The sequence below is a fragment of the Podarcis vaucheri genome, assembly GCF_965113315.1.
Source record: "Podarcis vaucheri genome assembly, chromosome: 1".
NCBI classification, from domain to species: Eukaryota; Metazoa; Chordata; class Lepidosauria; order Squamata; family Lacertidae; genus Podarcis; species Podarcis vaucheri.
Genome location: NC_138759.1, coordinates 116,262,623 through 116,406,801, shown reverse-complemented (window position 1 = coordinate 116,406,801; position 144,179 = coordinate 116,262,623). Strand labels below are relative to the sequence as shown.

The 144,179-nt window shown below is 45.0% G+C and overlaps 1 protein-coding gene and 1 long non-coding RNA gene across 6 annotated transcripts; one reads left to right on the top strand and one right to left on the bottom strand.

Moving 5' to 3' along the window:
- Nucleotides 1-42,932: 42,932 nt before the first annotated feature.
- LOC309519956 lies at nucleotides 42,933-44,333 on the bottom strand. Its single transcript, XR_014214086.1, has 2 exons — nucleotides 44,105-44,333; nucleotides 42,933-43,302 (listed from the first exon to the last, which is right to left on the bottom strand). It is a non-coding gene; the product is annotated as an uncharacterized lncRNA (long non-coding RNA).
- A 282-nt stretch (nucleotides 44,334-44,615) lies between these two features.
- Nucleotides 44,616-143,815, top strand: UBE2E3 (ubiquitin conjugating enzyme E2 E3). 5 transcript variants are annotated; one of them, XM_082201148.1, is made up of 6 exons: nucleotides 44,616-44,744; nucleotides 46,823-47,025; nucleotides 49,552-49,602; nucleotides 134,362-134,494; nucleotides 140,651-140,798; nucleotides 141,689-143,815. In XM_082201148.1, exons 2-6 carry the CDS (start codon nucleotides 46,832-46,834, stop codon nucleotides 141,784-141,786), a joined length of 624 nt encoding a protein of 207 aa, XP_082057274.1. In that variant the 5' UTR covers nucleotides 44,616-44,744; nucleotides 46,823-46,831; the 3' UTR covers nucleotides 141,787-143,815. The 5 variants fall into 5 exon arrangements, with proteins under 5 accessions (XP_082057274.1, XP_082057276.1, XP_082057273.1 ...); XM_082201150.1 differs by having other exon boundaries at nucleotides 44,618-44,751; XM_082201147.1 differs by lacking the exon at nucleotides 44,616-44,744 and adding an exon at nucleotides 44,981-45,107.
- The last annotated feature ends 364 nt before the right edge of the window (nucleotides 143,816-144,179 follow it).

The following is a 144,179-nucleotide window of genomic DNA, read 5'->3' as shown; positions in this document are numbered from 1 at the left end:
GGTCTTTTCTGTAGTGGCTCCCTATTTGTGGAACACTCTTCCCAGAGAGGTTTGCATGGCTCCTTCCTATGGTGAAAAGAGGTATATGAAACAAACAAACAAGTTGATGGGGAAACCTTCTGCCTGAGATGCAGGAGAGCTGCTGCCTGCCAGAACAGTCAATACTGAACTAGATAAGACAAGTAGTCAGGCTTGATATAATGTAGCTTTCTGTGAGGTCATCACTAGAATTACAATAATCCCTCACAGGGATGACAATTTTGGCTTCTCTAAGATTCTCATTTTTGCACTCTTCAGATCTGTTGTCCACATTTCTGCACGTGTTTCTTTTTAAAATAAAAGTCCTAATAAAATTTCATTAACAAAATGGTGTGCATTTCTCCTGATAGGCACATAGGTGTCTCCACCCCCATCGTTCTTCCCGGACACTGAGGTCCAGCGCCGAGGGCCTTCTGGCAGTTCCCTCACTGCAAGAAGCCTAGTTACAGAGAAGCAGGCAGAGGGCCTTCTTGGTAGTGGTGCCCGCCCTGTGGAACGCCCTCCCATCAGATGTCAAAGACATAAACAACTATCTGATGTTTAGAAGACATCTGAAGGCAGCCCTGTTTAGGGAGGTTTTTAATGACTGGTGTTTTAATATATTTTTAATCTTTGTTAGAAGCCGTCCAGAGTGGCTGGGGAAACCCAGCCAGATAGGTGGGGTATAAATAATAACATTATTATTATTATTATTATTATTATTATTATTATTATTATTACTATTATTATTACTACTACTACTACTTGTAGGAAATTTTGCATAATATATACATTTTGCAAGCAATTTTCTCTAATGCAATGCATTTTTGTATGTTGCTTAAAATAGCAAGTGCATTTCAATGCACACTTTCCCCAATGTGCACATTTTTCTACAGATTATCTGGAGAACAGCGTCACAGCATTTAAAGAAGCACGGATTTCAAATGAAATCTCCATTTTGCTTCACATACTGTTTCAGGATGTGCAAATTAAGTAGGTTTGCATGAAAATGCAATCTGAAACGAATTTGTCCCTTATTCCTTAATCTTCATACTTGGTTAATTAAGAGTGACATCTCCACAGATTTTATGCTATTTCGCAGTTTAACGATTACAGCACTGGGGGAAGTACATACAATTCTGAGATCTTTGACGTTATTGGTAGAACTTCCATTGACTTCATGGGCCTGGTCTGCACCCTGCCTTTTTGAAGCTCAGGAAATCTTGGCTAGTCAATGCTGATACCTGGCTAGTCAATATTAACATAGGGGTACCTATGGAGAATGCCTATTGCCATAAACTATCTCTTAGTGTCAGAAATCATGAAAAATCTGACATCAGTTGTATGCATCAATGGTGCTACCAAATGCTAGTGACTCTTATGCTTGCAAACTGTAAGAATCAAGCAGAAACAATAAAACAGCACCAATGTCCTTTTCCATTATGCCACTGTGGGGCAGCCTAGTCTTCAAAACAGTTAAGACCAATTGAATCATTAGCATAGGTTAAGGAAGTGCATAGGCAAGAAACCGTCATCCGAGAATTAACGTCTCTAAAGGCTGAAATCCATTTCCACACTGCTGAAATAAAAGCCAATCACCAAGCCAATCCTTACCTTGAAAATTGTGGTGCACCAGCATAAACACACCTGATTGGGTGATGTGAATAGCTTCACATGTCCACATTGGGTCCACCCACACCCAATGGTTTTTCTTGTTGGGATAAGCTTCTATCTGAACACCCCATTTCTCCTTTTGCAACAGCAAGACCAAGACATGCAGCTCTACTTAGAAATATTCTATCAGTATCTTCTTCCAATTGTAAGATGTTCTCATATGTTTAGAACACGATTGAGGGGCTGTTACTGGGGTGGAATGAAATTCCACCAATGGATATAATCGGGGACTTGAGACTTGAAATCAAGTTCATCAGTTCTCTACTCAAGCCACCCAAGTTTGGAAACAGCAACAGTTGCATAAACACTGTCCTTAATGGACAGATGAAGATGAGAGATAAACAAGGAGGACCTGGAGCAAAATGATGGACTGCTTACACCTGCCCTTGAATCCTCTTTTCCCATGCTCCACTAAGTGCCTGGAAGCTTGAAAATGCCACCACTTAAGTGTCCTACAGTGCCATGGAGTTCCATTCAAACACTGTGTCACCTGGATCATTGTAGCTCCAAGTCACCTGCTTCTCACCAGAACACCATTGTTAGTGGCCACTGCCAAGTAGTCTGCTAGGGTTCATAGAGGGGTGCCAATGAGGAGGGCCTCCAAAGTGATGAGGGCCCTATCTGCCCTGCCTCTAAGGCATAAGACCTGTTGTCCAGACTGTCAGGAGCATCTTCTATCTTCCTACAAAAGGAACTGCTATATCAACACTTGTATTCAATTTCAAATTTGTGTTATTCTTTGCCTCTCAAGGGTGCAGAACCTGTGGCCTTCCCTTTTGCAGACCCTCCCAGTGTCTCTATTTTCCAGGGACAGTGGAACTCTGGATTCCAGGGACTCTGGATTTACAGAAGCCATCCCAGTTTCTGATATGATCCCGGAATGTCCTGCTTTTCCTTAGGACATCCCTATTTTCATCAGAGAAATGTTGGAGAGTTATGCTAGGAGGTCCCTATCTTTATATGAAAAAATGCTGGAGGGTATGGAGCTACGTGACCCTTGATCCGAAGAGATAAGTAAATTACAACCTTCAGAATATCTGAAGGCAGCCCTGGGTAGGAAAGTTTTATTACGCTTTTATATATGTTGGATGAAGGGACGCGGGTGGCGCTGTGGGTTAAACCACAGAGCCTAGAAGGTCAGCGGTTCGAATCCCTGCGACGGGGTGAGCTCCCGTTGCTCGGTCCCTGCTCCTGCCAACCTAGCAGTTAGAAAGCATATAAAAGTGCAAGTAGATAAATAGGTACCGCTCTGGCAGGAAGGTAAATGGTGTTTCCGTGCGCTGCTCTGGTTTGCCAGAAGTGGCTTAGTCATGCTGGCCGCATGAACCGGAAGCATTATGCTGGCTCCCTCGGCCAATAAAGCGAGATGAGTGCCGCAACCTCAGAGACGGCCATGACTGGACCTAATATGTTGGCTTGGGCAACCCTGTCGGATGGGCAGGGTATGATGATTGATGATGCTGGAATAGGACTTCCCTATTTTCATTGGATAAATGTTGGGTGGTATGTGATAGAGATAGTCAAACTTTGGCTGTTTAGACACTATTTGCTATTTGTGTTACAGGGTCATTATGCGAACTTGGGATTGCAGTTACAATATTTGCACACTATATTTAATCATTTCACTTGAAATTTGAGTTAGGTGCGATATATATATATATATATATATATATATGCAGGTTTTGGTGTCTTCGGGTGTCTTCCCGTGTAAGAGTCGGGGTGTCTGGGCGACGTTTCGACGAGGTCTCACTCGTCATCTTCAGCCTGAAGATGACGAGTGAGACCTCGTCGAAACGTCGCCCAGACACCCCGACTCTTACACGGGAAGACACCCGAAGACACCAAAACCTGCATTCCTGTACCCGTGAAAATCTACGAAAGCATATATATATATATATATATATATATATATATATATATATATATATATATATGCTGTGCATTGACAGTGAAATTAGCATTCCGGGCATGGTGGGATATTGTATGTTTGCGGTGGGGAGTCACTCGCTGCACCGAGGTGTTGAATAATTCATGAGGCGTGCTGTTGAATTTGCATTGTTTGCTAGGAACATTACCAACCTGCTGAAGTGTGCTTGATGCATTAGCTGTCTTTAGGAATTTTATTTAATATACAGTTTTTATTGTTTGCTCGGCTCCAAACATCATTTGAAAGTCTTATGTGAACTTCGGGATTGTTTATTCTGCTAATAGTTACTTTGTATTTGATGCTGCCTTTTTTGTGTGTGACCGCCCCCTGTTATTTAAAAATGAAAACTTTGGAAAGGTTCCAGGTTGCCTTTTGCAAAAGAAAGAAAGAAAGAAAAACATTTTTGCACCTCAGGTGCAGAAGAGGTATGGTGCATTTTTACCTTGAGTGTTCAGAAATGTCGGTTTAGTTATAGGGAGAGCCATCGTTCCAGGTTCCATTTGACAAACACAATTTATTTCTCTGGAATTCCAAGATAGAATCTTTCTTTTTTTAACTTATTATTATGCTTTATTATACTTACTTGCATATGTACAACACAAACTTCAATTCATTGTTATCAGTAAACCAAATCATCCAAAGTCAGAAAAAATAAAAACATTTTAACAATAAATTTTCTTCTGGCCTCCTGTCTTTTCCATATTTCATTCACTTTTAACCTGTTGCATACATTTGTCTATTTGCTTAGTAATAAAGTATAGGTATCTATGTTGGGTTCCATGATCACTGCAGATGGTGACAGCAGTCACAAAATTAAAAGATGCCTGCTTCTTGGGAGAAAAGCAATGACAAACCTAGACAGCATCTTAAAAAGCAGAGACATCACCTTGTCAACAAAGGTCTGTATAGTTAAAGCTATGGTTTTCCCAGTAGTAATGTATGGAAGTGAGAGCTGGACCATAAAGAAGGCTGATCGCCGAAGAATTGATGCTTTTGAATTATGGTGCTGGAGGAGACTCTTGACAGTCCCATGGACTGCAAGAAGATCAAACCTATCCATTCTGAAGGAAATCAGCCCTGAGTGCTCACTGGAAGGACAGATCGTGACTCCAATACTTTGGCCACCTCATGAGAAAAGAAGACTCCCTGGAAAAGACCCTGATGTTGGGAAAGATGGAGGGCACAAGGAGAAGGGGACAACAGAGGACGAGATGGTTGACAGTGTTCTCAAAGCTACCAGCATGAGTTTGACCAAACTACAGGAGGCAGTGGAAGACAGAAGTGCCTGGTGTGCTCTGGTCCATGGGGTCACGGAGAGTCGGACACGACTAAACAACTTAACAACAACAACAACAACAACCTATGTCATTTTCCTTTTACATGTATTATTTACAGAGAGTGTTCAAAAGCTGCTACCAAATTTAAATTACAGCAACTGTTCTCGAGATATCTCCTGAAGCCTTCCCAATTCAAGATGAACTCCTGCGTAGGCTTGTCTTTAATCTTTTCAGAAAGGTTGTCTAACTCAGCATATTCTACTAGATAGAATCTTTCCTAGCCATCACAGAAGACACCAGGGATTGAACTTGGGACTTTGGGTATGGAAAACATAGGTTGCCTCCCTGAGCTATGACCGTTCCCTGTTGCCATAGGTAGTCAAAATTGTGGAACAGTGGTGGAGAAATGTAAGACATTGTGATATCAGGATATAGCAAAGTTCTCCTTGACTTTATGGAGGCTGAGGATAAAACAATATGCATGCATAGCTGCCATTTTCAGTAGTAGCCATATTTAGGATCATTCCTAGTTCAGAAGTGGCTTTTCTGCCACATATGTTTATAACAATAAACATATACACACCCACCCACAGGGTTGTTTGCAAAATAAAACAACAAAAGAGAAAAATCACAGTAAGATAAATATAATGCAATTTCATAACCCAGGGGAACCAGTAACTCCAACATTAAATGCCCGGACTACAACTCCCACCACCCATGTCCATTGGCCATGCTAGCTGAGGCTGATGGGAGTTGTAGTCTAACAACACCTGGAAGGTCAGAGGTTACCTAGCCTGGTCTGGTTGGTTCTCTGGTTAATAGGTGATAGAGAGATGGGCCTTGCCCTGAGAGATGGTCAGGAGCTCAGTTGTTACTAAGCCATTTGAAGACAATCTACCCGAGTACCATAAAGCCATCTGAATTGTCAAGTGATAGAACCGTGTGTTAACATAGTCAATGGATCCTTGGGTTGTACAGCCATGGATGAGATCAAGCTGCATGAGCAGTTCACCGGACAACAGCCTGTTGCACAAAGTCACAGTCAATTTTTGCACTGCCTCCAGTCCCACTGGTTTCACGCAAAGCAAAAGTGGCATTGTGACCCCAATAACATATTAATTTAAAGCTCAGCATATGCAACCCTCCCACAGCATTTTTTTGTGCTACACTCAAAGGCAAAGTTCACAATAAGTTATACACTTTGACATCAAAACTAGGAGAAAGGCTTCCCAGCTCCATAATATTCTGTATAGCTCTGAAAATTACTTTGACTCCAGTGCCTTCTGTATTATTTTGAAAATATGTTCACAATAATATTATATTTCCATGCTGGCAGAGTCAGTGGGAGACTTGGTAGTACAGTATTTAGACGCATTGAGAAAATAATAGGATTTACAATAGCTGGCAATTTGTTTTCTCTTGCCACGGTATGTGTGTTTTGTTCATGTCTCTGTTGCTCTTGGGAGCTTCTTTGTGGATATTTCTGATGCTTTTTTCTGTCTTGAGCATTTAGTTGCAGCCAATCGTCAGTGCACAGAGATACTTTTTCCTGCTGTGTGCCTTTACAAGCAAACATAACTTAAGGAAAGAAGCAAATGCATTCCGCTCTGCAAAACAAATGGCACCTTCCCACTATCCTCTGTTTTGCAGAATTATTGCACAGCACTTGATTTGAAGAAAATCTCTCAGAAAATAACTGTGAGGTCTTAGGGTGCTTGGGAACAGAAGGACCTATTCAGAGGAGAGGGCTTGAAAGATGAAATTTGTATACACTCCACTGTTGGGAGGATTGTCTGTATCGTGAGGCTAGTTTTAGATTTATAGATGAGCGAGATTTTACTGGTTTTGCTGTTTATTTGAAGTTTGTTTTATTGTTTTGTGTGTTTATCAGCTCCTCTGCAGAAGGAAAGAAAGGCTTCCATTTAAGGAAGCTGAACAGGTAAGTGGTAAAGGACCAGTGGTTAAGTGGTTAAGTCCAGTCACAGGCGACTATGGACTTATGGCACTCATCTCATTTTCAAGCCGAGGGAGCCGGCGTTTGTCTACTGACAGCTTTCCGGGTCATGCGGCCAGCATGACTAAACCACTTCTGGTGCAACGGGACACCGTGACAGAAACCAGAGTGCACGAAAACGCCGCTTACCTTCCTGCCGCAGTGGTACCTATTTATCTACTTGCACTTTGATGTGCTTTCGAACTGCTAAGTTGGCAGGAGCTGGGACAGAGCAATGGGAGCTCACCCCGTCGCAGGGATTCGAACCGCCGACCTTCTGATCGGCAAGCCCAAGAGGCTCAGGTGTTTAGACCACAGCGCCACCCGTGCCCCACATTTAGGTAAGAGCAAGTATGGGTACAAGCCATTTTGTCAATGAGGTTATAGTGACAGGGTGCGTCCACACATGAGGAGCACCAATCCTGCAATAAACACCCTTCTGAAAGCACTTTATATGCTGGGGGATGTTTTCCTGTCCTGAAAATGCCATGCAACTTTTTATTATTATTATCTTGACAAAATAAAAATATCCTATCACTCTAGTGCTGAATCCCAGACCCAGTTACCCTTCTAAAATGTGAAAGAGAAAGAAATCCTGTTTCTATTTCCACAGCTTATGGAACATGTTTGAAGCCTGAGCTTTTTTGTTCCACCCGCATTCCCTTCCCCAGCTCTCTCCTACAACCTTGCCTTCCTTAAGCCCCTCCTATTGATTTTGATTGGCTCCTAGTGTCAAGCCATTTCATGGCAAGGCTGGTCCTCTGCATTATTGATTCCCGCAAAGCACAGCACGCGAGGGACCTTAACCCTTGACTGAAGCTCTCAAGTGTTTCCTGTAGGACTAGTATTTTCTTAGTGTTCTTTTCCCAGCAAGAAGAGTAAAAACAAGCTTTGTTTCACCTGGCTTTTGGTGGGTTTAAAAATCTACTTCCTACTTCTGCTTTGGTTATGGCCTTTGTTCTGTTTGAACTGGCAACCCACACACAGGGCCATAGCTAGGGGGTGGCGAGATGGGTCCCTGCCAGGGACGCAGGCAAGGGTGGGCGCACAAAATCGGCTTTAAAATATGTCCATAAATATATCTATAGATAAAAATATCAATTGCTGCCTATTTTAAATAGAAGGTGAATTGAGCAGGGGTTGGAGGAGAGGTGGAAAGAAGAACTACCGTATTTTTCGCTCCATAAGACGCACCCGACCATAAGACGCACCTAGTTTTTAGAGGGGGAAAAGGGAAAAAAATATATTTTGCGCAGAACATGTAAGCGGCTCTTGCTTTTCTTGCTTTAAACCCTTCCGTCCCTCCTCCCGCTTTGCTGAGAAGCCAGCAGAGCAAAAGCGATAGCTGCGCAGTGCCTCTTGTTCTGCTGGCTTCCCAGCAAAGTGGGATGAGGGACGAAAGGGAGCCCTTACAAGGGAGCGTTGAGCAGAGCCTGACAGCGGCTCTTGCTGGCTTTTCTGGGAGGTGTGGGAAGGGACAGAGGGCAGCCCGTCAGTCCCTTCTCCCTCCTCGGGCAAAAGCCCCCAAAAGCTGTAGACACGCTCTGTGCGGCTCTTTAAAGGGAGCGCTGAGCAGCGCCTCCTGCCTGTACCCGCTCCATAAGACGCACACACATTTCCCCTTACTTTTTAGGAGGGGAAAAGTGCATCTTATGGAGTGAAAAATACGGTAATCTGTCCATGGGTAGGGGGCACAATCTGGACGGTTCTGCCAGGGGTGCAAGATCACTTAGCTATGGCTCTGCCCACACAGCAAGATTTGGGGGGCAATGGCAAGAGGGGCTCCCCACTTTTCCTCCAGAGCCATTCACCTGTTAGAAGGCAGAGATGTGTATGCACACAACTTCTTCTTTGCGTCCTTGGTGCACCTGCTGGCTCAGGTGTGATGGAGAAGACTATTCCATCGTTGGGCTATCTCATCACGATAGGTGACATCAGCTTCTCCTCATCAGGCAGCAAAACGTGTTTTTGAACTAGCCCTATTACATTGGGAAGCCATTGTGGAAAGATGATCAATAAATATTACTGCAGAGTGGTATTCAATGACCTTTTTGCACTAGTACAGAGGTTAGCACTAGTCAGTGGCGTAGCGTGGGGGTGCAGGAGGGGGCCGGCCGCACCAGGCGCAACATCTGGGGGGGCGCTCGCACTCGCAGCTCTCTGCCCCCTGCTAAAATCCACGGGTTAGGGGGCGCAAATTACTTGCCTTGCCCCGGGTGCTGACAACCCACGCTACGCCACTGGCACTAGTGTAAGGGGATTCCCCTGTCTCTCTCCCCACCCTACCCTATGTGTATCTGATGCTGTCCTCAGATCTGTTTCAGAGGATTAGAGAAACCCTGAGAACAGATTTTAAAGGGGCACATGAGGAGAGATGAGGAGAGGAGGATAAATTTTCTTTGCGCAAGGAGAAATCCTTGCACTGACAGAATGGTCACCTTAGTGCAACATTGAATGCAACCTATTGTTACTGATGATGGTTATTATTAGAGGGATTTTTCCATAGAAGCAATACAAGCTCAAAAAAACCCCATAGATGATTCCAAGGTCTTTGGCAGACACATCAGGAAAACAGCCTGCACCTTGCCCCCATCTCTTTTGACACTGGCATATTTCTCTGCTTATATGGAAGAAATTTGTCATGCTTTCGGATCTCTTTCCTTTGCCCCGGTGAAGGCTATTAATGCTCTGGGGGGAAAGATGATAGATCCCAAATTGCAGTGTTTTTTTTGTTTTTTATAATCATTATCTACTCTGTGGAAAGATGGGGTGGCTGGAATTGAAGATTTTCTCTGCCGCCGATGACAGAAAAGTTGGCATCGGCAAGAAGCAATTGGCAGTTCTGTAAAGGATCATTTTATTTAAGTTTTGCACTGAAGCATACAAGGTGTTTCAAAAATCAGCTCACGAAGAGGAATATTGTGAAAGAGAAAGCAAAATCTAATGGGCCTGGAAGAAAACAGAGAAGTGGTACTGGAAGAATTTGACAATGAAGCTGCGTGTTACATTTAAAGTGTTGGTGAAATAGACATAGGGTTGTATCCAACTGAATCATATTTGGTAGACCCACTGGAACCAATGGACTTCACTCACAAGACCATTGATTTCCATGGACCTAATCTGGGTATTGCTTTGTCAGATACATCCTGTAATCCCAAATAAGGAGCAGAAGACATGCAGAGTTATTCTACACATTTAATCTTATTTATTTATTTATTTTTACTCAGGCATGAGTTTCAGTGGGGCTGATTTACTTTCTAGTAACTCTGAATAGGATTGCAATGTGCCAAGAAGGCTGTGATGTTGGTGACGGACAGTGTCTTGCAGTAAGTAAAAAAACCACACAGAGTCAAAAGTCCAAAAGAAAACACTTTTACTAAAAGGAAAAGGCTGGTTACAAAAAACTTCAGAAAAAAATTCAGACGCACAAGGTACAAATGAGTGGGTGAGTGAGAGAGAGAGAGAGTGCAATTCACTGAATGCAGGAATTTATCTCTCCTGGTTCAGCATGACCTTAAGATAGTCAAAACAGTATTTGCATCAGAAATGAACCTTCTAGAATCTTCCAGAATCTCCTAGCACTTTCCAGTTTCTGCCCTCAAAGACTTTAGTCATGACAGTTGGATGCCCTCAGAATCTTGCATGGTTCTCCCACCACTTCAAGATACACCCAAGGACCTTACTTCGAAGTCCAAATTCCTAAGCACCACAATTGACCCACCCATGAGGCGACCACCTCAGGTAGCAGGATCCACAGGAGCAGCAGATCCTGGTGTAGATCTTTATCCCCCCCCCCGTCCCTGATGTAGATCTTTTTCTCACTTTTTTTGTCCCAGCAGTGGGGGGTGGGGGTGCCATTTTGTGATTCTCTGCCAAAATGACTTGGATTGGCACAGCCAAGCACAATGGAGTGAAAGGATATTTCACTCACCTGAATGGGATTTCCTTGCTAGTCAATATGATCAACTCCTAAGCTCATTTAGGTAAATTATCTTTCATAAGCAACAAGCACCCTGTAGGTGAACAAAAAATAATTGGAACAAACTTGGCTTGTCTGAGCAGAAGCACAAACGTTAAACAAACCTGTTTTCTCTAGAGAGCTAACAGTGTTGTTTTGCTGCAGCAAAATAAGTGAAGAATCTTGTCAGTAACAGCCAAGATGGGCTGATTTTTTTTTTATTTTTTGGAAGAACCTCAATTATGCATTATACCTTTAAATCACATTCAAAACATATGCTTTGCCTCAATGAATGCTGGGCACTGTAGTTGATCCCCCACAGAGTTACAATTCCAAGCAACCCTTAAATTTTTCAGTGCCCAGCATTCTTTGAGGGAAATAATGTCCCTTCAAAGGACTTGAAAGGTATAGTGTGTACACACCCTTGATTAAATGCGTAGTCCTAGATCACTGCAGACAGAATTCCAATTTCTCCAAACCTGCAGTTGTCTAGATATTTTCAAGGACTTTTTGGCCCTCTGTATGAGTGAAATTGCTCTGTTTTATATGGCTAGGTCTGATTGTGGGATTTGCAAGGTATTTAATACCCTGGCTTAATCAGTTCCCTAGAACACATTCCAAATATGCAAGTACATTACATCCTCTGTTTAAATCCCAATACACTGATGTCAGTGCCTCCAAAATATATTATACATCTATCTGCTGTACTATTTAATGAAGTCAGATTAGTTTTGTTCACACTTCTGCTCCATATCCAAGAATTAAACAAGATGGTGGGCGTAGATGAGTTGCTTTTTTGAAGTCCCCAGTCCTTTGGGTATTAAGATACAAATGTAAACTGCAAAATGCAATCAGAAAGAAAGAAAGAAAGAAAGAGAGAGAGAGAGAGAGAGAGAAAGAAGACCACTTCACATATGCTGGAGCTAAATATATTTTTCGGATTTATAAATATTGCCTCAGCTACAGCACATTCTACCACTGAATTATCAGAAATTCTGCTGCTATACTAGTGTTTCTTAGGAATCTTCCTCCTATTCTGGAAATGGATTTGCTGGAGTTTAATGGATACAGAACCAGCTCAATTTTTAAAAAATCCACACCTTTTTCTAAGCAAAGGTTCTTTTGAAAAATAGGTTTGTCAAGAGATACATTTCTTGCCATTTCTTTGCTTTGAAGCATCTTGCTTTTAAAAGAAACTTCATGCATGTGCCTTAATATAGAGGCATGTAGCTTAAAGTTACCATTTGAAACTAACTGTGTGGTATAATTAATTTCACTACTTCCTACTGCATAACGAATTACAATCTACTATCAGGTAATACAAATACATTTTCTTCCTTTAGGATGCATGCCTGTTTCCAGGACACTTAGCTGCTCATTACAGAAATATATTGGGCCCCATAGCCAAATAATTGTGGGGATGTTGAACAAATCACACCAGATGAGGTTCTCTGTGAAGTAGCACCTGTCAATGTGTTGGTGGATGTTTTGGTTAGATTCAACTATGTATAGTGTCTAACGCACTGAGGCCCAGCAACCATTGTTTGGTAAAATTGGGGTGGAGAGGTTAACTCTGCGTGTTATTGGGCCGATATGCATTGGATTCCATGCACATATCTCTCACCAGAGGCATTTTCATGTTTAACACTAAGAAGTGTGTTATGTACTGAAGTTCTCACCCTGGGCCAGCAGGGGGATACTGTAGATAGTTATGCAAATGAAGGATCGAAAGTGACGTTCAGTGATTGGATAGTTTGTATGCAAATGAAGGATCGAAAGTGACGTTCAGTGATTGGATAGTTTTAGAAAATGGCAACAGTTACCTTGTTCTGGAACTCTATATAAGCAGGCTGACTGAGCTCCTCAGTCAGTTCTGTTCCAGCTTACAAATAAAGAGCTGCTTTGGAAGAATCGCTGTGTCGTCTGATATGTTCGCCCACAACTTAACAAAGTGCATTTGAGACTCCTATTTTGATGGTTGTGTACGAATGTCATTCTTGTGTGGGAGAGAACTTGGGTAATATTGGGGCACATATGTTTTGGGTGTGCTATGAAGGTATAATGCATTAAGCAGACCCATTTTCTCGAAAGGGGTAACTGTTATTTTGCTGCAGCAAAGTAAGTTTAGAATCTTGTCATTAACAGCTAAGATGGGCTGATTTAGTTTCTTTAAAAAAAATTGTCCAGTTTGAGCCTATTGTGCAAAAATGACCTTTATTGACATTTGATGCAATATGATGTACCTCCACTTTATCTGCAAATATACCATAGTATGGTGCATGGAAAGAAGATATGAACTGGGCTTTATGGGCAAATGTATTTCCTATTCTCCTCCTGTAAATGCATGCATTTTATAGCCAAGTTCTCATCAGGATGATAAACCCGGATAACCGAATATACCAGACTCCACCGCAGGGCATGATCACTCCAATGCTTAAAAAAAAATGGTGGAGGAAACGTAAGTAAGAGTATGAAAACAACGCTTTTGGTGTGACATTGTTTCTACTGTTAAATAATTTCAGGATGTTTCCTGTGAAGTCGTTTATAAATTAAATGACACAACAAGCAAACAAACAGATTAGCAAGGGAATGTGGAACATTCAGGCAGCACTTCAATAGATGCTCTAAGCATTTTATGTGAAAGTGCCATGTTCCAATATTATCAGTGCCAATTACTTCCATGTGCCTTCAGCCAGGTTTATATTTCTGAAGGAATGACAGGGAGGAGGGGGCGGGATGCAATATTGTTCCTGTATACAACCCACAGAGAGAGATTTATTTCATGAAAATTATGCACTGCTTGAACGTTAAAAGGAAATCTCAAAATGGTTTACAAAAAAGATAAAACAATAAAATCAATAACAAGTTACAATACTTAGTTTAAAACATACAAAAAGTTAAAACACTAAAACAGATTGAAATTCATATGAGCGTTGTTTAGCATCTGGGTAGGCTTGTCTAAACAGGAATGTTTTTAGCAGGCACCGAAAACAATTCAGTGGTACCTCAGGTTACAGACTCTTCAGGTTACAGACGCTTCAGGTTACAGGCTCCACTAACCCAGAAATAGTACCTTGGGATAAGAACTTTGCTTCAGGATTAGAACAGAAATTGCGCGGTGGTGGCACGGTGGCAGTGGGAGGCCCCATTAGCTGAAGTGGTACCTCAGGTTAAGAACAGTTTCAGGTTAAGAACGGGCCTCCAGAACGAATTAAGTTCTTAACCCGAAGTACGACTGTACAGCGAAGGTGTCAATTGATGTCAGTTGATAGGGAGTTTCAAAGTTTGGCTGCTTAACAACTGAGATCTTACAGAAGCAGAAAGGATGAGAACTCTTACCAGTGCTTGTATATGTAACCTAAAAACTCGAAATGAATTATTTTTTAAAAAAGAAAAAAAAGATCACTCAATAGTGCAATCCTAACCGTGTCTGCTTAGCAGTAAATCCTATTGAATTTGATGGGGCTTACTCCCAGCTAAGTGAGATTAAGACTGCGGCCTTAGAAGCCACAGCAATAGCTGACTATAATGGGCAAAAGAGCAGTGACTTAGCTCGCTGCTTCCTATCCTTTGACGGTGACAGTTGTGTTTATCCAAAATGCCAGGACCTTGTTCTGTGAGCAACATAGTCGGTCAGCTATCTTGCTTTCTCCACCGCAGGATCCCCATTAGCATGGCGTCCCTCTGGTATAAATAACATTTGCCACATTCGTCCCTTGGCCACAATCACTCTGAGGACACAGCTGTGCATCTCCTGCAGACTAAGCAGAGAATGCTGAAGTTACCATATTTGAGCTTGAATTAGGAGTTAATTATGTTACAGGATGGGGATCACCTACGCCAACGGGGGGGTGGGGGTGGTGGAATACATGCAAGATGCAGAGTGGAAGCTGTTTAGCCACAGCCTAAGAATGCATTGCACTGTCATTAGGAGAATCGTTCACCGGAGGGTTGCCTGGAATAGACAAAGAAGCGAGCCAGTTGAACTGAAAATAGCTTTTGTAACTCTATCACAGCACAGGAGTCTTCCTTTCAGGGTGATTTCAGCACACAGAAAGAAATTTTAGAGGCGATCCTCAGTGCAAAAACAGCCCACCGACAAAAGATTGCTTATTGACTGCTCTACGGGCGCAATCCTGCATACATATAGCCGTGGAAGCAAGTTCCACTGAGTTCACCGGGAGTTACTCCCAGGTAGGTTGCGGCCTAAATGTAACTGAGTAGGAAATGAATGTGATTAAAACAGGAAGGTGATGTCTTAGATAATAAAGGTAGTAGGTTCCTCTTTTACAGCCTGTAGTCAAGAGAAATCACAGCTTCATAACGAAACTTATTTCAACAGTGGGGAGAAGACTAAACCTGGGAGCCTTTTCTCTTCTGCGTCTGAATGCCGGAAAGTTAAAATTCTCCGCATTTCTCTGCAAGCCTGTTTATCGAGCATTCATCCTGAGGACCACCGTATCTTCTGGGAAACCTGTGGTGGGCAGGGCAACGGATGTGAACTTTGCGCTTCTACCCTAGGGTAGGTTCTTCAGCTTCACACACCTGTGTCTCTATCTTGTATCCAGGAAAGCAGGAAGCATTGCCAGAGTTCAAGGACTCATTCCAGCCAGGCAATATCACCCAAGGCAGGTGCAAAGGTGTGAGGATGTGGCTTTTGAAGGAGATCCCAAGTGCCTCCAAGCATCAGATTCTCAATTCTCAAGACCATTCCTGGCCTTCTCTAGGCACCGTAGCTGTCCACAGTGCTGGAAGATTGTCCTCACAATGCCGGTTTGATTTCATGGTTTGTGACCTTCCAGAGATTGGTTACATCCCTCATCCTAAAGTTATTTCTTTAGGGTGCTTCCCCATTCCTTGCCATCCAGGTTTCTGAGTAGGCCGAGACATCAAATCCACTGATCTTCAATTGGTAGATCAGAACCCAAAATTCAGCCAAAGACCCATTTAAAGTGAGACACACTAGAGAGAACCATAGTTTTATTTCGCCTTTCCTAAACATTTTTTTTTAAAGATAAGGTGAAAGAGAGGGGGGAAATGGAAAGATTGGGGTAGCAATGATAGAGATGAAGAGAAAGAGGAAACGAAAAAAAGGACATAAAGTGGGTCCCATGTCTCAGATTGGGGTGGAAATGGAGTCTTGGTTCAGAAAATGTTGGAAACCGCAGCTCTAATCTATTTCACGAATTAACTGCATTGGAACGCCCCCTAACAACCAAAATGCATCTAACCACAAATTGCCCGGCAAAGACGGTTAACCAGATAAACAAACAGGAAAATTAAAAATAAACAGTAAAGGACACTATGCCACACAAGAAATTCACAGCGCAACTTGTATCATGGATGGAAACGTGCCAGAATTAATTGAAATGGCTGCTACAAAGATTATAGAAAGAGAATGAAGAGAAACAGATGGTGAAGGATAACAGGGAAATAATTCCTGGGGCCACAGGAATCTTATCTAAACTGGAATCAGATGCTACAGGAGCATTTCATTTGCTGTGTGGTGGGAAGGAGAGCATGTGAGAACAAATTGGAAGAAAACAGAAACTCCCAGGATTTTTATTTATTTATTTATTTTTGCTATATATTGTTCCTCTTCTGCCTCTCGTTACGAGTTCTGAATACCCTTTGAAGGGTTTCAAATGGCAATGGACGAACCTGTCAGTTTTGGTTTTGCACCGTTTTTCCTTTTTCCAACCTTAAATTCCGTTTGCTGCACCAATTTGCAATTTACGTATTAAATCATTGAATTGCAGAGATGGAAGGGACCCTGAGGGTCATCTAGTCCAGCCCCCTGCAATGCAGGAATATTCAGGTGTCCCATATGGGGATTGAACCTGCGGCCTTGCCGTTATCAGCACCACGCTCTAGCTGCCTGAGCTATCCAGTGCTTATAACCATTTTAAAAGGAAGTCTTACTGAAAATGCATCACCATGGTAGTGCAAAATTCTCTCAATATATGTATGCAATTTTAATAAAAATAAAAGTAAAAATAAAAATATTATTTGTACCCTGCCTATCTGACTAAGTTGCCCCAGCTTTTCTGGGCAGCTTCCAACATATGTAAACATTACACGTTGAAAGCATAAACTCCCAGAGCACTCAGCAGCTAACTTAAAAGCAACATGATCAGTTTTGACTAATATATACACTTTTGACTAATATATACACTTTTGCAAGCAGTTTCCCCTAGTATATATAATATATTTATTTCACAGTATTTTCATGCATTTTTGTACAGAGGTAAAGGGACCTCTGACCATTAGGTCCAGTTGTGACCGACTCTGGGGTTGTGGCGCTCATGTCGCTTTATTGGCCAAGGGAGCCGGCATACAGCTTCCGGGTCATTTAGCCAGCATGACTAAGCCGCTTCTGGCGGACCAGAGCAGCGCACAGAAATGCCGTTTACCTTCCCGCTGGAGCGGTACCTATTTATCTACTTGCACTTTGACGTGCTTTCGAACTGCTAGGTTGGCAGGAGCAGGGACCGAGCAACGGGAGCTCACCCGGTCGCAGGGATTTGAACCGTTGACCTTCTGATCAGCAAGTCCTAGGCTCTGTGGTATTTTTGTACATACTTCCCCCTAATAGATGCATTTTTGTAAACATTGGTTGGAGAGGAGCATCACAATGTTTGGAGAATTGAGGAATTTGAAGGATAATTGTGCTTTGGTTTGAGAAATGTGAATTGGATAGTTTCTCATTAAGACGCAAACAAAATCATATTTCTCCCTCATCCCTAGTTTCAAATGCCAAAACGACATGCAGTACAATTCAAAGTACAGCCATTCATCCTTTCAAATTTGCCCTTCTCTGAATTTTGCAATGCAGTTTGGCAGCCAAGTAACAGCTACAAAAATGTGTATACTAGGGTAAAATGTATATAGCAGTGAAAATAACATACAAGAATGTGTTACGTTAGGGAAACCTCCCTGCAAAATTGTGTTCATTAGGAGAAATGTGCTCTATACTGCTGGTGATTTGCATGAGGACTTAAAACAATAGCAGTTCACAGACTGATGTAGAACTGTGGAAAACTGAAGTTAAAACTGAGAGAGAGAAAGAGAGAGAGAGAGAGAGATTAAGAGAAACCAAAATTGGTAGATTCATCCATTCATAACTCAAGGTCTCTGACCAGTTTTGGGATCCTACTCTTGAATAGCTAAATCAAATTGTAATATTTTGTGTAGTAGAGGTGACAGATGCGCGTTTCCTTGTATAGATGTTTTGTAACACAAAAAACATTTAATAAAAAACCAAGAGCAAACAACAACAACCAAGCTCCATGCAACACTGTTTTAAAATCATTTTGTTATAGCTTGTGTTGTATCAGAGTATCTTTGAGGACTTAAAAAAATAGTAATAAAAGACACAGAGCTGACGATAAAGATAACACAGGCATCCTTTTAAATTAAATTTTATTTCACAAACATTGAGCTACCAGCCAACAAAAGATTGAGTATTCTATCATGTATAATAAGGGAAGTCTACTTATATAGAATACTTCATTCAAAGTAAAGTCAAGGCTTGAGAGGCTGTAGACAATAGCATCTTTCTCTGAAATCAGGAAAATTTTCTTCCGTATATTACATAATTTCATGGCAGATCAAAGCAAACTATTGGGGGGGGGCAACTATGCTAAAGGGTTGTGTTGAATGCCGACATCTCATTTTGCTTGGATTTTCGTTTTTCGAGTCTTGGCACCAAAGACTACATTATATTTAATTATTGTATAACTTTTCTCAAGCACATTTAGGCATCTTTGTATAATAAGGCACTATTATAGTGTTGCTATGGCAACGTTAAGTCATGAAGACACTCTCTGTCTGCCTGTTTTGTGAGTTTTAAACTTTGGTGAAACTCTCCTTGAAAACTGCAGAAAATCTCTGCTGCAGCATTCCAGGTACAATGTCTTAGGCTAGTTACTCCATATTTATTTTGTAAGGTGAAAAGGAACAGAAAGGAACCTTTTATGCTTCAGGACCACAGTTAGAAAAATGCATTGTCCACTTTTGTCGACAAAAGTGTTGGAGTGTTCCTAAATATCTAATCGAAAAGTTGCTTAGTGAAAAAATGGAAAACACACCTGGTCTCTTTGGCCATGCTGAGAAAACTTGTGAAGCCCCTGTAGTGTAGCTTCCTGTGTATCTCAAGACTGCACTTTTAGGAAACTTCACTTAAGAGTTTTAAACTCACTGGAAATATTTGTGCCCTACTTCCCCTAGCGTTTGTTGCAGCTTACAAAACTATTTAAAACACCATTGTCAAAACAAGTCAATAAAAAAATGCAGTTAGAAATTGAAAGGGAGAAGATCTTATCTGGTTGGCCACCGTGTGAACAGAATGCTGGACTAGATAAGCCACTGGCCAAGTCAACCAGAGCTAATCTTATACAGTGGTACCTCGGTTTTCGAATGTAATCTGTCCCGGAAGACCGTTTGAGTTCCTAAACATTCAAAAACTGAAAACTCAGTACGGAAGCCTCAAAACAGAAAACTCAATATGGAAAACTGAGTACAGAAGCCATGTTTCTGGTTCGACTTCTGAGGCATGTTTGAAAACCGAAGCATTTACTTCCGGGTTTACTGCGATTGAAAACCAAAATGTTTGTCAACAGAGATGTTCCAAAATCCGAGGTACCACTGTATGTTCTTAACACATCCCAACAGCATCACTTCTCACTTTTAGAATCCATAATAATAATGGCAACAGTCACGGTTGTTGATTCTTTACTTCGGTGTCCCTCACTTCACTTCGGTGTCCATCTCACCTGTGCGATAGGGATCACATTTCATTCGAAAACTGATTTATGAGGAACATTCTTCAGGAATTCTATTCCAAGGCCTAAGGATTGCTTCAGAGGGGGAAGACTCTTCTTTGCTCAAGTTTCAGTTCTAACCTCCGTGGGCTGATGAGACTCAAAGCTGATGTGGAGAAGGTTCGCTTCTGGGGGTACTGCTTTGCCAGCAAGTTCCCTGTGGGAAATGCAGTGCTGAACCTGACCCCTCCCCCACACCCTCGCGAGCCAACTTTGACAGGAGGGCAGGGCTGCCTGCCAATCAGTCACCTGATGTCACTGTGATGTCAGATAATTGACGGGCGGTTTGGTGTGCCCACTTGTCAGAGTTGGCCCATGGTGTGAGGGAAGATAAAGACCTGCCTAAAAAGGTTCCCCACCCCTCCGATAGGTTGAAAAAGTGTTTTAATTCAATGCAATAGTGCAGGCCTGAATTTCTGGTGTACACAGGAATCCCTCCCACAAAATAGTGACAGTTTGGAGATTCCCCATGTCAGTTCCGGATTCCAGGGTCATCACGGAGGAAGCATCTATTTTGTGCGCTGCAAATATGCCCCAGAGAAGTTTCAGTGTTGTTCTTTCCTGGAGAAGGCCGATACATACAGTTGCACTCCAACATTAGCAATGCAAATCTCCTTTGTATTCATCTGCTTCATGAGAATTACATGTCCAGCATGCAGATGATTCAGCAGATTAGGCAACCCTGCTTGAAGATCGAAGCCAAACTTTTAATAATCTTATGCAAGAGAAAGCAGTCTGATAAGACAAGTAGGGAAAGTTGTGTAAGGTGAGAAAGCGTAAATCTGAGTAAAACACCTTCAGATGATGTTATCTCTGGTCTATGAATGGACAGATACAGGCTTTCAAAAAACGTCTCTCAAGTCAGGGGTCCATATCTCTGTCCTGTGAAATCAGTGAAGTGAAGACAGAAGGGAAAATATACTCATCTCTATTTGTCATCTGCAGTGTGTGTTTGTGCATGTGTGCGTGAGAGTGTGAGTGAAAAACTGTTGCCTTCACCCTCCTTCCCTTTCCCTGAAACATCTGCATGCGTTTACTGACCCCAATTTCCATAACTACATTTTGTACCAGAATGATCTGTCCAAAAGCATAAAAATATACAAGCACGCAAGTGCAATCGTTATTTAAGACACTGTGTTGCAAACCGCAAAGCATGTTATGAGCAGGAAGCGTAATGGCAATAAGATCTACTTTATTTTCTTTCATTCTCAGTTTAGGAATTAGTTATCAGAACAAAAAGAAATGCTAGATTTGGCGCGGGGTGCCAAAATGTCACCAAACATGAAGTAGGTGAAATATCGAAAGTGGGTGTCATATAGTATATAGGAGATGTGAAGCTCGTGTAAAAAATAATATAAATCTTGTTACTTGAGATATAGTGGAATTTCCTACAATTGTACTTGGCAAATCACCATCACTGCTATACTGAAGGAACTCATTGGACTACAACTCCCATCAGCCCCTGCCAGTGTGGCCAGTGGTCAGGGATGATGGGAGCCGGAGTCTAGCAATGTCTGGAAGGTCAAAGGTTCCCCAACCCTGCTTAAGAGGACGTAATAAAAAGACCGGGCTTTTTGTTGTTAACGTCTACAGCCTGAGAAAATGAGAAGCCGTCACCACAGGAAGACACGGCTGACATCCCAGAGGGATTTCTCAAGTTTTGGCAGAGAGCTTTATTAAACGGGGGCCATGCCAGGGAACACCAGCAATGTCAGAAAGCAAGCCAGAATTCCATGGGAAAGGGAGCTGACAGGAAACCACAAAGTCTATGCATTTCACTCACTGCCACTGCTAGACTTTGTCAGTCATTGCTGCACTTGCCACCTCTGCCTCTGTTGCCTCAGGTTGACAGTGTTTGTTTCTCCCTCCCTCCATCTCTCTCTCTGTTTCACGTGCTGCTGTAATGGAACATGATCCATAAACACATCAGAGCTCAGTCATCTTCAAGTCAGCTGCTGGTGTTTGTGTGCAGCTAAGGGATTTAGCTATAAAAGTAGGAAGTCCTCAGTTAAAACCTCCCCTCTGCTAGACAGCCTTAGGCAAGTCCTCTCCTCTTCTCTCTCTCTCTCTCTCTCTCTCTCTCTCTCTCTCTCTGTGTGTGTGTGTGTCTGTCTCAGTACCCCATCTATAAAACAAGAGGCAATACTCTTGATTTACTTTACAAGGGTCTAGCAAGACATTTTGGCACCTGAGGCGAGCCACAAAATGGCCAGGGAACAAGGAGTGAGTGAAGGTAAACATCAGGAACCAGGTGGGGAATAAAGACCTACACTGGTAACAAAGGTGGAAGGAGACCAGCAGTGCCTCTTATCCACCAAGAAGCCACTGTAGAGGTGGAAGTGAGCAGGGGGCCAGGATCCACAGGGGCAGCAGATCAGGCTTCCAAGAAATGCATAGCCCTCTGCTGCTGCTTCAGTGGCAGAAACAAGTGAGGCACACTCCTTGGCAGCCAGATCTGCTGCTTCCTTGGATCCTGCCGCCTGAGGCAGTCGCCTCACCTTGCTTTACGCTTGGGCTGGCTCTGGCAGTAAGGAGGATAGCGTGTGTGAAGCGCTCTGAACAAGTCAAAGTGTTATCCAAGTAATGATGATGATGATTTGATTTATTAAATTTGTATACCTCCCTATAAACATATAGCTCAAGGAGGTTCGCAACATAAAATTACAATATAAAAAACACAAAACAAAAATAAAAACAAAGACAACCCGATAGTCCCCCATGCCACAATGCATTTTAAAAGGGCACTGGATGTTTTCGCCAGGCACTTAAAGATATACAGTGGTACCTCGGGTTACAGACGCTGCAGGTTACAGACGCTGCAGGTTACAGACTCCGCTAACCTTGGGTTAAGAACTTTGCTTCAGGATGAGAACAGAAATCGTGTTCCGGCGACGCGGCGGCCGCAGGAGGCCCCATTAGCTAAAGTGGTGCTTCAGGTTAAGAACAGTTTCAGGTTAAGAACGGACCTCCAGAACGAATTAAGTACTCAACCCGAGGTACCACTGTATAATGAAGGTGCCAGCTGAATCTCATTGGGGGGAGTGTTCCACAAACAGGGAACCACTTCAGAAAAAGCCCGTTCTCATGTTGCCACCTTTTGGACCTCTCGTGGAGGAGGCACATGAAAAAGGACCTCAGAGGATGATTCTGCAGTGGCCTTTGTTGAGTATTATTCTTAATGCCAGTGTTTTAATGCCGCCATGTTATCTTTGCCTGATGTTGATATTCTCACTCGTTTCTTATCCCTGGTCGCATGATACTGTGGTCAGGGCCAGACTATGGGAAGTCTGTGTTTACTGAAGACAATTTATGACTTCAGCTGGCCAAACATTAGCAAACCGAGTCAACACTGAGACAGGGTTAGCGTGCTAATCTGCAACCTGGGAGACCAGGGTTCAAATCTCCACTCAGCCATAAAGCTGAGCCGACCTCTCAGGGTTGTTATAAGAATAAGAATGTGGAGAAGGGGACTCACATACACCACAGAAAAAGGAAAGGAAGAGTAAAAATTTCACAAAAGAAAAAGAACCTATTATTATTATTATTATTTTATTAATATATCTGCAGGTTTCAGGGTGGTTTACACTGGTCATCACACTGTTGATTTGTGGTTCCCTCACCTGATTGACTGAGTGGGCTCCTCTGATTCTTACTTCAGGGTCATCAAAAGTTAGTTTCGTCTGGTAGAAAATTATTCCTCACCCTCAGATAAGGGCATAATTTCAGAGAAATTCACAAAATGCAAAAGCTGACCCTCATAGGTGTTCATTAGAATACACCTGAAATGAGCCAAGCTCCCATCGAACCCTTGTGGGATTTGTTCTTTGGTTGCAGACAGTTTGCTGGCAGACAGTGATTATTTTTTCCTAAATCGATGGCCTGAGGAATGACTTGTGCATCACGACATAATCAAATATGAATTGGGGAGAAATCTTTTCGAGGGTTTAATGAGATTCTCTCTTATAGATGCATCATTGACGTCCTTGGCAATAGATAAAGGCAGCCAGCGCTTCAGCTACCGAACACTCCACTCCAAAGTTCTTAACCACACAGATTTACAACTTATTTTGTGCAAAAATGTGCCAGAAACCTTCCTTAATTAAATCTGAGAAACTGAATTCTAGGAAGCAAGCAAGGAAGGAAGGTTAGATCTTGGTTGATGTTTGCAAGACGATTAAAATGATTTCATTGTTACCATTAATTAGAGTTGCCATACATCTAGAATTTCCCAGACATATCCAGAATACTGCAGTTGGAAGCAGTGTGCGGGTAGAAAATGTCCGAGAAAATCCAGTCGCATGGCAACCTATGTCAGCCGTGTCCGTTTTGGCGATTTCCCTTAAAAATCGCTCAAAAACTTCTTCTTCAACAACAACTTTGCCAAAAGAAGTTCAACAACTTTTCTGTCTGGATTTTAACTGTTTGAAATATGGCAAAACCCTGCCCATTAATGTTCAAAATCTGAAATGATAATCATTGAAATTATAAATAAAACTGTTGCATGCCTTTAAGACAACAACAACATATTCCCCCCCCCCTACATTGATATTCTCTTTGTGTACACAAACCTTGGATTAATATGAATGACTATGAGAGGGGCAGTTCTGGTTTTCCTTGCTTCAATAATCCACAGACTAGAAAAGATTTATGCACAAAAACAAAAGGACACCATGGGATTTCTGAAATAATGAGCAATTGCAAAATGATGCTCTGTTCCCACACATATACTTACCTATCAGGGTCGGTCCACCCCCCCCCCCAGCATCACTAAAACATAGTGTTGCGAGTCAGTCTGCGAGGTTTAAAAACCTAATGGAGGATTCCATGGTTGAATTAACCAGGCAAGGGTCCTCATTACCTGTTTGTCAGACAGGAGCTAAAACTGCAGCAGGCACATGTTCCAGCAGTGTGGATCCTCTAAGCCAGGGGTCAGCAAACTTTTTCAGCAGGGGGCCGGTCCACTGTCCCTCAGACCTTGTGGGGGGGGGCCGGACTATATTTTGAAAAACAAACAAACCAAGAACGAATTCCTATGCCCCACAAATAACCTAGAGATGAATTTTAAATAAAAGCACACATTCTACTCATGTAAAAAACCCACTGATTCCTGGACCGTTCGCGGGCTGGATTGAGAAGGCGATTGGGCCGGATCCGGCACCCGGGCCTTAGTTTGCCTACCCATGCTCTACCAGCCTTTCTCAACCTGTGGGTCCCCAGATGTTGTTGAACTACAACTCCCATCACCCCTAGCTAGCAAGGCCAGAGCTCAGGGAGGATGGGAGTTGTAGTCCAACAACATCTGGGGACCCACAGGTTGAGAACTGCTGCCTGATGTTGGTAAATGCATTTCTGATAGAAATGGGAATTGTGGGAGTTTTGCAACAGAAGTTGAAATGGGAATCTGGACTAAAATTCCTGTCTAGGTCAAGCTGCAACTATCAGCCTTGCCAGCTTAGTCTACTTAGTAATGCTGACTCTGCAATTGCAAAGGTTTGACGTCAGCTTGAAATACGTCTCATTAGCAATCCGAAACAAAGTCAGAGTTTCGGAGTTAGGGTGCCTGACTAATAACAAGGGCCAGTTTTATGAGCTGTGAAAAGTCGTATTCTCTCCAGTCCTCTAATTTGCAAACTTCATCAGCATCACTAGTGAGCTGTGGTGGCTGGAATGACTTATGAGATGGGAAGTCCCTGGGGCAAATCCTCACCATGAATATTCTAAGTGGCCTTAGGCAAACTATAAGACACAGGCTGCAGATGCACCAAACATTTTAAGCACATTCCTACCACCTGTCCCTGCATCCTGGGAACTATGGTTTACCCATCACCGAGCTACAATTCCCAGCACCCCTAAAACAAACCACAGTTCCTAGGATTCTTGGGGGTGCACTTTAAATGTGTGGTGTGCACACGACTTCTGTCTCAGCTCACAGCCAAATGCAAAGCGGTGGGTGATAATAGCTTGCTTTACATTACAGAATTGCTATAAGGTTTGCCGAGATAATGGGAAGTGCTTTGAACACAGGAAAGTTCTGTGCAAATGTTAAATATTACTATTATTTAAAAGGCGGCTGTCATCATTTCACAGACCTATGACACTCTGGTAGTTGAGTGCAATGTGTCTGTGGCTTCCACTGGTTTTAAGAGATCAGGATCACTCCTAAGATTGGAATTGGCTGCTGTCATGAGTATGCTCTTTTATTTTGTTGTTGTTGTTTAGTCGTTTAGTCGTGTCCAACTCTTTGTGACCCCATGGACCAGAGCACGCCAGGCACTCCTGTCTTCCACTGCCTCCCGCAGTTTGGTCAGACTCATGCTAGTAGCTTTGAGAACACTGTCCAACCATCTCGTCCTGGTCTTTTTCAGGGAGTCTTCTCTTCTCATGAGGTGGCCAAAGTATTGGAGCCTCAGCTTCATGATCTGTGCTTCCAGTGAGCACTCAGGGCTGATTTCCTTAAGAATGGATAGGTTTGATCTTCTTGCAGTCCATGGGACTCTCAAGAGTCTCCTCCAGCACCATAATTCAAAAGCATCAATTCTTCAGCAATCAGCCTTCTTTATGGTCCAGCTCTCACTTTCGTACATCACTACTGGGAAAACCATAGCTTAATTATACCTTTGTTGGCAAGGTGATGTCTCTGCTTTTTAAGATGCTATCTAGGTTTGTCATTGCTTTTCTCCCAAGAAGCAGGTGTCTTTTAATTTTGTGGCTGCTGTCACCTGCTCTTTTATTACTGTCCCTCAAAGGCTGGATAGCTCAGTTGGTAGAGCATGAGGTTCTTAACCCCAGGGTCATGGGTTCGAGCTCCATGTTGGGTGAGAGATTCCTGCACTGCAGGGGGTTGGACTAGATGACCCCTTTCCAACTCTGCTATTTGCCCTTTGGTGGCACAATGGGTCAGTGTGTCTGGCTGTTAAGCAGAAGGTTAGTGGTTCAAGCCCACCCAGAGACGGCTGTGGGCAGGATTCCTGCATTACAGGGAGTTGGACTAGATGACCATGGGAGTGTCAGGAGCTTGTCCTACTCTTGAGTAGGACCCTGGCAGAGACACATGCCCAACTGGTATGTTCTCTCCTTCCTGGTTGATCATTCAGGAGCTTCAAAAGCTTTCTTCAGCCCGAACATCACAGCGACCGATGCCAAAAGACATTGGCACACTTAGGGATCCGCAGAGTGTTCGCAGTTTGTGTGACAGACCTCAGCAACTCAGCATTTTGGCTAATTACTTTATTTACATATAAACACACACGGAGCACTGCAACATGGCTCCCTCTCTCTCTAGCATCAGACAGCAAAGAGAAAAAAGAACAAAGGACAATAGTCCCACTTCACGGAACACAGTAACACAAACATTCTGTCTCCGTCACTTCCCTCTCTGTGGAGTCAAAACATATACCGTCATGTGATAGACAAAAATCCCATGACTGCAATCAAGGAGCAGAAATTCTAACAGGGAGGTCCCTTCCAGTTTACAATTCTGTGATTCTGTGACTAATCCCAGAGTGGTGACCTTGTTCTCCTGTTGCTGCAAAAACAACGAAGAAGCTTTGAGCACTTTGAAAGACTAGCAAACATACTGTGGCAGAAGCTTTTGCAAACCACATCATCAGATTCACTGGATATTTTTTCCTGAATGTGGCTGAGGAATAGTGGATTTTAAAAGGTTGGAGGAAAACAGAATATGGAAGGTATTGACAGTGACAATTACATTATTCACAGGGACCATTCAAGAAGAGTGTAGATGACAACACCAACATCCTGGCATTGGTAAGTGAATTAACACATGCGATCAAAACCACCATCCCCACCCTGTATTCAAGCCACAGGTGGTAGAACTGAACCTCTTGGCAAATTGCCACTTTGCTTGAGGTGCCTATACTTGAACAAAGGAAGTTCAAAGGGAGACTTCATTGTGAAACTGCCGAATTACAACTGATCGGGAGGTTCACTCAAGTTGAGTGGTTTGAATTGGGGTGTGTATATCTCCCACGACACATGTTCATTATCAATGTCAGGGTGTTTGTGTATTCAATGCCAGCATGTTCTTTCTATGCAAATGGTCACTCTTAATAATGACATTGTCCGTACTCCCTGTATTCCATTTCCCCCTAATCTTGTGGTATTTATAGCTGCGACTCAGGAAAACACTTAAAGCAACTGAGTAAGAGGACTCTTGCCCATGAACGCTTCTGCCATAATAAATGTGTTAGTCTTTCAGGTGCCAAAAGACTCGCTTGTTTTTCCTTGTTGAAACTGGGCAGATTTCTGTGGTTCGTTTTGTGCTTGCATCCCCAAGTTCAACAAGGGAGAATGAAATGTCTCTGTGACCACATGATCTCCTCCACAAACACCAGGAAAAAAGTGGGAACTTCTGCATTATTTCAGCAGGCCTCCTGGCCAATGCTGTGTCCACTAAAGATTTGGCCTGGGAATAGGGTACTTGTGGGTCCCCAAACATTGCTGGACTACAGCTTCCCTGACCTTTGACCATGCTGGGCATGGCAGGTGGGAGCAGAAGTCCAACATCATTGGAGAATTATGACTGTTGATGTTTGTGTTGTGTTGTGTTAGGCTTTGAATAATGTGTTATCTGCACTGATGTACACACTGCCCTGGAATATTGATCAGGGGTAGCATAGAGTGTTTTATGATAATGAATAAATGAACAAATCAAGACATTATCACCCACACCTCAAGGTGGCATGCATGGTTTGCCCCTAATTCTTTTTATCCCCACAACAAGCTTCATAGGTAGTCAAAGCACTCTAGCCACTGGTCTTATATAATAAATAAGTATCTATCTATGGAAAACAGGGCCGGCCCAAGACATTTTGCTGCCTCAAGCAACAGAGACAATAGTGCCCCTCTCTCCTATTCCACATACAGAACCGTACTGGAATGGCAGTGATGGGTCAACAGGCTCCACTGCACCTGAAAGCAGCAGCCTAGTTTAGGAAGTATGAAGCAAGCCTCTTGGAAACACTGCTACACAAATAGAGAGAAACACACACACACACACACACACACACACACAGCCTCATTCTGCCCCATGGTAGGTCCGGTTCTCTTCAAAACCTTCAAAGGAAGACAGCTTCAGAATCTGTTCTGGCAGCTTCTTCTATTGCTGAGTTGCTTTCCAAAGAAGTTTGAAAGGTTTCCAAGAAGCTCATGCTTATATCTCCCCTACTGAAGTCATTCCGGGTTTTAAAAAGTGCTTGATTTGGGGCTGAATCACATGTAATGCTTCTTCCCCTTATTCCCGGTGGGCCTGTTAAAACGAAACGCTTCCCTTCCCTCTCTTGTCCTTTTTAAATATCGCAAAGTGTCAACGCGACTCGAGCCATCTTCTTTTGTCTAGACTCAAATGCACAAAGTTGAACGCTAAAACAAAGCAGTCATGCATTTACGTTTCTCCCCCCCCCCAAAGCTTTATCAGCTGAGCTAATGGAGCAATTCACTGCAGCTCGCAGAGCAAAGAAGAGCCTCAATTGTTCTCTGCTCTAAGAGCTAGTGGTGATGTAAAGTCAACATCCAGGGGTTACTTTCTGGAATCGTGTGTGGCTGTAGATCCATGAAGGGGGAAACGGTTGTCTTAAAGCAAGGCAAGCAATTAGGATGAAATGGTTCCACACCTGGGGGAACGATGCCCAAAATCAACCCTCAGAATGCAAAAGGTAAAACTGCTATTAAAAAAAAATGTGTGTGTCTCATATTCAATATATGTTGTTGCTAACATTATTGTGAAACCTTTGGTTCAGTTCGTTAGTAATCTCTTTACTAAGCTGTAGCACGGTATGATCTCACGCCTGGGTTGCATTTTCTTATCTAGATGCCTGTGAAACTCTTATTTGTGGTTGCTTAATCAAGAGGCTGTGTTTCTCCAGGAATCGTGCACTCCAAGTTTCTTCAGCCTAACACACGGGATTGTGTTATTTATTCCTTATTTCTTTATTGCATTTCTAGCCCATATTTTTCTCCATGGAGCTCGAGGTGGTTCAGTACTTGATTCTCCCTCACCTTCCTTTTCTCTTCATAACAAGCTTTCGAGGTAGGTTGGGCTGAAAGTGAGTGACTTGCCCCAGGCCACCCTCATGGCCAAGTGGGGATTTGAACCCTGGTCTTTCAGGTCCCAGCGTGACAGTCTAACCCAGGGGTAGGCACCCTAAGGCGCGTGGGCCGGATGTAGCCCAACTGCCTTCTCAATCTGGTCCATGGACGGTCCGGGAATCAGCGTGTTTTTACATGAGTAGAATGCGTCCTTTTATTTAAAATGCATCTCTGGGTTATTTGTGGGGCACAGGAATTCATTCATCCCCCCCCCAATATAGTCCGGCCCACCACATGGTCTGAGGGATGGTGGACCGGCCAATGGCTGAAAAAGGTTGCTGACCCCTGCTCTAACCACTGTGCCACACTGGTCTTGCAAGCAAGTGCTCGCATATTATTTCTAGTGGCCATATGGACCTGACAGCCACCCGTTGTGGTGATTCCTTGGCTAGAAAATGAAGAGTGCTGTTTGATCAACAAATGGATCCAAAAAAGATCCTCTGGAGTGGACTGTTCATGGCAACAGTAGTTTACCCCTTGCAGAGCTTCGATTCGCAGCACCCTTAAAAACTCTTCTGCTGGAAAAAAAAGAGAGAAAAGGTAATCTTTGATTATTCCTCCTTTCTGTAGGCTCATGAAAAGTTGGTCCAGAGAGCTGGACCTTTCACTCACGGAAGCGACATTTGTTTTGCTGTTTGGGTACGTCAGACGTATTCTTACTATCTATTGACTCATGTATTCTTACTATCTATTGAGTGATGACATGTATTCATGCATGCTCATCCTCTATAAGAGGCCTTTAATACCCCACCCCGGTCAAGCTCCTGTGTATGAACTCGGTGGGTTGGATTGTATCCAACAAAGTCATCCTATGAGTGCAAGGATTTCCCCTTGTGTCATGGCACTACCTCTCTCCACATCCTTGCCCCAATCTGATCCACGTCTCATACCTCTGGAGCAGATCTGAGGTGGCAGGGGTTGTACAGAGAGAGGAGAAGAAGTCCCGTATTGCAGGCGGAAATCATAGCACTGAACAGAATGCCTTGTTGGAATGGATGTTTAGCTTTGAAAAGAACACTCTGCTACCAGGAGAGACGCAACATGCTTTGTCGTAGAGCTTGCTTATTTCAACACCACAAAACAAAAGCTAGCCAAAGACACATGCTCAAAAGATCCCTCATTGCATTGGAGCGACAGCACCTGTCCAGCCTAGAAGTTAAACACATACCCAGTCTCTGGTGTGACAGGTCTAATGTTCCTCTGACTGTCTGCTGACAGCCTGTGGTCAAGAGAGTAAAGAATGTGAGAGGAGGTTTGAGAAACTGAGATTCCCCTCTCCCAGAGCTTGCGGGGGGGGAGGGAGGGATGCAAGAGCTTGGAGAGAAGAGAGCATTTTGGGGGAAATGCAGTGGTGGTGAAGAGCTCTGCATCCACATGGAGCAACAGGATGCGGCTGATGCCAACAGGCCTGCTCCTTCCATTGCTCTGTCCTTCCTAAATTAGCCATCTACCTATTCAGAACACCTGTTCTCAGTCACTCTCTGATTTTCTAAACCGTATCCAATAAATATGGTGTTCCCACCATTTCCCCTACAGTGGTACCTTGGGTTACGTACTTAATTCGTTCTGGAGGTCCGTTCTTAACCTGAAACTGTTCTTAACCTGAAGCACCACTTTAGCTAATGGGGCCTCCTGCTGTGGCTGCGCTGCTGGAGCACGATTTCTGTTCTCATCCTGAAGCAAAGTTCTTAACCCGAGGTACTATTTCTGGGTTAGAAAAGTCTGTAACCTGAAGCCTATGTAACCCGAGGTACCACTGTATTTATGAGTCCCTCTGGTTCTTTGAGGTTGAGTTATTACTGGAACATATGAAAATACAAGCGTTAATAATAATAAAATAAGTGAGAGGTGTATGCTTTCAGATCTGGGATCCCCCAAGATTGGGGAATCAATCATCTATTTCTTCCAGCTCTGCAAGTGATTTTTCACTTCCTATGCAGTGATAGCAAACATCGACCCTAGCTTGCACCAAGGCTCTTGGATAGCACTCCTAAAGCAGGACATTTTTTCTTGCAGGAAGAAGGGGCAGTCAAAATTCCGTATCCCTAGCTTGCTTTCTGCATCTAGAATGCAGTTTTGTGACCTATTAGTTGATGCTTTGGCTAGGACTGCCCCTGCATACACACTATACATTTAAAACACATGGCTTCCCCTAAAAGAATCCTGGCAACTGTAGTTTACCCCTTGCAGAGCTTCGATTCTCAGCACCCTTAACAAACTACAGTTGCCAGGATTCACTGGGGAGAGTCAAAAGCTTGAAATGTGCTTTCAGCGTATGGTGCGCGTGTACACAGCCTGGCGCATAGGTGACACCACTCGTTACGTCCTTTAAAGAGGATTGCTATTCATGTATTGTTAGACAACAAGGGGAAAACTTTTATCTTCAATTCATCAGCAAAATCTTTCCGGATTTCAATGGAAAAATAAAATGGATAAGTATTAATTGATACAAATAAGCATCTGTTGAATCAGCTGGGCATTTTATAAATGTGTGACATTAAGTATCGGGAAATCACATCAAGGCCGGCCTTTTCAATTGACCTCTGCTCAATAGTCTTTTGAAAGGTGACATCAAAAACGCTAGAATTAAGCTTAGCGTGTATCAGGTTACTTAACAGATACAGAAAGATACCATTGGCTTATCTCTTTACCTACCTCACTTAGCTCTGTTTCATAAACATTTTGGTACACTTAAAGGTTGCATATCTACAGCTGAAATGAATCTTCACAGCAGACTTTGATCTTTCTCGATTTCACGAATCTACATAAAGAGAATTGGAGTACTTGACGACGGAAACGTATACAGCAAACTCTCTTTTAGGCCTAGGCAGACAACCCATTTATATTAAAACACGCTGATTTTTCCTACCAACCCCAGACTGAATTTGCACACGGTAAAGTGGTCCTGAGTGCTTCCTAAAAGATGGGGTAGGATGGCATAAGAAACCGAGACCCAGGCACAACATGGAGGGCTCAGATGATTGCGTTGCCGTGCACAAATTCAGGGCTGTTGCAGAGGAAACAGATACTTGAAACTGCAGAAATTGTCATTAGTCATGATGTGTACTGACTTCACATGGAGCTATTTCAACATGTACAGGAAGCCATGATTGACAGTAGATCCCCACTGCATGTGCAGAAGGTAAAACAAATGCATGGATTTGTGCCACATGTCAGACTACAAACAGAATCTACATAATTCCACACAAGGGAGCAACTCCTGCTTCGGATAAAGCCGCTGTCAGTTTGAACTGCCGAAACAACTCAGCGCAGAACAAATGTAAAGTCACAAATGGGTTGTCTGAACTGGCCTTTCTTTAAACCACTAGGAGGCTGTGCAGCCACGATCAAAACAATCTACTTTTTATAGAATTCCATGCTGCCAACATATCTTAGAAAAGATACTTGGTGTGGTTTTTCTGTCCCTGGAGTAAGCCTGATTTTCTTCTGAACTGTGTTTGGAAAGGACAGCAATCCTTGCTACCAATCCGAGCATTAATTCAGGCTTATTCCTCCCGTCTAATGGAAAATAGGTTGCTTACTTTTTGTTAACTGTGAAAGTGTCTTGTTCGTTTACATGTACACTCGCTTCCCCTTTAAACAAACCAAATAAGCTACTTAACGTAGGGCCAGAAAAACCATTGGTCCTCCCAGCTCAGAATTCTAGGGATTGAATCTGGCACTTTCTGCATGATTTTTAAAGTGTGTGTGTGTGTGGTGGGATTATTATGGGGAGGGTGGGGGAAATTGGGTTAGTGACATCACTGGTTCCAGCCAGTCCGTGCTGCACAGGGTTAGCTTCATTCTGGTGCGATGCAAAATCATGATGATGTTACGACACTGAACTAAGCTCCGTGCTTGTGCTTCCACAGGGGTTTCACTGTTCAAATTATAGACATTTGTATGCACTCTTAGTTACCTTTGCAGAGGTTATTTCTATGATTTCGATAGGTGTGGTGCCATAATGCTGTGCTGCTATATGAATCAAGTCAAGTGTGGGCAGAAAGGAGATCAGAATCTACTGGTAGATTTCCAGGTTGCTTGCAGCAGATCAGCAAACATGTTTGTCTCTGACAGTTAAAACCAAGGAACAGCGCCCGAGTTTCCTTTCCCCCTCCTTCCTCCCATCCATTCTTCTTCTTCTTCTCCCTTTTGTGTTGTGTCTTTTAGATTGTGAGCCTGAGGACAAGGACTCTCTTATCACTGACATTTGTAAGCCACTGTGGGAGCTGCTTTTTGGCTGAAGAGTGGGATAACTCTTTAAATAACGCTTTAAATAAACAACCAAGCAAATAACTATATATACATTGGCAATGATGGAATGACTCTCTCCCTTGCCAATAAATAAATGAATTAAACTGCTGAAATGAAGAAAACTTTGTGTAACCTGGAATGGATTTTCATGTGGAAGGATTGTGAACTCAGCTCAGCTCTGCTGCACAAGACACAAATCCCTGTCGTCAGCCTCTGCTCAAAGGCACCATGCTCTTTAACTCTATATCTTTTACACCTGGCCCCAGCTGGTGGAGCTCAGGGATCTAGTAAAACACAAAGCAGATCCTGCAAGCCTGAAGTCTGCTCCTGAAGTAAGTACAGTGGTACCTCAGGTTACATACGCTTCAGGTTACATATGCTTCAGGTTGCAGACTCCGCTAACCCAGAAATAGTAGCTTGGGCTAAGAACTTTGCTTCAGGATGAGAACAGAAATTGTGCTCTGGCGGTGCGGTGGCAGCGGGAGGCCCCATTAGCTAAAGTGGTGCTTCAGGTTAAGAACAGTTTCAGGTTAAGAACGGACCTCCGGGACAAATTAAGTACATAACCAGATGTACCACTGTACAGTCATACCTTGGATTGAAGTAGCTTCAGGTTGAGTGTTTTCAGGTTATGCTCCATGGCAACCCGGAAGTACTGGAATACGTTACTTCCGGGTTTCGCTGCTCACGCATGTGCAGATACTCAAAATGACATCACACACATGTGCGGAAGCGGCGAATCACTGCAGTTAAACTGCAGTAACTGTTTATGGGGAAATTGCCCAATAAGGATCCTCTCTATTCTGGGATCTACATAATAACCCCCCAGTAATTATCTTAATTCATAAATGCTTTTGTGTTTCTCAGCTACCTTTCCCCCCTATTTTGGGCACCCTATAATTACAGACAAATGTCATGTGGGACCCTTCCTAGGGACTGGTGGGAGAAGGGGCTGCTGCGCCGCGTTTGATTTGCTGCACAGAAAAAGCAGCGCGAGAGTTTTGAGCCTAGTTGCATCATTAATTCTCACCTTTGATCAAATACATTTCCAAATGCTTAATCCTGACATTCAGGGTTTCCTCCTAATCTCCCAAGTCTCATTTGGCACCATCAACGGCAGGCAGCTGAACGAAAGGCTCTCACACTGCTGACTGATAGACTTCTGATATTGTCCTGCGTCTCGCTTACTAATTATGCCCAAGCTGCTCATCATCCAAGATACTGTTTACGCTAGGAATTTTTCGACTGTGCGTCTCAGGGGCAATTTGCTTGTAGTGGGGAGCTGGGAATTCTCTGAAGCCTACTTTTTAACAAACAAACAAGCAAACATACATACATACAAGCCTTTGCTGTTCTTCCACGCTGCAGTCGAACACTAAAAGCTGCTTTATAACCAGGTCAGCTTGCTTGTTCATTTAGTCCAGGTCTGCGGACTTTGACTGGCAGTCGCTCCCTGGGGTCTCTCAGGAAGAGAGTAGGGCTCTTCACATCACCTGCTGCCAGGTTCTTTCTAACTACAGGTACCCGAGACTGAACGTAGGAATCTAGAATATACAAAGCACAGGCTCTGCTGCACGGTCGTACTGTGTTTACATTAACCCCCCCCCATTCTTTGACTGCAACAACTTATGCTCCAAAAAAGCCGTTGTAAAGAAAAACCATTAGGGTCACATTCTGAGTGCTCTCACATAACTGTAAACATTCATAAAAGGTAAAGGGACCCCTGACCATTAGGTCTAGTCGTGGCTCACTCTGGGGTTGCAGCGCTCATCTCGCTTTATTGGCTGAGGGAGCCGGAGTACAGCTTCCGGGTCATGTGGCCAGCATGACTAAGCTGCTTCTGGCGAACCAGAGCAGTGCATGGAAATGCCGTTTACCTTCCCGCCAGAGCAGTACCTATTTATCTACTTGCACTTTGACATGCTTTCGAACTGCTAGGTTGGCAGGAGCAGGGACCAAGCAACGGGAGCTCACCCCGTCGCGGGGATTCAAACCGCCGACCTTCTAATTGGCAATTCCTAGGCTCTGTGGTTTAACCCACAGTGCCACCCGCGTCCCTTTTGTAAACAGTCATGGCTTCCCTCAAAGGATCCTGGGAAATGTGCTTGGTTAAGGGCACTGATGACCTCGCCTAGCTGCAACTTCCAGCCCCCTGAACAAACCACAGTTCCCAGGATTCCCCATGAATTTGAAAGTGGTATAATAAGAGTGCCTCAAATGTACATCTTGTGGGTGAGTTAAGTCTGGGGAGAAAGGGGGCTGGGAATTCTGGGATAGCTTCATCGGTAGAGCATGAGACTCTCAATCACAGGGTCTTGGGTTCGAGCCTCACGTTAGGCAAAAGACGACCCCCACCAAAAGACCACCGTTTATACGGCAGCACTTTGGAGTGTTTAAGAAGCATCGCACACATTATCACTCAGTCACAGTGGCCACTGTTATTGAAGCGTTGGAGGCAAGACACCTGGGCCGGCCGCTGCTTCTCTGTCTATAACGGGGGCACATGCTTAGTTTCATGGGCACAGCTGATGATGGCTCCCGAGTGTCAAGTCCATACTTGAAATGCGCAGCAGAGGAGAAGCCCATTCCCTCTCTCCAGGCTGAATTACTTTTCTTGCTGCAAAGATAAGTGCACTTGCTTGAGTCTCTCACGTATATGTGCTGGATTCAGGGCCAGATTAAGACCTTTAGAGGCCCTAAGCACTTAAAAGATTTTGGTGGCACCCTCCCCATATATATCTAATTCAAAATGTAAACAATAATAAACCTAAAATAACATAATAGCACTATTATGTCCATGACAGTCACTTTTTACATGTTGCCTTAGAATCGGTCATAAATAGAATGAAACTCTAGGGTGATTCCCTTATTGGTTATCACAAACAACATAGCATTTGGTATCCAAATTAATGACGAGACGAGTTCATAGTGATGCACATATGATTTCAACACAAGTTGACACATTGATTGCCTCCAAAATCTATGTGGTTAACATTTCGTTGCCCCTAAATGCCTCCAAAAGAAAAGTTCTCTCCTAAATTCTTGCCAAGGTCTTTAAAAAAAACCCAAATCTGAAGAAATCCCCCCCCCAGCAACACTGTATGGAGAACTGCTTCACTTTCTCTCAGTGGACAACTGAATGAGATAGCCGATATGATAAATATTAGAACAATCATGTGAGTGGTAACTCAGTGAGCCAAGTTACCAGATTCTAACTTGGCTGTATTCCCAAAATTAATGTAGATCATAAATCTCTATTTTACCTATTTCACATTATATTATTATTATTATTATTATTATTATTATTATTATTATTAGTTTTGTGTTTGTGTGTGTGTGTGTGTGTGTAATTTTTTCATTTATTGTAGGAGCCTTTTTTTGAACCTGGTTCAGCTGCACCATATGGTCCATGGTAAATCCAGCCATGGGAATTTTCTCTGCTGCCCCCTTCCCTTGATTCCCTAAGCGTGTGCTCATTTTGCTTAATGGTTAATCCAGCCCCGATTCAGGACTCTCTTTGGTGGAGAGATGTGATATTGCTTTTCTTGGCCCCCACCCAGTGTTTAGTGAGAAGGTTTCTGCCTGCATAGATCAGATAGTCCTGTCTGGCTGAAACCCTAGGAGCACAGGTATAGTCATGTGCAAAGGGAAAAGCTTTTGCAATAGCACTTAGAAATGTGGGTACTGCAGCAAAGTGTTGCAGCACTGAGTGTTCCTGTGCTTGCTTTTAGCAGGTCAGCCTCACCTTTCTCCAGGAGAGTCCATCCCATTCCCCAGCCCTCAACAGGCATTCAGGGGTTAGTGTTCAGACTTTATTAGGTCATTTTTGGGTGCCCACCCCCCAAGGCCTTCTGCGAAAGTGTCTTTTGTACGTCTTTAAAACTTGGGGTTCTCCAAAGCCCGCCTCTTGCACTGTCATTTTGCCTACATAAAAACGGCACTTGGATAATGAGTTTGCTATTAGAACACGATATTTCCTTTGCCCAGATCATGAAAGGAGCCAACCCTTTGTTTAATTCATGAAATGAACAATACGTTTGCCTAAGTTGTTAAAACAGCATGCCCCTTTGCGAAGTAGGCATTTAATCACGACTGCAAGTCTCTTTCTTAAATTTAGGCTAGGGTGGCGTTGCCAATTTGATAAACTAGTCAGAGTTTGCCGAAATGCTACAGGTAGAGGCAATTCATGAAGCAATGTTCTTGTTTCATGAATAATGTAAAGAATGTATTTAATTCAGACATCAGTGTCTTTAATTCAGACATAAGGCAGTTTCTGACATTATGAATCCAACGATGCTTTATGCTTGTGTCTTGAAGCTTATTTCCAGGGACGAGTGACAACACTCCCCCCACCCCACCCCACCCCGACCCACAGTTCTGCTTGTCTCGTTGAAATATTTTTGGCTGCCCTTAATATTCCTCAGATATTTGAATTCTGCTTTAGGCGAAATCTGACGGCAACCCAGCAATACGCAGAAACCTTCTAAAAAGGTATTTAGTTCTGTTAAGTTATTTTTGGTTTCCCTTGAAAGTCCTCCGAAGTTCTGTCTGAGACCCTCCCTCACTCCCAACCGGCTTCAAAACGCTCTTTAAGTAGAGACTCTATTAATACTCAGCCTCAGGGATGGGAACCAAGCGCAGCGTCTTTTTCATCAGCACTCTTCCGGGGGTCCGCATGACAGTACTGGGCAGGGCCAGAGGCAAGAGTGGATGGAACAATGGATGTGATTCTGACCTCTGTCCAACAGACTCCATTGCAGCCATGCCGAAGATAGGACTGGCCCACAACTCTGTTTTCCCTGCTGCCACTTTCCCCCGGGGAAACCCACTCTCTATTGCTGGAATGGCACAAAAAACCATCGGGTTTTCTATGGATTCCCATTGGTTCCGATTCAGCAGTAAAGAACCCTTTGCAAATGCAAAACTGCTCGAACCTATGGCTAGAATTCGTGCAACAAGTGGGTGCTGGCAAACTCAGGAGAATCTGGAGGTTTGCAGGACTACCCCCAAAAAATGTCTTTTTTCATTTTGGGGTGGCGGCGGGGGGGAACACACTCACCAATAGTTCAACAGCATGGAATGCTAAGAGACTGAATAAAACCCCCCACTGTTGTGCAGATGGGAGAGGGGGACTAAATAGAGCAGCTGAAAGGAGGAGGACAGAAGCACACACATACAAACCACTGTCTGGATAGGTCACTTCCTGGTTCACACTGAGAAGCTATTTTAAAACGCCCCCAGGGGCAGAAGTGAGAGCTGCTGGTAGAAATCAATGGAGGAATGCAAGATTTCCATGTTGCTGAGTCTGGGCACTGTCATATGCACACTTACCAGGCCCCCTCCCCCAACTCCCCCATCCTGAAGTAGCAGCAAAAGAAAGCGTTTGCACTCTGTCTAATTCAGATCCTATTCAGTACGAGGTAAAAGGTCAAGGTAAAGGTACCCTTGACCGTTAGGTCCAGTCATGTACGACTCTGGGGTTGTGGCACTCATCTCGCTCTATAGGGCGAGGGAGCCGGCGTTTGTCCACATACAGCTTCCTGGTCATGTGGCCAGCATGACTAAGCTGTTTCTGGCCAACCAGAGCAGCGCACGGAAATGCCATTTACCTTCCCGCCGGAACAGTACCTATTTATCTACTTGCACTGGCATGCTTTCGAACTGCTAGGTTGGCAGGAGCTGGGACCGAGCAACGGTTATACATTGAATGGGTCACAGTAACCCTGCGGTGTTTTTTTTCTTTTCTTTTTAAATTAAAACTTAATTTCCCTCCCCAACAAAAATACTTGGCATAGATATGATGACATCAAATATCATAAACTCTCACAGCTGAGAAAGACTACACAATGCAATTAAAAACTTAACTCCCCCCCCCAAAAAAAATACTTGGCATAGATATAATGATATCCAATTTTGTAAACCCCCACAGCTGAGACAGACTGCACAAAGCAAGGTAAAATAAAGCAGGCATAGGTTATGTTATTATCAAACCCGTGATCAGAAATGCTTCGTAACTGGGTCTTGCAAAATCGGGGCAACCCAAAAACTGGGAAGAGGAAAAGCAACAGAGCGGCTGGAAATCTGAAGGTTTAATTCCGAAGGCTGCAGCTAAAGGGTTGGCATCACAGGGGTAGTTTTATATGAAAGTCTACCTCTCTGCAAGGAAACACAGAGTTACAAAGGGATAAAGGCAACGGAGGAACGGGAACAAAGTTGATTCCGAACACTGCCACTTACTTTTTAAGCAGATCTATGGCAGATGTTTATCATTAGGCTACATTGTACATCGACGCCACGATCATCAGAATGCGGAATGCATAGCTGGGAAGGAAGGAAATTATTTCCCATCATGACTAATAGCACAATTCTCCTGGTGACATTTCATGATTCCCAACCCCCCAGCACAAACGGCACATTGCTTTATTGCTCCATAATTGATTAGCCATCCTTTAATCATGATAGTCAAGTTCCCATTACTTCATTATCAAAATTAATATTTCATTCACATTAATTTGCTTTGGGGCACAGTTGTCCTTAGCCTTAGGAGACCTCGGCTAAAAATCGAGGCTTGCTGTATGGAGCCCTGGATTCAAATTCCTATTCATGCAAATGAGAACTATCAGTGCTGCTTCCAAGCTTTTGGGGGGTGGGGAGGAGATTCTGTAGGTCCCCTTTCTACATGCTGCTGCTCATTCACTTGCCCTTCGAGGGAAGAAGGCTCAGAGCCAGGGGATTGGTGGAGGGACAATGATGAGTGGGCAGAGGGAGAAGAGGGAGCAGACGGGAAGGAGGAGGTGTCAGAAGCTGAAGAGGGAACAGGGCTTAGTGAGCAGGAAGAGGCTGTGGCAGAGAGCAGTCCAGACTCAGCAGCAGAGGGGGCCAAGAGGCAAAGATCAGGCAGGCTACTGAAGAAGCCAGGGAGTTTCCTGCTCCTGATGCAACCAGCTCCCCTCCCCACTGGCCTTTCAGGACCAGAAGAGGCATGAAGAGGGCGGACCATAGACAGACATGTTGACAGAGTCTCAAATTGCTTGGGAAAGACTTGGGGGCTTAGGCAACTGTGGGGAGATGGGGACTTTCAGTCCTCACAACTGCCCCATTGGGGCAAGATCTACCGGGAAGAATTGCTGTGCTCACAAGGCCTGGTCTCCTGAGCTGTTTGTTTCTTAGAATAAAGATTTAAATTCACTGATGCCGTGTGAATTACTGCTGACCTCGCTCAGTATTCCATCCTTTCTCAAACTTGGGTCCCAGATGCTGTTGGATTACAACTCCCATCATGCCTAGCTACCAGGACCAGTGGCCAGGGATAATGGGAGTTGAGGTCCAACAACACCTAGGGAACCCAAGTTTGAGAAAGGCTGATACACCAGCTGGCAGTGGTTCTCCAGCCCTACCTGGAGGATTTCTGGGATTGTACCTTCTGCTACCCACTGAGACATGATTCCTCCTCTTCTCCATCCTTTCTACATGGCCAGCAAGGGAGTGGTTGAGTCCCAGAGGAGGAGGCTCCTTTACCTTGCTCCTGTCACTTGCTCTGACAAGTTGAGTGAAGAGGTGGTCAAGTGGAGGAGGATCAGGGCCACAGGACTCTGGTGGCCGGAGTGGGCCCGAGTCAGGATATTGGCCCAGCAATACCAACCCTTGCAGATGTCAACATGAATAATGGCCTACCTTGCAGGACAGTTGTGCTATACAACCAGTTTTCCCCTGAGAACAACTCCCCGAGTTTGCATCTTCTACCCTCGATCTGAAGTGAACCCAGAGAACCAGCACATGCTGGCAAGATAGAAGATCCTGTCTCACATCATTTGGCATATACAATAGAACTGTGGTGGGCAAAGAGATGGCAGGGTCCATGGAGAGATGAGCACAAGCCAACCTATGCGGTTGAAATATCTTAGGAACCATTGACACAGGGCTTGGTTGCACACACGCAACAGGAAGGAAGGGAGAAGGACTCTCAAGCATGTCACACGCAGCCCCCCCCCGCAACACATAAGGAATTGCTACTGTGGACTAAGTACTGTGGACTAAGTGGACTATGGCCTGCAAAAAAAGAGGTGGATAGATTGCATGGGGGTCAAGGGCCTCAAGATGCTATCTCATCAGGAGGACGTAATAATTGGGGTGGAATTCAATGTTGCATTAATAGGAGCGTTCGGCCAGTGCAGGCATTTTGCATTTTTACCAGACAGAATGATCTCCCTTCCTCTTCTCCCCCTTTCTACCCCACACACTGTTCTGCAGGTTCTCCTGAAATTCGAGAGCAGGATTTTTTTTGGGGGGGGGGAGGCATGTGGGGCATGTGGGAGAGGAGGGAAGAAACCCCATTACACTAGCGGGATTCCTTGCACTGGCTTCCGCTAACACAGTGGGCGAGTTGAATAGCAGACATGCACCGCCTCTGTAGTTTCGTCGGCACCTGTTGCAGATCTTCCCTTTCCAACAAGCCTTTTAAAGTGGCGGTTTTTATCCAGGCATTCAGTTGGGTGGGTAAGGGACTTGCAGCCATTCACTCCTGCACATCACCCGCTTTATAGACTGTACATCCTGGGTGGAAGCACGAGTGAACTCACCCTTAGAATTCCTTGCTCACCTGGACACAGGTTGTCGTGTGCAGGTCGCAGCTTCAACCTCCGTCCCCCGCTCCCAAAGCATGCATCACCAAAAAAGGAGGACAAAAAAGGATCCAGATTTGCATAGAATCGACACATGCTAATTTATGTTTGTAGACACAAATTTAGAAATTCTGTCTTTAGCGGTTTTGCCTGCAAAGCAGGCAGCAGGAGTGAAGACCTTTGCCCTGGCCAAGTCTATGGGCGTCCCTCCTGCTCTTTTGATACAGGTTTAGAATGTTCTGTATTGTTTGTCTAAAGAGAGACAAATCATGCACGTTGCCTTGAGTTTATTGGTGTGCCTTGAGTTTATTGGTGGAGAGTAAGGATATGGATGGATGAATGAAATACAGTGTGTTATGGGGGGGGGAGTGGATTTTGAACTTGGACAAAAAGTGATGATGATGATATGATATCTTCCCTCCCTGTCCCTCTGCTTTGTTTGAAAGCAAACAGATCAAACGTTCAGTAGTTAAGACAACCCTTGTCCTCGGCCGTACAATCCAAGGGTACTTGAATGAAGCTAGGAAAGTTCATTCAAGGTGAGGTGCTTCGTATGTGGAGTAGCAGGAAACAAAACACTTTCCTGAGAAGAGAATTGAGTCCCAATGTCTGTGGTGGAACAGTAGAAGTGTGACATCTTTAGGTTCAGTTCTGGGGAAGAAGGAGGAGGAGGAGGAGGGGGAGGATTGTAGAGTTGGAAGGGGACCCTGAGGATCATCTGGTCCACCCCCCTGCAATTCAGGAATATTCAGGCGTCCCATACGGGGATCAAGCCTGCAACCTTGGCGTTATCAGCACCACGCTCCAGCCAACCGAGCTAAGAAGATCTGCTCTCTGCAGTGCTTTTTTCTGAGGAGACACATACCCCTAAACATTTTGTGAATCTTTCGTCCATTTACTGTATTTATTTTTCCCTCATTTGAACTATAAAATGGTGATTTTCTTGAGTCAAAATGAGAGTACCCCTAAACATTTTTTTAATAAAAAAGCACTGGTTCTCTGTATCCATAGCAGTGCCCAGACAAGCTGACCCACCAGAAATATTGAGCTGGCAAGATGGACTTGAGCAACTTTTGGTTAGGCGGGCCTCTCTTTTTCCTTTCTGAAGCCCCAAACCTGTGCTTCACCTCCCAATAGTTTGGCTGAGTGTCTTTTTTCAGAGCTCACCTTGCACAGCAAAGTGGGCCTCTCCCTTACTCAACCCTAGACTTATTTATTTCCCTGAGAACAGATAACTACCATATCTACAGCTACCCCCTTTCCCGGGCTTAGGAGGCACCTCTAGAAAGAGCAGTTGGGGGTGCCCACAGGAACATGGATTGTAACAGAGCTGATTCTTCCTCAGCCCATTTCATCACAACTGCAAGGCAGCTGTCAGCTCAAGCCGGCCGATTCACGATTTCACTGCTCACCGCCACCATCCATAGCTGTTATCCCCCTCCACCCAACATACCCGCAATAACTGCCGCCGCTGGCAAAACATGGGAGCGGTGTGTGTGTGTGTGTGTGTGAAGTGTTCCCCCATGGGATGTCTAGGGGTGGGGTGGAGGGGGTGTGATGAGGGCCTCCAGGAGCCATTGTTAAAACAAGAGCCAGGGTTCAAAGTTGGCAGTGGTGGGGTGTCTCTCTGCACAGGCACCAACTCTTTGTCCTTGGCCAGCACCGAGGAAAGCAGGCACCCTGCAAAGGTAAAGAGCGCGCGCGCGCGCGCCCCGGCCCACAGGGGCGCGCGCGCGCTCTGCCAGCCGAGTAAAGCGAGTGAGCGCCGCCCCCCTCCACCGTTGCTGCCACCTTCTCCCTGTCAACTCCCCCCCCCTACTCTTCCCACCAGGACATACACCGCCCCCCCCCCCGCCAACCCGCTACTTCCTCCGTTTTGGAACTTTGCTGACTGCAACGTTCTGGAGCCGAACGTAGCGACACAAGGGGGCGGAGGCGGTGGAACGTTCGATCCTTGCCTCGTTCCATCCGGCTTTTCCTCCCCCCCCCCCGGGGAAAGCGGGGGGGGGGAGGGAGCGTGAGAAAGAGGGAGCTGGCGATCCCCGAGCCACGTTACCCCTTACCCCGCCGCGGGAGCTGGCTTGGAGGAAACGGTGCGAGGTGGGGATTGGTGGTGGGGCTGGGGGAGGAGAGGCGGCAAAGGGGAAATAAATAAATAAATTAGGAGGCCTCTGCAGCACCACCCTCCGGCCATCCAGCCGCACTGCACCTCCCCCTTTCTCACTCACTCACTCACTCACTCTCCCCCCCACCCCCCCGCTCCGACTCTCAATGTTCCACACTGCCCGGCCACAGAGCCTCCTCTGCTGCTTTATTTCAACGCCCCCCCCCCGCACCCCACACCCGGGGCTGCTTCCATCCCCTCCAAGGACATTTTCTCTCCCCTGCCCTCCCCCCCCCTTTCCCGTCCATCCCTCCCCCCTCCGAGCTAACGTCGGGACAGGACGCCTGCGAAGGTAAAAGGAGAAACGGGTTAGGTGGCTGCAGCAGGAGCCTGGGCGAGCATGGTGGGGGGAGGAGGAGAGAAGAGGAGGAGGAGGAGGAGGGAAAAAGGAGCGCGGCGCCCGAGGTTGAGGGGGGGGGGCGCGTTGAAGGAAGAAAGAGAGATTGGTAGAGGGAGCTTTGTTCTTGTTTTCAGCGCTTGCTGCCTGGCGGTGGCCGGAGGAGCCGAGACTTGAGTTCACGCCTCACTTGGTGTGCACACACCACGCTGGTAGTGTGTGCGTGCGGGGGGGGGAGGCTCCTGCCATAGCAGCCCCTCCATACCCTCCTGGCTGGGAGCTCGGCTCTCCTTACAAAGCCGAGGCGCGCGGGGGGGGGGGGGCGAGACGGCGAAGACTCTCTCTGTGTGTGTGTGAGAGAGAGAGAGGGAGCGCGGGGTGGTGGTGTTGGGGGGGGGGCAGAGCTGCAATTTTTGCCCTCCTGCAATTCCCGACGAGGATCCTCTTTTTTCTTCTTCTTCTAAAAATAGAAAAAAAATAGATATATAATACAAATATTCCAAGCTCTCCGATCTGAGCCTCCCTGGATGTGTTTTTTTTTAGAGGGGGCAGGAGAAAAAAAATATGTCGGTCTGTTTTGTAGAAACTGATCAAGACTCGGTGGCGTTGAAAGCTTTGCAGAAGGTGCAGTTTGAATTATGCTTCTTCTTCTCTCTCTCTCTCTCTCTCTCCCCCCTTTCCCTCTCTCCCTCCTCCTCCTTTTCAGCCTGCTCGGTAGTGACCAAATGCAATTCTTGCTGCCGGCCGTGTAAATAGAACCCGAGCTCGCGGGTTTCTCTGGACGGAGAGAAAAGCATTTGAGTCTGAAATAGCAAATCCCCTCCAGCCCTTTAAATACAGGGAAACAAGAGGGAGTGGGTGGTTTTGGTGGTGGGTTTATTTCTCACTCCCCCTCCCAATTTGTATATCAGCTTAAGTCTTGGGGGTGGGGTGGGGTGGGGAGGAGGAGATATGTCTGCCTTGACCCCCTCTGCTCCAGTGTAAATATTTAGAGGGTATTACTGACTTAAAGGGGGAAAAAATCCTATATTTTTTTGGCAAGCCTCTGCTATTTACAACGTGTCATAAGTTATTAATGCTCATTGCCCGAGTACTCTGCTAAATCTGCCTCATGCCTCCGAACAAAGTAGACAATTGACGTACTGTCTGAAGAATTGGGGAGTGTGGTGTGGGGCGGGGGGGGGGGAAGGACGCATGATAGGATTTGGAGGTGGGAGGAGAAAATCCATTTTTTTTTAAAAAAAATCTTTAAAAAAAATTCACAAACATTGGAACTGTTGCATTGGAACCTCAAACTGAGACGTGATTTTGGTCAACCCTATTTCCCCCCTCTCGTACACCCCCCCCATTCCAATCTTCATCATGACCAGTTTAAGGGGCACCAAATAAGTATGCTTGCAGATGACAGGGGACTGAATGAATAGCCCTTCGCTGGGTGGAACTGATTTTTATTTAATTATTATGTGCAGGAGAGAAAATGTAACATCAACAATCGACACACAGTCATAATAAAGAGGAATCAAAAGATTTGTTGTTCTTGGGTGAATTACAATAGAGTATAGCTTCAGTAGTCTTGGCCACCAAATGTATAACTAAGTCATATTTATTTTTCCTGGAAATTGACGTGTTTTTTTTTTCTTTTTGTCCCTCCTTTGCTCCTTCCCTGAAAGTTTTCCAAGATGTCCAGTGACAGGCAGAGGTCAGATGACGAAAGTCCAAGTACTAGCAGTGGGAGTTCAGATGCAGATCAGAGGGACCCGCCAGCCCCTGAACCTGAGGAGCAAGAAGAGAGAAAGCCTTCGGCCACCCAACAGAAGAAAAACACCAAACTCTCCAGCAAAACGACTGCCAAGCTCTCCACTAGTGCTAAAAGGTAATGTGTCCCACACACAATTTTTCAGGGAGAAAGGTTTTATTTTTGTTTGTTTGCTTTGCTTTGCAAACAAGGGAAGGTCCTTAAGGTGAACTAACAAACTTTGAGATGTTGCTGTTCACTGTTTGGATGTTACAGATAGGTAGCCGTGTTGGTCTGCCATAGTCAAAATAAAAAAAATCCTTCCAGTAGCACCTTAAAGACCAACTAAGTTAGTTCTTGGTATGAGCTTTTGTGTGTATCTGAAGAAGTGTGCATGCACACGAAAGCTCATACCAAGAACTAACTTAGTTGGTCTTTAAGGTGCTACTGGAAGGATTTTGTTTATTTTGACTGTTGGGATGGCGAGACCCGCATGGAAATAGTCCGTGGATTAAGAGGTCTCTTTCTAACACCGCGTCAGCGATGGCGGTTGAATGGATCCAGGCAGAGTTGTGACCAGTGCGCTGTTGGGGTCACCCCCTGATTCTTGGGCGCTGTGTTTAATGGGGAGTCGAGTTGTGAACTGCTTTGCCCCTGTATATGTGTGTGCTGGGGGCGCTGCTTCGATTCACTTTGCCCACTCGTAGAACAGCTCCAGTTTCCCCTGGGCGATGTGGCGTCATCAGGAGAGGTTCCTTCATGTACATTCATACCTGGATCTGAATGCTTCAACTCTTTCTTTTGGTGGGGATGGGAGGAAATGGGACGATTCATCATTTGGCTTGGCTTGGATGCTGTATAAGAGTACTTGACGAGAAACGACTCTTTTGCTCTTTTTCTTTTTGGGAACCTCATGCATTCACATCCATAGAAGGTTTTTTTGTTTGTTTGGTTGGTTCGTTGAAATGCAAGCAGGTGTGCTAGCTTGAGTGCCTTTTACCTCATTGGAACTACAGATTAATGACTGCCCTTCTATCTTGAAAGTTTCAAAAACTTGAGAGGAACCCGCTAGAGGCTACCTTTGCGCATCTACGATTTGCAGAGTTCTGAATATCCTCATTCACGGGTTAATTTTCTTTAACAGCCTTCTCAATTGGGCAAACTTAAAATGCCTTGTTGATCTCTGCCTCTTTGGAGGTAACCCAGTAATCATTTCCTCAAAGCTCACTTTTAGCTAGGAATCTGTGTTACATTCTCCAATAGTGTATCTGACAAATGGCATCCAAGATATTTAAGGGTGCAATAATCTCCCACAATGTCAGTGGGAGTGTTTAACACTTATTTCAGAGTTGGCCTATATGTTTGGAGGGTGCGTGTTGGAATATGCTGATGCCAAACTCCACACATTCATTAGCAGCTCTGAAACTTTGCCTTGCAGGTGGGCAGTCCTGCAAAAATGACTTGAGGGGCGTGTTAGCTTTTACCATCTGCTGCTTTTAAATCGAAAACAGTAGAGTCTGAAAATAAAAGTACATACAGTCGTTGGGGGGGGGGGAAATGATAAGAAGTGGATCTTTTGTGTAACTTCCAATGGATTTAAGATAACTTTTGCTAGCGGCTTACTAGGTATTTATATAGTAACTTTACTGCTGATACATAAATCCAGTGAGTGATTCTTTTAATATCCTGCTTGATCTTGCAAAATCTTAGCCTCTGTGTGTTCTTTGACCTGATGTTTTGTGTAAATTCATGTATGGTACAAATCCAGAGCAGTTCCATCTAAATCATTTGTCATCGCCATGGATCTACTACAGGCAAAACATAAATTATCTGCACTTTGTAAAATTAGCAGTGAAATCCCCCTCCCTTCAAAAAAGAGAGAAAGAAAGAGAGAATATTTTGTTCCTTCTTTTGATGACTTCTATCAACTATAGCAAAAGTGGCGAAACGTTTTCTCTCGGGATGCAGGCATCTTTATAACTGCTGTCCAGAGATACCATCTGGGCTGAAATCACAACTGATAGATCAGTGTTTGTTTTATTTTACGGGGTTTCTGGAAAAGAAAAGAAAAATGTTTCGTGGGTTTGAGGAGAGAAAGCAGCAGAAGGATGTCAAGGCTTAGTTCCAGCAACCTGGATGCATATATACCAAGGTGATTGAAATGCTAAAAGTCACTAGTGGCAGCAGGAGAAGCATTCCCCCCCCCAAAAAAAAAGTGTCCTTGTTTGTCATGCATCAGCCTTGGCTACAACTCCCAGGCAATGTTGGTAGAAAAGTCATTCTCAAATATGCTTCTGTTTTCCTCCTCTCCCCCTCCCTCCCGGGTCTCATTTGCATATAAGATTAAAAAGAAGAAATGCCTCCTAAAGAGCGGCTGGAAATCCCTGAGACTCACTTTCCTGAGGGCTTGGTGGGAATTCCCACCAGGCTGAGGTGCAAATGCTCTATTTACCGGCACAGCTAAGAAAAGGGAAGCTGCAAAGTTTTCTCTGTTCTGGGATTTGGGTTATGCCTCTGAGAACAAAGAGGAAGCAGCCATGTTAGCATTACTGAAGCAAAACCAATCTTGCATTTAACTGCATGGTGGTAGAGGGCAGTGTAATTCCCCGATATATTCCTCAGGCTCTCGCAAACGCTCTGTGTCTCTTCTCATTTTGCCAACAGGATTCAAAAGGAGCTGGCTGAAATAACCCTGGACCCACCTCCGAACTGCAGGTACGGGGAAAACCGCCCAAACTTATGATTTTTTTTTTGGGGGGGAGGGGGGTGGCCGCGGGGTGTGTGTGAATGAGTGTGCCAACGAGGGCAGAAACGGGGGGCGGGGAGTTAGTGTGAACAGAGGAACGCTTGGCGTTGGACAGATGTGTCGCTCTGCAATGTTTGTAAGTGGATTTAAGATAAATCAGGAGTTGTGTGAGGAACAAGTGCAGCCAGATGCTGGATAGAACGTACCATGAAGCTTTGATTGTTAGCTACACAGGGTAGGTGTCACGCTTGCTGGAAATAGTAGCCCTTGTTGACAAGTGCTATGTTTGCATAAGCTAAATTGTCATTACAGACGGGATTTCTTGTTAGCTTAGGGAGAGCTCAAGCTTACGGAAGGGTGTGTTGGAATTGGAAGTGAAAGCAGGTAACCCCCTGGGTTGTTGTTTTTTTTTTGCGATTGCGGTCTGCTTTCCCCCCCCTTCCTTTTTTTTGAAAGAAAGTTGGAAGTGCAGCATCTGGAAGTTTGGTTTTCTGGGCAGCCGAGAGTCCTGCGATAAAGAGGCATTGTAAACACAACTCAGAGACTCTTGGGAGCGGTGGAAGCTTTTAGCAAAGGAGAAGGGCAAGTTGGTGCGAATGAATGAATGCTTGTCTCTTTTTTTTTAAAAAAATGTGAGAACTCTGGGGGATCTCTACAAAGAGTGAACGCTAGCTCAGCCTTTGGTTGAGAAATGGTCAGTTGTCATGCATGCTTGTGCAGTAAGCAAAACTTTGATGTGTTCCTCGAATATTCAGTGTTGGGACTGGGAAATAAAAGTTGTTCTCAACTGTGCTGGATACACCTATTGACTTTTTGCTCTTGATCAATTCTTGTACGCTTCCGTCCTCCACACCCGCTGTTTGCGTTGCAGTTTACAGTGACCAGTATATTGGAAGCATTCCTCATGTGTGAGAATATTGCACTATTCGGGCGAGGATTGCTCTTTAATTGGATTGTGGGGGAAATAGCTGTCAGAGCCTAAGTGGCTTTTTTATTTTTTTGCTGCTGCTGCTGTTGTGTTTTGGCGCAAGCGGTCTCTTTTATCACTTTTCTTACCTGCTCCAAAATAAATAAATACATCTTGACACCAGGAATTGGCGACAAAAGCGTTGACTTCTGCAGGGCAGGTCAAGCGCTATTCTGAGCTTTGTGCCGGCACTTTGCTGCAACAGGTCGGATAGTCTGTTCTTTGTTGTTGCATTTGTGTGGATTGTTGTTGTGGTGGTGGTTGTTTTGTGTTACTGCTGTGTGGTCACATCACATATCTGGTCTGGCATCCTACAATGGAAACAGCAAAGGATGATGGTAGAATGCTTTAAAGAGGGAAAGAAACCCACATGCATTTGAGACTTCTGTTAGAGAGACTGAGCTATGAGCTTAGTGGCTCGCAATTTGAATTTCGACTTGGCACTGCCATCATCTAACTCTAAACTGACCATCAGGGTGAATTCCCATCCCTGCCTGGAGGAATTGTGGATTGAACCTCCTTTCTGCATGCAAGGTGGATGTTCTCCTTCTAAGTTCTGGCTCTCCCCCCTGCAACCTCTCCATCATAGAATACTGTGCTCTTGCAACCTTGCAGTGTTTCCGTAAAGTTCGCCAAGGCTGAAGTTGGCAGTCTTTAACCTGCAGATTAATGCTCTGCCTTGTTAAATTCACAGCTGAACTGGAAGATGAGGCAGAGGCTGCCTCTCTGGACCATTTCTCCTCGTCCCACTCCCCTCTGCCCGCCTTCCCTGTTGCGCAGCACAGCTGCAATCCTGTTTTCCTATAGCAGTGGGGGTGGGTCAGGTAGCATAAACAGTTAATTTAAAGGCAAAACGGCAAGATTTGGGTGGTAGCCTGAAAATTGTTGAGTGCAATAACCTACGTGAAGTGTTTCAAGCACACAGGGGAAACGCTACACAAATACCGGCGGCGAATGATACGTTGTGCCAGGGAAAGAAATATTTGCTTCTCCGAAAGTGGATTTTATCGTGCTGGGCAGTGCATGTGGTTCTTCCTATCCTTCCTTTCTGTTTGATGCACTGCATGTGTATGGAGAACTTTGGAATCCAGTAAGATTGCATGCAGTGAGAGGGGCGGGGGGCTTATTGGTCTGTGGGTTTATTTTTGTTCTTGTTTTTATTATTCATTTTGTGTTTTTATCTTGCGTTGTTACGGTCTGAGGTCTACAGATGAAGGGCGGCGTGCAACTTGGATAAATGTATAAAAAAATGACAACAAACTGCATAGTAATAATAACAATACTAATTTATTATTTATACCCCGCCCATCTGGCTGGGTTTCCCCAGCCACTCTGGGCGGCTTCCAACAAAACACAAAAATACAATAACCTATTAAACATTAAAAGCTTCCCTAAACAGGGCTGCCTTCAGATGTCTTCTAAAAGTTTGGTAGTTGTTTTTCTCTTTGACATCTGGTGGGAGGGCATTCCACAGGGAGGGCGCCACTGCCGAGAAGGCCCTCTGTCTGGTTCCCTGTAACTTGGCTTCTCGCAGTGAGGGAACCGCCAGAAGGCCCTCGGTGTTGGACCTCAGTGTCCAGGCTGAACGATGGGGGTGAAGACGCTCCTTCAGGTATACTGGACCGAGGCATAGTTGTTCTTCCTTGAAAGCAAAGAGAGTGCAGGAAGGAAATGATAATGTTAAAAAGAAGAATCAGTAGCGGATATTTCTTTTTCTTTGAGATATGAGAAATATCCAGGGGTAAATATCCATGAGGTCCACTGTCTATGCCATGTGTGCCATTTTGTCCCCTCGATTGACAGGGCTGTGCAAAACCAGCATGCCATGCATGTATAGCCATCGTGGAACTTTAAGGGGGCCTGGCCCCTTCACTGAATTTTTTTTTGGGAGGCCCAGCTCCCCAGCCCTCTTAAATGGTGTGTCTGGTCTGTGCAGAGAGGTCTAGGAAGAAAGGGTGACACTATGATCTAAACCACTGAGCCTCTTGGGCTTGCTGATCAGAAGGTCGGCGGTTCGAATCCCTGCGACGGGGTGAGCTCCCGTTTCTCTGTCCCAGCTCCTGCCAACCTAGCAGTTCAAAAGCACGCCAGTGCAAGTAGATAAATAGGCACTGCTGCAGTGGGAAGATAAATGGCGTTTCTGGTTTCCGTCACGGTGTTTCGTTGCGCCAGAAGCTGGCCACATGACCCGGAAAGCTGTCTGCGGACAAACCCCGGCTCTCTTGGCCTGAAAGCGAGATGAGCTCCAGAACCCCATACATTGGTACCTCGGGTTACAGATGCTTCAGGTTACAGACGCTTCAGGTTACAGACTCCGCCAAGCCAAAAATAGTACCTCGGGTTAAGAACTTTGCTTCAGGATGAGAACAGAAATCGTGCAGCGGCGGTGCGGCATCAGCGGGAGGCCCTATTAGCTAAAGTGGTGCTTCAGGTTAAGAACAGTTTCAGGTTAAGAACAGACCTCCAGAACGAATTAAGTACTTAACCCGAGGTACCACTGTAGTTGCCTTTGACTGGACTTAACCGTCCAGGGGTCCTTTACCTTTGTTTACCTTACATGGCGTGCCTGGTCTATGCAGAGAGGTCTCGGAAGAAAGGAGCCACCTGTCTCTTTGCAGGTGCTCAGAAGCAGGAAGAGGCACCATAGGATAAGGGATTCTTTTTCAATCCCCACCAGATCTCATTGCAGAGGACTGTAAGGGAAAGATAGCCTCTCTCTCTCCCTGCCCACCCAAACAGGCTTGCCCTTCTCATCTTGAGGAGGTTGTAGGTACGGTGAAAGAATTCTTAGTTTGTGAACGCTATGCTTTCCAGGGGCAACTTAGGATCTCTCCCCCCCCCCAAAACCACCTCTGGTGAGAGGCCCTTCCTCTCTTTAAGTTCTCGGTAGGGGCATCTCACAGAGTTCAGGTGATTATCAGTGTATGGTCCCCAGTGTGGAACCAATGGCCATATTTTTTGAATTCTGCAGGTCTTTTGACAACAGTGGAAAAATCTGTGGAAATTACCTATGTTCACTTGTAAAAGTTTGACTGATTTTTTAAAATGTGTTTCCGCGATAATTATTTTATGTATAGTTGTCTGTCAGTTGTTCTTGTTTTCTCTATACCATTTTAGCGTGTACACTAAGGGAGGTCTCTGATAAAGCAGCTTACTTGGAAAGTTTGATAAACAGCTTCCGGTTAAAATAATAAGCGTGGACACTGTGCCCCCTTGCAGGCTTGAAGTGAAGAGAACATAAATGTTGAAATATTCGGAATTTCCTGCTGTAATTTATGGGATGGAATTCTTCTTCCACCTGATACAAATTTGTTCAAAAGGGTTTTGCTTTTTTTATTTTGGTGGTTTTTTTTGGTTTTTTTTTAAAGAGGCTATTGGATTCTACTGTCACACCAGCAATCTGGAAAAAAGTTGCTTGTTCTCTGTGAGAAATGAGAGGTAGATGAAAGTGAAGCTTCCTCAATAAAAAGGTAGCGTTATTGGAGGAGCTGTTTTGTTAGGGAATTGCCAGTACCTTGGAAGCTCAGGGTGTCTTCCAGCCACGCTCTTAAACGGTTTTAAGGGGCATTTCGTAAACTGCATTTTGTCTTCAGAAACCACTTCCCAAGTATATAAATATGTGTGCCTTATGAAGGGCCCTTGTGTGCAAATAAACAGCAAATTACTGTTTGCAAATGACTCGCGAGCAATGACTGGAAATCCCTTTTCTGGGGCGTGTTTTGGCGAAAGCTGCAATTTGCACATGTGGGCAGCTTTTAGAAATTGCGCTGCAGTTTGTACCTGGGAACCAGCGCCCAAAAAGTACCATAGGAAGATAATAATAATAAAACACATTTCTATATAGTGCATTTCAGACATGCGGAGCGCATCATGTAGATTGTGAAATGAAATCGTTATCACAGACAATACCTCATTAAACAACATCTTCACCGTTAAGCGACAGGCTCAGAATGTTTACAACAATAAAGGCAGGGCATTGTTTCTTGCGCAGCCAATGCGAGGCTCAGAATAGTAGCTTTTCTTGGTGAGCTTGTGTTCAAAGTGAGATTTGAACCCAGGACATCCTTCCTTGCGGTCCCTGCTCCTGGCTGTTACACAGCATTGGGTAGGGTTACGGCCTCTTCGCCTTTTGCCCGTTCTGCTTCTGCAAATGGGATGAAAAGCCACAGTTGACTAGCATTTCCATCTGATTTTAAAACGATGCTCTCTCTGCTTTCTGTCTTGCATTAATTACCGTCGCAGGCAATCCATTCCAGATTTAAAAGCCTGCTTAGCGTCACTCGTGCAAATGTCCTGAATTCAGAGCAGCAGGAAGAAACTGTTGTACTTTGTAGGTTGTGTTGGCACAATGCGGAAACACACCAGGTTTCCAGGTGCACTGCAAACGTTTTGGTTTGGAATTGCCTGCGTCATATTTATTTTCTTACGGTGCCAGGACTTGGTTGAGAAGGTTCTCAGTCATTAAAAGTGGAACTTGATAGCAATATACCTCCGCTCACAACTTTAGTTGCAGACGCTTCAGGTTACAGACTCCGCTAACCCAGAAATAGTGCTTCAGGTTAAGAACTTTACTTCAGGATGAGAACAGAAATCGGGCTCCGGCGGTGCAGCAGCAGCAGGAGGCCCCATTAGCTAAAGTGGTGCTTCAGGTGAAGAACAGTTTCAGGTTAAGAACGGACCTCCAGAACGAATTAAGTTCTTAACCCGAGGTGCCACTGTAGTTGCCTTTGACTGGACTTAACCGTCCAGGGGTCCTTTACCTTTGTTTACCTTACATGGCGTGCCTGGTCTATGCAGAGAGGTCTCGGAAGAAAGGAACCACCTGTCTCTTTGCAGGTGCTCAGAAGCAGCAGGATAAGGGATTCTTTTTCAATCCCCACCAGATCTCATTCCAGAGGACTGTAAGGGAAAGATAGTCTCTCTCTCCCCCTGCCCACCCAAACAGTACTTAACCTGAGGTACCACTGTACTGCTAAGCAAGGAAAAAAGTGAGGTATTGCGGGGCAGGGCGGGGAGAGTGCTCTGCTTTGAATGGAAAACCAGTCTCTCCATTGTTTAAAGCTCCAGCATTTCAGGGTAATCGGGTAATAGATGCTGCCAAGAGTGATTTCTCGTCGTCCAAGCTAAAAAGTAATCACAAATGGTAAGAGGAAGCTTGGCTTCTTCTCGTGCCAGAAAGATACTAATATGCAAAGGAAATGATTGGATTACTTTGGGGGTTGCTGTGTGTTATTTTGTTTATATGTATAATTAGGAAGCCACTGTGGTAAATGTAATTGGGGATAATTTACCGTGCAGCAAACGTTAGCTTTCCTCACTGACTAGCAGTACTGCAAACATCGCGGCTCGCTCCATAATACAATTATGTTTATCACCCTTTATCTGATGAATGTGAATATTCAGTGGGTTTTTTTGCCGACAATTTGGCTTGCAATTTATTTATTTGCTGTTTATTTGTTTCTCGGAGCTAGAGCTCTATTCACACATTACAGCCCTTCCCAAATTTGGCAGCGTTGCTGTTAGATTTCAATTTCTGTGTGAATTCTTTTGAGCTTCATTCTTACTCTTCCCCCACCATCCACTTAACATTCCCACCTAACAGCTTCTTATATTTCACCTGATTTGACCTCTTTGTACTTGACACATGGAGAGAACAGGCCTTTTCCATCTTGGCCACTTGCTGATGCACATCTAAGACATTTGCAAGCAGTAGTTTAAGGTGTCAGTGAGACAAATCCATGCTTTATTTTTTTTTTTTACTTTTATTTATTTATTAATTTATTGCAGTGTTTCCCAACCGGTGTTCCGCGGCACACTAGTGTGCCGCGAGACGTTGCCTGGTGTGCCGTGGGAGGGAGGCAGGCGAGTCGGGCGGCGAGAGGCGGGGCGGCGGCGGCGAGGAGCGAGCTCCCTCCCACATCCCATCGCCGCTCTGCCGCATGCTAGCTCTTGACTGCTCTTGCCGCACGGCTAGGCTAGGCCGGCCTACTGGGCTGTCGCAGGCGGAAGGCCTGCGCATGCGCAAGGTTTTCGCGCCTTCGGGATTCCCTTCACGCCTTCCTCCTCCCGGGGCCTTGAGAGCGCGGGAAGCGGCAGCGCGAGACCGGCGTTGAGCCTGGCAGGTATTGCGCTTGCCAAGGCAGTCATTTGGGAAATGAAAACTTGCAAAGCAAGCAACCAGTTCAATCTGAGGTACGTGTATGCTTAATATCCTGTATCTGAAACCTGTTCTGCCCCCTCCCCCACACTTGGTGCCATTTTGCAGACTGTCTACTGAAACGTCATACTTTTCTCAGCTTAAATGTTAATAAGGCCTCATCTACACATGCAGCAGAGTAAGTTGACCCAGAATAGTACCAATTCAGATGGCAGATCGGAGAATGACAGTGCTGAATGCTTTCCCATGTAGAACAGTCCCTGCAAATAAAAACCTAGCATATTTGGAAGAGGGATGCTAGCCTAACCATTACCTTCTATGCTGTTACTATTTTTTTTTTTTTTTTACATAAGTAAAAAGTGACCTTTCCCCATCTGGCATGGTGGTGTGCCTCGAAATTTTTTTCATGAAACAAGTGTGCCTTTGCCCAAAAAAGGTTGGGAAACACTGATTTATTGCATTGATGCCCACAGAGCTCAAGGTCCTGCTCCTCTTTAACCTTCACAACAACCCTCAAAGGGAACAGTGACTGATCTCAGGTCACCCAGTGAGCTTCATGGCTGAGTGGGGATTTGAACTTGGAGTTACTCAGTCTGAGTCTTGATGCTCCAACCTTGGGATGGGGAGCCTACGGCGCTTCAGACATTGCCAGACTCCCAACTCCCTGCAGCCCCAGCCACCATGACCAATGAAGGGTGAGGGTTAATGGGAGCTGTATTCCACAACATCTGGAGGGCCACAAGTTCCTCGCCTCTGCTCTAACCACTATACCACACTGGTTTGGAAACACGAGCCAATAAGGTGTTGACTGTGTGAATGCTCAGAGTGTGGCTGGAGAAAGTGATATACCTGCAAGCCCCACCCCAGTGTCCTTGAAGCTGTCTTGCCCTCCCTTAGTCCTCAACCTTCCTTGTGTTATGTTGGAAACATCTGCAGCGGGCTTCTATTCCTGTTCGCTTGGGGGTTTTTTTGCTTTATCTTGTCCATGGTTCTACATAGAGGGTTCAAGGGAACATGAGTAGAAGCCCCTTACAGACCTCCCTCCTGTAACATTAAGGGGAGGGGCAATCTTTCTGCCTGATGCCAAAATTACAATGAAGGAGCTGCCAGGCAAGCATCCTTTGGGAGCACATTCCCCAGTTGAGGAACTACCACTAAAAAGGCCTCCTCCCTACACCACAGACGCCTGGAGAAGGCCCTTTGCTGAAGATCCTAGAGCAGTGCTTCCCAAACTTGGGTCTCCAGCTGTTTTTGGACTACAACTCCCATCATCCCTAGCTAGCAGGACCAGTGGTCAGCAATGATGGGAATTGTAGTCCAAAAACAGCTGGAGACCCTCGTTTGGGAAACACTGTCTTAGGAGTATAGACGAGATAAGTGGCCCATCAGGATTACTGTCCTCAAGCCGTAAAGGCCAAAAACACGACTTCAGATTTAGCCCAGAAACTAATTGGGAGTTGGGATCGGCACAACAAACTGGCAGAAGAGAGGTGTAATGTTATGACAATCACCTAGCCTCACAGCTGTATTATGGACCAATTGTGGTTTCTCCGAAATGCCTTCTGCAGAGTGCATTACCGGGGCATGGATCACTAGACCAGACATGTTCATTCCAGGTAGAGTTGCAGCTGAAGAATTAAGCTGAGTTGGCAGTTTGTGAGGTTCCAGGGGGTAAAGACAGGGCAGTGGATACCACTAACACCCAAACTGCAAGCCCATTCGTACAGGAGGAGTGTAGCCTTGTTGAGCCTGGCATGGGTACCACACATGGCGGCAGGCAAATCACCCACCACCAGACTCTCCATTTTGTCTGGATTGAGTTATTGGCCCTCATCTCATCTGTTGCCACTGGTTTAGCACTGCCTCACCTGAAGTGAAACAAAAATTAAAGGTCATGAAACTCAGATCTAATGGCATTGTGCATGTATGTATATGGACTCTCTGATCCTGGTATAGGTTTTTGCCCTTGTATTTTTCATGTGCCTTTGTTCTCTGTGCTTCCTTTCCCTTCACTTCCTGGCCTCCAGACCCGTTTCAGAAGTAGTAGCCCACTATTCCACAAACGGGTTAATTTACACCATCAGGTCCACTATAAAATGAACATGGGAGATTTTGCTTAACCAAGCAATATCAGATTTTTGCAAAGCAACAATAAAAGAGATCAGAATTAATCAGCCCATGATACAATTGAGTGGAAATTGTGGGTGAGCCTTAAAGCACAAGTCAGCACTGTGAAAAATGTGGACTTTCAGTGTTTTGAGTGTGGGGTTTTAAAAATAGAACCTAGACTGCAATCCAGTGCATCTCCTGCCTGAACTAAAACATATTGAGTTCAACTGGACTGAACTGCCAGAACTGAATCCTCAGGCATGTTTTAGGCACAACCTCTTGGAAAAATCCTGCTCAGTCTCAATCTCCATAGTGTTGAAGAGTTAGGTTTTAAACAGTTTTCAGTTCAGACCTTTCGGATGCTTTTATGATGCCAGTCACTATAAACCCACTGGTGGCCTCATAAAAGTTGACTTGCCACTTCGAATGGAGCTCAACAGGTTGTGGGCTGGCTCCCATCAGAGTGGCCACACTCTGAATTTTGAGAAACAACCAGGAGAGGACAGAAGGCAGGCGAAGGCCTCACCATCCTTCCAAAGCCAGCTATGCAGATCAGATCAGAATTTCTCTTTTCCTCGGTCAGTTACAACTTGGAAAAGCTGGACTTTGGGAACAGTTGCTCACAGAGCCTGTACCGAGCACCCAATTCTAGCCTTCCCTATTCAGAAGTCAGACCCAAATAGTCTTACTACCGTATTTTTCGCCCCATAAGACGCACTTTTTCCCCTCCAAAAATGAAGGGGAAATCGGGGTGCGTCTTATGGGGCGAATGCCTGCAAGCCTCGCGCGCCCGGCAGGAGGTCCCACCGGGTGCGCGAGGCTTGGGGCGGCAGCCTGTCGCCCGAAGCACGGGGAGCCCTCGGGAGGGCTCCCCCTGCTTCGGGCGAGTGTCTGCAAGCCTCGCGCACCCGGCAGGAGGTCCCACCGGGTGCGCGAGGCTTGGGGCGGCAGCGGACTGCTTGCGCGCACCTAGAAGCTTGGGGCGCGCTGAGCTCAGCACGCCCCAAGCTCCTGGTATAGCGCAGCGATCCGCTAGCCCTGGGAGAGCCCCGCGGCTCTCCCAGGGCTAGCGGACTGCTTGCCGGCACGCAGAAGCTTGGGGCGCGCTGACCTCAGCTTGCCCCAAGCTTCTGGATTAGCGCAGGGGTCCGCTAGCCCTGGGAGAGGCGCCCGGCTCTCCCACGCTAGCGGAGACCTTGCCGGCACGCAGAAGCTTGGGGCGCGCTGAGCTCCGCACGCCCCAAGCTCCTGGTGCAGCGCAGCGCACCTGGGGGGGGGGAATAATTTTTTTCCCCTTTATTTCCCCCCAAAAAATCTAGGTGCGTCTTATGGGCCGGTGCGTCTTATGGGGCGAAAAATACGGTAAGTCTGTGCCGCAGGAATAGCCACCATGGCAACCTCCCAAAATTGCTGGGACTTCATTTCCCATCATCCCCAACCATTGGCTGCCCTGACTGGGGCTGACGGGAGTTGGAGTCTAGCAATATTTTGACGGCATCTGGTTGCCTTCTCCTAGCTTGGCCTAAAATGACCACCCAGCCTGCTGCAAATTGATGTAGCGTTTCCCAGTTCGCTGTTTTTCCTGGACGTGTATTTTACTCGTCCCTCTGCCCGCGAAACACGCGCACTCAAATTCAACCTTTTGCCTGACATCCAGGGCTTAGCGCATTTTCCTCGACAGCTGGTCATAACATTCAATTGATACACTAAGCCTGTTAAACCAAAGGCTGACAGGAAATCTGTGCCATTCACTTCCCTAGTAATCATAGCCGAGCAAGGAAGTAACCCTTCTTGTCATAAAAACGAAAAGGGTCAGGAGTTTCTCATCCAGGAGCTGTCCTCAGACTTTACTTAATGTGGCTTCCTTTGTATCTCAGCTAAACCTGAAGGGTGAATGTGTGGAGGATGTAGAATTGTGAAAATCACACTTCTGCAGCCGTATTCAAAGCCTTGGGTTTTCCCAACCCTGATCTCCAATACAAATTAAATGAACACTGGCCAGGTCCCTATCATTTAGATGGATTTTTCTCTCTCTTTTTCACAACAGTGTAACAACACTTCACTTTTAATATTTTTTTTTTTTTTTGGGGGGGGGGAGTTTCCTCCTAAGCGCCAGCAGCCTGTATGGGAGAATGGCACTTAATCTGAAGGAAACTTTGGAACCCTCATCTTAGGGGAAATTTGCACTTGGCAAAAAAAATGGAAGTTAATTCCTTGAATGCTGTTGTGGAATTTCCTTCCTTCGGAAACTGGTTTCCACGTGTTTTTGTTGTTCCCTTCTAGGGAAAAAGAGTTCAAAAACAATGCTTCTGTTTGGACGACGCAGTTCAAAAGCAAACTCCGAATTGGCTTTTTGTGTTCTGACGTCTTTGAAGCGCCAGCCACCCCCCTTTATTCCCTCAGGCGTATAAAGGAAATTTACTTTCCTTTAGTTTCCTCCCCGTTTTTTTTTTGCGAGTGAGTGCATGCGCATAAACACAACACGCCACTGAGATGATCTTTGTTTGTGGGAATCTCTGCTGTCGCCGTAATAGTGACTAGAGGTAGCAGCTGTGGCATTTGGTCATCTAAGCAGTTGTGACAGGAGTTTGCCGTGCCAGTGGATCATTGCCAGTATTATACAGCTGTCCAAAAAATGGTGATGGATAGGCTCACAAAGGCGATTCTGTTTCGCTGAACTAAAAATCACAAGTTCTGCAAACATGTTGTTGGCCTATCTAGCTCAGTAGAGTGGTACCTCAGGTTAAGTACTTAATTCGTTCCAGAGGTCCATTCTTAACCTGAAACTGTTCTTAACCTGAAGCACCACTTTAGCTAATGGGGCCTCCTGCTGCCGCCACGCCTCTGGAGCCTGATTTCTGCTCTTATCCTGAAGCAAAGTTCTTAACCTGAAGCACTATTTCTGGGTTAGCGGAGTGTGTAACCTGAAGCATATGTAACCCGAGGTACCACTGTATTGTCTAAAAGAGCCAGTGTGGTGTAGCGGTCAGAGTGTTGTTGTGGTTGTTGTGGGGATCAAGCAAAGCGGGGGAGAACCATTCACGCCACCTTGAGCCCCTTGGAGAAAAAGGGGGGATAGCCCCCTTGTGTTAAAATTCTTTTTTTTAACAGGGATGGGGTTTTAACTTGGGTGGGTGCTGTTCTTTTTGGAGGATGGGGTTGTTTTAAATTGTTGTTAAATGTTGTGTGATGCGGCAGCTAGACTAAGGCTACGAGATTTTCCCGGGGACAGTCCCCGGATTTACAAATCAGTCCCCATGCCAAATCCATTGAAGTTGAAAAATGTCCCCGGATTCATTGAAAAAAATCTGGTAACCTTAAGCTAGACCGGTGACTGGGAGTGGCCGCTGAGACCGTAAAACACCGGTCCTGAAAGACCTTCATTGGCTCCCAGTACGTTTCCAAGCACAATTCCAAGTGTTGGTGCTGACCTTTAAAGCCCTAAACGGCCTCGGCCCAGTATACCTGAAGGAGCGTCTCCACCCCCATCATTCAGCCTGGACTCTGAGGTCCAGCTCCAAGGGCCTTCTGGCAGTTCCCTCACTGCGAGAAGTGAGGTTACAGGGAACCAGGCAGAGGGCCTTCTCGGTAGTGGCACCTGCCCTGTGGAACGCCCTCCCATCCGATGTCAAGGAAATAAACAACTATCTGACTTTTAGAAGACATTTGAAGGCAGCCCTGTTTAGGGAAGTTTTTAATGTTTGATCGTGTTTTTAAGATTCTGTTGGGAGCCGCTCATAGTGGCTGGGGAAACACAGCCAGATGGGCAGGGTATAAATAATAAATTATTATTACTAGGATTAAGATTTTTGTATTTGTGGCCTAAAGTATTATTTAGGGTTTTTGTTGTTGTTTGGGAGTATATTGCTTATTAGTGTGCATATATTAGTATTGTTAATTGTTTGTGTTATTTTTATGTTTGGGTCATTTTTATTTTCATTTTATGTATTTTGTATTATGTATTTTGTTCTTTGATTATTTTCATTATGTGTTTTGTGCTTTGTATACTGTAACTTTGTTTGTGAACCGCCCTGAGACCTCTGGGGATAAGGCAGTATACATATTTAACTGATGATGATGATGATTAATAATGTTCTCCAGGGTTTCAGATTGTGTGTGTGTGTGTGTGGCATTCCCAGTCACACCAACCAAATCAGGAATCTTCTGCATAGAAAGCATATTTTCTGTCACTGAGCTGTGGCTGCTCCCTGGTAGTATAATCCAGACTCTGTGTTAAGGAAGAGCTGAATGCTGGGGCTTTTATATACTAAGCAAATTAAGAATACTTGGGCATTCTCACTAGTTTGCACACTTCTCCTTCTGCTGGCTATGGGAATGGAGACATGAAATAATAAAGCAACTTTACCTGGAACATGCAACATACTTTCATGCCTTGAGTTCTTCTAAGTCCTGTTGATTTTGTTGCACGAGGTCATTACATGCTTAATAAGAGTTTCCCGCTTGAAATTAACGGCATTCAAATGTGCTAAACAGAGGGATGCTGGTGTTGTCTGGACATTGGATTTCGCATCCAACACCAAATTATACGCTTGCGCAGAATTGTGGAATAGTCGCAGTTCAAAGGCTATTCGAGGTGAAGGAATCCCCAGTTACATCTGCAAGTCCACAAATTGCTATGTTTGGTGAGTCCAGAATGGTCTCAATCTCTCTGAGATGACTCTTTGCAAATTTAATACAGTGGTACCTCGGGTTAAGTACTTAATTCGTTCCGGAGGTCCGTTCTTAACCTGAAACTGTTTTTAACATGAAGCACCACTTTATTTAATGGGGCCTCCCGCTGCCGCCATGCCGCCATCGTACGATTTCTGTTCTCATCCTGAGGTAAAGTTCTTAACCCGAGGTACTATTTCTGGCTTAGCGGAGTCTGTAACCTGAAGCGTATGTAACCTGAAGCGTATGTAACCCGAAGTATCACTGTACTGGCTATCAAAGTGGCTAAAATATATACAGTGTGTATCTATGTATAAAAGGGGTCATTAACCATTTTTTTGACATGCTGTCAGATAATGCTGCCGGCTGCCATCGTGGCCTAGTCTTGCACTTACTGGTTCCCTATTACAGGAGCTGTCTCTAAACGGTGCCGTTTGTGCTTTCTCCGAGGCAAAGGGCTTCCTGTTTATCTGTTATTGGCACTCGTGAAAATACAGCTTGACGGGGTTTTCCTTGCACGCTTGCATTCTGCCCTGGGGAGCGAGGGTGGAGAAAGGAAACTCCGAATAATGGTTGAGGTGGCCACATTGGAGCGTGCGTATGAAAGAGTGTGTGCTTTTCAGTGTTAAAAATGTACTCCTTCCGGGTCAGTGAACACTTGCTGACAGGACTGAGCGAAGGCAGGGTTTGCTGATTTCCGGAATAGTGATGGAAGGCGGGAGAACGGGAGAGGAGAGAGGGTTGTGAGCATCCTAAGGGTATCCCAACTGCCCAATGGTAGAGATGGGCCTTTGGCTTGCTGCTGTAGCAAAGTGTTTCCCGAACGTGGAAGTTTTTGGACTACAGTTCCTATCATCCCTGACCACTGGTCCTGCTAGCTAGGAATGATGGGAGTTGTAGTGCAAAAACAGTTTGGGAAACACAGCTGTAGCAGAGCCATCCTTTGGAAGATGGAGCTGAATGAAGCCCTTAGCTAGCCGATCCCGGTGGCAGGACTGTCTGCTCAAACTGCAACTTCCTTCATCATTAATCTTTTTGGAAGGTAAATCAATGCGTCACAGCCGTTTAAAGATGTGTTTAACTAACGATGGCCTTTATTTACCCATAGCTATTATTAGTAAGTGATTTATTGGCGTATTGGGGAGGCACCCGATGATTTAATTTTGGAGCAGCGAACTCGGGAAAAGAAGAAAAAGGGAGCGAGATGCCATTTAGTACAGCAGCGGCTGCGACAATCTATTATTTTATTTTAGTCATTGCGCCTCCCTTTCTGCCACCTCTTAGTCCTTCAGGGTAACTAGTACTTAATGCGAGTAGCTATGGTGCTAGATGCTAAACACAGTAGAATTCCGAGGCAATTAGATGCCTAATAGAATTTTAAGAGAGTTATTCATTTAGCGGACTTGACAAGGCTTGGAGATCAGGAGGGTCTTTCTCACTTTGCTATGCTTAGGAATGATTAGAGCATATTTTATCCAAGACAGGCTCAGTGTTTTCAAAATAATCATAATAAAAAAAAACCTATTGGATTTTGTTTTGTACAGACAGAGCTCCTCTCTTCCTCTATAGCGAGGTGAAACTGCACTGTTACCATCTTCATAGGCGGAGGCCTGTGTTTAGTGTTTTGAGTTTAATATCCCTTCATTAGTGAACACTACATCAGAATAATTGCCAATGAGAGGGCCTAAATTCAAATCCTGCCTGGGCCTTTTCAGGACTCAAAACTATCCCAGGGGAATTTCTGACCCTTTCTTCGGTTTCATCAGCAGTTTGTCATACATAATAAGTACTAGACATCACTTTTAGAAGGCAGCCTTGTATCGGGACGTTTTTAAGGTTTAATGCTTTATTATGTTTTTATATGTGTTGGAAGCCACCCAGAGTGGCTGGGGCAACCCAGTCAGATGGACGGGGTATAAGCAATAAAATTATTATTATTAAATTGTTATCATGGGCTGGGGTGGGGAAGATGCAGTTCAAGTTAAAAGTGATTGGCTGCTGGCAAAGGCTACAGAAACAAGAAAACCACAGTGCTGTGCCTCTGGTGGGTATGTGGGCTTTCAGGGTTCATACTGGAAAAAACCATTTTTAAATGCCGCCCCCCCCCCCAGGTTGGGAGGAAAAACTGCCCATAGAAATCAGTAGAGAAGCCAGAATTTTACCATAGATGTGACTGGGCGGTCGCATGTCTGACCAGAAACAAAAGTTAGCTCTTTCTAACTCAGGGCTTGTATTGTGCGAAACATCAGATTTTAAAATGATTTTAAATGAAAATAGTTCTGCCTGTGGACATTCCAATGCGGATTATCCCCATAATGTCACCCCCTGCCTTGTGTCGCCTTCTTCTGTGGTTGTTCTGCTGCCTTGTTTTAAATATCTACCTGGTCCAGATATTGCCCCCCCCGCCACTCCTGGACCAGAAAGTTTGGAGTTTGAATTCAAAGCCAGCTGCAGATGGAAAACAGCAGCAGGCGGGATGGAGATGAGAGTTGATTTCAGGTCCCCCCTTGCCGTTAGCATAATCTTTCCTTTAATTTTATTTGTGTTGTCACAATCTTTTAATTGAACCCAGCTTTGGGGATCTGACAGAGTTGAAAAGTGAGCTAAAAATAACCCAGATATATAAAATGCTGCAGCTTGAGGGGGCTTGGGCTGAGAGAGTAATCGTCCAGGGGTCCTTTACCTTTGCCTTTACCTAGGGCAGCCTTGCAAAGAAGTCCACTGTTAATATTGCACCCGGGAGAATGATCTGAGTCCAGTTTATAACTGCCCTTTAGTGTAGACCAGTGCAGTGTTAGAAACTCAAGATACCATAGATCAAGAATGAAAATCCCGTTATCTGTCCTCTGTCTGTCTGAGGTGTGATGGTTAGCAACATTTATTTATGGAAATATTTATAGCCTGCACTGCCAAAAAATACAGCCAGGCAGTATACAGCAAAGAAAATTGCAGCAACATAAATAAAAACACCAGTACAGTGGTACCTCTGGTTAAGTACTTAATTTGTTCCGGAGGTCCGTTCTTAACCTGAAACTGTTCTTAACCTGAAGCACTTTAGCTAATGGGACCTCCCGCTGCTGCCATGCCGCCGCCACATGATTTCTGTTCCCATCCTGAAGCAAAGTTCTTAACCCGAGGTACTATTTCTGGGTTAGCGGAGTCTGTAACCTGCAGCGTATGTAACCTGAAGCATATGTAACCCGAGGTACCACTGTAGTGGGTTTTTTGCCCAGTAGTGGGCAAAAAAGAAATTTGCATTTCTGAATAGCACAGGTTTTAAGAGGCGTCTAAAAGAAAGATGGGATGATTCCCGCCAAACCTCCAGTGGCAGGGAGTTCCACTGGGCAGGGCCTGCAACAGTAAGGTCTCGGTCTTCATCAATCACATGCAAAGGGCCACATGAAACACATAAGAAGAGTCCTGCAGCTGTCCATCTAGTCCAGCATCCTCTTCTCACATTGGCCAACCAGATGCCCATGGGAAGCCTGCGAGCGGAACGTGGGCAAAAAGATTCCTGCATTGCCAGGGGTTGGGATAGATGACCCTTGGGGTCCCTTCTAATGCTACAATTCTATGGTTCTGTGTAACAACAGTCTCCCTAGCTGTGATCTGCATCAGCTGGCATTCAGAGGTATATTGCCTCTTGACAGCGGAGGTAGAAACCTAGCCATCTTCATTGACACCAAATTCTTAACTGCTAGGGGGTTGTGTGTGTGTGTGTGTGTGTGTGTGTGGTCAGAATCAGGTAAGGGTATTTTGTGCCCTAGGCAAACTCTCTTCATGCATAATATAACAGTGCATTTTAGTGGGTTGCCTTGAGCAAGACAATGTGACTACTAACCAGTTTCATTGATAATAATAATAATATTTAGTGTAAATTTCCACCTGTGAAGTTCGTGCCATTTCAGCTCAAAACCCTCTAAAATTACGCCAAACGTAACCGTACTATTCTGCAGCTTCTCACCGTTATGTTTTTTTAAAAACCCTGTTCCTCAGCAAATAGGCCTGTATATAAGACAAACTGTAGGGTGGGTTAACGTAGAAGAACCCAATAAAACTGAATTAAATTTTTGGCAGTGCACGAGAAAATCCTTAAGGCTGCTATCCTGTGCGCAGTTACCTGAGAGGAAGCTACTCTGTACGCAGCAGTATTTATTACCAAGTACGCATGCGTACAAGGGACGCGGGTGGCGCTGTGGGTTAAACCACAGAGCCTAGGACTTGCTGATCAGAAGGTCGGCGGTTCGAATCCCCGTGACAGGGTGGGCAACCTAGCAGTTTGAAAGCACGTCAAAGTGCATGTAGATAAATAGGTACCGCTCCAGCTGGAAGGTAAACAGCGTTTCCGTGCGCTGCTCTGGTTCGCCAGAAGCAGCTTTGTCATGCTGGCCACACGACCCGGAAGCTGTACGCCGGCTCCCTCGGCCAATAAAGCGAGATGAGCGCCGCAACCCCAGAGTTGGCCACGGCTGGACCTAATGGTCAGGGGTCCCTTTACCTTTACCTTATGCATGGGTACATTGTGCTGTTAAATATACTTCTGCAACTTTTCAAGGCTGACATCGGGATGGACAAACCTAATGGCCAGCCTGTAAAGGAGATATCCATCCATCCATCTATATTTTAGAAGGAAGAACTATACATGTACCTCAAAATACTTACAAATATTGTTGGTGACCTTTGCAACAAATTAACAATTTAAAATAAACATGAAGTTGGGATGACAACATTTCTTTGATGAAAATACGGACGTCCTATTCCATACCTTTCAACATTTCTCCCATGAAAATAGGAAGACCTAAGGAAAAGTGGGACATTCTGGGATCAAATCAGAAACAGGGACAGCTTCTGTAAATCCAGGACTGTCCTGGGAAAATAGGGACACTTGGAGGGTCAGGAATGATAAGAGCTTTACAAATCTTGGTGGGATGGGAAAGGGAAGTATTCGCCAAGTTAGGAGAGGGGGAATGAGATTGAAAAAGAAGAGCTTCTTTCTGCTGTCTCCTCTCCAAGAAAGAATCAGATGAATTGCTCTTAACCCCCAGTAACGTTTTGGAAAATTGGATGACAATGCTAAAAGTGAAGGGAGGTGGGGAAAGGCAAGAGACTTAAGATTAGCTCTAAAGCAGGGGCACCCAAAGGTCTGCTGAAAGCTTCGATTTGCCAGGTACAAGCCAGGGCGGCTGCTATTTATATGCACCAACCTGGAAGATAGCTGAGTGCAAAGAGGCTTTTAAAAAAGACATATGCTGAAATCAGGAGAAGGAGGAGAGAAGAGCCATTTTCAAGAGAATCCTTCTCAGAAATGTCCTCTGCCCCCAGCCCCACTTTCAGCTCCAGATACCCCACCCTGCTTACACAATGGCTAAGGGTATATGGTGTTTTGTTTTGTTTTTGGTTAAAAAAGAAGATGCAAAAGGAAAATCTGCCCAGAACCCTTAACTAACAACAACAATTCTCTGCAAGTTTAATCCATCTCCGTGCTCCTAATGATAGTGATCAAACCAAATTTAGGTATTTCCTATGAAATTTAAAATAGGACTGTAAAATCTTCTCCCTCCCTTGGCGTTGGGAGAAGGACCTCCTGGGGTGGCAAACTGCCCTTCCGATTTTGCCACTCTTAAAATTTTGCCCACCCCCGGCAGCTAACCTACTTTGCCTAGTGCTGAAACCGGCTTTTGTCAGAGTGTGTGTGAGTGGTTTGGTTAGCAGGTGTTACTCCGCATGGGCGAAGTGGAAGGCACGGCCACCCCAAGGACTTTCTCAGTTCTGCTATTTCGGCTGTGCCAAACCCTCTCCAGAGATGGAGCCTCATCATTTTGCCACTTGCCTTTTGGTGAGCGGCTTCTAAGTGGCTTTTTTGCAGACAGGCTGGAGTCAGTCAAGTTCTCAGAATCATAGAATTGTAGAGTCAGAAGCCCGTCCCCTGCAGTGCAGGATTCTTTTGCCCAATGTGCGGCTCGACTCGAACCCAAGACCCTGAGATCAAGAACCTTATGCTCTGCACCTTTGCAGTTCCTGTTCTGTGTTTTGGTTGTTTTTATGCAGTCTGAAATCGGCTGTGTGCATTCTCGCTTTTCGTTTTCATTTCATCACCAATGGCGTTAGCTGCGTTGAGGGTCCTCAGACTGAAAGCCAGGTTAAATATCTTTTAAGTAAATAAAGCACCCCTGAGCTGTTTGCAGTTTTGTTGTGTTTTTTGGATTCTGATATATTTAGAATTTGCGTGTGTGTGTGTGTGTGTGTGTGTGTGTGTAGGCCTCGGATCCTGGCTTTAAAGAATCACTCCACTTAATGCTCAGGTAATGGCATGCAGGGATAAATGAGTGGTTGTTTATATAGGATTATGTTGACATGAAGCTGCCGGGGTTGGGGATGGGGGATGCCACAATAAATGTGTCTGTGTTGCTCTGCACATCATATCTATTAAAAGTGTGACCTGAAAATGAGTGGTGGCTTTCTTAAAATCCTTTTTTTTATTTTTAAAATGGCTCTCCTCTTAGGCTGTTTGTTTCATTTATTCCCAAGGAGGTCATGCTGGCATACATGTGTCTCGCCTTCCCCATTTTAACCTCCCAACAACCCTGCAGGGTGGTAATAATAATAATAATAATAATAATAATAATAATAATAATAATAATAATATTTCTTGTGCCCTGTCCTTCTGACTGGGTTGCCCCAACCACTTTGGGCAGCTTCCAACAGAATATAAAAACATTAATTATGAAAAACTAAGTCTCTCTGATCCCAGTTGAGCACTAGGGAGTAAGCTTCATTTAACATAGTGGGGCTACTCTTGAGTAAATGAAGATTAATTGGATTGCACTTTAGACCAAAACTGCAAGAGGTACTTTGCACGTTATTGCACAAACGTATGACAGGGATGCAGGTGGCGCTGTGGATTAAACCACAGAGCCTAGGACTTGCCGATCAGAACGTCGGCGGTTCGAATCACCGTGACGGGGTGAGCTCCCATTGCTTAGTCCCTGCTCCTGCCAACCTAGCAGTTCGAAATCACGTCAAAGTGCAAGTAGATAAATAGGTACCACTCTGGCGGGAAGGTAAACGGCATTTCTGTGCGCTGCTCTGGTTTGCCAGAAGCGGCTTAGTCATGCTGGCCACATGACCCGGAAGCTGTATGCTGGCTCCCTCGGCCAATAAAGCGAGATGAGCGCCGCAACCCCAGAGTCGGGCACGACTGGACCTAATGGTCAGGGGTCCCTTTACCTTTACCTTTATCTTATATGACTACCCAGAAGGAAGTCCTGCAAAGTTCAGTGAGACTCACTCCCAGGCACGGGTCTACAGGATTGTAGTCTCAATTGTTGAGTTTGTAAAGTTTGATGAGATTGTTTTTTGAGAGGGATAAAGAAAGAGCCTAGAGTTGGCCATGCAAGAAGCAAACAACCAAGATACGCAATCCAGCAAGTGTTTATTTTTTTTAAATGAGTGGTCTCCGGGCTTGATTGCTCACTTCTCCTCATAGTTGGCTGAGCCTGTGAGCTCAAGGCTGGGCTCCGGATCTGTCACAGTACTTTCAGGAAACATCTGATATATTTTGTGAGCTATCATATGAACAGGCCCAAGGCAAATGATTAAGAGGGAGATTTGGAAGATACACAGAAAGCATTCTGCTCACAAAAGGGAACCCATTCCTCAGAATCTTAATCCCATATTTTTGCTTGAAAGAATGCCAACGACACATTCTTTCCTAATTTGATCCTCTCTCCATGGGCAGAGCAAATGAAGTCAAATCCTGCTTCTTGTTTACAACAAGCCTGTGAGGTAGCCTCTTTTTTCAGAAGAAGGGCTTGAGGTGAGAGACTCTAACTTTTGGAAATGAACCTTTTAGATAAGTACACCATCTGCTGGGTGATAGTTGGCCAGAAAAATGAGAAAAGCCACACAGTTTAGCATTTTCAAAGCTTGTTTCAAATCCGTGCTTAATAGCAGCTTTTCATTTCACTTCAAGATTGATTGACATCTATCTTTCATATGTAAAATCAGACTGTGCAAAAATCCTCCCGGTACGGGCTAACTGTGCACCTTGCAGCTGAAGTCTATGCATGCCTATTTAGAAGCAAATCTCACTGACTTTAGTGACACTGGGTAAATATGTTTGGGACGGTGCTTTAATAAATAATTGTTGCATAGATTTCAGTACGCTGGATGTGTCTTGTACGTGTGTTCCAGTTCTGGTATGCAGTAATCATTGTCTTAAGTTTTATATTCATTGGTCTATGTCTTTTGCACAAGTTTAGCTGCGTACAAGATGGTTGAGCTTTGCAGATCAGCAAGCGTATACTTTCCCCACACAAATACTTGTACATGTGTAGAGGCAGCTTCAGTGTGAACAAGACTAGACTGTAAACTCATTGAATGTTACATGTGAATAGCCATATGAGTGTAAAATGGTAAAGGTAAAGGACCCCTGACAGTTAAGTCCAGTCGCAGATGACTCTGGGGTTGCGGCGCTGATCTTGCTTTACAGGCCAAGGGAGCCAGCGTTCCGTCTGCAGACAGTTTTTCCGGGTCATGTGACCAGCATGACTAAGCCGCTTCTGGCAAAACCAGAGCAGTGCACGGAAATGCCATTTACCTTCCCACCAGAGCGGTACCTATTTATCTACTTGCACTGGCATGCTTTCGAACTGCTAGGTTGGCAGGAGCTGGGACAGAGCAACGGGAGCTCACCCTGTCATGAGGATTCGAACCGCCGACCTTCTGATGGCAAGCCCAAGAGGCTCAGTGGTTTAGACCACAGCACCACCTGTGTATCCCACGTATGTGAGTGTACAGCTCAACTATTTGCATACACAGATTGGACACTTGTTGCATGTAACTTGTGAACTCTCGTGTAGCTTTGGGACAAACCTGTTTCTGCACGTTTTCTATCTTTGCTGTGGCCTCCGATTAAGCAGATCTGTTTAGGGAAGTTTTTAATGTTTAATGCTGTATTGTTTTTAACACGTGATTGGGAGCTGCCCAGAGTGGCTGGGGAGACTCAGCCAGATGGGCAGGGTATTAATAATAATAATAATAATAATAATAATAATAATAATAATTATTATTATTCTGCTGCGCTCCGAACAAAAATGAACATTTTGTGTATATATGTGTATATATGATGGTAATGAAATATCTCTATAGTGCCATTTGTGTAGAAGCCACTTTACAGAGTTCAATGGGTCCCCACTGCAAGGGGTTTAACAGTCTAGAGAGGAAGGCGAGAGAGGAAGGAGAGGGAATCGGAGGCAGAGTTAAACAGGGGGAGATGTGCTTCAGCTATATGCATTTAGGCTCAGTTACAGTGAGGTATTGAGCAATGCTAGTTCCATACTTTCTTCCTGACGTCTATGAAAAATGGTCATCCTTATCTAGCATAGTCAGAGTTAGGCTTGCTCGAGTCCTGTCGAAATCACTGAGAATGAAAGAAATAGTTAAACACTTCCCGGGGAATCCGTTGGATTTAAAGGGCATTCCTTCCTGGATTTTCTTTTCCCCAGGCAGATTAATTTACAAGCTGACTAGCTATCCAAATAAAATTATTCTTCCATGCGTTTGCAACGGGCTTTTGACTTCATATCCCGCTGCCCCCAATGCCTTGATCTCTTCCTTGCAACCCACGGTACATACGATAGAAAATGAGACGTATCTCTTTGTTTGCTGAGTCTGGAGTTAAAATACGTTGGGGCGGTAGATTATTAGAAGCATGAATCCCTGTAACAGCAAGAAAGAAGTGGAAGAATGGATGTCTCTACTGTTGGCTCGCGCCTGGAAGCAAATAGCCTTGTGGATGATGATCAGCTGGTTCTCTCTCTCTCTCTCTCTCTCTCTCTCTCTCTCTCTCTCTCTCCCTCCCTCCCTCCCTCCCTCCGCCCTTCCCACCCTCCATCTCATTGGAGACTAACATTCACAGAGCAAAGGCTAGGATAGGTACACCAAAGCTCATGAGCACACCAATGATTTATTTGGAGGGAGCTCCCTGCACCCTGGCCTCGCTTGACTGATTTGCAGCTTTATTTTGCTCCAAAGGGAAAGTGGCGACGAGGTCTTTGTTGCCGAAATGAAATCCTCGGGCAAAGAGAAAAGGGTGCTCAATCCCTTGGGTGCAGAATCGGATAGTGGTGTGTCTGTCTATGTATATAGGTGTGTGTGTTTATGTGTATATGCATACCCTCTAGCTTGCAGCTGGGCAAATGGAGTGTTTGCAAGACGGCAACAGAACCACTGGCTTGGGAGTCTGGTGTGTCGTGTCTGTTATCAAAGGGTTGGGCAGACCAGGTGGGGAGGGGAAGGCCATTTTCCTCGGGCAATGAACTTGACTTGGAATGTTGTAAAGCGTAACAGCAAGCGGTAACTACAGGAAGTGTTTTCTGCTAGAGAGTAGGGCAAGTCTCCTCCACTCTGTTTGTACAGTGGTGCCTCGCAAGACGAAATTAATCCGTTCCGCGAGTCTCTTCGTCTTGCGGTTTTTTTCATCTTGCGAAGCACGGCTATTAGCGGCTTAGCGGCTATTAACGGCTTAGCGGCTTTAAGAGAAAGGAAACAAACTCGCAAGAACTCGCAAGACGTTTCGTCTTGCGAAGCAAGCCCATAGGGAAATTCGTCTTGCGGAACGACTCAAAAAACGGAAAACTCTTTCGTCTTGCGCGTTTTTCGTCTTGTGAGGCATTCGTCTTGCGAGGTACCACTGTATACTCACATCGGCACGTGAACATTTTCCCCACCAACTTTTTAAAATAAACTGAAAACAAAGCCACACAACGGAAGAGACAAAGTAGCAGCAGCTTTTGAGATTCGCTCCTTGCCTGATGAATTTCTGCTACACAATATGCCCAAAAAGTGTTCACTTCATCCTATCTGAATGAATCTCAGGTAATCTCTCTCTCTCTCTCTCTCACACACACACATTCAAGTGATATATATCTGTAGGATCTGAGCGTTTCTAAAACTCCCTAGATCTCCTTCTTTCAGTAGATAAAACTGTTTGCTTATATAGCTATTTATCACATTTGTCTTTCCCATTTCCCCCAAGGTGGTGTACGTGGGTCTCCCCCTCATTTCATCCCCACAAGAACCCTGTGAGGTGGGTTGTCCCGAGAGAACAATGACTGGCCAAAGGTCACCCACTGAGCTTCATGGCCGGGTGGAGATTTGAACCTTGCTTTCCCAATTTCTACTCCCGACACTCTCAACAGCACACTAAACAGCACATTAAACTTCACCACACAGGGAACATGAGGCTCTTTGGGAGTTTATTAAGGCAGGAATGGCAGTCCTGCAACTCTGGAATGGACTTTTGTCAGGATTCTCCAGAACCAGCATGACAAACTCTCATATATATATATAAATCAAATCGCCAAATGGCGCCTTAAACCTTGGTTACGGTCGCCACAATGGAATGCCTAGGCACCGTTTTTGTTTTGCTGTGGACTGTTGTTGTTGTTGTTTCTATACCGCTTTGTATTTTAAAGAACAAATCTCAAAGCGTTTTGCTTCGCATAAAGACATAAAACAAAACAATCCGGAATAAAACAAATTCAAGCTTCAGTGACAATATTTCAGATCCTTTTCTTAAGTGACCTCTTGTTATCCAGAGATCTCCACAGTTGGTTGCAATTGGACCTGCGCCAGTCGCAAAATGGGCCTGGCGCCTGGCTACTTTCGAACACTGTTGCAGACACAATTGTGTATTCTAGAGCAACTCACAGGCATCCTATTAGTTCAGTGAAGCTGAATGTTGGAAGATTCAGTACAGACAAAAGTACTTATTCCCAAGGCACATAGTTAAACTATGGGATTCATTCGGATAAGAGGCAGCGGTGACCGCCAACTTGGATGGTTTTAAAGGGGACTCGGGAACATTCCCAGAGTTTAACTAGCCATGCTATGTTCTATCTCCACTTGTCGGAAGCGAAATGCAGTGGTTGGAAGCTACAGGTGAGGAGAGTGTTGTTGCGCTTAAGCCTGTTTGCAGGCTTCCCATGGCTTCTGGCTGGCTTCTGTGAGAGCAGTATGCTTAGGGTTGCCATACACCCGGAATTTCTTGGACACAGCTGGGATTTGGCCGTCGGAAACAGTGTCCAGGTGGGAATCGCTTTAATGTCTGGGAAAATCTGGATGCATGGCAACCCTAGAATTTGGCGAATCCTCCAGATTTTCTCTTTTTGAAATATGGCAAGGTCCCTAAGAATTCTTGACTAGATGGGACACTGACCCAATCGGCAAGGCTCTTCTTATGCTAAATGCAACGAAGGATTCCATGGTAGACACTCAGCAATCCCTGGCCGAGGGGTCAATGGAAAGGATTCACTCCAGGTAAAGAGTTTGAACTTGCCTGAGTTGTAAGCCCAGGACTGAATGTTGGTGTAAGGATGCTGCTACCTCGTAAACGAGTCCATTAAAATTATTAGTCCACACATTTCTTTTTACTAGTCACTTGCTTGTATATAGCTTTTGATAGTTGGGGAAAGAAGAAGAGAAGAAGAGTTTGGATTTGATATCCTGCTTTATCACTTCCCGAAGGAGTCTCAAAGCAGCTAACATTCTCCTTTCCCTTCCTCCCCCACAACAAACACTCTGTGAGGTGAGTGAGGCTGAGAGACTTCAAAGAAGTGTGACTGGCCCAAGGTCACCCAGCAGCTGCATGTGGAGGAGCAGAGACGTGAACCCGGTTCCCCAGATTACAAGTCTAACGCTCTTAACCACTACACCACACTGGCTCTCCAGTGGGATAGAAAGGGATAGAGGGGAAACCTACTCCACACTGGAAATCTGGGGGCAATTTTTACTCGCCCCTGGCTGGTTTCCAGTTGATGTCATTAGATGTGGAAGACCAAACATCTCCCTTTGCTTTGAGGCTAATAGAGTAGATATGAGCAATGAAGACTAGCCTGAGATACAAACATGTTAACGTCAGGACAGACTTTTGTGTTAGATACCATGAGCTTATTTCTCCCATCATTTATTTAAGTTAGATATTAAAATAATTTATCACATGCCTTTCCCCTGCTGTCTATAACAGAGCTTTCCAAACTGTGTGTCGCGACACTGTGTTGGCTACAGTGTGTAGGTGTGTCGCGACACTGTGTTGGCTACAGTGTGTAGGTGTGTCGCAACACTGTGTTGGCTACAGTGTGTAGGTGTGTCGTGCGAACACTCCCTGCGCTCTTCCTGGGGCTGGAAAGGGGTTAGCTGAACCTCCGGGTTGCTAGTAAAACTGAATTACTGTGTCACGAAATGATGCATGTCTAAAAAGCGAGTTGCCAACATGGAAAGTTTGGAAAGCCTTGGTCGACAGTGCCAAATAAATATAACTCCATTGAAAAAAGACTAGGGTTTTATGTCAAAAGTAGAGAACGTGGGTGTATACCTAACCAAAGAGAGAGGGAGGGACGACTCCTGCCTTAAATTGTTTATGCTTCATGCTGTTTCAGTCGGCAGAAGGTTGGAAAATGTTTGATATTAAAGCATTAAAGGATTGCAGTTTACTTGTATCACCTTAAGGCAGAATTGTAATACAGAATTAGGCTGATGCAGTGCCTTGTTTCTCTAGCTGTTAAGTTATATTTAAGCCAAAATAGATGTTGAATTTGCAGTAATAGCAGTAGTCTTACATAATCATTTTTTACGGCAGTGTTCGCAGACAGGCTGAGCATTAGGCAAGGGGGAGGCAGATGGACTCAGAAATAATGTTTTATTGTTACAGCGCTTTAGCGCTGGGAAGAGGCCTTGTGCGCAATTAGCACTATATAATCTTTACCGCATTTTTACGCGTGCAGTGTGCCAGGACATTGCCTATAGGCCTTGGACCACTTTCAGGTAAGCCACTGTGCCACAGCCTGCCCTGTGCACTAATTATGCCATCGCCATAGCATTTTGGTTGGGCCAATGCCAACACCAGCAGCTCCTTGCAGAGCTGGTGTTGAGGAAGTCAGAAACAGAGAGGAAAAAGTGGTAAGCGGATGTTACTATATAAATAAGGAAGGAAGAGAAAGGGAGGGGATAAGAGAAGAAACTGGTTATAGGAGGAAGAAGTGAACAGAAAAGGACCGGGGATGAAATAAACTGGCAATTTTGCTGTGTGTGTGTGTGTAAGTCAGGTACGAAAGAAGAACGGGAGAAGAAATTACAGGAGAGGGGTAAAAATACGTTGAGACACACGTTGAGGGGAATTGCGCAGCAAAAAGCTTTCTCCGCTGAGTGACTCTGAGTCATCGAATTCTGTCTAAAACGGGGAGGCTGAGTCACAAAACCCCCAGAGCCAATATTTGTACTCTGCAAAAGCTGAGTGCCTTGCCAAAAGGAAAGTGCCATGGCAAAGAATTTAGCGACTTCCAGAGGCGGGTTAGGTTTCTGTAGAAAACGATGCCAGCCACTGGCATGTGACTGCTCCTTGCACCTGACTACCATATTTGGACTGGTGCACCTCAGTAATTTTTGCCTAAGTCATGTGGGCTCTGGGATAGAAGGCTTGAGAACTCTGTAAGGTGGACCAATTTTATTACCTTGTAAAACCAGGAGGGGAATCTGAGATGGAGAGATATAGTGGCTTGCTTCTCTGGGCAGACCTAGAGTGGATGACTGGAGGGCAGTGGAAGGGGGCAGAAACAGCACGGCAGAGCATGCAAAGAATGAACAGTGCCTTTGATTATAATATTTTGCTGTTCCACCTGTAGAGCCAGAATTGACTCACTTTGCCTTTGAACTGAAGAATTCTCAGATATTTGATTTGCTAACTGGCTTTGCTCATCTCTGAGCCTCAGTCTTCCCTATCTGTATAATAGGACAACATACCGGTATATATGAATTTTAGGTCCAGGAGCCTTCCAGGACTATCTGTCTGGTTCTTGGGGACTCTCCCTAGGCCACATTCCGTCTTCAGCCATGTCCCTTTACCTACCTTAACTTCACATCCTCCTTGAGAGTTTTTACCTGACTAGAATGTGCCCTTGAACTTTGATAACGCCTCTTGCTTGCCTGTATGGAGGTTAGAGTGTGTGAGACTCTGTGGAAACCAGCCTAACAATTTTTATTGCTACACTCACTTCCCTCCTGGTCCTGCTCATCTGGCCTTTGGGACATTGCCCAGAAGGAAATGTGGTCCTTGGCTTTTTCTTTTTACTCTTAAGAGAAAGAAATCATTGCTTTTTCGCCAAGTTCTGAACAGGGAAAAAGAAGTCAGCCTATGCAGCCTGCTGAGAGGTCATCTCTTCAAGAGTCCCGCACCTTCATTTGTCCTCAGCCCTGTTAGTTAAGTGCCGGTCAATTGAAACCCCTTATTTCTTTTCCGCAAGAGTTTGTAAATGAATGGGCAGTCTGTTGTCTACAGATGAAACTGTGTAAGAGATCCCACTTCCTAGCGGTTGCGCTAGCACCAGCGTTTGAAATTTGCTTCCTGTGACCAAGTGAAGATGACTGGGCGCCAGGATGGATAGCAGACCGCTGGATAGCTCAGAATGTGGTGCTGATAATACCAAGGTTGCAGGTTCAATCCCCACGTGGGACAGCTGCTTTGCAGGGGGTTGGACCAAATGATCCTCAGGATCCCTAGTAACTCTAAAATTCTGTGATCCAAGACGTCTCCACTGGCTGACTGACCGAACCCAAAGGGTGCTCATCAATGGTTCCTCTTCATCCTGGAGAAGAGTGACTAGTGGGGTGCCACAGGGTTCTGTCTTGGGCCCGGTCTTATTCAACATCTTTATCAACGACTTGGATGATGGACTCAAGGGCATCCTGATCAAATTTGCAGATGACACCAAACTGGGAGGGGTGGCTAACACCCCAGAGGACAGGATCACACTTCAAAATGACCTTGACAGATTAGAGAACTGGGCAAAAATAAACAAGATGAATTTTAACAGGGAGAAATGTAAAGTATTGCACTTGGGCAAAAAAAATGAAAGGCACAAATACAAGATGGGTGACACCTGGCTTGAGAGCAGTACATGTGAAAAGGATCTAGGAGTCTTGGTTGACCACAAACTTGACATGAGCCAACAGTGTGACGCGGCAGCTAAAAAAGCCAATGCAATTCTGGGCTGCATCAATAGGAGTATAGCATCTAGATCAAGGGAAGTAATAGTGCCACTGTATTCTGCTCTGGTCAGACCACACCTGGAGTACTGTGTCCAGTTCTGGGCACCACAATTCAAGAAGGACACTGACAAACTGGAACGTGTCCAGAGGAGGGCAACCAAAATGGTCAAAGGCCTGGAAACGATGCCTTATGAGGAACGGCTAAGGGAGCTGGGCATGTTTAGCCTGGAGAAGAGGAGGTTAAGGGGTGATATGATAGCCATGTTCAAATATATAAAAGGATGTCACATAGAGGAGGGAGAAAGGTTGTTTTCTGCTGCTCCAGAGAAGCGGACACGGAGCAATGGATCCAAACTACAAGAAAGAAGATTCCACCTAAACATTAGGAAGAACTTCCTGACAGTAAGAGCTGTTCGACGGTGGAATTTGCTGCCAAGGAGTGTGGTGGAGTCTCCTACTTTGGAGGTCTTTAAGCAGAGGCTTGACAACCATATGTCAGGAGTGCTCTGATGGTGTTTCCTGCTTGGCAGGGGGTTGGACTCGATGGCCCTTGTGGTCTCTTCCAACTCTATGATTCTATGATTCTATGATTCTATGATTCTATGATCTGGAGATGCATGCCTGTGGAACCTCGGATATTGACTGTTTTCACACACTAGCAACACCTTCCGTAGAATTCTATCCGTTATATTTTATCTGCACTGTCAGGGGTTCAGGAGCAGAGGCAAGGGCAAGGGAGGAAACAGAGAGCGAGGGGGAGGAGGCAGAGGAAAGGATGAGTGATGACGACGACCCGAGATCTCCAAGTCTTTCCAGTGAATCCGAAGATTCACAGAAAGGAGCACCAGTGGCCAGGGCAAGGGGGGAGCCTAGGGGGACACCCCAGGAGGAAAGGGCCAGAGGGGGCTCAGAGGGGAGCAGTTGGAAATCGGGACCAGCGTCACCAACAGAGAGCAGGGGAGAGGAAGGGAGTCAGGTATCAAGTGCTGGCAGCTCACAACAGGAGGGAGGGCACGAGTCAGGAGTGGCCACACCTCCATCGGGGAGCGAAGAAACGGTCAGACGGAAAGTGGAAGGTTGGGCGCGCGCGCCAAGTTCAAATACACAGGAAGGTGGCGCAGTAAGCAGCCCGGAAAGGGAGCCAGGTCCTAAAGCCCGGTGCAAGGAGACAGAAGGGTCCGGGGGGTCAGCGTCAGAAGAGTCCCGGAAGGAAGAGACCACGGGGGGCAGAGGGACCCAGAGAAGAACGGTCAGGCGGAAAAGGTGGAGTAAGGCTAGGATATTAAGTTGGTGTACAGGAGGCGGGGACCCAGACAGAGCTTCGCCGATCTAACCCATAAGACGTAGAGCTGCACGCAGCAGCTGGAGAATGGAAACTGTAACTCAATAAAGACTTTTACAAAGTGATTGCTGGCTAGCGTGATCCTCTGTGAGCTAGGATCTGGAAGCAGCTCTGACATGCACCATCAGAGGGAATTTCAGGAAACAAAAAGACGTACCGAAAAGTACGATGTTTGAACCCCAAAACAGCAAGCAGGCGTATCGTTTTGGTGACTGCAACCCTGGTTCAAGGAGCCATTTGGCGCCTAGCTTATACGCCTGAGTTTCTAAAACTGGTTAGCACTCACAACTGTTTCTGGAGAAGGAAGGGATGCCGAGCGAAGTGCTTGCCGCTCCTGTTCTGAATGGGCTGAAATATTGACTGGGAGTGTTCCAGCGGTGAAGCGGAAGTGGCACAGCAAGGGCAAGACGCAAATAGGCAATAATGTCAGCAGCCTTTCCCAGCTCTCCGTCCTCTCACAGCAGCTGCGCAGCTCTTTTGCAGCCACACAGCTTTTTTTGCAGCCACGCTTTCGTTCCTAGTGTTCTGCGGAAAGTGTGCCATTCCCCTGGTGCTCTTTCGGGACGCCCCCTCGCTGCGAGAAGGAACACACCCTTCACCAACTTTAGAGTCTCTGTCTGGAGAGGAGAGGAATTCAAATTATTATCATCTGTAAGTCGTATGCTTCCTGGTTCCTATTAAGCCCTTGTTTTCACTTCCACAAATTCCTAATAAAATCTCGGCCCTTTCCCGCTCATGTTGTGCGCCCTGGATGCAGTTGCTTCAGTTTCCACGTCCCGATTTGAAGGTGTCCTCCGCCCTACCTCTTCCCCCAGCTGTTGTTTAAATTCCAGCAGTTCTGAGCTTGCCGTTTCCTTGGGGAGACCAAGGAATGACACGCAGAAATAAAATTTCCCCTCCCCTCTGAGCTGTGCTTTAGCCTGGCCCCAGTGTTTGGATTTGGATGCCTTTGTCCTTTGCTGACAGTGGAAGACACTGCTTTGCGTAATTGTGTTTTTTAGCAACCTCGTGTGGACTCAGATGCCAAGAAAATAAATAGCTTTGCCATGGTTTCTCTGTGTGCTGCTGCTTTGTGCTTCCATATGTTGTTAGCTGTTCCAGTTTAGTGACGTTAATCTTAGAAAGCATCACAGGCCGATGGCCTCCTTATCAACAGGTGTGCTTTCCTGAACATGCATTTGTGTGTATGTCATAGAATAATAGAATTGCAGAGTTGGAAGGGACCCCGACGGTCATGTAGCCCAACCCTTGCAATGCAGGAATACGCAGCCATCCCATTCAGGGATTGAACCTGCAACCTTGGTGTTATGAGCATCAAGCTCTAACCAGCTGAGCTATCCAGTCTTTGTTTAATCCTTGCAGAAAATAATCAGGTTTGTGCAAATGTGGCAGCACCATGTTAGGAACGTGGGGACCCGTCTGATACCTTTGTAACTCAGGGATGCCTACGCTAGCCTTTGCCAATCTGGTGCCCTCCCGGTGGTTTGAACTACAACTCCTAGCAGCCCCAGACAGCATGAGGAACAGGACACAAAAGCTAGCATCCTAAAGAATGCAGCCTTTCAACGGAAATGTTCATCCCTGCGCTTATGGTTGGCGGAAGATATACATGGCAGCAGATGAGCAATATGTTTTTGGGACAGTGCTGTTAGACATCGTTTCAAGAGCTAAACTGGTATTTTTATTCTAGCCTTTTAGCAAATTTTAATTGAAGGCCCCCACCTTGTTTGCAGGGTCATGGTCTCAGTGTGGCCACACATGGGAAAAAACGGTCTGTGACTGTTTCGGACGATATGGCGCCCAGGCAGCCTGGCATTTTGAAATGTCATTTGAACGCTGCGACAGATCACAGACACCTTTGGCACCTTTTCTGGAAGAGGGCGGGCTGCGTGAAGAGGCTATCCTGCATGCCAACAACACATCGGAGCAGTCGGTTGAGCCAGTGTAGTTGCCCCGTGGTTTGGTGGCTTCATGGCATCAGCTGCCCCCTTGATGGCTCTGAGCCACAATAGCCATCTTCTGCCTCTGGTGTCCCAGGCAGTATTGCCTGTGAATGTCAGTTTCTGGGCCATCGCATGTGAGCAGAAGGCTGTTGTTTGCAGGTCTTTCTGGTGGGCATCTGGTTAGGGCATCTGAGCAGATGGACCTTCAGCCTGATGCCTCAGGGCTTTTCTCAGGGCTTTTTTTTCCTGGACGAAAAGATGGGGGAACTCACCACGAAGTTTGCTTGTTTGTTTGCTTGCTTATTGTGGGCGCAGTCTCACTGCCAAACACTCACACCCCTTGCAGTGGCTAAATGTAAGCTGTGATGAATAAACTCAAGCAGACAATGATCTGGATTAGAAATGGCCACAACTTTTATTGATTACAGATATAGGTGGATTTTTGGCTTAGGCATTGGGTGTATTCCAGTCCTCCCCCGCCCCGGACCCTCCAAAAAAAGAACTTTGAAAAAGGTAAAAGAACTCAGTTCCTGCTCAAAAACCCCCTGGCTTTTCTTATATTCTTACATGGTTGCTTTGCGCCTTCTTGATTCACAGAATTATTCACCCCTCGCACTCACTGTTACTTTCCCATAGCTAACACACTGTCCTTTTATAGCCTATTTTTTTATTAAATTGCCTATTGGGATGTGAGCGCCAGCCTCTCCCGCACTTCTTATTCCAGAAGGAAACTCATCCATCTCAGCAGACAAATTTGACTAATGGCAGCAACGCAGAGTCTTTGCGTAACTGTTTGGTGTTAACTCAAAAGCCCTGTGTTTTTCTAGCACATTTCTTCATTATTGTATCCTTGCATTATTTAATGAAAACCACGCAGGGAGACGGCGGTGCTCTGCCAGGACAGCATACCAAATAAAAGCCAGGTGGTGTTTTGCATCTGTTTTCTCAACGCCGACTTTGGTGATATATGTATGTATTCTCTGTGCAAGCCGCTGTGTTGCTTTAAGGTGAATCCTCAAAATAAATAGAGTGCATGTGGGAATGTGGTTTCCTTATGAGCGCAGCTAAGCCAGCCATGAAGAATCCTAAGCCCTTATTCTGTGAGGAGCTCAGGTGATTCCAGGGCTGGGGAGCCAGGGCTGCTTTCCTTTCTGAGGAACCTTCCAAGGTTAGAAACTCAGATATATAAGCTAGGTGCCAAATGGCTCCTTAAAGGTAAAGGTAAAGGTAAAGGGACCCCTGACCATTAGGTCCAGTCACGGACGACTCTGGGGTTGCGGCGCTCATCTCACTTTATTGGCCGAGGGAGCCGGCGTACAGCTTCCGGGTCATGTGGCCAGCATGACCAAGCCGCTTCTGGGGAACTAGAGTAGCGCACGGAAACACAGTTTACCTTCCCGCCGGAGCGGTACCTATTTATCTACTTGCACTTTGATGTGCTTTTGAACTGCTAGGTTGGCAGGAGCTGGGACCGAGCAACGGGAGCTCACCCCGTCACGGGGATTCGAACCGCCGACCTTCTGATTGGCAAGTCCTAGGCTCTGTGGTTTAACCATAGCGTCACCTGGGTCCCAATGGCTCCTTAAGCCAAGCTTACAGTTGCCAAAACGGAATGTCTAGTTGCTATTTGGGGGCAATTCTCATTTTTTAAATGATGGACTGACTGTGATTGATTATCAGTTAAACATCTGACTAGTTCAGAGGACAACCTTGAACTAGGTTTAGAGCTCCTGAGAACTTGAAGAAGAAAAGTCACCTTATCCATGAATAGTCCACACATATATTAGCCTATTCCTACCTCTGTTTTGTAATGGCAACACAGGCCATTCACAACATAAGAATATTCTTCACAACTGTGAGCAGGGCAGTGGGGCAAGCGAAGACAAGCGACAACAGTTAGCTATAACATTTTTCACCGCTCCTTCTCAGGCCACACAGAAAAAGCGTTTTGGTTCCTGAAATTCATTCCGATTGTGCAGATGAAATATAACAGATAGAATTCTACAGGACGGGGTATTAGTGTGTGAAAACGGTCAAGATCCAAGGATCCCCAGGCATGCACCTCTAGGTGGTAGAGATGTCAGGTGCCAACCTGGCGCCCACGCATCTTCACTTGGTCGCAAGTGGCCAACAGCCAGCTGCAAAATGTGCCTGGCGCCTGGCTAATTTCGAACACTGTTCCGAGGGCCGCATGGGCCGGGCCAGAAGCAAAGTTGGGAAGAACAAGGAATATACTTGTTACCTTTACACAGCAGGCTAGTTTCTTCCCACACACCTCTCGGTGTCCATTCCAGACAAATGAAAGTAAACTTAAGTACAATGGTACCTCGGGTTAAGAACTTAATTCGTTCTGGAGGTCCGTTCTTAACCTGAAACTGTTCTTAACCTGAAGCACCACTTTAGCTAATGGGGCCTCCTGCTGCTGCTGCACCGCCGCCGCACGATTTGTGTTCTCATCCTGAAGCAAAGTTCTTAACCCAAGGTAATATTTCTGGGTTAGCAGTCTGTAACCTGAAGCGTATGTAACCTGAAGCGTCTGTAACCCGAAGTACCACTGTACAGTCATACATCGGGTTGAATGTGCTTCAGGTTGAGCTCTTTTGGGTTGCGCTCCGCGGTAACCCAGAAGTAATGGAGGGTGTTACTTCCAAGTTTCGCAGCTCGCGCATGTGCAGACACTCAGAATGACATCACGTGCATGTGCTGAAGTGGCAAAACATGACCCGCACACGCAGATGTTCCATTCAGGATGTGAACGGGGCTCTGGAGTGGATCCTGTTCACATCCCGAGGTACCACTGTATAGTCAAAAACACTGACGTGTGAATCTGTGCCAGTGAAGGAGGGGGAGTCTTTGTGAGGGGGAGTTGTGAGGGTTCAGATAGAGAGACAGAAAAGCTGAGGTTTTCCATCTCTGCATCACACACACGCCGGCAGCCAAGTCCCAGTTTTTGTTGTTTAGATGAAGAGTAGCTTTGGGAGACTGAAACACGGCCAGCTGAATTGCATCATGATTTCAGCATCCTTTTTCAGTCCCGCCGCGCCTTGGTTTGAAAAGTGCCATCTAGTTTTTGAGAGCTCCAGAACACTTCCCTCCGAAAGCATGTGTCTTTTTAATACGTCATGGCTCAATTATCACATTCAATTTGGACTGCCAAAATAGCCATATATATTGTCTAGCGAGCGACAGCCTGGGCCTTTTTATCTGTGCCTGGCTGCCTGCCAGCTGCTTAATTGAAGCTCTGTGTTTGCTGTGTGTCAGATCTTACAGTGGTCTATTACGCCCTGCTAAAACAATATTTTGAAAATGTTTCAAATGCAAACCAACCCTGCGCCTAAGAATTTCATGTCGTCTTGCCGAATTGTCTCCTGCTGCAGTTGTAGCACTTGGTCATTTAGTGTAGGTTATTTTGGGGTGTTGTATTTTTTTTGGGGGGGGAGGGGGAAGTTGTTGCCTATGGGGATAAACAGGATCCGGTCCTCTTGCATTCATCTTGGAAAATTACTGCAATTCCACCACCTTGCCACCCCTCAAAGCCGAAATGATTAAAGCGGTTCCCTCTGCCTGTAATTTCTCATTTGAAGAATGCATTTTACACTTGCGCTCCACCCAACCGGTCTTGCTTTGCATTGTGGAAAGCAGCGAATGCCTCTGGAGGGACCCGCCTTCCCACAGACCCTGCTCTGCTGAGTCCCACATGTCGACTTGTGTCATAGTTACACTCCATTAATTGTGGTTCCGTTTGACTGAACTTCACAAGCGTTGTGGAAATGCTACCACTTCTCTTCCAGCCTTTGCATTCTTGGCTGCTTGATAAATGCGGGCATGTTGCATTTTGGGGGAGCCCCAGCTTAATAGCCCCCATCCATCTGCAGCCGCACGTGGCGAGGCAATTTGCATGATTTAGGAGTCCCCGGACGAAAAGATGGGGAAGCACGTTGCCCTCCTGTTGCAATGGCAGATGGCCACATCCTACATGCCACAGCTATTCCCTATGATGCATTTGTTACCGTTGAGTGCTGACAAATGAGGGTCTTATCCGTTAAACCGCAGGGTGGCCGAAAAGGGGAGAGATAAAGGGTGTTATGTGTGCTGCAAAGGGGAAAAAAGCAAAATGTTGACACTAATAAGAAAGTGAAGTGCAAAAGGCAGCCACAGATCCTTCTGCCCATCGCAGTGCAGTTGGGCATCCAATTTGCTAGCTACCTATTGCCCAAGATTTCAAATACAGTAGGAGAAATGTGTATTGGCAACTCGGGGCTGGATTATGAGGCCCTAAACACTTAAAAGATTTTGGTGCCCCTCTATATATCTAATTCAAAATATAAACAACAATAAACCGTGGAATAGAACTGTTTTGATTCGATTTCTAGATGGGGACCCAGTGGCCCCACATAAGCTGTTGGACTTTAAGTCCCATCAGTACCATCCATCATGGCCAGTGGTCAGGGATGATGGGAATTGTAGTCCAGGAAAATCTAGAGCAGGGATTCCCAAACTTGGGTCTGCAGCTGTTTTGGAACTGCAACTCCCTTCATCCCTAGCTAGCAAGACCAGTGGTCAGGGATGATGGGAACTGTAGCCCAAAAGCAGTGTTTGGGAAACACTGAAGAAGGCCACAGGTTAGGCACCCCTGTGGTTTGAATGGTGGATGGCAGCTGAATAAAACACCCATTAGCATATTCAGAGTTAAATTGGCCCATGGAAAAGCATTAAGTTTTCCCGTTTACAAATTTGGCTTTGGCTCCTTCTATCTATGTGTCTGGAATGGAAACTCTGAATTCCCAATTTTTTTTCACAGGGAGGAAGCAGTGCTGGTTGATTTATATTTTTGGAGGGGTGTGCGTTTCTGCCTGTTTCCACTGGCAGTTAATTAAAACTAGCCTGTGGCCCCGGTGTTTGACCAAATGGGCAAGGAGATTAACCTGAATGTCTCTTTCTCTCCCCTCTCCCCTGGCACCCACTTCAGCTCTTTGCAAGATGAGAGTCTATATAAAGCCGTGCAAATTTGCCATGGGCATGATAACTACAATTTCTTCACAGAGCTTGTATAAATACTTAGAACTTGTCCTTTGGAACCATTTCTGCCAGGAACTTTGTATATTTCTTTCCTTCCCTTTCCCTTCCAAGTGTGTTTTATGTCTGCTAGGAATATGTTTGACTGCCTGTTGAGTAGTTAAGGCCATAAAGAAACTTCGTGTTGGATTTTGAAAATGCTGTATTTTATTCCCTTTTTTCCTACTGAGGGGAGAATGAAAATATATATAAACACACATATATGTACACACTTTTATATATCCCATTGGGAGGATATATTTCCTGTTGAAATTCATTTTTTAGATGCATGTATATGTATATATACACGCACACATATATAGTCATATGCACTGTTTTATAAACATGTACACACTCCACTCAGCAGGGAACAATAACAAATCCCTCAGAAACTATAGAAAGTTAATGTGAGATTATGCCTGCAAACATGCCCCCTTCATCACGAAGAAGAGGATGGAGGGTTTTTAAGCATTTTTACGCATAAACTCCACTTCCCATTTAAATGCTGCACACAAGTTGGGGCAGCAGGATGACTTGGGGACTCATTCCTGCATGTAAGTGACGTAACTCTGGGGTCCTGTGCAGGCTAGCTCATTCTAGGGTGGAGAACCTTTTTTAAAAGTGGAATTGAAGCAGGACTTTGGGGGGGGGGGGAATGGCAGCAAACAGACACAAAAATGGTACTTTGAAGATGTGTGTCTGATATTTAGCCTCTGAATAAGCACTTCTTATGTGCTAAAAAATCAAAAGGGGTGAACCTTTAGTGCCATGGTAATGAAGACATTAATGTATCTATGTTTACAAATTGCACTGTTAATTCTATCTGCACAAGAAATATTGTAAGGAAGGATGCACTATTTCAGATATTTGGGGACTGAGCCATTTAGGGCTTTTAAACATTTAAGCTTTTTTAAAAAACCAAAACAAAACAGGAGTTATATGTGTTCTAAAGAAAACCGCGGCCAGAATTCTGGCAGCTGAATTTTGGACAAGTTGAAGTTTCTGAGTCATCTTCAAGGGTAGTCCCATGTCGAGCACATTGCAATAATTCAGTCTGGATTATTATCAGCATGGGATTCTGTGGCCAAGCCATCTTTGTCACCAAAGTACCATAATAGATGAACCAGCCAGCACTAGAAAAAGACTTCAGGTCTGACAACCTGAATCTCCAGGGACAAAATTGAAACAAGCAGCACTTGTTGTGAACCTGCTCTTTCCAGGGAGATGGGAGTTCCCAACAGGACACAGGCCATCTTTATACCTTCTGGATGTGAGAACTTGGAGCACATAATGCCCCTGTCTTTTTAGGATTCAGATTCAGGTTTTTTTTTTAATCTACATCCAGCTTATCACAGCCTGCAGGCACCAAACTATTAACCCCTGAACTACCTCTCCTGTTTCAGATGGAGCTGGGTGGCATCTGCATATTGATGACACTTCACTCCAGATCTCCTGATGACAGTTCCCAGGAGCTTCACATGTTAAATAGGATGGAGGACAATCTGGAACCCTGTGGGACACCATCAGACAACTCCAATGGTGTTAAGCAGTAGACTTCCATAACTACTTTCTTGAAGTGGGCCTGGAGGGAGGAGTGAAACCGCTGAAGCACAAGGCTGCCTACCTTCACCTCTTTGAGATGCTCCAGGAGGATGCTGTGGTCAACGGTATCAGCAAAAAACATTCATTTCATTGTAGGGAACAAATGGCTGAATTTTCACCTTCATAGTGGACTGACTGCTTTTCATACTCATTCAGCACTTGATACTAAAGTCCCATGATTTTCTTCTGTTTTGTTTGCAGGTCACCCTTTAATGGAACTGTAAAACTAAAGTGTAGACAGCAGCTTTCTTTTTTGTCGCCTGAAGGGCTTAAAAGTTGAGAAGGGTAGTAACTCAGATGTCAGAAACTCCTGAGGAAAGGAGAAGGAAGAGTGGGCAGTGCTGTTAGCCTTGTGTAAGTAATGCAGCCGTTAGCAGCGAGGGAAGTTGAAAGGCTCAGATTGTGACCCTTTTCATTCATTATCGCTGTAAAAAAAGGAAATAAATGCCTCCCACACATGGTGTATGAATGTAAAAAAAATTCTGTGGTCCATGTGCCTCTGTTGTTAAATGGTCTTCACACTGTGAATAGTGACAGGCACGTATTTTCCATTGTTACGTGGTGCCGGCTTAATGCTGACTCCCTGCAAACGATTGTTTGCAAATGGGTTATTCCAGACTCCCTTTGCTTCCTTCCCTTATCTTGCATGGTCCCACCTCCCTTTCCTTATAATAATTTGTTATTTATACCCCACCCATTTGGCTGGGTTTCCCTAGCCACTCTGGGCGGCTCCCAACAGAATCTTAAAAACGTGATAAAACATCAAACATTAAAAACTTCCCTAAACAGGACTGCCTTCAGATGTTTTCTGAAAGTCAGATAGCCGTTTATTTCCTTGACATCTGATGGGATGGCGTTCCACAGGGCAGGTGCCACTACTGAGAAGGCCCTCTGCCTGGTTCCCTGTAATTTCACTTCTCGTAGTGAGGGAACCACCAGAAGGCCCTCGGAGCTGGACCTCAGTGTCCAAGCTGAACGATGGGGGTGGAGACGCTCCTTCAAGTTTACAGGGCTGAGGCCATTTAGGGTTTAAAGGTCAGCACCAACACTTTGAATTGTGCTTGGAAATGTACTGGGAGCCAATGTAGGTCTTTCAGAACCGGTGTTATATGGTCTCAGTGGCCACTCCCAGTCTCCAGTCTAGCTGCCTCATTCTGGATTAGTTGTAGTTTCCAGGTCACCTTCAAAGGTAACCCCACGTGAAGTGTGTTGCAGTAGTGCTCTATTTTAGCCATGGTTTAGTGTTACACCTGTACCTGTTAACACCTGCTCACCAGACACTGCCTTAACAGCGAATGCAGACTCTCTACCCAAAACCCAGGCAGGTTTGTATGTGAGAATGGTGATACGTCAGGAATTATTAGTCATAGTTGTGCTGCCGGGTGCCTGGGAGAATTCCCCTCCCCTAACTTTCCTTCTTTGCTGGCTGTCCGGGGGTGGGTGGGTGAGATACTGCAGCTGACTTGACTTTGACCTTTCTTACAAGTGACCATTTGCCAAGTGACTACTTCAAGGTTCCCTCCATGCAACGGCTTGTCGTCTTGTGCTGTCTTGTCAAGCAGTGAGGAGATTGGGCAGCTGGCGATGGCACCTTGCCTGACCCCGTTATGGGGCAGCTTCCTATGAACCTGATAGCTATATGGCCCCTACTGCTTGAGTTTTCCTCCTTGAGGTGAAATGAGCATTCCTCTGCTTAAGGTGAAGAAAAGAAAAGAAAAGGTGCATTTCCAAAAAGGGAGGCGGAAAATCAAAGCAAAACAGAGAAGACTAGATTACACAGCTATTATTGTCCTTATTTCAAAGTGGGTCTTTTAAACTCTTTTTTTCTTCTGATAGAAGGGCAGCTCTGTTTCCTCCTCTCTGTTGGAATTGCTTGGCCCAGCCATTATTAGCAGGGTTTGGAAGAAATGAGGCAGCTGGTATCTCTCCTTAGAGACCGAAGGCAACCGAAGGCCACCAGTCCATCTTGGATTACAAGCGGCATAAACACAGCTCTTCCTTCTCTCTCCCCGCTCCCTTGGCTGCCTTGATTCCATTTTTTCTTAAAGAGGAAGGGTAGTTGCACTTGCCATTGCTGCTCTGCAAAAGAAAAGCTCTGGAGGCATGATATACAGTGGTACCTCGGGTTACATACGCTTCAGGTTACATACGCTTCAGGTTACAGACTCTGCTAACCCAGAAGTAGTACCTCAGATTAAGAACTCTGCCTCAGGATGAGAACAGAAATTGTGCTCTGGCAGCATGGCAGCAGCAGGAGGCCCCATTAGCTAAAGTGGCGCTTCAGGTTAAGAACAGTTTCAGGTTAAGAACGGAACTCCGGAACGAATTAAGTACTTAACCCGAGGTAGCACTGTACATATATTTTAAAGTTTGCAGGGAAATTGAATCAAACAACAACAACAACATTACCTTCAGTTTGATCTTTAATGCCCCCGCATGGCAAGAAATCCCCCCTCCTTTTAGTGTTTGTGTGTTTTTAAACAAAAGGATGGAATTCTGCTCATTGCTAGAACTTGATGCTCGCTTGTTTTCATTGGTTTTTGGCTTCATGTTCTGGCTCTGCCGGTGCAGCTTGCCTACCTGTTGTTTCTGCCGGCATTAGAGTACCCAACTAGGCAGTCAGGGCTCTGGATTCTTCCCTGCAGGACTTTTTGCTACAGACCGTGAGACCCCCTCGCACTTAAGGCACCACATCATCCCCAAAGGAGAATTGTGTTTCACCCAACGGATAAGAGCAGGTGTGGGGAACCTCATTCCCAGGGCCAAATGCAGCCCCCTAGACCTTTATATTTGGCCCTCAGGATTCCCCCCCCAGACCACACCCTTCACCACCCCATCTTCATAGCCTCCCTGAACACTTTTTAAGTGTCCCTATTGCCCTCACCAGTGGCGCCACTGCTGAGCTTATCCTGCTTCTGTTCGAGCATCTTAACTGAGGCACAGCCTTCAGAACTTACAGTGTTTTTCCGTGTATAAGTTTTTATTATTATAAGAAAATGTTAAAAACTGGGGGTCATCTTATACATGGATAGTGCAGAAGGGGGACTGGCAATTGGTGGCAGCCGCGAGCAGGAGATTATCAGCAGCGATTGGGTGGGCGATTGGTGGCTGCGGCAAGGCCTGCTTCGATTGGCTGCTGTTGCAGCAATTGGGCAGGCGATTGGCGGCTTTGTCGAGGCGTGCGATTGGCAGCGTTGGTCAGGTGGGTGAGCGATTATAACTAACCCCCCCCACCAAGCTCAATAACTCTGGGCAATATCCCCCCATTTCCTTAATTTGGAGTCCCAAAAAATAGGGGTTGTCTTATACATGGGGGCGTGTTATACGTGGAAAAATACAGTAAGCCGCTGAGCAACTTCTCGCACTACTGAGGAACAACCGTGAGCAACCTCAGTTCATCTGTGACTAGACTTGTTATATACTGAAGTTCTCACCCTGGGCCAGCAGGGTGATACTGTAGATAGTTCAGGTCCACATATGCAAATAAGGGATCGAAAGTGACGTTCAGTGATTGGATAGTTGCAGAAAGTTGTTACAATTACGTTGTTCTGGAGCTCTATATAAGCAGGCTGGCTGAACCCTTCAGTTCAGTTCTGTTCTGGCCTGTGAATAAACAAGAGCTGTTTGAAGAATCGCTGTGTTGTCTGATATGTTCACCCACAACTTAACAAGACTGAAAGGGCTTTTAGTAGCTGGGAGTTTTGGGGACTGTTACAATGCATTGGGCCAAAACCTGTAACATAACGATAACTTCCTCCTCCTCCTCCTCCTCCTCCTCCTCCTCCTCTTCTTCTTCTTCTTCTTCTTCTTCTTCTTCTTCTTCTTCTTCTAGAATGTATTGTGCCCTTCCCTCACCTCTATTTTTGAATCATGGGTGCTAGGAACAACTAGTAAGTGGAAGGGCAAAATTCATTTGGGGCAAATGCCACCTGCTCTTCTTGCAATGAGCTTCCTTTGTCCCCAAATCTAAGCATTTTTGGAATGCTCTTCCAAGATGCTTTCTGATAGTACTTGCTGCTTAAATGGACTCAGTACTTTTGGTGCTTCCTTTTTGAAAGTTATGTTCAAAACCAACAGCAAAGTAAAAAGGAGCTTTCTGTGGTTCCTGCTGCCCCCGCAGAGATGTGAAAGAGGCAGCGAGAGAAATTGCTTTTTTTGCGGGAGGAATGGGAAGGCTATGGATTCGTGAGAGACTGAGGGGAACAAAGCATGATTGCACAGCGCACTTGTTTTAGCGTCTGTTTTAAATATTTATTACATGCTTGAAATGCTTAAAGCTTTGCACTTAAAGCCGCGGTCTGATTTAATGTTATGTATAGCTGTGAAGGTATAACTGAAAAGAAAAGAAAAATCACTGGGCTGGGGTGGGGGATGAGAGAGAGACAAGGGGAGGGGGAAACAGAGCTAGGCATCAAAGAAGTGAAAAGATTGACATGTGAGAGAGAAAACGGTGACACTTTGACAGTGCAGTCTGTGCATGTCTGCTCAGAAGTAAGTCCCAATGAGTTCCATGGGGCTTAATTCCAGGTGTAAGGTTGGACTTACTGGTTGTTTTGATCTCTGAAAACAGTTACTTCTTTATTGCCATCTTTCTAGACAAGTATTATCTCCATACAGCGGCCCTCCTGGTGAGAGAGAGGCCAGACCAACCATGAGGCAAAATGAGGGAATTGCCTCAGGCGCCAAATTGTGAGGGCATCCTCTTGAGTGAGCCCTGTGGCTGTACTCTTCCTTGGGAGGCCAGAGCTGTTAACAACAACAACAACAACAACAACAACAACAACAACAACAACAACAACAATTTATAACCCTGCCAACTGACTCCGTTGCTCCAGCCCCTGTGGGAGGCTTCCAACAATTATAAAAGCATAATGAAAAATCAAACATTAAAAACATCACTGAACAGGGGCTGCCTTTGGATTTCATCTAGTTTAACAGTGCAGGCAACAAAATGCTTTGGCCGACTCCTGGTTCTAGGACAAGATAAAACTGAGTTAACAACATAACTCATATACTGTATCCGTCTATAAAATAGATAAAAGGGAGGGTGGCTGACCGGGAGCAATACAGAACATTAGATGAAATGTGGAAATGTGACTAGTTTACATATGTTTAAAGATGAGGGAATTAATGTCTTACGGAATGGGAAGGAAGGAGTATTCTCTGTACATTGTATACAGTTCACTGAGAAGATGGGTTTAAACATTTATTAGGTAGATTTGTTATAGGCTAAGCGAGGTTTTACGGGGGCATAATTCGTACCCTTTCGCTGCTCAGGAAAGTTAACATGGAACATTTCAGTGACTATGTGAGGATCTTCAGTGGATGGGGGGAAAAAGGATACATATTGCAGGATTCATAGTCATAGTAGCCATAGTCAGTTAATTTATATAGACCACATTTTACACAAATACTTCTGTGCTCATAAAAATGTCTAAATACAGTAGTAGAATAACAGTACAGAATAAAAAGTAGGAAGAGCACTGCAACCTCACACTATACCCACCCCTTCAACAATTAACAGTTCATTTAACATACATCAAAAACCTAAGGGAGCACAAAACTCACCAATAGGTCAAGTAAAAATATATTCAGGTTTGTAGCTGTTGTGGGTTTCATTACAGGCTTGCCACGTTTATGTCAGTATCTTAGTGGTACTTAACTCTGCGATTGACTGTGACCCTTTGCCGTTACAGTTGTGAACTGGCTTAGTATCCATGTAAGCACGCAGACATTATTAAACAGAAATTTTGCAACTGGCTCCCTTGATACGATTCTGTAGTGCAAAAAGATGTTGGCTGTGTGGTCAGATATTTTGGACGATGCTCCTAGGCAGCATAAATGCTCTGTTTAGATGCAAACCAATGTGGTTTAATATTTATTACAACCAACTAGCATGTTGCTTGTTTAGGAAACACGTGAATGACAAAATGGGGAAACTGATTTAGGGCAGTAACTTGAGTTAGTCCTTTTCTCCTTTTAACTTGGTGTCTTCAATCATGACGGAATTAAATCACTCCACCCTGCTGGAGAGTTTATTTAGCTGGTACTGAAACGGACAATGAGACTTGCTTCTTTGCTTGAAAGAACAGTAAATTAACCTGATGATATTGCTATATCTACTCAGCCTGAGATATTTTAAAATGTCATTGAGCCTGGAAACACATCTGTTAAACCACACTGAATCTGAACATCAATTGTTGTCTAAGGCTGCAACCCTGAACTCTCTTTTTTCCATGGCAGTAAATCCCACTGATTGAAGTGGGACTTGCTTCTGAATAAATGTACGAGATTACACTGAAAATTGCTTTTAGTTAAGGCTGAGCTGAAAGCTCTCCCCTTTGGCATCAAAATTTGGTGGGTGCAGTAAAAAGGGGTCATTATTGGGAGGGCAAAATTTTTTTAGGGGGGATAACCAACTCCATGCTTTTACATTTTTGTGCGGAAGAAGGATATCATACTTGTTGACATGGTAGATTTCCACCACAGGAAGAGATGTATGAATTTGGGGGATTTGGGCGTGGGGAACCTTCATATATGCAGTTTTCCCACACACACTGAAGTGGTACACTCCTTATGGGATTGTACCATGTATTTCCTCCACATCAGGGGCAGAGAAACATTTTCCAGCCTGTGGGCATCCTTCCAGGGATGTGCGAATTGGAAGGGGAAAGCCTTCATATATGCAGTTTCCCCCCACACTCTGAAGTGGTACGCTCCATAAGGGGTTGTACCATGTATTTTCTACACATCAGGGGTGAGGAACACTTTTACAGCCCGGAGGCCAGTGGGTGGGGCCAAAGGCCAAAGTGGGTGGAGCAACAGAGCGTATACCTCTTGCCTTTGAGTAGGCTACCTTCCAGCCACGGGAACCAACTCCAGGGGGCTGTGGGTGCTTTGACACCCACAATTATTTATTTGTGGGGGCTGGGCCACCCGCAAAGTCCACGGGCAAAGTTGAAGCCCTTCGTTGTGGGCACCCACAATCTTAGGCACGAGATGGCAACTGTGCTTCCAGCCATTCAAAGCTGGAGGCTTCTGTACACAAACATACAGTCACCTCCACCTTGACAAAGAAGAGTTTAGCACAGTTTTAAGACTAGAAGAGCACACATAACTGGGATGGTGAGGGTGTGACCTGGGAGTTGGGAGTCATCATTTGAGGGGGCTTCAGAGGGCCAGACAAAAAGCTGGGAAGGCTGCCTTCAGTCTCTGGCCTGCGCTACATTTTTATAAAATCTGTCGTTGGTATCCAGGTACAGTGGTACCTCAGGTTAAGAACTTAATTTGTTCTGGAGGTCCGTACTTAACCTGAAACTGTTCTTAACCTGAAGCACCACTTTAGCTAATGGGGCCACCCGCTGCCGCCACGCCGCCGGAGCGTGATTTCTGTTCTCATCCTGAAGCAAAGTTCTTAACCTGAAGCACTATTTCTGGGTTAGCGGAGTCTGTAACCTGAAGTGTATGTAACCTGAAACATATGTAACCTGAGGTACCACTGTAGTCCAAAACAGGAAATACACATGCTCCGAGTTTCTTGTCCAAGGAATGCTGTAGTCGAAGCCAGGGATGTGCAGGTATTCGCCTTCCCCAGCATCTGTTGTGTCACCTTAACTGTTGTCACTCTGCTCTTGCACCCTGTGCATTGGCGCAGCAACCTCAATCGATGTGACAGAGTGGATGACAGAATGGCAGACTTGGTCATGGTCATCTCTTGCCAGAGGCAGAGCTCCATAGTCAGTTCACTCTGAGCTCCAAAGACAAACAGAACAGACACTTCTCATGTGGGAAGCTCCATGGCGTTTGGTAATGTAGAACAACAACAACAACAACAACAATTATTATTATTATTATTATTATTATTATTATTATTATTATTATTATTCTGAGGGACTTCGGATCTGGTGTGCGCACAGATCTGCTCGTCAAGGGAAAGGATACTCTAGGCCTTTGGCAAGGAGGGTGCCCAGCCCCACACGTCCCCTCCCTCCAACCTCTCACTCGAAATGAGTTTGAGAGATGGTAAGAATCAACAAGAGGATTTTTGAAACCACAGGGCATTTGAGAGGAGACCTTCTCTCCCCTCCGATGCTGGGGTTTTCTTTCACATGTGCTAAGGTTTAGAGCAGATAAGAAGCAGCAAGTGTATCTGTTTATCTACATCTATATCTGTTTCTTAAATTCTCTTCCAGGCATTCAGCGGAGAGGAAGGAGTTGGTTGCAAATGCAATCAGAAGCTGCCTTTATACTAGGGAATGTCAATATTTGTGAACTCTTGGAAATTTGCTTTCTTTGTTTATTATTTTAGGGATTTGTAAAGAGCCATTCATGTGGTCACCTATGGTGTTTAAAAATCACCTGCAGGTGACCAGACTGGAAAGCGTTTGCAATCTGAAAGGTAGTTTGCTTGCTTATCTGTCTGCTTTTCAGTCTCTCATTCATGTAAGCATTATGGAGAACAATAACCACTTCTTTAAAGTGGAGTTTGGTGGTCTTTTGGACATGTGCTCATACACATCCTTGCAGTTTAGTTGTTTATCTGGCAAGCTGCAGTTAGTGCTTTTAGTTTAAGTGTGTTGAAAAGTTTCATTATATTTTCCAAAGGCTTTGGCATCACGTTTGCAGGAAAAAAACCTGTTTTTAAAAGTGATGATTAACATGGCTGTTAGTTAAATCCCATTTATGAAGTGGGTTAGATGGTTAGAGCGGTTTATTTCCTGCATGTTGTTTTCATTTCCCTTCTTTATGACATTGCTGAGTAAGGGTAATAAGAGATCTTCAGGGAGGAGCACAACAAAGAGCAAAATTCATTTCTCTCACTTTTTTATTGCCTTGTAATTTAAATCGGTTGGCACACTTTTCCTCAGAGGCAATAAAACATCTCTATTGCTCTTCTAAGGGCGAGTTGGCTGTTCTGCTTCTTCTTCTTCACCTGCTTCCATCCAGCATTATTCTTAAATTCTAATTGTCTTCTTCCCAGAAACTTAGACTCACAGGCTTGTTTATGTAAGGATAACCATTCTGAGTAGGTAAGAGGTATTGGGGCAGAGACACCTCTTTGTTGAACTACACTTTCTCTGAGCTTTGAAATCAGAATTGCAGAGTTGGAAAGGACCGCAAGCGTTCATCTAGTCCAACCCCCTGCAATGCAGGAATCATTTTGCGCAGTGTAGGTCTCGAACCCACAACCCTGTGATTAAGAGTCTCATGAAACCTCAGAGCTACCGTAGCCTCTTGCGTGTGGCCAGACCCCCAGAACCCTCTTCAAGCTGTAGTGTAACAGAGATGTAAAGAATTACCCTTCCTCAGAAATTATGGCCACAGAGTGAGCTGGGAGCAGAGGTAGTCTTGCACAGAGCAAAGTCTGCAGCAGGAAAGCTACGTGCATATAGCTGTACACAAGAAGAATACACAGTTTGGGCTGCGTGCATGGACACCAGAGAGCCTGTCTGAGGGGGGCACTGCCATGGGCTGATCAGTGGCCTCCAGACCACCTGCTGCTTCCCCATTCTCATTTTTGTGACATGACCACCGGCACCCACCTCTCCTTCCCTCTGCCCCACTTCCTGCTCTCCCCTGACCCCTTCTCTCTCTCTCTTCATTGCTACCATAGCAGCAGTAGCGTTGATGGGTTCGCCTGCTACTTGGCCAGTGGCGTAGCATGGTGGGCAGAGGGACGGTGGTCCCGGGGCACAGAATTCTGAGGGGGACGTAACCAGGAACAACGCCCACTCACCCTGCCCCTGAGACAGCTGAGCCAAGAGGTTTCTAACACAGGCAAGCAGTAGGAAGCCTCTGGACTGACCAAGCATTGCATAAAAACTCGGGAGTCCAACCCTTGCTTGGGAACAGATAATACTGTATTTTTCGCTCTATAACACGCAGATTTTTTCTCCTAAAAAGGAAGGGGAAATGTCTGTGCGTGTTATGCAGCGAATGTGTGGTCCCTGGAGCCGAAAAATGAGGCAAAAATCAAACCGCGCTTCAGGGAGAAGGGAAGCCTGAAGAGAGGAAGTGGCAGCTTTCCTGCATTCTGCCTCAGGGTCTTACTGCCCACCCTCCTCTGTTTCGTTACTGTGTTTGCTCAAACGGAACAAAGAGCAGGGGAAGCCCCTCCCCTCCAGGCAAGAAGAGAGGAAAGCAGAGCGTCCTTCCTTCTATCCTCTCCCTGCTCCGGAGGAACAATGTTTGTGAAGGGAAGAGAGATTACAGGTTCGGCTTAAAATTCTGATTTGACTTCCTGCTTTTTGTTTTTGGAGACACACAGCATTCAAATATGCTTTCTTCCATTTAAAGAGGGAGAGAGAGAGAGAGAGAGACAGCACACGCTGGCTGGCTTGTGTGGGTGGGTGGGGGGAAACTTTTGCCTTCCTTTCCTCACGTTATAGCCCTCTCCTGCATTCTTAGCCTTCTGTGTTTTTCCTTCCCTCCCCACTTAAAATGTGGTTACAAAGCATGGATCCACATGGATCCTCAGGATCTTTGCATTGGGTCACCCCAAATTCACCATCAGAGCACACAGCATGTCCATGGCTACAGCCTGTCCCCCCCCAAAAAAAAAATCACGCACCTACTGTTGCCTGGGGCTGCAATGGTGCAAAAACATGGTTACAAAGCATGGATCCACATGGATCCTCAGGATCTTTGCATTGGGTCAGCCAAAATTCCCCATCAGAGCACATAGCATGTCCATGACTACAGCCTGTCCCCCCCAAAAAAAATCACGCACCCACTGTTGCCTGGGGCTGCAATGGTGCAAAAACGTGGTTAAAAAGTATGGGTCCACATGGATCCTCAGGATCTTTGCATTGGGTCAGCCAAAATTCACCATCAGAGCACATAGCATGTCCATGACTACAGCCTGCCCCCCCCCAAAAAAAATCACGCACCCACTGTTGCCTGGGGCTGCAATGGTGCAAAAACGTGGTTACAAAGCATGGATCCACAGGGATTCTCAGGATTTTTGCATTGGGTCACCCCAAATTCACCATCAGATCACATGTCTGTGGCCACAGCATGAAGCACAAAAATGATACGTCCACTGTTTCATTCAGAATATTTTTTCCCTTGTTTTCCTCCTCTAAAAACGATGTGCGTGTTATGGTCAGGTGCGTGTTATAGAGCGAAAAATACGGTACTTTTTTGCATCTTGCTATTTCATCCAAATTGTCCCAACCTTCTGATCAGCAAGTCCTAGGCTCTGTGGTTTTACCCACAGCGCCACCCACATCTCTGCCTTATACAGGTACAATTAGCTCAGCATTGTTGACATTGACTAGCAGTGGCTCTCTAGGATTTCAGACCAGAATTCACCACCAGCTCTGCCTGGGGATGCAGCCTTCTGCATGAAAAGCCAGAGCTCTACTGTTCAGCTCTGGCCCTTTCCCCAGATGGCCTTGGAAGCTCACAGCGCTGCACAAAGGCACCACTTTCCTTCCCTCAACTCTGCAATCCTGTCATCCATAGGTGCCAACTCTGTGGGACTGAGAACACCTCAGCCCCGCAAACTATATCTGGACGGGGCTCCCCAATCTGGAGGGACTGGGCCTCGTCAGGCCTTCCCGTAGCTGTGGCAGGGCCCCATATGCTGCGGGCCTTGTGGCCCCCTCCTGCCACATGGCATCACAAGTGTGTGCCGTGTGCGTGACATCACACACGTGCGACGGGCACCTCCAATTTGGGCAGAACCTGGCAGCTATGCTGTCGTCTGCCCCTGGCATCTAGTCCTCCAGAGTCTTGCCACCTCTGGGCACAAAGGTTTTGTTTTTATCTTTTTGCCTAATAGCCATTAAAGACTTTGGGTAGACTTATCTCTTCTGAAGACAAAGGCAGCAGGGGAACCGCGACAGATCTCATTCAGTAGCTTTTCATCTACGCAGTGGTAGCGAGATGTTGTTCATTTTGTACTCGCAGGCCTTAATCAAAGGGGGGGGGGGATTCTTTCATTGCCTTATGTGGCCTATAATTGTCAGGGTCATAATTCCAGGCAAGTTCATTGTATGTTGTTTGGCTGCGAACCGATTGCTATCTGGGCAACAACAAGCACTTCAAACTGCTTGGCTCTGGTCAGTTTTATTACACAGGAGCAGATGTTTCCTGGCGCGACTGGGATTCTTTCACAACTGAACGAGTCGTTTGAGTGAGTGTTACTCTGCGCAAATGAATATATAACCTCACATTTACACGCAGGATTGCATTTTCGAAAATGTTGTTTTATCTATCCAAAATATTATCCTGTTGCAGTTCTGATGTTTGCAGGTTTCTGGGGCATTTTTTCCCTTGCTTCTTTTTTTGCAAGCTTTAGAAAGGCAAATACACTGTCACTTTTAAGTGATATTCTGCGTATGGCATTACTTTGTATTTGGCAACGAAAAGGGCTTTCCTTATATTGATATGCTACAATTGGAGGCTCAGAGAAAGAAATAAGAAATGCTTCTTCCTTGTACCTGTTTGTTTTAAAGGCTTATGTAAATGTTTGTTTACTTACATGTGGCATAAATAAATCAGAAGCCTTGGGAGATTAATATCACACACCTTTTTCCATACCGAGGATGCATTCCGTCTACAGCTAGAAAAATGTAAATTATATTTACAGTTAACACACACTGCTTAGATGCACTACTCAGATATTTGTTATGTTTTGTTTTTAAGCTGCTTGTATTGTTACACTTTTTCTTTTTTACTTGCAAAGCTGGTCAGATATTTGCAAATTTTCACTAACAATGCCCTTGTGTGTAAGTTGGAGCCCACCCTGTTTGACTGAATATTGCTGTGATTTGATAGCAGAGGCCATAAGGAGAGAAGTCTGGATTGCCCAGCCCTATGTGAGTCAGGAAATTTCTCAAAATGCACACTTCACTTGGGAGCAGAAACGATCAACACCACCCATTCTGCTTTAGAATGCTGACCATGTTTAAAAACTGCTTTGGCCTTTGAGAGTTGCTGTCTGCATTTTTTAAATTTTTGTTTTAAAGCAATTTTGTAACTGTTTGGGTTTTCCATACGGTTCCGGGAGGAAAGCCAAGAAGGAACCATTCACTCACTTGAATGGGACTTTATGCTTTTCCTTGCATGTATTTAATATCTGCACGTGAATAATAAGGGATTGCAAATTGTTCAGAATGTAATGACCCATGTTTCGTTTTACCACTTAACCGATTTGGTATTTTCTTCTAGGTTTGTAATTGGAATCGGCCTCTCATCTCCTTGCAGTCCTTAACACATGAGTCCTTTATAAATACTTTGCCACTGCACAAGTGTGCAGTACTTGTTTTTATTTATTTTTTACTGTTCAAATGGTGAACAGTTGCCAAATTGAAATCTGAGACTTGCAGGTGTAGGAAATTACTGATGCCAGCCAGAGATCAATCTAAAGGTGTTGAAAAAAATAGGTCCTGGGATGATGCAAATGCTTCTAGTTTCAAAATAAAGAAGATCAAAGATCACAGTCGTGATCAAAGGTGATCTTGGATACCATCTGGCAACATCTCTGTTTTTCCAGGGAACTGTATGCCGTGCCTGCAGAACCTGACTCCATCCTTGCTAGAGCCACACAGCACCACCTTGACACCTGGATGAGTTCCTGGCCTTTAACTGGTAGCAAGAAACCTCAGAGCTTTGACATTTCCATCCTCCCTTCTAAACAGATTTGGGTGCAGGCATGGGGTGAGACATATGGAGCTGCACAGAAGCCTCACTTCTCTATGTCTGCTGCAAGAAAATCCCCCAGCTTGTGGACAGATTGATGGGCAGATACCCAGCAGCTGAATTTCCTTTTGACTGTGTGCATAAGCCATGAGCTACAAGTCCTATTAACTTCAATATAATGTCTGGGGCCACCATATATACTTGGAAATTGTGGTTCATAAAATGTAAACCAAAGCAGCCATCCATTTTGCTTTATTCTCTAGGGGATTAAAAATTGTGCATTCTTTTGCATGTACATCATACTTCATCATAGCTACCGATTCCTAGGGTTGCCATGTTTCAAAGTTAAATTTATGACACCTGCAAAGTTTTTCAGTGTTTTTTAGAAACGCACCAAAATTGTTAAGCTTTTGAGGTCGTTGCTTTTTCCATTGCCATACATCTGGGTTTTCCATGACATTTTGCCAATTCGGCAAAATCCCCCCCCCCATGCCATTTTTGCACTCGAAAACCAAGACATATCAGGAATTTCCTGACATATGGCAGGCCTAACGATTGCAGCATTGGAGATGTCTCTCACTTGACTTCCTCCACTTGGTTATAGTCCTGCCTATATCGAGACTTCATCCTTCCTGTTGTTGTTGTTGTTTAGTTGTGTCCGACTCTTCGTGACTCCATGGACCAGAGCACGCCAGGCGCTTCCACTGCCTCCCGCAGCTTGGTCAAACTCATGCTGGTAGCTTCGAGAACACTGTCCAACCATCTCATCCTCTGTTGTCCCCTTCTCCTTGTGCCCTCCATCTTTCCCAACATCAGGGTCTTTTCCAGGGAGTCTTCTCTTCCCATGAGGTGGCCAAGGTATTGGAGCCTCAGCTTCAGGATCTGTCCTTCCAGTGAGTACTCAGGGCTGATTTCCTTCAGAATGGATAGGTTTGACCTTCGTGCAGTCCATGGGCTCTCAAGAGTCTCCTCCAGCACCATAATTCAAAAGCATCAATTCTTCGGCAATCAGCCACTTTCAAACATGGTACTGTATTGCAGAAAGGTTCTAATCCCTCTCTCTCTTCTGGCAAGTCTCTGCTGCATTCTTGATTTACGGTAAATTGACAAAATGCTTAGGACACCTGCACACATTACACTGGTCCTCATCTAGCCCTAGGGATTCCTGGCTTTTTAAGGAGAGAGCAAAACAACAACAATTTCTGTGCAGCTGTAGCATTGTATCAACACACTGCATTTCTTTTGTAATCTGGCTGCACAGTTGATGATCTGGAGCCAGAGTCATGCATGAGAGATGGATATGGTTTGCATTTGCATTGCTACTTGCCCTGTGAATGTAGCAAATGTTATGTCTGCTTTAAATTGTGATTGGTACAGAGCTCGGATTATGTGGCATGCCAATCACCAGAAATACAGATTTAGGTTGTGCTCATATACCCAGCAATCCTCTTATTTGGTGGACAAGGGTGTGTACACAACTGCAACCCTGCTGTATGCACATATATGTCTGGTTGTGTGGAAACTCAATTTGTACAGTGGTACCTCGGTTTATAGACGCTTCAGGTTACAGACACTTTAGGTTACATAATCTGCTAACCCAGAAATAGTACCTCAGTTAAGAACTTTGCTTCAGGATGAGAACAGAAATCGTGCGGCGGCAACGGGAGGCCCCATTAGCTAAAGTGGTACCTCAGGTTAAGAACAGTTTCAGGTTAAGAATGGAGCTCCAGAACGAATTAACTTCTTAACCCGAGGTACCACTGTATTACTACATTTCTGCCCCCTTCTTTGACCTTTGCACCACATGCTGTATAATTTAGGACTACAACATCTGGGATAGTTGCATTTAAATAATCCTCAAAGCAAACGAAAGACAGAGTCAGCCCTCAGGAACAGAACACTATATTTCCTAAAATTCTCCGAATAATTGGTTGGCGGTATTAACGTAAATTCAGCAGTATAGCATTTTAAAAGGGATGTAAGATGGGAGAACTGACTCAGATGGACATATAAAAATATGCAGGAATGGTGGGCAAATTAAAATAACCCTGGAAGTGGAGGGAGGGGAGTTGTTGAATGGATGGCTATAAAATTGTAAAATTTAATAAAATTATTATAATAAAAAGTTATCCATATAATTTCATTTGGGCAATATCCAAAGTTAGTATTACTTGAGAGTAGACCAAAGGAAATCAATTCATTTATTTCAGTGGGCCTACTTTGACTATGACTTAGGTTTATGATTAAACCCTACCTTTTGGCCCACTAGAAACCCTCATGACAACATTTATATTAAACAAGCAAACTACTTTGATAATCTTATTCTGCTATCCTATGCTTTCCTGCTAGTCTATCTGCCTGCAGTATTTGGGAATGTGCAAGATAAGTAGTTTGAATTCTCTTGAGAATTGTCTTGAACGTAAGTTGCTGACAAAGAAATTTTAGGTTGCAGTTCTGTCCTGACTAAACCTGGGAGGAAATCAGAGGGGCTTACTTCGAGTAGATACACAGAGAATCACAGTGCTAGGGGCCTTTTGTTAACACTATTTGTGGGGGGCTTCCTTAGCATATTTACCGTATCATTTTCACCAGCTCCTTTGCCGTTTCTTCCACCACCCTGTTCAATATTTGTGGGTTGTAAATGATTTTTCCTTTGGTTGGTTTCATAGTCACTGCTTGCCTAAAGGTTTTGTCACATTAGCACCACAGTTTCCATTTGGAACCAATGTAAGCAACAACAACAACAAAATGATGTTAGTGGGACAGGATATTATAACCCAATTAGCAGGGTGCTGGAACATTTACCACAAATAAATGAATGATGTCACTGGAAAACCACAGGCTGAATTTACCTCTGCTCTGACATATGGCAAGAAGGCACTCTTTAAGAAGCAAACTGTCCTCACATGCCTGTTAGAAATCTGGCAAGAGTCTGTTGCTCTGCAGAAGGCAAGGGCACCATTACCAAATGTAAATACAGATTGGAATATTTACACAGCTTGCTTCTCAATGCAGCTTTTTCCTGAAGCCATATAACGTAATGACTTAACAAGGCAGAGCCTAAAGCTTTTGCGGGATTGCAAGTTTGCAAAAAAAAAACACAGCCAGGTGACCAGATAGATAGTCCCTCATGTCTTTCCCTATATCTTTTCTAAAAACCACTGTAGCCTTAGGAATAAGCCTTATAGAGGATTGACTATAGTTATTGTCTACAAGCAATCTTGGAGCCATTCCAGCACATTATGCAGAATGTTGCAGGAAAGTCCTGAGGCCTAATTTCTTTCTTTCTTTTCTTTTAATCTCCTTTTATTTATTGCGTTTATATCCCACCTTTTCCTCAGTGGAGCTCATTTAATTCCTCCTCATTTAATCCTCACAACAACCCTGAGAGGTCGGGTAGCCTGAGAGGCAGTGACTGGCCCAAGGTCACCCAGTTAGTTTCATGGCCGAGTGGGGATTTGAACCCTGGTCCGAGGACGACACTCTAACCGCTACAGTTCTAACAATCGAAACCCGACTCGGTTGTGGGAAAACCTGAGAGCTCATACTCTCAGTCTACTTGCATGGTCGGTATATGTGAGAACAACCAATTCTTGTAAGAAACCAGGGGAAATTGAAACGTGGAGGTTTCTTTCCACTTCCTAGAAGGGCAGGGGTGTTTTTATATGGTTCTGCCACTTCTGTTGCCTCCCTCCCACAACGTATCATATGAGCTGTATCTCTGATCATAGAGATTTGGACAGGACCACCCCAGACTACAGTGGTACCTTGGCTTACATACGCTTCAGGTTACATATGCTTCAGGTTACAGACTCCGCTAACTGGGTTAAGAACTTTGCTTCAGGATAAGAACAGAAATTGTGCTTTGGCGGTGCGGCGGCAGCAGGAGGCCCCATTAGCTAAAGTGATGCTTCAGGTTAAGAACAGTTTGAGGTTAAGAACGGACCTTCAGAACGAATTAAGTTCTTAACCCGAGGTACCACTGTACAGGTGATGTGCTTGTATTTTTTTCAATGTTCTCCCGTTTTTTAAACATAACCCCGTGCATGTAGTAAGCTAGCCCTGCAGGGAAAGGCGCCAAACATTTCTTTCTGATGTGCTAGCTTGTTATATGCAATGATGTTGGATTTTTTTTCCTTTTGCAGCGAAGAGCAGCCAAACATACGACAACTGCTTCTTCCCTTTGCAGTTTGAAGTAGTACAGTCCAGAAGTCTCTCACCTCTTCCTCTCTCTCATTATATAATGTGTAGATTGATCCTCCATAGGAATGTATTAAAGAATGGCAGTTCATCTCAACTGTATTTGATTCGGCCTTCTGGTTGTCACAGTGCAAACAGCTATTTCTGCCTGGGCCTTGAAGGAAATGACAAGTTCTTTTTGAAAAGCCCCCGTGCAGACAAGTTCAATAGTAGGTTATTTAGTGCCCATATATTCCGTTAGGCATTTAAAGTGATTTAAAAGCATTGCTGGCATTCCTTCCTACGGCTCAGCTCCGTTTGTTATTTCAAACAATACCCACAGCGTATATTAAAAGATTAATAAATTCATACATAAATCTGGATTCGCCAGCAGTTTTAGCTCAAACCCAACAGAAAGCTAAACTTATTCCTGTTCCAAGTGTCGACATCTGGAGTTTGGATCTTTCCAGCGTTCTTGAAGAACAAGAAAAAGGAATGTAAGGACTGTTTAATTTTTTGAAGAAATGTGTATATCACGAGGTCCCGTCCCCCCCAAATAAGGCTTGGGATTTTAAGTAAGTCAGTTCCACAGCCCAGTCCTGTGCTCATTTAGAAATAAGTCCAATTGCTTCTAATGGGGCATTCAAGAAAGCATCTTTCTGTATATAGCCCATGTTTTGCCAGTCAGAGAGGTTGACAAGGTATCTGGTAATTTATTATTCAGTTTCTAGGGAGTACTGTTGTAAAACCAGTTTCTCCAGGCAACTCTAATTTCAGACAGCAGTACAGTAGACCAGGCTTGCAAGACATAGGATGCTTTTCAGGGAAGAGCTCGCGACCATTGAATTCCTCCCTGATCTTTCTGATACTTCTGCTCCGTGCTGAACTAACACAAGATTAGGTTCAGGCTCATGGTTAAGCTTTCTCCTCACTCACCATGACCTGGAGCCATTGCTTTTTTCAGGAAAAAAACCATGAAGCTATTGGTTTGAGTCTTACCCTCCAGAGCAGGAGAAAACAAGCTTGTTCGCTCTTCCATGTGACAGCCCTTGAGATATTTGAAGATGGCTATCGTATCTCCTCCCAGTCTCCTCTTTTCCAGGCTAAATATACCCAGTTCCTTCAACCGTTCCTCATAAGGCTTGGTTTCCAGACCCTTGATCATTGTGGTTGCCCTCCTCTGCACACGTTCCAGCTTGTCAACATGCTTCAAGACCTGCATAGGATTATAGGACCAGAAGGTAGCTTGGCAGGAGATTTAGCTCACAGTCCTGTACCTAAATTTTCCACTGCGGTAGAATAAGCTGGATTCCATGCCAAAGTACCAGCCGTCCAGCTTTACATTAGTTGCAGGGCTGGGGTGGGTAACTCAGCCTGCCCCCCCCCCCCCCCAGATTTCCTTCTCCATCTTTCTGAACAGACTTCCCCATTGTTGGGAAAGAAAAAGAAAAAGAAAACCAACCCATTGCTGGCAGGAAACTGGCAAGTGTCCATTGACTGCAACGCAAGGCTGTGCTAATATTTCAAGGCCAGGCCAGGAAACTAATAATTCATCCTTGCCCGAGATTTATACAGGAACTGATTCCCATCTTTCTGGAAGGTAGGAAGTTTTATTTATTTGTTTTAGCTTTGTTGGCAGCTGTCAAGCGGGCTTCTGTTCTGCGTGGAGCCCAGCATTTGCATTTTCCCTGCCCCTCGGCAAGTTTCATTATCGTGGAGTCAAATTAGAAACAATTCTAGAAAGGTCTAAACTCACAGTTCTGATCCCCACCCCCGGTATGTGTTACCGTAGGGGTGACTTTTTGTGAAATGTCAGAAACCAGGAATGGGAGGGGGATAAGTGCTCCAGTGATTGATTGATTGATTGATTGATTGATTGCACTTATACACCGTCTTTCTCTCATGGGGGGTACAGTGGTAACTCTGGATGCGAACGGGATCCATTCCGCATCCTGAAGCGAACGTAACACGTGACTGCGCGGGTCGCGTTTCGCCGCTTCCGCGCATGCGTGTAACATCATTTTGAGCGCATCCGCGAGCGGCGAAACCTAGAAGTAATGCGTTCTGTTACTTCTGAGTCGCCGCAGAGCGCAACCCAAAAATGCTTAACCTGAAGCGTATTCATTCTGAGGTATGACTGTATATAATTTTAGTGTGGTAAAACAAACAAATGGTATAAATATAGAACAACTGGGGCAAAGAACCCTCACTCCATGAGCTCTAGCCTGGGTGTCCATTCTTCTGTTTTCCCTCAGGTCACACGGGTCTTTCTTAAGGAGCCCCAGGAAGTGGTGGGAGGAGACAGGAAAGGGACTGCCCAAACAGTGTTCCTGGTGTAGAGCGATGAGGTGCCCCAAATACCTCCTTGCCCCTTGCTGCAATGAGCAGAAACAAAACAAGCAAACGATGCACAAATTTGTATATGTTCCACAGGATGAAACCTTGCTTTTGCCCCCAGTTTCTGAAGAAATGTGTACTACTGTGCAAAGGACGCAAAGCTCTGATAACTACCAGCTCACTGAAACCGCTGGTTATGGTCTCCACATCTCTGAATCCGCAGTGTATGCTGAAATCTGAACGTTGTGTTTTTGCAATAAGCCAGAAGTTGGAACATTTATATCAAGAATATGACTGTATTATTTGTATAGCACTCGTAGTGCTTCGTGTGGGCCATTTACAGTAGCTGGAATCCTAACAACAGCCCTGTAAGATGAGTCATTATTATTGCTTCCCATATTGCAGATGGGGAACTGACACTGAGAGAGAGTGGCTTGCCTAAAGCCACATAGTGAGATCGTGGCAGAGGTGAGATTTGAACCATGGATTATCTGATTTGGTCCTCAATCTCTTAGCCACTATAGTACACCAGCTGTCTGTATAATGTATACAGATAAGTGTCTCTATGTAGATGGATACAGTGGTACTTTGGTTTTCGAACGTAATCTATTCCAGAAGACCGTTAGAGTTTTGAAAACGTTTGAAAACTGAGGCGCAAAGGGCAGTCTGCAAATTTAATAGAGAAAGTTGAGGAAAATAACATATACGCTCAGCGGAAGCCGTTCGACTTCCAAGGCATTTTCGAAAATGGAAGCATTTACTTCCGGGTTTACGGTGTTCGGAAACCAAAACGTTTGTCAACGGAGACATTTGAAAACCGAGGTACCACTGTATACATGTTAACTATAAACTACACAGCTTTTACAAAAGTTTTTTTTAAAAATAATAATTTTATCAATGTTATGTTATTACAATTGGCAGCCAGGACCATTAGTTTTTGGAACTATTTTTAATCTTCTTGGATTAACAACACCTTGTTTGTTCTCATAGCAAATTAATTTCCCTCCCTGTGTATCGATAGAAACTGCGTAGGTAATTGTGTGTTGTTTGATAGAGATAGAGCTAGATCTGGAACTTTGGCGCATGCGCGAGCGCACGAAACCAAAAGTCGCTTATTCGCAAAAACAAAAAACGTGTGGATTTTGGTTTGGCACTCTGGCGTGAATCAACCAGAAGAGGCTGCTTTTTCAGTCTAGTGCTCTGGCCCAGCTGATTTGCACCAGAGCACCACCCCTCACTTCCTCCCACCACGGCATGAAACCGGGGTGCTCCAGGATGAAGACAAAACCTGGGGTGTCCTCAGAGAAAGCCGGACCATCTCACTGAAAACAGGGTTCTTGGCATGTATGCTGACTGCAAGAGGAAGAGGGAAGGAGTGGAAATCTGCCCTCTCTCAACTCCTCCCTCCCTCCAGATGAAGCCTTTGCTGGAACAGAGTCTTTTCTGTGGACATAAGTTCGCAGAAGGGCAGGTCTGGACCCAACCCAATATAATATCCTGTATTTTGCCTGACTTTGTAAGTTTAGCCTGAGAACTCTGGGAGAATTATTGTCTGGGAGGAGAATTTAGTGTGCCTGTAAAGGCGTACTTGAGGGACGCGGGTGGTGCTGTGGGTTAAACCACAGAGCCTAGGACTTGCCGATCAGAAGGTTGGGGGTTCGAATCCCTGCGATGGGGTGAGCTCCCGTTGCTCAGTCCCTGCTCCTGCCAACCTAGCAGTTCGAAAGCAGGAAGTGCAAGTAGATAAATAGGTACTGCTCCAGCGGGAAGGTAAATGGTGTTTCCATGCGCTGCTCTGGTTCGCCAGAAGCGGCTTAGTCATGCTGGCCACATGACCCAGAAGCTGTACGCCGGCTCCCTCGGCTAATAAAGCGAGATGAGCGCCACAACCCCAGAGTCATCCGCGACTGGACCTAATGGTCAGGGGTCCCTTTACCTTTTAAAGGTCTACTTAATGCATGTGAGGATTGATGGGATCTGAAGCTCTGTGTGACTGCTTTGGTGTCAACCACATAAAATGTGAAGGACAGAGAGGCTGGCAGCAGTGTGGAGGTGTTCTCATGGCATAAAAAGGGAGCGCTTTTTCATACACTCATTTTGATTGATTGAAGTCAAAGTGGGAACATGAAGAGCATCACTGGAGACAGGGCCCTGGTTGCCTGAGCAATTCTTCATAATAGTAATGGGAAGGAACGCATTCTGTTACGTGTGCTACTGGTAAGGAAATCTAGAACAGCAGGTACCACACAATCCTATACGTGTCCATTCGGAAGAAATGCTCATAGTGAGGCTTACCCCCAGGTAAGCATGTATAGCATTGCAGCTGTAGTCTGCAAACATGTGTTTGCAAACATGTGGAAGCACACTGATACATTTGTGTTCATCTGCCCTGAAAGAAATCTTGTTTTGCTGTAGATCAACATCAGACAAGAATTAAAGTCTGGAAACTTTAACATATATATGTAGTATTATTTTAATAGCACATCCAGTTGCCTTGTAATTTTGACTTTCTGCCTCTCTCTCTAAAAAAGCTTTCAAAATAGTTATATGAACGCCACCTTTGACGCATGAGTTGTGTTTGGATTCAAGAGGTGTGTGACACCGTTAATTACCCAAAGCTTCCCTCCTAACCTCTCTTCTGTACCTCCTCAGAAAAACAAAAGGAAAACAAGGTTTGTGGTTTCTTAAATTGAAAGTTCAGTTAATTGCAGCAGGGTAATTATGCTTAAATGGTTGGCTGACATTTCTGTCCTTTAACAAAAATAAATAGAGCAGGTTTTGCAGTGCCTGCAATACATCATACAGCTTAGCTTAGTAAAACACAGTGTCAGCCCCCAAGAAAGGGACGTGGACTGGGGGGTAGCATGGTGACAGGTTAATATTTAGCATTTCTAAAGTCTCAGTCTAAAATGGGTTCAGGGCTGGGAAAGACTTCAGTCTAAAATCTTTGAGGATTCAGAATAGGCAGCACAGGATACATGTACCATTGACTTTGACCCGGTTTGCTCTTAACATTAAGCCAGACCGTGGCTTGGAACAAACCTCTAGGTTGCCAAAGCAAGAATAATGGGCACAGACACCACTTCTCTCTGGCTTCTGCTGCTGCTACTGTGGTTTGGCTTAGCGCTGTGTCTGATCCTGGACTCATGATTTCTCTGGGGGATTAATATATTTTGAAAAACAAACACGAAGCATCCCCTCTTTTCCTTATCATTTGGCAGCTGGGGAAGATTCTGAAGCATCCAAAAGTTGCACTGCCAATCTTTAAAAAAAAACCTGAACAAGTGTCTGTTACGATTCTCTTTTATCTGATGACACTGTTTTAATAATAACAAACCCTGTTTCGAAGGAAAAAGATGGTAGGAGACAGTTGTCTACTCAAACATTGTTTCCCTTGGCCAAGACAGTGTCGGGGTGAATTTGCTACAGAAACCATCAACATTGAGGTGAATGCTGAAAAATTGCTCTGTTAGAATATCCCTAATTTGTGGCCAGCTAACTTCCTACTTTGAAGTCACTATGTCTCCTAAGGCTCTCGCTGACTCCACCTCAGACTTAGGAGGTAGAAAGCAGCTGTGCAAGGAGGAATTGAAAGCCCTTTACAGTTCTTTCCCCTTCTCCTTTGCACCTCCAGCATTGCAGAGAAAGATGAGGACAATAAAGGGATTTGCAAACTCTCCCTTCTCGTTTGCACCTCAGGCATTCAGAGGTACAAAGGAGAAGTGCTTGGAAGGACTGCAAAGCCCTTCCCTGTGCTGCCCCTTCCAACCTCAGATGTTGCAGGTTGGAAAAGGGGGGGGGGTGTTCCCTATGTAGAAAACTTATGTCTGCGAAAGACTCTGCAATCTTTATATAATTCTGTGCACACTGGTTGCACATTTGTACTCCAATGCAATTGTCAGACATGCCAGTTCATAGCAAGTGCATGATCATAGCTGTCAACTTTTCCCTTTTCTTGCGAGGAATCCTATTCGGAATAAGGGAATTTCCCTTAAAAAAATAGGAAAAGTTGAAATGGAGGCAGTGAGAGATTTTACTTTCTTGGGCTCCATGATCACTGCAGATGGTGACAGCAGCCACGAAATTAAAAGATGCCTGCTTCTTGGGAGAAAAGCAATGACAAACCTAGACAGCACCTTAAAAAGCAGAGACATCACCTTGCCAACAAAGGTCCGTATAGTTAAAGCTGTGGTTTTTGCAGTAGTGATGAATGGAAGTGAGAGCTGGACCATAAAGAAGGCTGCTCGCCGAAGAATTGATGCTTTTGAATTATGGTGCTGGAGGAGACTCTTGAGAGTCCCATGGACTGCAAGAAGATCAAACCTCTCCATTCTTAAGGAAATCAGCCCTGAGTGCTCACTGGAAGGACAGATCCTGAAACTGAGACTCCAGTACTTTAGCCACCTCATGAGAAGAGAAGACTCCCTAGAAAAGTCCCCGATGCTGGGAAAGATTGAGGGCACAAGAAGGGGATGACAGAGAACGAGATGGTTGGATAGTGTTCTCAAAGCTACCAGCATGAGTTTGACCAAACTGCGGGAGGCAGTGGAAGACAGGAGTGCCTGGCGTGCTCTGGTCCATGGGGTCACGAAGAGTCGGACACGACTAAGTGACTAAACAACAAGAAGAACATGTGCATGATAGGATTGTATGTAGCCCCATAGGATGCTGGTTTCCATGTAGGAAAGTGTGAGTGAAGCAGCCTTAAGAAAGATAGGCTCTGAGCTAACAGACAGTCTTTGGTGTCTCTGGAAAGCAGAAAACCACACGCATTGGCTGTAGAAACTGGAACTCCTTCAATTTGCTGTGATGGCTGTAAGCCATTAGTTTGGAATGGAATTTTAGCTGACGGCGTTGATAGACTACTTGGGTTTTCTTAGCAGCAAGCAAAATAGCTGTGATAAGCTGAATCCCTAACTTATGCGAGTTTGTTTGTTTTTTAAAAAGAAAAATATCATGGTAAATAACCTATCTAAATAATGCTAATATTCTCCTGTTTAGTTCTGAGCATCTGTACTTCTGGCCTCATCTTTTAGCGGGACAATAATGTAAAGTCTTAATGAAGCAGATATGTTAATCACACATCTCCAGGTGCTTTTGTTTGTTTTAATGGTTTTGAAATGCAGCCCAATGCTGTAATAAATGTTACTTAAGAACAGCTCCAATTTGCCAGAATATCAGTACTGGTACTTCCATGTAGAATCAGGTGTTACCCACACCTATTTGAACAGATGTATATTTTAATAGTTTTAAGGGGTTTCAGATGGTCCACGTGCAAAGTGTCAATTCCAGATGGAGAAACCTCCCCATGAAGCAGATTGTAAACAGCTGCAACATCTTCCTTCCGCCGGCCAGTTTTGTCATCATGATTTGAAGCAAAACAAACCACCATTCTTGGTTCTGACGTAGCTCTGTGCTAGCAGGGAGTAGCGCATGTGTGTTCAACACATGCACAGCAAACCATTAACTGCATCTTACCTTTCTGCTTCTATCCGTGGGAAGCTTAGAAGCAAGGCATGAAGGCAGCTGTTCCCCCAAGTTGTTTTGAGAAGCAAGGGTTGGTCACAAGTTTCTAACATGCTTGAGAGGCAGCAGCTCGCAGGACATAAATGCCCCTGCAATCGTGGAATAAAGCATGTGGCTTGCAAACAAAGCAAAGCGAAATGTAAGAAGGCAAAAGGACTTCTAAGAGAAGGAGAAATCTAAAAGGCCAGGTCTGTGTTCGAATGCTGGTCAGCTGACTTTAAGTACTTGGCCATGCAGATAGACTTGAAAGAGGGATTAAGTTAGCAATTTATGCAGGTTTATTAAAAAAATTATTAGCATATTACTAAACGGCAGATAGTGGGTGGTATTCAGCCAAGTTTTACCCATTGAAATTCATTAAAATAGCCAAGTTCGATCTATTAATTTCAGTACGTCTACTCTTAGTAAAAACTTAGTTGACGACTATCTGTTGTTAAGAGCAAAGTTAAGCATTGTTTAGTTTGTCTCAGAAGTGCTGAGCATCTGGTTGGATTCTGCCCCATGTGCTGCATTGGCTGGAGGCTCGCAAAAGTAGCAACATGAATCCATTGTGGAAATGTGGTGACAAATTGTTTTCCACGTGGGGAATGAACGCTAAACTATATCTTTGCCACACTTTGCTAAAGTGCCTATTTGTGCTCCCTTTAAGTTGTATTAATATTAGTCAGTGAGCCCTTTGTTTATATTATGCCCCGGGGGAGCCATCTAACACAATTATTATTCTAATTATTTACTTTCTTCATATTATTTGGATAGGTTCTACTCATGCTTGATCTTAATGCAGAGCTGAACATGGAGTTGGAGGGCGGCCTTATTAAGGGAGCTCTTGAAAGATCATGTAAGATTGCTTTACATTATGCTGATGCAAGATTCTCTTTATATTGAGAGAGGCAACAAAATGCATTGGGTATCTAGAAATCTCTGTGGCTGTGATTGTACTATGAATTACAGCATCTGGCTTTCTAGCAAAGGCATCTGTGTCGTTGTCAGTGCTGGATATGTCAGCTTTTAATTTCCTCCCCCCCCCCTTTTAAACCCTCCCCTGCAAAAAAGGCATGTTTCCAGGCTGTGTGGTTACAGAAAACTTTACAACCGCTCAAGCAATTTAAGCGAAACTAGAAGAATTCAGCACAGGATCTGTGTCAGGACTGGGCATGGTTGTGTAGTGGAGGGGATTGGTGTGTGGGTGTGTGTGTGTGTGCACGCGCACACACTCAAGTGCAGCTTCAAAACTATTTTCATAGCAGGTGGTTTGGCATCATCTGCTGGATCAGTGTTTCCCAATATCTGTGTGAGAAACCTCTCGCCCGTTCTGTTGACATTTATGCTGTTAATCCTGACTATCCAACAGCCGACCTTTAAAACCACTCTTTCCAGCATCCACATTTGAGAGGCATCGACAAAGGGCTACTAAATGCAACATAACCACGGATTTATGCAGGGTGAAAAACATCTCCTAACTGACGCATCTACATCTGTTTTATATTGCTTCGTTTTCTCCCTCTTTCCTTAACCATGCATTTTGTAGCATTATGCCATGATTTTGAAATTTTGGGGTTAGCTCTAGGTGCTGGTGCAACTGGCAAGAGGGAGATTTGTTCCTCTTACTAACTCCAGGAAGAGAAGAGGAGAGCATTTGCTTGAAAAAACCTGTCAATCACAGATTCAGATGCAAAACCCCATTAATTGTAAACACCAGGGTAGCTAAACTTTATTGCCCCTATGGCTGTCTCATTCCACAGATCCTTATTGATGAGTGTCCAGAAATAAGCGTAGCAAATGCAGAACACTTCCATGAGCTCCACACTTGATCCACAACAATTGCCACGTAGCCCTACAAGTGATGGGGTGCGCCTCTCCCAACAAACGTGCTGACGTGTAGGCAACTTGCCAGAACTTTTAAACTCTGCTTATGAATGCATCAGGGCACCCAGGTGCAGCCAGGATTGCCAGGGGTTATGCGCCCAGGTGTTTAAAGATGCTGGCATGATATCGCCTGTCCATTACACACCTTGCAGGAAGGAAACATACCTGTAAACACGAGGCAGGTGCACTTGCAAGAGGACAGCTGTTGGAGTCGTGGCACTTGACGCCAGCACGAGCAACTTAATATCCTGTTCCTAGTAAGCAATTTTAAATGGGTTAAATTACTCGTGAGAAGAGAAGACTCCCTGGAAAAGACCCTGATGTTGGGAAAAATTGAGGGCACAAGGAGAAGGGGACAACAGAGGACGAGATGGTTGGACAGTGTTCTGGAAGCTACCAACATGAGTCTGACCAAACTGCGAGAGGGAGTGGAAGAGAGGAGTGCCTGGTGTGCTCTGGTCCATGGGGTCACAAAGAGTCGGACATGACTAAACAACTAAACAACAACAAAGTCAGCATTTTGCACTTTTTGGTGGCCCTAAGGTTTTCAGTTTCGCCCCTCTGTTTAGGGCTCTTCCCTCTGTTGTTTCCTTTGTGATACACCAGCGAACGGATGTCTGTGAGTTAAAGGGTGTGGTGATGTGCAGTTGCATTAATGTGCTGAGTGGTTAGTGCATGGCATGTTAACTGGGTCTTAGCTTGCGGCCGTTTGGGGCCTTGACCAATGTCATTTGTGTGTCTTTCAGTTTAAAGACCTCTGTTTTGTTGCTCCCGCTGTCCACGATAGCTGGAGATTACTGTAGTAGAGAAGAATGCTGTTGGTGTTGAATGGGGTTTGTTGAAAGCCTCCACACCCTTCTACCTTCCCACCTATAGCTGATTCGTGCTGCTGTTGAATCGTAGCTTCAGTGAAAAATGTTTTCAAATGCCCTGGTATCCCAGGACATTTTGCTGCCCTAGTGAAAATGCCACAGCGCATTATCTTGTCCATGCTTTGCCTTATACTGACAGTACTGGCGCTTCTTGAAATTATGGGCTATTTCTAGCAATGAGGGAGAGATTTGATTCAGTTCACATTTTATTGCACATCCCGAAACAGTGAGGGAATGGAATCGTGGCAATGCTTAGAAATTCACACCCCTTGAAATTTTGCAACGTGGTTCTCCAACAAACAAATGCATCCATTTGGAGGAAATGCACATAAAAATGGATGCATTTGTGAAAATAATATAAACCTGCATTATATTAGGAAGAGTAGCTTGCTAAAGTGTATTTTTTTTAAGGGAAATTGAATACAAAAATGTGTATATTAGGATAAAAGTGCAGCAAAATGATTTCTTGTGTGAAGGCTTTTATAAAAAAATGCAAACTGACCTTATGACTGGGGAAACATGAAAATGAAAATAAATCAAAATACTACCTGAAGAACTACAATATTACCAAATGGGTTAAATTACTAGTGTAAAAATTTGGTTTAATGGATAGCAGTGAGTGCATTTTATATAATACATTCCTGTCGGTTGCTGTGTAGCTAGCATTAGCTGTGCAGAGCTGAGCTGTCAAATATATTATGGTTTCTTTTTGTGAATGAAGAAAAACTGTAGGGTTGATTGCTTTGTGTGTGCGCATTTCTTTTTAAGAACCAAGGAAGGTCTTCAGGGTTTCTCCAATGTGTTTTGCTGAAACTTATTCCACATTGTTAGAAACAATAACACCTGTGCGGATAACATAAATAAGGAGAAGGAATGGGATTCCCCACTCTCACCCTCCCAGCAACAATTTCTAGACGTTTTAGCTAAATGCCATGTGCAAGCACTGTGGTATTTTGAACAGCACTCCAATATGCCAGCGTCTTTTATGAATGATTTAGAAATGCTAAATAATTGTTCCTGTTCAGCTGCTGTTTGTGTTGCGCCTTTGACTTAAATAGACAGCGCCAGCTGTATAAAGAACTGCTAAATGTTATATTTAAAGAAGCAGCCCCGAGCCGAGAGTTTGTAATACTGGTATTTTGAAATCTTGCTTGCTTAAACATATACTTTAGTGGTCACATTTCTGAAAAGTAATTATTAGATCTGGCATCCAAACAGGCTTGGGATGCTTACAAAATCCTGTCGTTTACCTAGCACTAAAATCACTGTTGGGCTCATAACAAGAGACCTGCTGGTGGCATTAAGCTGTTGGAAGGTTTGAGTAGCTGTTAGAAACTCAAATAGATAAGCTAATCAGCCAATGGCACCTTAAACCTAGGTTACAGTCACCACAACAGACTGTCTAGGCACCATATGTTTCCTCAGTGAAATAAATAATAATTATTATTATTTTCATTACCACTTTATATTTTAAAGAAAAAAATCTCTAAGCAGTTTACAACACATTAAAACAACAAATGGATATAAATGGAATGAATTTATGTACATTTATGAGACGTTCAGGTGACTACAGTTTCAGCAGTTGTTTCAGGAGTTCTGGTCTTGCACAACTCTCTGCTTCCTTGGCAAGAGTGGGCCTACCTTGCTGGGTCTATTTTGCACCAAATTTTGCTGCCAACCAGTTTGAAAGCATACCAGCACTATGGCAGGAAGGTAAACGGCGTTTCTGTGCGCTCTGGCACTCGTCATAGTGTCCTGTTGCGCCAGAAGTGGTTTAGTCATGCTAGCCAAAAGACTCAGAAAAACTGTCTGCAGACAAACGCCGGCTCCCTCGGCCTGAAAGCAAGATGAGCGCCACAACCCCAGAGTCGCCTTTGACTGGACTTAACCGTCCAGGGGTCCTTTGCATTAGACTTATCCAAATTTGAGCCCTCAGGGAATTGCTCTGTTGTGGGCTTCCTCAGGCATAGTGGTGGCAACACTGCACTAAGGGTGGCAAAGAGCTGGTGTTTGGTTTTTCAGAAGCCCTTAGAGCTCCCAGCATAGTGCTTCTGGGAAATTTAGACGGTGGTTTGAGGACCTACCTACATGGTTTGGAAGACTCTGGACTGCATACCCTCCAACATTTCTCCAATGGAAATAGAGACTTTCTATTCCATCATCATATTTATACCCCATCTGACTGGGTTGCCCCAGCCACTCTGCTTGGCTTCCAACATATATAAAAACATAATAGAACATTAAACATAAATAAAAAACTTCCTTATACAGTGGTACCTCCGGTTGCGGACAGGATTCGTTCTGGAGCTCCAGTCGGATCCCGAGGTTTCCGAAACTGGTGGTGCCTATTCTGTGCATGAGTGTCACACGATAGAGCCCTACTGCGCATGCGGCGAAACCCGGAAATATACTTCCAGGTTTGTCGCGTGTGTATCCCGAAGGATACGTAACAAGAGGGGCACATAAGTAGAGGTACCATTGTGCAGTGCTGCCTTCAGATGTCTTCTAAAGGCTTTAGAGTTACTTAACTCCTGGGCTTGGGGGCATCACATAACTCCATACCCTCCCAACATTTATCCAATGAAAATAGGGACATCCTAAGGAAAAGTGGGACATTTCGCAATCAAATCAGAAACCTGTAAATCCAGGACTGTCCCTGGAAAATAGGGACACTTGGAGGATCTGGGGCCGGAGTCAGTGTGAATGGGCTCTGTTGGGGTCCCGGCAGCTCCCCAAATTTGCCAGGTTGTCTTGCTGGGCCTGTCTTGCTCAGCTGTATCCACGCCAACAGCTAACAAACAGAAAGTGTGGGTAGACTAAGCTGAGTCAAGGGGAAATGTTGTGGGACAGCTTTATCCTCTGATTTTCAGAGGCGCATCTGAGATAATCATTCTTTTTTTCTTTGTTAAACCCCCCCCCCCCCAAGTTTGGCCTTGTGTTCCTCCTGCTATAGAGGCAACTGTATTTTAAGAAGGTTACTGCCACTGATAGCACATCTTTCCCCCCTCACTTTTGCAACAGCTTTGCTAGCTTAAAGGACTGACACCAGCGCGGTTTCCTCCAAGAATTCTTGCTTAACGACGTAACACTCCGTGTAATCTGCGGTTGGGCGAAGGCCCGGAGATAACATCAACTTGGAGCCCTTGTTGAAACACGATTCATCATTCCTTGTGGCTGCTACCATAGATTCTTCGAGTCAGAGCTCCTAGGTCAGGCACACCCTGTGTGTGTGAATTGTATACCCCCCCCCAAAAAAAAACAATCTTCCGGTCATTAGCAGTCTTATCTCCCCCAACTGTGCTTTGCCAACACTTGAGGAACTTGCATGAATTTTCTGTCTCATTTCAATGGCAGATCCGAACCCTAACAACACAGAAAACATGGCCGAGTTTATTTGTAAAAACTAGGTCCCAGTTATTAAAGGGAAGATGATTTCTGGGTCAAAACTGGGTTTTTAATCTATGTGGATTTTTTTATTCCCTCTTAAAAAAAACAAAAGACAACATTTATATGCATGTATATTGACTCCCATCCTTCCCTTTTGCTATCGGTACAGTGGTACCTCAGGTTACAGACGCTTCAGGTTACAGTCACTTCAGGTTACAGACTCCACTAACCCAGAAATAGTACCTCAGGTTAAGAACTTTGCTTCAGGGTGAGAACAGAAAGGAGCAGCAGAAGGAGGCGCCATTAGCTAAAGTGGTACTTCAGGTTAAGAACAGTTTTCAGGTTAAGAACGGACCTCCAGAACGAATTAAGTTCTTAACATGAGGTATCACTGTATATTGATAATTCCATACTGTATTTGACGTGCAAAAGCAAATAAAACTTGACAATCAGCATTCATATTGATCTGTTTTCAAGCAGCGCATGCCATTATATCCCCTTTGTCCTCAACAGACAGGGTCCCTTGGTAGATATGACCATGTTTTGGGGGAGGGTGCAAGTTTCTACCGTCAGCGAAATAGAAATGACTTAAAGCAGCTTGAAGTTTGTGCTAGACTTTTTAACCTTTCCTACCTGTTAAGAATCCATAGGAAGATGGAGCAGGCCAACAACCTGTCTCGTCCGTCATCCTCTTCTCACGATGGCCAGCCTTATGCATGTGGGAATTGCGCAAGAGGGACCCTGAGAGCTCAACTGCAGTTTCCCTGTTTGTGAATCCCAACAACTGATATTCAGAGGCACACAGCCTCCAACGCAGTAGCTATGGGTAGCTTCCCTAAGGTGCCTTAGGAAGGGGCTTTATTAAGGTCATCTGAACAATCAGGAATGCAACTTGGAATGCTCTCCCCAGGAAAGCTCTCCTGGCTCCATTGTCATATATCTTTAGGTACCAGGCAAAATCGTTCCTGTTTCGCCAGACCTTTGGCTTTTAGTTATCCGTGGCCTCTGTAAGTGGGCGGGGATGTTTTAATGTCGTTTTAAAAAATAGGATTAGCCTTTAGAGTTTATTTTAAAAATGCAGGTTTATGGAATCATAAAACTGTAGAGTTGTAAAGGGACCACAAGGATCCTCTAGTCCAGCCTTTCTCAACTTGTGGGTCCCCAGATGTTGTTTGACTACAACTCCCATCACCCCTAGCTAGCAAGGCCAGAGCTCAGGGATGATGGGAGTTGTAGTCCAACAACATCTGGGGACCCACAAGTTGAGAACCGCTGTGTCGAGTCCGACACCCTGCAATGGAGGGTGCAATGGAGCCCAACGTGGGACTCGAACCCGCAACTCTTAAGATTGAGTCTCATGTTCTACCAGACTGAGCCATTTGTTTGAAATAATTGTAAGTCGTTTTGAGTTGTCGTGGCAAAAGAAAAGCGACTAATAAATTTATTGAGTGGTGGTAATAACAACAGCAGCAGCAAGTGACCAGCATGAAACACATGTTTGCCAGTCCACTTAAGGAAGGCTGATTAATTTTAGGAAGTGAGACACTGGAAAGGCCATCTATGTCGGCTGCTGCAAACATCTTTTGTCCCCTGTGTGGAACAAGTCAGACTGCATGGCAAGTGTAATGCGTAAAGGAGCTTGTAGTTTTTGATGATAGCATGTGTGTCTTTCTCATTGCCAGCACATGCTCTGGGAAGGCAAGATTGGCATCAGCTTCCCGGCACAAGCTTTATTTATAGGGTGCCATCTGTGTGCCCGGCACTTTGCAAAGAATGAGAGGACGGGTCCCTGCTCTTGAAGCCGCAGCGGCAGATGGCTTTGTAGGGTGGCGGTGGCCTCAGCAACCACACAAACCAGAGGTCAGGTGAGTGGCGCTGCCACATGGCACTGCCCAGTACTGCCAGAGAACTTGGAATCCCCACAGGGGTTGCTAACGTGCAGATATTCCTGCACTGCAGCTCCCATCATCTCTGACCGCTTGCCTTCCTGGCTGAAACGGATGTGAGTTGGAGGGCAACAACTTATTTGCAGGAAGGGATGCAGGCTATGCCCGTACCAGTGTTAGAAACTCAGATATATATGTTCCATTGGCCTTCTCTCAATTTCTTAACTACAGCTAAGAAGGAGATAAAATCCCGACCTTTCCACCGGCCTTCAGTGAATGAGGCCTGCACGCAGCCAGCGACGATCTGTGGGTGACTTTGGGGCACTTTCAGTCTCTGCGTCTGAGGCAGGATCTGCCCGGATTATTCCCCTTCTGTGGGCCCAGGCAGGTTCTTAGAATGGTAATTGCCGTCAAAGCCTCCAACCTCTTTGTCAGGTCACAGGCTGAATTATTCTTTCTTTCTTCTCCCTTTTGTTACCCTAATCCAGTTATTATGTGATAATGAAATGTTCTTGGGTTTTAAGTCTAATTATTAAAGATGAAACGCAGCGGACAAGCATTTAATGGAGCTATTGCAAGGTAACCTGTCTGGCGTGGCATGCTTTATATTGCTGATCTCTGCCCCAGCCTACTAGTCAACCCCCAAGATAAGCACCTGGCATTGGATGCCCCTGTCATGTATATGCATGTGTGCGTGCGCATAATACTGAATTTGCGCTGGTCTGTCATCACCAAGCAGGCAACCGAGCGCTCATGCCAACGCAGGGGAGAGGAAGTAAGTAAGTGAGACAGTGAGATTGCTACCAAAGTCAACATGGGAAACTCCGTTTGCGACCCATGCTCCGGCCACCAGCCTCTTTACCCAGTGCTTCATGTCTTCTCCAACACGGCCTTGCCTGCACAATTCTCCACTGGGCCCAGGCAGGACTGGTTCTGGCTGGTTCCTTGAGGCGGCTGCAATATGCTACCTGGTTTTATGATAATACAGTCATACCTCGGGTTATTGACACTTCAGGTTGCGTTTTTTTCAGGTTATGGACCACCAAAACCCGGAAGTACTGGAATGGGTTACAGTGGTGCCCCGCAAGACGAATGCCTCGCAAGACGAAAAACCCACTAGACGAAAGGGTTTTCCGTTTTTTGATGCACTTCGCAAGACAAATTTCCCTATGGGCTTGCTTCACAAGACGAAAATGTCTTGCGAGTCTTGCGATTTTTTTCGCTCCCCCCCCTTTTCCTAAGCCGCTAAGCCACTAATAGCCTTTTAGCCGCTAAGCCGCTAAGCCTTTAATAGCCGCTAATGGCGCTAATCTGCTAAGCCGCTAATAGGGTTGCTTCGCAAGACAAAAAAACCGCTAGACGAAGAGACTCGCGGAACGGATTTTCGTCTTGCGAGGCACCACTGTACTTTCTGGGTTGCGGCGGTCACACATGCGCAGAAGTGCTAAATCGCGCTATGTGCAGAAGTGCCGAATTGCTACCTGTGCATGCGCATATGAGCTGCTGCGGGTTGCGAACATGCATCCCGCACGGATCACTTTCGCAACCTGAGTGTCCACTCTAGTTTGTTTCAGCAAGCTTTTAAATGCCACAGAACTCTTCCTTGGCATATTCAGTGCAAGTGGAGCTGTGGTCTAAACCACCGAGCCTCTTGGGCTTGCCGATCAGAAGGTCGGCTGGTTCAAATCCGCTCGATGGGAGTGAGCTCTCATCGCTCTGTCTCAGCTCCTGCCAACCGAGCAGTTCAAAAGCATGCCAGCACGAGTAGATAAATAGGTACTGCTGTGGCGGGAAGGTAAACGGCATTTCCGTGCACTCTGGTTTCTGTCACGGTGTCCCATTGCGCCAGAAGCGGTTTAGTCATGCTGGCCACATGACCCAGAAAGCTGTCTGTGGACAAACGCCGGCTCCCTCAGCCTGAAAAGCGAGATGAGAGCCGCACCCCATTGTGGCCTTGACTGGACTTAACTGCCAGGGGTCCTTTGCCTTTTTATATTCAGCAAAACAATGCAAAATAAAAAGAACTGGGATAGATGCTTCAAAGGATGATTGGGGGTGGGGGAGACACTGTTTGCAGTTGAATCAGATTGCAACAGGTGGTTCTAACAGCCACCATAATAGGTGGCATTTAAAAAAGGATTAAGCAGCTTTACAGCTAGATCTGCCTGACTGCTAGCCTTGATCGTTATATAGACTCTCTGCGTCCAGAGGAAGTGTAACCAGATCTGATAGCCAGATGCTGCGGACAAAAACACATGTGTTCTGTCGCAGTCATATTAATTGGATCCCTTGAGTTGGTGTACTGTAGTGGTTAAGAGTGTCGGGTTAAGAGTTGGGAGAGGTTCCAATCCCCACTGGGTGACCTTGGGCCAGGCTCCATCTCTCAGCTGTGTTTTGGGATGAACTAAGAACGGGGAATAGGGACGCGGGTGGCGCTGTGGGTTAAACTACAGAGCCTAGGACTTGCCAATCAGAAGGTCGGCGGTTCGAATCCCCGCGATGGGGTGAGCTCCCGTTGCTCAGTCCCTGCTCTTGGCCAACCTAGCAGTTCGAAAACATGTCAAAGTGCAAGTAGATAAATAGATACCGCTCTGGCGGGAAGGTAAACGGCGTTTCCGTGCGCTGCTCTGGTTTGCCAGAAGCGGCTTAGTCATGCTGGCCACACGACCTGGAAGCTGTACGCCGGCTCCCTCGGCCAATAAAGCGAGATGAGCGCCGCAACCCCAGAGTCGGTCACGACTGGACCTAATGGTCAGGGGTCCCTTTACCTTTACCTAGGGATGGGGAGATAAATGTAACAAATAATATGGATTTGCCTGTCTTCTACGATGATTTTCTGAAGCCTGTTGCACATCTCCCTCCCGCATGACATCAGCACTGCAGTGGATATGCACGGTGGGCAGAGCCTTTTCTGTGTTGGCAGCCAGATCACAGTATGCCTACAAAAAGAGTGCAAGAATGTGGCAAAAGAAGTTAGTCTGTCCCGATTGCTGCTTGCCTTCCAAATACTTTGCTCTTTCTGTCAGCATTTTAGGTCTGGGGACTCAGCTTTACACCTGCAAATATAGTTTTAAGTGCATTATACAAATGTGACACTAGATGGCAATGGTGAGCTAATGGCAAATTCAAGATATATTTTAAGACTATTTTTTTTAAAGCATTTTCACAGCGTTTTAAATTTTGTCTAGATTCAGCCTTGGTCTGTGAATCACATTTCTGACTTTGTTGCTTTGTGAATGTTTTTAATTGTACTTTCAATGTACTGTCTGCTTTGCGTTCGTGTCTAATGTTTCAATTTTTACCCTGCCTTTTGTACAATTTCTTAATAAAGTGAGTTATAATCCCGCCGACCTGGAATAGCTCAGTCGGTAAAGCACGAGGCTCTTGATCTTAGTGTTGTAGGTTTTTGTCCACTTTGGACAAAAGAGTCTTGCATCGCAGGGGGTTGGATTAGATGACCCTTTGGGTCTCTTCGAACTCTGCAATTCTAGGATTTTGTAAAAATAAATAGAAACACAGCAAATCATGCCCTGCTGGCAAGCTTCCCAAGTGAATCTAGCCAACGGCTGTCCAAAATGGAACCAGATTGATCGTTAAGCTAAACCTAGTAAGGTAACACTTAAGCGCTTAAGGAATTCTGGGATCAGGAGTGGTGTTTGAATAAGAACATTTTAAAAAGTGGAAAAATCTTGAGAATTTTACAAGCACACATTACAGTCTTTCTAAACGCTTGGGATATGTATATTTATATATAAAACCTACAAGTTTCCTTTGGAAAAAGCTCTCTTGTAACAAGAAACTGTTCTTTCCAGCGTGTGCCAAGGTCCAATAAGCCACTCAAGCTGCAGCTGTCTTAAGTAATATTTCAGAGCACCTGAATCACACCAGCTCAATACAGCCCAGCAACTGGGAACAAACCCTCACACTCTTTTCCAGAGAGAACTTCTGCACTTCAGAGTATTTCTGAGACAGCAGTTCCTGAATCCACGCTGTGAAGTTTGACTCGGGAATAAGAGAGTGTAGGAAGATTCTTGTGATCGACTGGGGAAAGCCTGACACTTCCACCATGCCATAGGATTTACGCATTTACTTTTTGAATATCCTGGCCATAGAATAGGGCTTAGCTTTGCCCCCCACCCCTTGCAAATTTACAAGAAGGGCCTGCGACTAAATGTTGCAGCGCTTAATGCTTCTGTTTAGACTCGTAACCAGCCAGTTCCATGCCTCTTTCCAGGACACTCCATTCCATTCCCAGAGCTATTTTTTATTTGTTATTGATACTTTTTCTTTTTCTTTTGAAATTCCGCACCCCTAGGGATTTTGTGCCCGGGGCAACCGACCCTGTGGCCCTGCCCATACCACACCACTGACAGCAGGGGACAGGAGAGGTACGGAGGCTGCATTGATTGTTATGGTTTTACGGTTGTCTCCCTAAAAGCAAAGATTGTCCGTATTTTTAGGCATGGATTTTAGGCTTAGGTGCACTCTTTCTCAGCAGAGAGAAAGAGATCATGAAAGAGGCCAAAAATTATTTTTAAAAAATCTGCAAAGTAAAGATTTAAGCCTCCGAGTGTATTTGGTTTTCATAGAATGGCAGTGATTTTCTGCGGCACTCTCGGTACGATTCATCTTATTCTTTGCGTTGGATTGGCACACAATGTCTCCAGTTTCCCATCCCAGCAGACATTTGCAAGAGAATGGTTCTGTGGGAGATAAGCCCGGTTGCAAAAAGGCATCATTGAGCTGCCTTGAATTAGGAAGCATTTCTATGAACCTGTAAAGGCCTCCCGAATGGGAGAGCAAAAGCAGGGTATAAGTTACACCAATAAAAATCAAATAGGATCCACACGGAGCAGGACGAGGGACCACATGGGCTTTGCTCGCAGAAGCTCCCGGGTTCAGTCCCTGGCATCTCCTGTGGTTGGTCTGGATGTGGCAGCAGGTGATGGAAAAAGACCTTTGCATGTGACCCTGAAAAGCCACTGTAGTCAAGGTAGGTGTGATGGCCTGGGATTCGGACTCGGAGGCTGAACCTGAGGAATCCCAACCTGCACAGGAGTCCCCGCCTCCAGAACCAGCTAAGCCCGGGCTGGGGCATGAGCCTGAAGGGTCCTCACCTGTGCTGGATCCTCAGGTGCAGGCACCACCTGAGTCTGCTCTGGCCCCTGAGGGGATGGAGGACCCATTGCCTGCAGGTGCTCCACTCTCAGAACCGTCAGAGGAAGCTGAGGTTGCCTCTGGGTCCGGTAACCCTCCAGCCTCTCCTGAGCTGCAGAGGCTCAGGGCAGAGAGGCAGAGGGAACTAAGTTCCCGCAGGAGGAGTGTTCGCCTCCAGGCCAGGAGAGGCAAGTCACCTGTGGACTGGGGCCACCCTATGCCTCGGGGCAGATAAAAGCCAACCAGCCCCAGTCCCAGGTTGCGGGAGCAACGTTGTTGCTAGCCTTGTTCCTGCCTGCACCCTGTCCTTCTCTTCTGCCAGAGTTCCTGACCCCACCTGACTCCCTGCCTTGGACCCATCTACAGCTTTGACGGACAGCCTCTATACTGCACCATCGACCGCGGACTGGACTCAGACCTCGCCTCTTGGTTAGCTCCCAAGACCAGCACAGTAGGCAACGCAGGGCTTAGATGGGCAAAGAGCCCAGCCTGACCAGCTCACTGTGTGATGGAATCTGGTGCCGTTTCATTGTTCTTTAAAGGGTTGCGGTTTTCAGACGTTTTGTCTCAAGGGAGCCATGTCCACATTTGCTTGTCTGTGCTTTGCAGAGGGTTCTGGGGGTACACACAAGGCGCTGACGCGGCCTGCATGCTGTCAGGGAGCCAACAGGGAGAACAGGTCGTTCACAGAACAGAGAAAGACAGCGACACGCCGGTCAATTTACAGTTAAGGAAGCAGAACAGAGAACACATGGAGACGCCTAAGGGTTGCTCCTGTCTAGATGAAGCAGTTGCTTGGATGTCCGCCTCCCCCCCCCCTCCAACCCTGTGTGTCAGGCCCTTCCCTCTGTCTACGGCGAGCCCCAAGGGACCCTCTCTGTTTCCGTCTGGCTCTCTGCTCTGTGACATGTGGCTTAGGGTCCTCATATTTACAGGACCACCTCTCCTGGTGTGCCCCACAGAGGACCTTAAGGTCCATGAATAATCATAGTTTAGAGGTCCCAGGCCCTAAGGAAGTCAGATTGTCCTCCACCAGGGCCAGGGCCTTCTCAATGATGGCTCCGACCTGGTGGAATGCTCTGTCCCATGAGACCAGGGCCCTGCAGGATTTAAGCTATTCTGCCTGGCTTTTAATCTGAACATAGCCTGATCTTTTATTCCCCTTCCTTCCCTCCCTCTCCCCTTTTTATGAAGATTACCCGCTCTGGGATCCCACAGCTAATTCTCCCCTGGTCTCCTCGCTGGCCCAAATAGGACTAATTTAGCCAGCTAGCCCTGGTGATCATCTAATGTTTATTGGATGGATTTCCCCCCCTAATTGATTTTTGAATTCTGAATTTATTGTTATTCATGTTTTATACTGTATTTTATGCTGTTTTTTGTTGCATCAATTAAGTGTTTTAAATTTGTTGTTAGCTGCCCTGAGCCTGGTTTTTTGAACTGGGAAGGGTGGGGTATAATTTATTATTGTTGTTGTTGTTGTTGTTCTGGGAAGGGAAGGGGTGTTTGCAGGCTTTCAGCAGAGAAGCTGCCAGGGTGGCTCTGTTTTGGAGCTGCCAAGTCTGATTCCTGTGGGCAGGGGTACCTGCCCGTTTCCTCCTTCTCTTCCTCCTCCTCCAAGCGGCCAGCCTCCAGCCCTTCCCAGCTTTCCCCCCTCCTCTGGCCGGTTTCCCACCACCAGGAGGCAGGGTCTGAATCTTCTTCCTCTGTGCTTTCCCGGGGGGGGGGGGGGGGGCTCTTGTTCAGTCAGCTTCCACCACTCCTCCTCATCCAGCCAGTCCCTGACACATGCATTTTGAGAGTTCACCCCCAGGGCACACGTCCTATAGCTCTGTATTACTGTGGGAGGTTAAGAATAGTGGGCAGCTGCTCTTTCGAAGGAGGTTTTCCCTTGTTCCCCTTGAAGGACCCATGATAAGCTTTGAGAACCCAAGGGTGCCTCAGACTACAGTTGGGAAGGGCGAGGGGAAACCCTACTTTTGGGGATCAGGGGCTATTTCAGTTTGGATATTTCAAATACCTCAATTTTTCCCTGGTTTCCACTACCACAGAAATCACAGTGCAGGTGAAGCAAAAGGTAAAGGACCCCTGGAAGGTTAAGTCCAGTCAAAGGTGACTATGGGGTTGTGGCACTCATCTCGCTTTCAGGCCGAGGGAGCCGGCGTTTGTCCACAGACAGCTTTCCGGGTCATGTGGCCAGCAGGACTAAACCGCTTCTGGTGCAACGGAACACCGTGACGGAAGCCAGAGCTCACGGAAATGCCGTTTACCTTCCCACCGCAGTGGTACCTATTTATCTACTTGCACTGGAATGCTTTCAAATTGCTTGGTTGGCAGGAGCTGGGGCAGAACAACGGGAGCTCACCCCATTGCAGGGATTCAAACTGCCAACCTTCTGATCGGCAAGCCCAAGAAGCTCAGTGGTTTAGACCACAGCGCCACCCACATCCTTTTTCACAGTGCAGTGGAGAAGAACACTATCACCCTGATCCATCTGAAGACAGGTCTTGTATTAGACAGACGTGTCAGGCTTCTAAAAAATGCCTTCTGCACCTGCCAGGTTAGAATACATGGATTTATTTTTCCCCCCAGTAGACTTTCCCCCTCTAGGAACAACCCTTGTAATTTTAAGTGGCACTAATGGTAATGCAGTAGATGACTGTAAATAGTAACTTAGGAATTATTGCTCTTAGATGTTTGACTATTTAATTGATAGATGCCCTTGTTCTGACTCTTTGAGTGATTACCAGGTAGTCTGGCACACGGCTAGAGGCTGTAACCTTAATTGTGACTGATTAATTTGGCTGAAATATGTTGCAAAGTCAATTCAGCTGTTTCGTTAAACTGATTGAATTGCATCCAGCTATTAGAGGTGTTTGAAGGAAAGGTAGCTGACAGATGATATAGGAGCATGAACCTCTGCATTAAGCTATAAAATAGCCATTAAGGAAACCTGTGCCAAAATTGAATTGTTCCACAGAAATTTGACTTCCAAGCCTAATGCTAATTAAACGATATATGCTTAATGGATGTCAAAGAGTTAATTAGCGCACCGGATGGCCTGTGCATGGGTTTTAAATATTTCTACATTTCACCAGCCTTTTTTTTTTCTTTTGGCATTATTGCTTCTGCTGTTTTGTTCTGCTAGCAAACTTAAGAAACTCAGGCAGAATAATTTAACTAAGGGACTTTGGAAATGCATGTGAATTACTTAGGCATTGTGGCCTGTTGTCCCTTCTTCGTCTTAATTCTTCTTGAGTATATTTGAATCACCTTTGTTGTCACGGAGCACAGTTTAAACAACAACTGTTGATTGCTCTGAAATTCTATCAGATGTTGTGGTCTTAATATCGTTCGGGTCACAAAAGGATCACCCACTGCTGAATGTACGTGGGATAACAGGGTACAGTGTCCCAGAAGTCATTTTGCAGGAGTTTTGTACCCCAATCTCTTTCCAGATTTTGAGCCATGTTTCCCAACGTGGGGCACACGCCCCACAGGGGGCAATTTGGGAATCAGTTATTAACACTGATATTTTTTTTCAACTGTCCTTTCGTTCTTTTATTTTTCTCTTTCATGGATGTCGTGTTCTTTGGAAGCTCGCGTACACCAAGTTAATGGCCTTTTAGGCTTCCTCCATGTGAATAGGAGTTCACTTTTTGAATAATAAGAATTATATGTCACTGGGGAGGGGGGGGATCAGGATTTTAGAGATGCTTAGATGGGGCATGGCCCAAAAAAGGTTGGGAACCACTGATCTAGAGGTTGGGATGGCAAATCCATGAAAAGGAGTCCAGTCGTCTTTTGCCCCGCCCCCCAATAAACATGGTTATGCTATTCCAACTCCAATCTCACTATCAACTTCTTTTCCCAGATAGGTTTCTCTAAATGATTCCTGGAAATAAAACACGTGGGCCTCTTCCTCCAGACATCTTTTTCACGACACCTTCATGGTGATTTATGCTCATGATCCTGCCTTCAGAACTATTTTTTTTGAGGCAGTTGGACTGCTTCATTTCCCTTCAAAACATATCTTGTAACTTGGTGCAGAAATCCCATAGCTTTGCTTACCACAAATGTCCATTTTTCGTCCTGCTTTCATTGTGCTATAACCCCTCTGATCAGCAACAGAGTGGTTGGCATTGGGGAAGCTCAGACGGTTAGAGCATGGTCCTGAATATGCCAAGGTTGCAGGTTCAATTCCCACAAGGGACAGGTGCCTATTCCTGCATTGCAAGGGGCTGGACTACATGATCCTCAGGGTGCCTTCACATTCTATGATTCTATGAAATCCGTCACTAATGCATCAGGGCCACAAAACCTCTGTCCTGGAGGGCCAGTCAGATTTCATACCAGCAGAAGAGTTTATTTGGGAAGGAGGGACTGGTGTAAAAAATCTTGAACAGGGAGCTTCGTAAGACCACCTTGATGCTTCCATCTAAAATTTGTGATAAACATTACTTTAGAGGTTTTTTCCTAAAAAAAAAAAAAAAGGTTACTTGATGAAGTCTTTCGGAAACTGTTTTTGAATCAGTGTGAAAAAGAAAGGAAGCAGAACGGACATTTGGCTCTCTGTACGAATGTAGATGTTCTTACAGCGTTAACCTCAAAGTGTATTTGTTGCTTTTTCAGTAACTTTGCAGCCTCCTTTATAAAAATAGTGGTTCCTCTGTCAAAATAGGCTTTTCAGGGGGGTGGGGGAGTTTAGCTTAACAGTGGTATCGTTGCTGCTACATTATTGTAATGCGCTGAGCACTTAAGCCTTAAAATAAGTATTGGGCGGATCCGTTAATAGCTGTCCATATCTATAAAACTGATCGACTATATAATACAGGCACTTGGGATCCAAAATGGCCTTCGGAACTATATTAGATTGTATAATATCCCCCCCCCCCCCCGCGGTGCTTTCACTGTCAGATAATGTGATGGTCTGAGGGATGGCAGTTCCTGACCACCACTCTTCCAGATCTTCATTCTGGAGGTCAAGGGAGGCTTTTCAGGAAGCGAGTGAACAAATTCAAGAAGCGTTTGTAGTATTTTAGGACCCGAGGGAAACTACTTGGAACTGACTGTATGGCAAAACCGCAAGAACAGTGCGGGATCAAGCAAGAAAACATTCTTTTAATGTCTGCATTGGTTACCCGGAGCAGGACTGGGGAACCCTTGATCTGTCGGATCTGGTTGGACTCAGAACTCCCAGGGTTGATGTTGAGTTGGAGTCCAGTAACAAGTGGAGGGCCGCTGGCTCCCCATCACTGCCTTGGAGCCCTAATTTACAGCCGAGAGCCATTCGAAGGGAGTTGTGTCTGGTTTGCACCTTTTGGCACAGGTTTAGGCAAGTTGACTTAAAAGCAAGTACTGCTGTGTTTTGTGGAGTTTGCTCTCAGGAAGATGGGCATAGGATTGTAGTCTTATTGGACCAGAGCAGAGAGACCTGGGTTGCAATCCCTTCTCAGCTTGGAAGCTTTGCTGGATATACCGTGGGCAAGTGACTCTCTCTCTTAGCCTAACTGGCTTCGTAGGATTGTGCAGATAAGTTGGGATAAGCCCATGCACGCTGCCGCGAGCTCCTTGAAGAAAAGGTTGGATATAAATGGTGAGAGGTGGATGAATGGGTTTAAGCAGGCCTAACCCCTCCCTGTGTTGGATTGCAGTCCTTTGTGTTTTAAGGCATTCCCTCTTCCTTCCCCAACCCAGCTTTCTTTCATGAATGCCTCACGCACCGGAAAGAGCAGCAGACAAAAAGGCTACAGAGCTAAATATCATAAAAGACAAAGATGGGTTTTGTGTTTGAAAACATTGACAGAAGCACAGTTGATGCGCCGTTCCTTCGTTCATGGCACACTCATACAAAAGCTCCACACCAATGACAACAGATGTCATTGACGAGAATTTAAGGATGAAATGAGTAATGACTGTCAATGCCCAGGAACTATCCAGATCACTTTCTGTTTATCCCTCCCTCTCTCTTATTTCAACAGTGCTGGGCCTAAAGGCGATAACATTTACGAGTGGAGATCTACTATCCTCGGTCCCCCGGGTTCTGTGTACGAAGGTGGTGTCTTCTTTCTGGATATCACGTTTTCATCCGATTATCCATTTAAACCACCAAAGGTAAGCATTTGTGGCTCTCTGTATTTTTATATGCAGCTTCTCCATCCTTGAATGTCTCTCCATTCTTCACATTTGTACCAGTGCTCATGAGACGCTTGCACATTTGACTATCGGGGGGAAAGAAGACTCCGCAGCTCTGAGGTTTCAAGCGTAGCCCAGGATCTCAAATAAACCGGTGACCGTGCCAAGCTGTACAATATGCAGCCCAAGAATCCACATTTAACTTGCACTCAGTGTGTTGCAGAACTTACAACTCAGGGTTGGCAAGTTCCTGAGGTGGGAGGAAATGAATTTTGTCATTAATCTCCCTCCATCCCCCTTAGATAGTTTAGGGAATGTTTATGGTTGTGATTCCATTCCCTCTCACACATGCAGGAAAACATTCCTAAATGGCTAATAATATCCTCTTAGTTCCCCCTTTGCTACCAGCCTTTGATCAGGTGAGTGTACTGCCTAGTGTGCTAGACTCCCTGGGAAACCGGTGTTTCCCAAACTTGGGTCTCTGGCTGTTTTGGACTACAATTCCCATCATCCCTGACCACTGGTCTTGCCAGCTAGGGATGATGGGAGCTGTCATCCAGAAACAGCCGGAGACCCAAGTTTGGGAAACACCGGTCTAAACCTCTGCCTCAAACTGAAACAGAAAATTAACCATTTCAAAGAAACAGTTGCTTTATTAAAGCAATGTGAGTTAACTACACAAAGCAGGGAAATTCTGAGATGAAATGAAGTGTAACACTCAGCTTGAACTAAGCTAACTTTGTGCTCCTGTCCGGTCTCTGTGGCCATCGTACGTAATGGCAAGCTAAGTTTATTAGCATAATAAACCATGCTGTGCACACAGTCCAATTGCGTCTACTTCATTCTTTTCCTGACACAGGCAGGTAAGTAAAGCAGGAAGGGGACCGCTTAGTGTTAGGTCTGAACCCTGGGATCATGGTTTGCTCCACTCCAAGATATGATCAGTAAGTCAACACCAGGCCATGGCTTAGGGCAGGCAAGCAATAGTGTGGTTTGTTAGGGCAAAACAAACTGCAATGCTGGGTTCGGCTGTAGCATTAAGTTACCATATTTTTTGCTCTATAAGACTCACTTTTTCCCTCCTAAAAAGTAAGAGGAAGTTTGTGTGCGTCTTATGGAGCGAATGCAGGCTGCGTGGCTTTCCCAGAAGCCAGAACAGCAAGAGGGATTGCTGCTTTCACTGTGTAGCGATCCCTCTTGCTGTTCTGGCTTCTGACATTCAGAATATTTTTTCCCTTGTTTTCCTCCTCCAAAAACTGGGTGCGCCTTATGGTCTGGTGCATCTATATGCTTTCTGGTTTGTTTCCCCACTCTCTCCAGGGGAGGAGCGATCAGGCTTCATGTGCAAGTATGGTTTATTAAACCAAGAGCCTCGGCCTCATGTGAGAATGGAGTCAAATTCTTGGTTCAGCAAGCTAAAGTGCAGCTTCAGCAACTGAAGTTAGTACAGTGACCATACCTCTCAACTGAACTGATTCAATCGGGACATCCCGTTTTGGGGGGCCGTGCTCTTGAGAGCACAGTGCCCAAAAACATGTGTTTTGCCACAGCCCCAAAAGATGCAGGGTGCGATCTTGCGCCTGTGATGCACATCCCGGTTTTCTGCAGTGACCTGTTGGAGGTGACTTGTGTCAATCATTGTTTTCTGCATAAGCAATATTGTAAGACCACTTGACCCAATTACAGAGATTTTGATAAGTGCCCATAAACGTATAAGGTTGAAAGCCAGTTCTTACCTTTAGGCAGTTTAACTTAAAACTGAAAGTAACTCTAACATGCTTCAATCTTGACCACAATTCGTTGGCACTTAGCTGGCATTCATGTGACCTGAACAGAAAAGTACCAGTGTGAATAGACTCAAAAGTACCCATGAATTAGGAAAACCCAAACGAAGCAATTAGCAAACTGACAGGTTGAGGACAATATGATATTTCCTGAAATCTTGTATAGTCCCTTATGTCCCACTGATTCCAGTAGTATTTAAGAGATTATGAGATGTATGCTGAATTGTAAAGTTGTTCATTAATCTCAAATAATGTGCTTTTGATTACGGAGAACTGCTTGACTTTCACCCATATTTCTGGTAACTGTTGACAAAATCTGTCATAATTGTTTCGCTTCTGCAATAAGGTGGGTTAAATCACTTGGAAGAGCAAGGTCTATCGAATGGGACCTTCTATTTCAAGAACTACATCTTGATATTAATAATGTAAAAAAATTGTTTTTTTAAAGGAATACTGGTCTTAATGCTGTTCTAACAAATGAAAATTAGGGCCAAACTACATATAATAAATGGGACGCAGGTGGTGCTGTGGGTTAAACCACAGAGCCTAGGACTTGCCGATCAGAAGGTCAGCGGTTTGAATCCCCGTGACGGGGTGAGCTCCCGTTGCTCGGTCCCTGCTCCTGCCAACCTAGCAGTTCGAAAGCATGTCAAAGTGCAAGTAGATAAATAGGTACCGCTCCGGCGGGAAGGTAAACGACTTTTCCGTACACTGCTCTGGTTTGCCAGAAGCGGCTTAGCCATGCTGGCCACATGACCCAGAAGCTGTACGCCAGCTCCCTTGGTCAATAAAGCGAGATGAGCGCCACAACCCCAGAGTCGGTCACGACTGGACCTAATGGTCAGGGGTCCTTTTACCTTTACTTATAATAATGCTTGAATAGCTCTACACTTAAGTATAGCATACTTTTTGAGAAATGGTTATTTCTTGTTCCAAGTTGGAAATCCAGCTTGGGTGCAAGGAGGGGGGGAAGGGGACCCTATATGTATCATGCCCCCCCCCAGAAGTTACTTGTCCCCTCCTCCAACCCTGTGCATAAGGGCAGAGCTACAAGACTAAAGTTGTGTGTATTTGAGTCTTCAGTGTTGGAATCAATTATCATTTGCAAAACAATGTTTATGTTAGTGATTCGTTTGTCTAACCCTGTTTTTTTGGGGGGGGGGCTGGGAATATGGAAAACACGGCACACAAAATTGTCCCAAGTGTAATTTCATGTGCTCGCTCATATCGTATAGATATTTATGCCAGCATAAATGTTTGTTTAAAAAATTGCAGCTGCGTAGCAGATGTTTGATGAAGAAGATTCAGAAATCTGCTGTTGTACAAATAAGACAAAATGTTAGGTTTGCGAAGCTGGCTAATTTGCTGAAGACATGCCGCAAAAATCAAGGGACCTAGATCCCAACTCCTCACCTCTGCTCCCCCTGCCATTTCGTGCCTCGTCTAACAAGTTGTATATTCTGGCTGAGATCCAAAGAGCTATTTTTGACATACACAAGAGACTGGGTATCCCCAGTGGGCTGTTGGATTTAAAAACCAAACAATAAACCCTCCCCACACAAGCTTGCTTTTGAAAGTTCCCAGATAGTTTGCCATGCAGCATAGAGTGCTACTGGGGGTTTTTTGGAGGAGGAGAGGGGGGATGGGATCCCAAACCCAAAGGCCCCTTTTGATGTGATTCTGCCATCATTTCTTGCTTGTGAACTTCCAAAAAAAATGAGGAAACAGGGTGGTAAATTAGCTCTTTGGTCTGAACCTGCAGAGGGTAGCCTGTGTGTGGAACTAATTGTGCATTTATCCGGATCGTGTACAGTCGATCTTTTCTCTGTCCATCTGTCCCCACGTGGCCTAGCAAAGGGAGGAAATGAAATCTGCCCTCACAGTTCTGCAAAAGCCAAAGAGCCTGGTCTTGAATTTGGAACAGAACAAAGTTGCTCAGAGTTATGCATTTTTATTTATTTTTTACAAAGCACTGCCCTCTGCAAAAAGAAAAAGGAAAAAGCATTGAAAGGACTGCTGTTTTGGTTTGTTTGTTTCCTCTAGCGTGCGGTGCCATTAAGAGTTTGGATTACCCTTTGCGCCATAAAGTATTCCTTCTGTAACTAATGCATTTCAACTCTGCGCGGGGTTTGTACAGAATGTTAAAGTCGATTAAAGCAGAATGATGACACAAATTAGAGTGTGGTGTGCCTCACACATAATGATGCCGTCTAATGGGGAAACATAAGTGTTTTTCAAGTCCTTTGAAGGCGAGCAGCTCCCTGTTCCATCCGTGAAAATCTCCCATGGGAATGTTAACGCTGGACAGATCATGTGATAGTTTTAGACTATCCAAGTTCAATAAAATAGTCCCCATGCACATGCAAACCTGTGTGTTTGTGTGTGAGAGAGATCTCCTGTTCCAAAGTACTGTGAACAGTATTGTGTTCATTTCATTTCTATATCACTCTAGGGAAATTTGGAAAATATCTAGTTGTCCTCCAGAGCCCATGACAAGCCCCATGTTGACCTGATTCATAGACTATGGCTGGGGGCCGTGTATTCCTTCCTCACTCCTCTGCTCTCCATCCAAGTTGGTGCCCATCACTGCATACTGTGGTTGTGAATCCCAAAGTTTAACCATGTGCTGCATGAAGCTCAGTCGGTAGAGCATGCGTAGGCAAACTACGGCCCCGGGAGCCAGATCTGGCCCAATTGCCTTCTAAATCCGGTCTGGGAATCAGTGTGTTTTTACATGAGTAGAATGTGTGCTTTTCTTTAAAATGCATCTCTGGGTTATTTGTGGGGCATAGGAATCCGTTCATTTTTTCCCTTCAAAATACAGTCCGCCCCCTCACAAGATCTGAGGGACAGTGGACTGGCCCCCTGCTGAAAAGGTTTGCTGGTCCTTGCACTAAAGCATGAGACTCTTAATCTCAGGGTAGTGGGTTTGAGCTCCATGTTGGACAAAATATTCCTGCATTTCAGGGGGTTGGACTAGATGACTCTCGGGAACCCTTCCAACACTACAGTCCCACGATTCTACCTTTTGTCCGCCCTGAATCTTCCAATGTTCTTGCCCCCTGGTAGGCACACCTAAGCTTAGTTGGCCCTTTCCCTCAGACCTGATGGTTCTAGCCTTCTGGAGAGCTTGTCACTGGACACTGAAGTCCAGCTCTGAGGACCTTTTGGTGGTTCCCTCACTGCAAGAAGTGAGGTTGCAGGGAACCAGGCAGAGAGCCTTCTCAGTAGTGGTGCCCTCCCATCAGATTTCAAGGAAATAAACAACTGAAAATCTGACTTTTAGAAGACATCAGAAGGCAGCCCTGTATCAGGATTTTTTTTAAGCCTGACGTTTTACTATTTTTTATATATGCTGTAAGCTGCCCAGAGTGGCTGGGGAAACCCAGCCAGATGGGTGGGATACAAATAATAAAATATTATTATTATTATTATTATTATTTATTATTATTATTATTACAGCGGTAACCTTTGCAGTTGAACGGAATCCGTTCCGGAAGTCCGTTCGGCTTCCAAAACGTTCGGAAACCAAGGCATGGCTTCCAATTGGCTGCAGAAAGCTCCTGCAGCCAATTGGAAGACCCGGAACCTGCGTCAGATGTTTGGGTTCCAAAGAACGTTTGCAAACCGGAACACTCACTTCCGGGCTTGCAGCATTCCGGAACCAAAATGTTCGACTCACAAGGCATTCGCGAACCAAGGTTTGACTGTATTGTCTCCAGCTATTTTCTAGCGACCCTGAACTATTTACTTAAATTTCCCCTAACAATTTAAATGGGCTGGCTTAGTTGCACACAGGCTCCTTAACCCATTTCTCCCAAAACCCCAGACTCCTTTGCAGCGATCAAACAGCAAATTTATATAACTTTATATCTCTCGCTGATGTTTTGGCCTTAACATGCACTGAAATGGAACGGAGCTAGTCATCTGAGTGCCAGTTTTGTCTATCTCCCAGGCACAGAAGGAGAATACAAAATAAATTCCCCTATGTTGTTGTGGTGGTAGTTTCAAAGTGGGGTTTCAAAATGCTGTATGCATGCCTGCCGGGGAGGGGAGGGTGAACCACAATAAAGCTTTTAACATTGAGATCTACATGGCAAACATGAGTCAAGACAGCTGCTTGAAAAGTGGCAGTGGCGGGGAACCACTTTTCAGATGAGCCTTACAGAATGAGCAGCAGCAACAAAAAATAAAATGAAATGAAAGGTCTCTATAGAAAAAAATTCTCCCACAGAGGGTGAATAATTCAAGGCTGGTTTCAAAAAGCTGGCAACAAGCTGTGCATGAAGAGCGTGTAATGATTCTCTCTCTCCCCCCCCCTGCAATTTACACCTCCCCCTTCTACCTCTAGGTTACGTTTCGCACTAGGATCTATCACTGCAACATCAACAGTCAAGGAGTCATCTGTCTGGATATTCTGAAAGACAACTGGAGCCCTGCTTTAACTATTTCAAAGGTCTTGCTGTCTATTTGTTCTCTCTTGACAGACTGCAATCCTGGTAAGGCAATGGCTTGTTTTGTTTGGTTTATTTTTTTTTAAAGGACAGTAATTACTAATTGGGTAGTAAGCAGAGTCAAAACAATTCCTACCCTCAGCTGTAAAAAAAGGGGGGGTAGAGATTGTTCAAAGTACAATGACTGTGTAAACAATTACATAAATGTGGGATCAGACCGGGATGGGATAAATTCAGGTTGAAAAGGTGGGTTGTTTTGCTTTTACACAGGGCGGCCTGGAAACGGATCCTCTTTGTTCAGGTTGTGTTTAAACCTCTGAATACCTGGACTTTGAAGTAGAATTGGCCACGGATTCAGACTTTGCATTCAGTTTAATGGCAGAATGCACTCTCAGCGCACCCAGTTTGCTCAAGATTAAATCACAAAATCTGCAAAGCCCTTGAGATACCTTCCCATGTACAAAGTTGTAGGTTTGTCCAGCTCTAACTTACTTTAAAAAGGTGGAATAAGAAAGACTGCTAATGATGATTGCCTTGGATTGCCAACCATTTTAGACCAGAGGGCACATTTTGAATGTTGAGAGAGTGCTGGGGGCACCAGTCACAAAATCACAGTGTGAAATGTTCAGGGGAAGGGGAGAGTTTTGACAGAGAAAAGGAAGACATTGTTGGAGAACCAAACCACAAAAAAAATTGCTTCTTGTCCAGAAGTGTCCGCATTCTCTTTCCGGCTGACGTTTAGGTCAAGCACTTTGTCTTTTGAACAATGCATGCTTGAGGAGGTTCTGCCCCGCAGCTTAGCTTGGAAACAAGTGTGGCGAAATGAACTATTGTGATGCTGATGTGTTTCTGATCTTGACGCGCCGTCTCCCTCCCTCTCCTCCCATTTCTTCCCCTGTCGCCCCCCCCTTTCCCCACACACCCAACTCTTGCAGCTGATCCTCTGGTAGGAAGCATAGCTACTCAGTACCTGACCAACAGAGCCGAGCATGACAGGATAGCCAGGCAGTGGACCAAGAGATACGCAACATAAGCCACGCCCCGACGGCTTGGTGTGCGGCGCCAAGGTGCACGGAGGCAGCCCCTGCAGTGTGCAACCGATCTTTATAGCCTTTACAATACGGACTTCTGTGTATATGTTATACTGATTCTACTCTCTGCTTTTATCCTTTCAAAGACGGGGATATCGCTTCCCCTTGACCCTTAACCCCTCCCCTCCCCAACCACGAGAAACAGAAAGGAAAAGGTAAACGCTATCCAGAGTAGAACTTTGTAGCTGTAGATTAGTTATGTTTAAAACGCCTACTTGCAAGTCTTGCTTCTTTGGGATATCAAAATGTATTTTGTGATGTAACTAAGGATACCGTTCCTGAAGTCAACCAAATATTATAGTGCATTTTAGCCTAATTCATTATCTGTATGAAGTTATTAAAGGTAGCTGTAGATTACTAGGAAATTACGTCATTTGTATTAAGCCCAGATCTATTTCCGATATGTGGTACATGCTGTTGTGAAAACTGTTTTAAACTTCTACCTTCGTCGGTTTGTAATGAAAGGGTTTCCCCTCCCCTCTTTTTTTTCTTTTTTTCTTTTCCTTTCACCCCCCCCTTTCCCTCCCATCGCCACCACCTTGTAGCTCAGAAGAGAGCATCCACTGTATCATCTCAAACACAAATAAACATGTTCCCTCCAAGGAATAGTTTCTTTGTTTTCGTATTTGAAGCTAAAAATCTAAAGCATACTGCAGCAGGTTAGAATGTAGGGCTGTTTAGAGATGGACGCCCACAGTGCCCCCACCCACAGGCAGAAAGCCAGCATGAGGAAAAAAGGAAAAACCTGAGCATAAGATCTATTGCTCTTGTCTAGACTTGTAGTTTGCCTCTGACTGGTGCTCCTGAGGGACAAACTTCATGCTGAACCTTCTGCTATTCTAGTTCTCTGCATGTTAAGTCTTAAGGACCAGCAATATCTTAGGCCTGGGAGAGTGGATAAATCCCATCATTATCCCACAACCACCTGGAGCCATCATAAGTCACTCCCCACCCCCCAGGATCTTACGTTTATTTATTTTGTTTCGGGTTTTTTTGGTGTTTTTTTTACTTGTCAGTAGCCATGAAAGGTAAATGCATCAAAAATCAGAGATGCAAGTATTTGAAAGAAATGAATGGTAAGCAGCAAGAGGGGCAAAGTGGGGTGGGGTCAGAATTATGGCATGTTAAAAGGTGGGATAACGCTTTCCTCTCCTGCCACAGTCCTGATGAAAATCCATGTGTGCGCTCACACCCACACCTGTAAACTGCTATCAGCCCTGGGATAGAAGTTCCCCACAGACTTAGAGCTTTGACGGCGCCATTGCTGGGACCACAGCAAGGGAGGAAAAGGTTAAACCACCTCTCTCCATGGTCCTGATTGAAATCCTCCCCCTCCTATTGTGCCTGCTTTTCGCCATTTTAATAACATGCATGCAAGTGCAAATCACACGCCTACTGTTTTGGTTTGGCCCTCCATTGTATTTAAAGGACGGACAGACCTGCTGAGGAGCAATTGATGCTTAATATATGGCGATGTCCGTGCAAATGGGTTTGCTGCATTGGATGGATGCAGACCGCTACTGTGTGCTCACGTAAGCACCTAGTATCGCCTGGGCAAATGTCTAGGGGACTCTTAGCCACAGTTCTTCCCCGGATCAGAAGTTAGAGAGCAATACGATTCTTCTCTCCCCTTGGCCGAACAAATATACGCAACAAGTTTATCAAGCGGCTACATGCATTCCATATTATGAATGGGTTATATTGGTACATGATCATCTGCAGTCTTCCTTTATTGATAGGGCCAATGGCGAGGAACAAATGTTGGTTGGGGCAGGGCAGTTGTGTGCCTTGCTACTTCATAGCAAATCCTCGAGCAACCCACCTAATAATGTGGTTTCCTCGTGGATTATTTTTTTTTACAATTTGTTCTCTTCCTCCCCTGCCTCTGATTTACCATAAACGAGCTAGCTTTTGCAAGTCAAAATGGAAAAGTTTTCAAATTGGTGGGCTTAATTCCCTCCTCCCCCCCCCCCAATAAAAGGCGCTGTGGATTTTGCTGAGATTATAACTTTTATCAGATTGCAGGCAGTTCTGTGGTTTAGACAGAGGTGTAAAATTGCAGTTTATCTAATCATGTTAAACTGTCTTCCAAAGCAGCTTGGCTGCATGCTGTGTATACCCGCTTTTCTCAAAGTGGAATGAACAGTGAGCTGTTAAATCAGAAACTAGAACATTAATATTAATAATGACAATAGTGGAGGCAAATGCGCTTTTATAAGGGAAACATAGGTTCTAATTAACTAGTCGTTCTGAGTACAACCCGAAAGGATGGTCTCCTGCACAAGCCCCAGTGAAATTAATGGAATCTCTCAAAAGTCATGTTTTTGCACAATTT

Excerpts from the sequence above, each read along its gene's own strand:
- UBE2E3 (XM_082201146.1), top strand. The coding sequence starts at position 45,717 with ATGTCGGTCTGTTTTGTAGAAACTGATCAAGACTCGGTGGCGTTGAAA. Across the intron at positions 49,603-134,361 it reads GACCCACCTCCGAACTGCAG|TGCTGGGCCTAAAGGCGATA; the intron begins GTACGGGGAAAA and ends TTATTTCAACAG. Across the intron at positions 140,799-141,688 it reads CTTGACAGACTGCAATCCTG|CTGATCCTCTGGTAGGAAGC; the intron begins GTAAGGCAATGG and ends CAACTCTTGCAG.